The sequence below is a fragment of the Phyllobates terribilis genome, unplaced genomic scaffold, assembly GCF_046119375.1.
Source record: "Phyllobates terribilis strain yellow unplaced genomic scaffold, ASM4611937v1 Scaffold_420__1_contigs__length_1611072, whole genome shotgun sequence".
In the NCBI taxonomy this organism is placed as follows: Eukaryota; Metazoa; Chordata; class Amphibia; order Anura; family Dendrobatidae; genus Phyllobates; species Phyllobates terribilis.
The window spans coordinates 1,070,787-1,214,965 of record NW_027363180.1 but is presented as its reverse complement, the minus strand read 5'-3'; positions in this window follow the sequence as shown (position 1 = coordinate 1,214,965).

Here is a 144,179-nt window from a genome sequence, read left to right as displayed (position 1 = left end):
TTATCTCGATAGCTGCGGGGGGCTACAGAGGTGGAGCCAACATCTATTAGCCATTTATGGCTTCTTCGGTGGATATATCTGAGAGGGAAATAACCCTTTAATTGGGTTATCCACTACTAGACACCAACTATTGATGGGCCAAGGGAGGTGAGAAAACGAAAAGAAATTGATATCTCCAGACCAGCGCTGCATACCCCACTGGTTACATGAGGTTAACAACCGGTGGGGGCAACGCATGAGTGTTGCAGCTTCTGATTGGTTGCAGCATTCATATTTCATCTAAGCCAGAAGAAGTAGTGCTCACATGACACCCCTGCCTGATGTTGATGTCAGAATAATGGCGGGATACACAACAATGAGTATAAGAGGGCACTGGTTTGGGAGGTGATTTGGGGATTTTTTAATATTTTCCCCTTCCTAGGTCCACAAATAAGACCCTACAAGTTCCAGGGAACATAAGTACACAGAACACCCTTTTTGGGCTGTGCATCTTCTCTATATACAGTGGGGAAAAAGTAAACTGCTCAAAAAAATAAAGGGAGCACTTAAACCACTGAATATAACTCCAAGTAAATCAAACTTCTGTGAAATCAAACTGTCCACTTAGGAAGCAACACTGATTGACAATCAATTTCACATGCTGTTGTGCAAATGGAATACACAATAGATGGAAATTATTGGCAATTATTAAGACACCCTCAATAAAGGAGTGGTTCTGCAGGTGGGGACCACAGATCACATCTCAGTACCAATGCTTTCTGGCTGATGTTTTGGTCACTTTTGAATGTTGGTTGTGCTTTCACACTCGTGGTAGCATGAGACGGACTCTACAACCCACAGAAGTTGCTCAGGTAGTGCAGCTCATCCAACATGGCACATCAATGCAAGCTGTGGCAAGAAGGTTTGCTGCATCTGTCAGCGTAGTGTCCAGAGCCTGGAGGCGCTGCCAGGAGACAGGCCAGTACACCAGGAGACGTGGAGGGGGCCGTAGGAGGGCAACAACCCAGCAGCAGGACCGCTACCTCCGCCTTTGTGCAAGGAGGAACAGGAGGAGCACTGCCAGAGTCCTTCAAAATGACCTCCAGCAGGCCACAAATGTGCATGTGTCTGCACCAACGGTTTGAAACAGACTCCATGAGGGTGGTATGAGGGCCCAACGTCCACAGATGGGGGTGGTGCTCACAGCCCAACACAGTGAAGGACACTTGGCATTTTCCACAGAACACCAGGATTGGCAAAGTCGCCACTGGCGCCCTGTGCTCTTCATAGATGAAAGCAGGTTCACACTGAGCTCATGCGACAGACGAGACAGAGTCTGGAGATGCCGTGGAGAGCGCATAGTGGGTAAACAACCTTACGCGGTGAAATGAGCTGCATCTGGATCTCTTCCACCTAAAGGGACTGTCAGCACAGAATGACTGTTCAAACTAAGTCCCAACTCTCGGTGCTTCGGGGCCAATCATTTATATACACCTTCCCACCTGCTTGTTTTCCCTCTATCCACACCCTCCTCTTCTTTGATTGACAGCTCTGGCTTCATAGAACCAGAGAAGGAAGGAGACAGAGGTAAAACAAGCAGATTGGAAGGTGTATATAAATGATTGTCCCACGCCGTGATCCATGGAGCGCTTGTACTTGGTTTCAACAGTCATTCTGTGCTGACAGTCCCTTTAAAATCAGTGTTTCCCAAACTCCAGTCCCCACGGCCCCCCACAGGTCATGTCTTCAGGATTTCTATAGTATTGCACAGGTGAGAGAATTCCTGATTCCTTGATGATACTTTCATCACATGTGTAATACTGAGGAAATCCTGAAAACCTGACCTGTTGGGGGCCATGAGGACTGGAGTTTGGGAAACACTGCCTTAAATGGAGCGGTGCTGCAGTTTTATTATTCAGCAATTAGCAGGATCCCCCAACAATTTCTTAAGCAATGAGAAAATGCAGTCCCTAATGATGTCCTCTGACAATAAGCGGATCACGGACAGCAGATGCATTGGGTTCTGCATTTCTTGGAGAATGGGATGGGGCAGCTTCTGTCTTCTCAGTGATACAATCAGGAAGGAGATGCAGCGTGAGACAATCCCTGTCTAGATCTTTGATCTGATCATCAATACAGAGGGCTGATTGGTGAAGACAGAGGGAAAGGCTAATAAGATTATTAAAAAAAACTTAGTTTTTCAGCTGGTACTTCCTCTGGGGTCAGTATGCCAACCTCATTGACTTCATAGCACTTGCCAGAGTGGGCAGACACGATTTATTGCCTTTACACACGTCACCTCCACACAGGGCGATGCTGGCTACGACGCCTCTGTAGTGATCAAACGTTGAGTCAAACAGCAGGGCTTTAAGAGGGCTGCCCTTTTCAATCTTGGGACTAAAACACAAAAATAAGACATCCTGTTAAGGGGTATAAAGGTAAGTAAACCGCGTTCAGTCCGGGGTGATGAATTCCAAAAGACAAAGTTTATTCTGCCATCACATAACGTTTCGACCTGTTATAGGTCTTTATCAAGTATATGCAAAGACATACAGGGATACTGATCCCCCTGGTCAGTGGCCAGAACCCTGTAAATTCCCCTTAAATGGTCCAAAACTGAAACTGTGGGAACAATCGAATCCACTTAGGGTTCAGCAAACTTACAGTCAAGGGTTTGATAAAGTTATATACACCCTTGTGTCTCCGGAAAGCATGGCGTACGTTCACGTGCTGAAAATGTCGACCAGTGCTGGAGTGAGCGGAGGTCCGCAGCTTGTGACAATCCTGCTGTAGTGAAACTACAGATCCCAGCAGGCTGACGGTCTCTCATCAAGTTATGCTGGGAGCCGCAGTTTCACAAATAGTGCTAGAGGATCCATGTCAGAAATATGAGGCTGCCACTAGGGTTTCTCCCACAAATATGTAATCGGACGTGGAGCAGATCCGCACGTGAATGAGCCATATTCTCTATCTGTGAACATACTACTCCTTCACTCAGATTGTAAGTGGTTCTGCAGCGCATCTGTGCAGAGCAAGCTGTCAATCAAAATCCGGGCCAGGTTTACAGCCGTCACCTCCGATATAGTGAGCGGTGCTGTGATCCAAGACTGTAGCCGCTCCGTGCACAACGATGAGTGAAGGCCGGCGGCTGCAGGGAGGAAAGAAGTTAATTTTCTCCCGGTACCTGCATTATCAATAAGGCGGCCGGGCAACATTGTAACAATATTTATCTGCAGATTAACCCTATACCTGCAGATACATAGCATTTTTCAAGGTGACAGTGACGCACCCCCTGGGCCATATTCTTTTAGGGGAATACCCGGAGCCGGATCAGATGGGGGTTGTAGTCTCCGAGTGGCTGTGACCCGGTCCGTGCCCAGGGTGTCAAGCTCAGAGTATGTGGCAGTCCTACAGATGTTATAAAGTTCTTTATGTCGACTACGCCACCCGTTGAATTGCGGTCACTACGGCCGCCGCTGCAGCAGGGTCCGCTGAGGCTGATGGTGTTGGTGCAGCTTTTGATAGTATAACCCCCAACGGGTGGGGTATAGCCTCAGGGGGTCAGGTGCAGAGGATGGGGGTTGTGGTGGTGCAGCATAGATGGTAATTAAAGACAGAGTCGGGTTGTGCAGTTTAGGGTATTTACTTACTGCTGATGTTCCGGTCACTCCAGCTTCAAGTGACCACCCGAGCCGTGCTGCGTCCACCAGGTCCTGGATTCAGCCAACCCCCAAGCAAGTCCGGAGCGTGACCCTGAGCCCTCCTTCCTGTCCTGTCTTCTGGCCGTCCCCACCAGGGATCCACCTAGGTCCAGCTCCCTCGGGCCTTCTGTTGGGAAACCCTTGGCCTTGGGTTCCCTGACCCTACACGTGGTTTGCCTTCAGGGTGGATGTGGGTGGCCGTGGCAGATCCTGCCCACGGCCTCCGGTCTCTGGCTGAGGTGTGCTTGAGCCCCCACCAGTTTGGGATCCGGTACCCTTTTGCCAACTCTTCACCCTAGGTTTGTATATGGGTTCTCAGAGTTCCTGCTTGTTTTCTCTGGGTCCTTCTGACTCTCCTCTCTCACTCTCTCTGGGCCTGGGGCTGCTCTGCTCCTCTTCCTCTGGCTTCTCTGCAAAAGGCTGACTGACTCCTCACAGACTGACCGACTGTGGCAAACTGACTCCTCTGCAAAGACTGACTGACCCTGATCTTAGATGGTGCCCACCTTAAATACTCCCTCTATGTGTGAGCTCAGGTGACCAGCACCCAATGAGCTCCTATCTTTACCCAGGCTGCTCCCCCTATCTGCCCCTACACTACTTGGGATGTACCACCCCCCTCCCACTCCAGCCAGGAACAGACTCGGTCGTACCTGCACATTTCTAAGTGGGAGTACCGTTGGTCTGTTCCTCGGAAATGGGATGTGTGTAGTGCATGCAGCTTTCTGGGCTCAGTCCCACACTCCATCCTTACCCGGGAGTGGAATATCACACCTCTGGGTTGAGGTGCAATACCCCTGTAGCAGCCGAATCCTCAGGGTGCTACATTCCCCCCTGGTAAATCACAGCACGTCCTCGGGCTGTAAGATATAAAACATCCACAAACATACATTTTTTTTTCATATAAACAACATAATAAAAACATATAACATATCATATATATATCAGCATCATCATAAAACTTTTCATATTAATAACATTCTCGTCGCCTCTGGCTCCTCCTCCGGTCACTGTGCAACGTGTGACCGGGTAAAGTGCGACAGTCTTTGGAACTCGTGGCTTTCCTATAAAACCAGTAGGGGCGCTTTAGGACGCGCAACTATTTACAAGGGATATGGCCGCTCTCCGTCCTCGGCCAAGTATTAGGGAGGAATGACCGCTCTCAGTCCTCGGTCAGTGGGATTTAAGGGATAAACGGGTAAACAGTTCACACTTGCTGGTCCCAACGGGGACTATATTATCAGCAACAGTTTCTTTGGTACCCCTACGGGTAACTATATACAGCTTCTACTCTGCCGTACTCAACGACGACGTCCTCCTGCTCTTTCTTTGTGGTTACCTTTAGCTTCAGACCCGTCCGGGTCCTCTTGCTCCTCCTCACACCGCAGCTCCTCCTCCGTCAGGCGATGCACATGGAGGGCGTAGGGTCCTTTGGCACACTTGTGCCGGGTGAAGGTGACCTCGTCCCCTATATACAGGTCACGTCCTCTGTGTCCCTCCGGTAGGTGGGACTCAACGTCTCTCCTGGTCACGAAGACGTCGCCTGGGGTGCGGTGATCTCGGATGAAGCCCCACCCGTGCTGCATATTAAACTTGATCACAGTCCCGGTGGAAGGGGGACCATGGGCTGCACGGGGACTCCTCCTGGCCCGGCTCTTCTGCTCCGCGCTCCTTATCTGGGCTTGTTGTTCCCGGACCCGCCTCTCTCTCCGCTCCCTCTCAAAGACCTCGAGCTGCTGGCGGCAGCACTCTGCACGCTCCGCTGCGGCTGCCCGGGTCTCCTGAGTGAACCCCATGAGATCTTCTCCGGTGGGGTCCCACTCAAACTGCGCTTCTGCAAGCGGGGGCGAGATCCTCTTTACGGGCTTTGGAGCCGGGATCAGGGGTTCATCTAGGGGTCTCTCTTTCCGGAGTCGGGGATGGTGAAACTCCGGTGGCCAAATAAAGGGCTGCCCATCCGGGCACGTATGTTGGGCAAACAGATCTTCTCCCAGATGCGGCACTCTTGGTTTTATGGGCGCGGTGGTGGTGGCGCCCGGGTTGCCCAGGCCTTGCGGCCAGGCCTGGGGCACCTGGAAAGTGAAGGGCACCGTAAGGACGGCGGCGCCCTGGGCTACTTGGCCCTGCGACCAGGCCGGTGGCTCCGCGGAGGTAGGGGGCGCTGTTGGTATTGCGGCGCCCGGGGGTACTAGGCCTTGCGACCAGGCTGGTGGTACTTCCTGCTTGGTCACGCTCGGGGTCGAGGCGTGTGACGTCACAGGGGTCGCGGCTGCGGCTTCCGGTTGAGGCCTAGTCTGTGGCGGTGACGTTGCGGTTACGGGCACGGCAGGGGGTACTTCGGGCTCTGCGACGGGGAGCTGGGGCAGGTGCGCGGTTTCCCGGTTTGGGGTAGAGACGTCCCCTTTACCTGCCTCCTTTCGTTCGGCTCCCTTCTCGGCGCCGTCTCCGGCCTTCAGTCCTCCTGCGCCATCCTCAGAGGCGGTCTGTCTCCTCGTCTCGGGTGGCGTGCTCCGCTGACGGGTTCTTGTCTGCTGGGCCATCTCTCGGCTCCACTCCGCCAACGTCTCTCGTTGCACCCGGGCCATCCTCCGTGCGAGGCCCTCCAGCGCAGTCTGCGCACACTCCCGATCTTGGGGGAGCTGTGCCAAGACCTCCACTAAGCCTAGTGGGGTCGTCGCTTCTAGCAGGCTCCTGACCAACGGGTCGGTGCTGCTCTGCTCTCCTTCTGTTGTCTCCAGCAGGCTCCTGGCCAGCGGGCCGGTGCTGCTCTGCTCTTCTCCCATCTCCGGGTAAGCTTCTCCTGGACTCAGCTCTAGGCTTCTTGTCTCCGGGTGCGCTCTCTCCAGACTGCTCCAGGCGACACCCATCTTTGCTCTCTTCTTCTCAGTCCTCCCACTTCGAGGGCGGTCCCGGGGCCACTTGGTGATTGTCAGCTCCAGGGGCAGTTCTTTCACGCTGACAGACACCTCTAGCATCACAGTCTCTGTTGGTGGGGGCGGTTTCCACTTTTGGCGCCATTTTCGGTCCTGGCCCACGATGGGAGGCGGCCTCTCACCACCCTCTGGCACGCCCATAATGGCGTCCGCTCTTCCAAGGCGGGAAACCTTTGGAAATGGCGGGAATCGTCTCCCAGTGGCGGGAAACTCTGCAGATGGCGGGAAAAAGCTGTTAATGGCGGACAACCGGCGGGAATCGATCTGTGATGGCGTCCGATGGCGGGGACCCTCTGGGACCGGCGGGAGACTTCTTTTTGAGGTAAACTTGTTCTTTTCTTCAGGCACGCAGTACCCGGGTGTTGCGGGCACGAGATCCTGCCGACTACGCCAAAGTTGACGCACCCCCTGGGCCATATTCTTTTAGGGGAATACCCGGAGCCGGATCAGATGGGGGTTGTAGTCTCCGAGTGGCTGTGACCCGGTCCGTGCCCAGGGTGTCAAGCTCAGAGTATGTGGCAGTCCTACAGATGTTATAAAGTTCTTTATGTCGACTACGCCACCCGTTGAATTGCGGTCACTACGGCCGCCGCTGCAGCAGGGTCCGCTGAGGCTGATGGTGTTGGTGCAGCTTTTGATAGTATAACCCCCAACGGGTGGGGTATAGCCTCAGGGGGTCAGGTGCAGAGGATGGGGGTTGTGGTGGTGCAGCATAGATGGTAATTAAAGACAGAGTCGGGTTGTGCAGTTTAGGGTATTTACTTACTGCTGATGTTCCGGTCACTCCAGCTTCAAGTGACCACCCGAGCCGTGCTGCGTCCACCAGGTCCTGGATTCAGCCAACCCCCAAGCAAGTCCGGAGCGTGACCCTGAGCCCTCCTTCCTGTCCTGTCTTCTGGCCGTCCCCACCAGGGATCCACCTAGGTCCAGCTCCCTCGGGCCTTCTGTTGGGAAACCCTTGGCCTTGGGTTCCCTGACCCTACACGTGGTTTGCCTTCAGGGTGGATGTGGTGGGTGGCCGTGGCAGATCCTGCCCACAGCCTCCGGTCTCTGGCTGAGGTGTGCTTGAGTCCCCACCAGTTTGGGATCCGGTACCCTTTTGCCAACTCTTCACCCTAGGTTTGTATATGGGTTCTCAGAGTTCCTGCTTGTTTTCTCTGGGTCCTTCTGACTCTCCTCTCTCACTCTCTCTGGGCCTGGGGCTGCTCTGCTCCTCTTCCTCTGGCTTCTCTGCAAAAGGCTGACTGACTCCTCACAGACTGACCGACTGTGGCAAACTGACTCCTCTGCAAAGACTGACTGACCCTGATCTTAGATGGTGCCCACCTTAAATACTCCCTCTATGTGTGAGCTCAGGTGACCAGCACCCAATGAGCTCCTATCTTTACCCAGGCTGCTCCCCCTATCTGCCCCTACACTACTTGGGATGTACCACCCCCCTCCCACTCCAGCCAGGAACAGACTCGGTCGTACCTGCACATTTCTAAGTGGGAGTACCGTTGGTCTGTTCCTCGGAAATGGGATGTGAGTAGTGCATGCAGCTTTCTGGGCTCAGTCCCACACTCCATCCTTACCCGGGAGTGGAATATCACACCTCTGGGTTGAGGTGCAATACCCCTGTAGCAGCCGAATCCTCAGGGTGCTACAACAGGTTCCCTTTAATAAAGAGAAGATGGATAAAGCCGCATTAGTCCATACTCACGGTGGAAGCTTCCTGACAACTTCTTGAAGAACACTTTCCACATTTGTTCCAAGCTTCGCCGAGATCTAATAGAAATAAACAGAGAAATTAATTTCTTAATACAGTTTAGACCTCGGCTCCAATGAATCACAAGAAATGAAACCTGTTTGAAGCTGACAAGCAATCAAGCCCCTCCGTAAGCCACACAGAACATGGCTACTTATGTCATCTGCAGGTGATTAAAGGAACCTGTCATGTTGAAATGGTATAAGATCTGTAGGGGGATGTTGTAGAGCAGAGAAGTTGATCAGACTGATAGACATATCTGTGGGAAGAGAGTCAGTAAGACTTGCATTTTATGCAGAGAAAGTCCTGCAGTATGTATACTAGTCCAGTGGGCGGTCCTAAGTGATTGACAGTTCCCTGTATGACCATGCAGGCAAAGATAGCTGTCAATCACTAGCATGACCGCCCACTGGACTCATCTATACAAACAGCAGGATTCCACTGAATAAATTGATACAGGAAAAATATCTATCTTTGTACTGTGTTAGCCAGTAGATAGAAGAGTATTTAGATTTGAGAGTCCTCAGTGGTTGATACCTTTTAATGGCTAACGGAAAAGATGGTAACAAATTGCAAGCTTTCCAGACTACTCAGGTCTCAGGTCGGCCTGATGAAGAGGCCTGAGCAGTTTGGAAAGCTTGCAATTTGTTACCATCTTTTCAGTTAGCCATTAAAGGTATCAACCACTGAGGACTCTCAAATCTAATGAATGAATTACAATTTATACTGAATCTTCTCCCACAAACCTATATATTGTTCTGCTCAGTTTCTCATGGGTAAAACCTGTAAGTCTGAATGGGGCTGTAATGTTATTACAATCATGTTGTAATGGGGTTTGGGAGGTGGAACCTCTGAGCAACTATACAAGGGGGCGGTCCTTGTAAGGAAGCGGGTGGCTCCCAGGGAAGACGGGCAGGTAGTCACAGCAAGTGACAGGGACAGTCTCTGGGTAGAAGGGCAGGTAGTCACGGCAAGTGACAGGGACAGTCTCTGGGTAGAAGGGCAGGTAGTCACGGCAAGTGACAGGGACAGTCTCTGGGTAGAAGGACAGCAGGCAGGTGGCTGGTGAGCGCTCCCAGGTGAGCAGGCGAGAGTCTCTGGACAGGCAGGTGGTCACGGCAAGTGACGGCAGAACCTCCAGGTAGACTAGCAGACAGGTAGCAGGTGGATGCTCCCAGTTGAGCGGGCAAGAGTCTCTGGACAGACAGGTGGTCACGACAAGTGATGGCAGAGCCTCCAGGTAGACTAGCAGACAGGTAGCAGGTGGACGCTCCCAGTTGAGCGGGCAAGAGTCTCTGGACGGGCAGGTGGTCACGGCAAGTGACGGCAGAGCCTCCAGGTAGGCTAGCAGGCAGGTAGCAGGTGAGCGCTCCCAGGTGAGCGGGCAAGAGTCTCTGGACAGGCAGGTGGTCACGGCAAGTGACGGCAGAGCCTCCAGGTAGGCTAGCAGGCAGGTAGCAGGTGAGCGCTCCCAGGTGAGCGGGCAGGCTGGTCCATAGACAGACTGACAGGTGTCGGAAGGCAGACCGTCGGACCGCAGGCTTGCAAGCAGGTAAGCGGATATCAGGCAGGTATCCAGCAGGAATCTGGCAGGTGACTGGCAGGTAACAAGCAGGAATCTGGCAGGTAACAAGCAGGAATCTGGCAGGTGACTGGCAGGTAACTGGTAACGGGACCTGAGGGCTGAAGCAGAGTGAAGGCTTTGCAACAACATTGCTCGGGCACCTCCATTTTGGAGGAGGTGCCTTATATATGGTGAAGTCCTCCGGCCATTGGCCGGGGACTCCTTAGGACGACGCGCGCGGCCCCTTTAAGAGAGGGGGAGCGCGCGCGCACTAAGCACCGTGGCCGGGAAGCAGCGCGCGCTGCCAGCAGAGCGGGAGGAAGACGCCGGGCACGGAGCGGAGAGGTGAGGGGAACAGCATCCCTGCCTAGCAGGAGGCAGGGACGCCGACGCTACAGTACCCCCCCCTTTAGGCCCCCCTTTTTTTAAGCCAGAGAGAAATTTATCAAGGATGAGAGGGGCATGGATGTTCTCCCGGGGCTCCCACGTTCTCTCCTCAGGACCAAACCCCTTCCAATCTACCAGAAAAAAGGTTTTTCCTCTTACCCATTTGGTGGCCAGAATGTTCTCTACTTCAAATTCGTTCTCAGCGGAAACCGGAGCAGGGGGCGTACCTGTAGACTTGGAAAAAGAGTTAAGTACCACGGGTTTGAGGAGAGATACATGGAAGGAGTTAGGGATCCGTAAGTTGGCCGGGAGTTTCAATTTATAGGCCACCGGATTGATTTGTTTGATAACTTCCAGTGGGCCGATGAACCGAGGCCCTAACTTGTAGGAGGGAATCTTGAGCCGGACATACTTGGACGAGAGCCAGACTTTATCTCCAGGACGGAATTGTGGAGGATCCAGTCGTTTTTTGTCAGCGTGTTTTTTCATCCGCTCGGACGACTGAAGGAGTGCGGATCGGGTACTCTCCCAAATGGAGGAGAATTTGCTAATGAGAGATTCCGCAGCCGGATTGTCCACCGAGGTGGAGACGGGAAATGGGATCCGAGGATGCTGATCGAAGACTACAAAAAACGGGGATTTGGAGGAAGATTCGCTCTCGTGATTATTGTAAGAGAATTCAGCCCATGGTAGGAGATCCACCCAGTCCGAATGGTGGGCATTAACGAAGTGCCGGAGGTAACTGGTCAGGATCTGATTGATCCGCTCCACTTGGCCATTGGACTGTGGGTGGTAAGTGGAGGAGAAGTCCAGGGTAACGTCAAGCAGCTTACATGTGGCTCTCCAGAAGCGTGAGGTGAACTGAACCCCACGATCCGACACGATGTGGAGGGGCAGGCCATGGAGACGGAAGATGTGGCGGATAAAGTCTTTAGCCAGTTCGGGTGCAGACGGGAGACCCGGCAGGGGAATGAAGTGCGCCATCTTGGAAAAGCGGTCAGCGACCACCCAAATGACCGTACAACCGGCAGAGACAGGGAGATCCGTTATAAAGTCCATAGCTATATGCTGCCACCAGGCAGCAGGTACTGGAAGAGGAAGGAGGCGACCGGCTGGCAGGTGTCTCGAAACTTTGTTGCGGGCGCAGGACACACAGGCTGAAACAAAGTCTATTACATCCTTGTGCAGGGTAGGCCACCAGTAATGCCGGGTAATAAGCTGGAGGGTCTTTTTCTGACCGGCGTGGCCAGCTAGCTTAGATGAGTGACCCCAGAGTAGGACCTTCTTCCGATCAGGTACTGTTACGAACGTCTTACCGGGACGGAGACGATTTAGATTCACGGGAGCCACCTGCATTACTCTGGCGGGATCAATGATGTGCTTCGGTTCCTCCTCTAGGTCAGACACCAGGAAGGATCGGGACAAGGCGTCAGCTTTGATGTTTTTGTCTGCCGGGCGAAAATGAAGAACGAAATCAAAGCGGGCAAAAAACAAGGACCACCGGGCTTAGCGCGGGTTAAGTCTCTGGGCGCTCTGGAGGTAAGCCAAGTTCTTGTGGTCCGTGTAAATAATTACCGGGTGAAGAGCCCCCTCGAGCAGGTAATGCCACTCCTCCAGTGCCAGCTTAATGGCCAATAACTCTCGATCTCCTATAGAATAATTGCGCTCAGAAGAGGAGAAGAGTTTGGAGAAGAAGCCGCAAGTTACCATTTTTCCGGAAGGCGACTTTTGGGTAAGTACCGCTCCGGCTCCAGAGGAGGAGGCGTCAACTTCCAGGAAGAATTGTTTGTTGCCGTCCGGACGATGCAGCACCGGGGCGGAAGAGAAAGCCTGTTTTAAGGAAAGAAAGGCTTCCTCTGCTTCGGGCGGCCATTTTCTGTAATTAGTGCCCTTACTGGTGAGCGCAGAGATTGGGGCAGTCCGGGAAGAGAAGTGCGGTATGAAGAGGCGGTAGTAGTTGGCGAAACCCAGGAACCGCTGAATAGCTTTCAACCCCTCTGGTCGGGCCACTTCTGGATGGCAGACAGTTTCTCAGGATCCATTTGTAGGCCGGTCTGAGAGATTATGTAGCCCAGAAACGGAAGCGAGGTCTGCTCAAAGAGGCACTTCTCATATTTAGCGTAGAGGTGGTTCTGCCTGAGCCTGAGCAGAACCTGACGAACATCCCCCCGGTGTGTGGGGAGATCCGGAGAGAAGACCAAGATGTCGTCCTGGTACACCACTACGCAGGAGTAGAGAAGGTCCCAGAAGATGTCATTGACCAACTCTTGAAAGACGGCGGGAGCGTTACAGAGACCGAAGGGCATTACCAGGTATTCATAGTGGCCGTCCCGGGTGTTGAATGCCGTCTTCCATTCATCCCCCTGATGGATACGGACCAGGTTATACGCCCCACGGAGGTCCAGCTTGGTGAAGATTCTAGCCCCCCTCAGACGGTCAAATAATTCCGGAATGAGCGGAAGGGGGTATTTATTCTTCACCGTGATCTGGTTAAGGCCTCTATAGTCTATACAGGGACGGAGTGAGCTGTCCTTTTTGATGAAAAAGAAGCCTGCTCCCGCCGGGGAATTAGATTTCCGGACGAATCCCCGGGCCAGATTCTCCTCATTATATTCTGACATGGATCGGGTCTCAGCAGCGGACAAAGGGTAAATGCGCCCACGGGGAGGAGTAGCGCCGGGCATCAGGTCGATTCGGCAGTCGTATGGTCTATGAGGGGGTAATGTCTCTGCCTCCTTTTTATTAAAGACGTCCGCATACGACCAATAAGGAGCCGGAAGACCAGGTAGATTGGCTGGAGTAGGAGAAGGACGGACAGGATGGACGGGAACTAAGCAAGTCTTATGGCAGTCCTGTCCCCAGCGAAGGACTTCTCCGGTCTGCCAATCAAGCACGGGTGCATGTCTCTGAAGCCAAGGTAGGCCTAATAAGAGGGCATGAGAGAGTCCAGGCAGAACATGAAAGAAGATGCTCTCAGAGTGCAGCATTCCCACCTGCAGGGTTATGGATTCGGTGATGAGTTGGATGGGATGTGGTAAGAGGCCCCCATCCACGGCAGCGACAGATAAGGGTACAGCTAGAGGTTTGGTGGGAATGCGGTATTTCTCTACCAGAGACTGAGAAATGAGATTTCCGGCAGCTCCAGAGTCAAGTTGGGCTAGTTCAAAATAACGGTTCTCCCCGCAGATGATAGAGACCGACAGCAACAGAGATGGAGAGGGTTTACTCTTGTCTAGGACGACCTCTCTGAGCGATCCTAGACACAGGCGTTTCCCGACCTCTCCGGGCAGGAACGGATCCGGTGCAACTTACTGCCACAGTAGAAGCAGCTCCCCTCGGCTCGGCGTAACTCTTGACGGGTTTTGACCATCTTGGTCTGGTCGACCTGCATAGGCTCAGGTGAGTGCGCCTGGGTAGTAACGGGAGAAGTGACAGGTTTCTGGAAGGTAGGGGCTAGACGTGGAAACCTCCTCTCACGGGTGACCTCTTTGGCGCGCTCCTGGAACCGGATGTCAATCCGGGTGGCAAGTGTTATTAAGTCGTCGAGAGTGGTAGGAATGTCCCGACCGGCGAGTTCATCTTTAATACGGCCGGACAGACCCTCCCAAAAGACAGACACCAGGGCGTCGTTATCCCAGGCCAGCTCCGAAGCAAGGGTACGGAACCGTATGGCGTATTGGCCCACGGAGAGATTTCCTTGACGGAGGCGTAGCAGAGATGATGCGGATGAGGTCTTCCGTTCTGGTTCGTCGAAGACTTTCCGGAAGGCCATGAGAAAGGCTGGCAGGTTGGACACCAGGGGGTCTCCTCTCTCCCATAGAGGATTTAGCCAAGCCAGTGCCTCTCCCGTGAGATGGGACATGATGAAGGCTACTCTGGCTCGGTCGCTGGAAAACTGGTGTGTCAACAGTTCGAAGTGCAGAGTGCACTGGTTAATGAAGCCCTGTGCCTGGCTGGGATCTCCGCCAAAACGAGGAGGGGCGGAGAGGCGGGGACCGGGAAGAGATGCCATGGTGTTGATGGGCTGCGGCGGTGCCGGGGTAGTAAGTGTGCGAGTGGAGGCAGCTCTCGAAGAGGTAGTCAATGTGTCCAGGCGGGAGTTAACACCACGCAGGTGACTCAGGATGGACTCCTGTTGGGACCTCTGACGGGAAAGTTCATGACATAGGTCCGAGAGCGAGGGAGCTTGGGTGCCACCGGGTTCCATGGCCCGAGCAAACTGTAACGGGTCTGGGAGGTGGAACCTCTGAGCAACTATACAATGGGGCGGTCCTTGTAAGGAAGCGGGTGGCTCCCAGGGAAGACGGGCAGGTAGTCACAGCAAGTGACAGGGACAGTCTCTGGGTAGAAGGGCAGGTAGTCACGGCAAGTGACAGGGACAGTCTCTGGGTAGAAGGGCAGGTAGTCACGGCAAGTGACAGGGACAGTCTCTGGGTAGAAGGGCAGGTAGTCACGGCAAGTGACAGGGACAGTCTCTGGGTAGAAGGACAGCAGGCAGGTGGCTGGTGAGCGCTCCCAGGTGAGCAGGCGAGAGTCTCTGGACAGGCAGGTGGTCACGGCAAGTGACGGCAGAACCTCCAGGTAGACTAGCAGACAGGTAGCAGGTGGATGCTCCCAGGTGAGCGGGCAGGAGTCTCTGGACGGGCAGGTGGTCACGGCAAGTGACGGCAGAGCCTCCAGGTAGACTAGCAGACAGGTAGCAGGTGGACGCTCCCAGTTGAGCGGGCAAGAGTCTCTGGACAGGCAGGTGGTCACGGCAAGTGACGGCAGAGCCTCCAGGTAGACTAGCAGACAGGTAGCAGGTGGACGCTCCCATTTGAGCGGGCAAGAGTCTCTGGACCGGCAGGTGGTCACGGCAAGTGACGGCAGAGCCTCCAGGTAGGCTAGCAGGCAGGTAGCAGGTGAGCGCTCCCAGGTGAGCGGGCAAGAGTCTCTGGACAGGCAGGTGGTCACGGCAAGTGACGGCAGAGCCTCCAGGTAGGCTAGCAGGCAGGTAGCAGGTGAGCGCTCCCAGGTGAGCGGGCAGGCTGGTCCATAGACAGACTGACAGGTGTCGGAAGGCAGACCGTCGGACCGCAGGCTTGCAAGCAGGTAAGCGGATATCAGGCAGGTATCCAGCAGGAATCTGGCAGGTGACTGGCAGGTAACAAGCAGGAATCTGGCAGGTAACAAGCAGGAATCTGGCAGGTGACTGGCAGGTAACTGGTAACGGGACCTGAGGGCTGAAGCAGAGTGAAGGCTTTGCAACAACATTGCTCGGGCACCTCCATTTTGGAGGAGGTGCCTTATATATGGTGAAGTCCTCCGGCCATTGGCCGGGGACTCCTTAGGACGACGCGCGCGGCCCCTTTAAGAGAGGGGGAGCGCGCGCGCACTAAGCACCGTGGCCGGGAAGCAGCGCGCGCTGCCAGCAGAGCGGGAGGAAGACGCCGGGCACGGAGCGGAGAGGTGAGGGGAACAGCATCCCTGCCTAGCAGGAGGCAGGGACGCCGACGCTACAGTACCCCCCCCTTTAGGCCCCCCTTTTTTTAAGCCAGAGAGAAATTTATCAAGGATGAGAGGGGCATGGATGTTCTCCCGGGGCTCCCACGTTCTCTCCTCAGGACCAAACCCCTTCCAATCTACCAGAAAAAAGGTTTTTCCTCTTACCCATTTGGTGGCCAGAATGTTCTCTACTTCAAATTCGTTCTCAGCGGAAACCGGAGCAGGGGGCGTACCTGTAGACTTGGAAAAAGAGTTAAGTACCACGGGTTTGAGGAGAGATACATGGAAGGAGTTAGGGATCCGTAAGTTGGCCGGGAGTTTCAATTTATAGGCCACCGGATTGATTTGTTTGATAACTTCCAGTGGGCCGATGAACCGAGGCCCTAACTTGTAGGAGGGAATCTTGAGCCGGACATACTTGGACGAGAGCCAGACTTTATCTCCAGGACGGAATTGTGGAGGATCCAGTCGTTTTTTGTCAGCGTGTTTTTTCATCCGCTCGGACGACTGAAGGAGTGCGGATCGGGTACTCTCCCAAATGGAGGAGAATTTGCTAATGAGAGATTCCGCAGCCGGATTGTCCACCGAGGTGGAGACGGGAAATGGGATCCGAGGATGCTGATCGAAGACTACAAAAAACGGGGATTTGGAGGAAGATTCGCTCTCGTGATTATTGTAAGAGAATTCAGCCCATGGTAGGAGATCCACCCAGTCCGAATGGTGGGCATTAACGAAGTGCCGGAGGTAACTGGTCAGGATCTGATTGATCCGCTCCACTTGGCCATTGGACTGTGGGTGGTAAGTGGAGGAGAAGTCCAGGGTAACGTCAAGCAGCTTACATGTGGCTCTCCAGAAGCGTGAGGTGAACTGAACCCCACGATCCGACACGATGTGGAGGGGCAGGCCATGGAGACGGAAGATGTGGCGGATAAAGTCTTTAGCCAGTTCGGGTGCAGACGGGAGACCCGGCAGGGGAATGAAGTGCGCCATCTTGGAAAAGCGGTCAGCGACCACCCAAATGACCGTACAACCGGCAGAGACAGGGAGATCCGTTATAAAGTCCATAGCTATATGCTGCCACCAGGCAGCAGGTACTGGAAGAGGAAGGAGGCGACCGGCTGGCAGGTGTCTCGAAACTTTGTTGCGGGCGCAGGACACACAGGCTGAAACAAAGTCTATTACATCCTTGTGCAGGGTAGGCCACCAGTAATGCCGGGTAATAAGCTGGAGGGTCTTTTTCTGACCGGCGTGGCCAGCTAGCTTAGATGAGTGACCCCAGAGTAGGACCTTCTTCCGATCAGGTACTGTTACGAACGTCTTACCGGGACGGAGACGATTTAGATTCACGGGAGCCACCTGCATTACTCTGGCGGGATCAATGATGTGCTTCGGTTCCTCCTCTAGGTCAGACACCAGGAAGGATCGGGACAAGGCGTCAGCTTTGATGTTTTTGTCTGCCGGGCGAAAATGAAGAACGAAATCAAAGCGGGCAAAAAACAAGGACCACCGGGCTTAGCGCGGGTTAAGTCTCTGGGCGCTCTGGAGGTAAGCCAAGTTCTTGTGGTCCGTGTAAATAATTACCGGGTGAAGAGCCCCCTCGAGCAGGTAATGCCACTCCTCCAGTGCCAGCTTAATGGCCAATAACTCTCGATCTCCTATAGAATAATTGCGCTCAGAAGAGGAGAAGAGTTTGGAGAAGAAGCCGCAAGTTACCATTTTTCCGGAAGGCGACTTTTGGGTAAGTACCGCTCCGGCTCCAGAGGAGGAGGCGTCAACTTCCAGGAAGAATTGTTTGTTGCCGTCCGGACGATGCAGCACCGGGGCGGAAGAGAAAGCCTGTTTTAAGGAAAGAAAGGCTTCCTCTGCTTCGGGCGGCCATTTTCTGTAATTAGTGCCCTTACTGGTGAGCGCAGAGATTGGGGCAGTCCGGGAAGAGAAGTGCGGTATGAAGAGGCGGTAGTAGTTGGCGAAACCCAGGAACCGCTGAATAGCTTTCAACCCCTCTGGTCGGGCCACTTCTGGATGGCAGACAGTTTCTCAGGATCCATTTGTAGGCCGGTCTGAGAGATTATGTAGCCCAGAAACGGAAGCGAGGTCTGCTCAAAGAGGCACTTCTCATATTTAGCGTAGAGGTGGTTCTGCCTGAGCCTGAGCAGAACCTGACGAACATCCCCCCGGTGTGTGGGGAGATCCGGAGAGAAGACCAAGATGTCGTCCTGGTACACCACTACGCAGGAGTAGAGAAGGTCCCAGAAGATGTCATTGACCAACTCTTGAAAGACGGCGGGAGCGTTACAGAGACCGAAGGGCATTACCAGGTATTCATAGTGGCCGTCCCGGGTGTTGAATGCCGTCTTCCATTCATCCCCCTGATGGATACGGACCAGGTTATACGCCCCACGGAGGTCCAGCTTGGTGAAGATTCTAGCCCCCCTCAGACGGTCAAATAATTCCGGAATGAGCGGAAGGGGGTATTTATTCTTCACCGTGATCTGGTTAAGGCCTCTATAGTCTATACAGGGACGGAGTGAGCTGTCCTTTTTGATGAAAAAGAAGCCTGCTCCCGCCGGGGAATTAGATTTCCGGACGAATCCCCGGGCCAGATTCTCCTCATTATATTCTGACATGGATCGGGTCTCAGCAGCGGACAAAGGGTAAATGCGCCCACGGGGAGGAGTAGCGCCGGGCATCAGGTCGATTCGGCAGTCGTATGGTCTATGAGGGGGTAATGTCTCTGCCTCCTTTTTATTAAAGACGTCCGCATACGACCAATAAGGAGCCGGAAGACCAGGTAGATTGGCTGGAGTAGGAGAAGGACGGACAGGATGGACGGGAACTAAGCAAGTCTTATGGCAGTCCTGTCCCCAGCGAAGGACTTCTCCGGTCTGCCAATCAAGCACGGGTGCATGTCTCTGAAGCCAAGGTAGGCCTAATAAGAGGGCATGAGAGAGTCCAGGCAGAACATGAAAGAAGATGCTCTCAGAGTGCAGCATTCCCACCTGCAGGGTTATGGATTCGGTGATGAGTTGGATGGGATGTGGTAAGAGGCCCCCATCCACGGCAGCGACAGATAAGGGTACAGCTAGAGGTTTGGTGGGAATGCGGTATTTCTCTACCAGAGACTGAGAAATGAGATTTCCGGCAGCTCCAGAGTCAAGTTGGGCTAGTTCAAAATAACGGTTCTCCCCGCAGATGATAGAGACCGACAGCAACAGAGATGGAGAGGGTTTACTCTTGTCTAGGACGACCTCTCTGAGCGATCCTAGACACAGGCGTTTCCCGACCTCTCCGGGCAGGAACGGATCCGGTGCAACTTACTGCCACAGTAGAAGCAGCTCCCCTCGGCTCGGCGTAACTCTTGACGGGTTTTGACCATCTTGGTCTGGTCGACCTGCATAGGCTCAGGTGAGTGCGCCTGGGTAGTAACGGGAGAAGTGACAGGTTTCTGGAAGGTAGGGGCTAGACGTGGAAACCTCCTCTCACGGGTGACCTCTTTGGCGCGCTCCTGGAACCGGATGTCAATCCGGGTGGCAAGTGTTATTAAGTCGTCGAGAGTGGTAGGAATGTCCCGACCGGCGAGTTCATCTTTAATACGGCCGGACAGACCCTCCCAAAAGACAGACACCAGGGCGTCGTTATCCCAGGCCAGCTCCGAAGCAAGGGTACGGAACCGTATGGCGTATTGGCCCACGGAGAGATTTCCTTGACGGAGGCGTAGCAGAGATGATGCGGATGAGGTCTTCCGTTCTGGTTCGTCGAAGACTTTCCGGAAGGCCATGAGAAAGGCTGGCAGGTTGGACACCAGGGGGTCTCCTCTCTCCCATAGAGGATTTAGCCAAGCCAGTGCCTCTCCCGTGAGATGGGACATGATGAAGGCTACTCTGGCTCGGTCGCTGGAAAACTGGTGTGTCAACAGTTCGAAGTGCAGAGTGCACTGGTTAATGAAGCCCTGTGCCTGGCTGGGATCTCCGCCAAAACGAGGAGGGGCGGAGAGGCGGGGACCGGGAAGAGATGCCATGGTGTTGATGGGCTGCGGCGGTGCCGGGGTAGTAAGTGTGCGAGTGGAGGCAGCTCTCGAAGAGGTAGTCAATGTGTCCAGGCGGGAGTTAACACCACGCAGGTGACTCAGGATGGACTCCTGTTGGGACCTCTGACGGGAAAGTTCATGACATAGGTCCGAGAGCGAGGGAGCTTGGGTGCCACCGGGTTCCATGGCCCGAGCAAACTGTAACGGGTCTGGGAGGTGGAACCTCTGAGCAACTATACAATGGGGCGGTCCTTGTAAGGAAGCGGGTGGCTCCCAGGGAAGACGGGCAGGTAGTCACAGCAAGTGACAGGGACAGTCTCTGGGTAGAAGGGCAGGTAGTCACGGCAAGTGACAGGGACAGTCTCTGGGTAGAAGGGCAGGTAGTCACGGCAAGTGACAGGGACAGTCTCTGGGTAGAAGGGCAGGTAGTCACGGCAAGTGACAGGGACAGTCTCTGGGTAGAAGGACAGCAGGCAGGTGGCTGGTGAGCGCTCCCAGGTGAGCAGGCGAGAGTCTCTGGACAGGCAGGTGGTCACGGCAAGTGACGGCAGAACCTCCAGGTAGACTAGCAGACAGGTAGCAGGTGGATGCTCCCAGGTGAGCGGGCAGGAGTCTCTGGACGGGCAGGTGGTCACGGCAAGTGACGGCAGAGCCTCCAGGTAGACTAGCAGACAGGTAGCAGGTGGACGCTCCCAGTTGAGCGGGCAAGAGTCTCTGGACAGGCAGGTGGTCACGGCAAGTGACGGCAGAGCCTCCAGGTAGACTAGCAGACAGGTAGCAGGTGGACGCTCCCATTTGAGCGGGCAAGAGTCTCTGGACCGGCAGGTGGTCACGGCAAGTGACGGCAGAGCCTCCAGGTAGGCTAGCAGGCAGGTAGCAGGTGAGCGCTCCCAGGTGAGCGGGCAAGAGTCTCTGGACAGGCAGGTGGTCACGGCAAGTGACGGCAGAGCCTCCAGGTAGGCTAGCAGGCAGGTAGCAGGTGAGCGCTCCCAGGTGAGCGGGCAGGCTGGTCCATAGACAGACTGACAGGTGTCGGAAGGCAGACCGTCGGACCGCAGGCTTGCAAGCAGGTAAGCGGATATCAGGCAGGTATCCAGCAGGAATCTGGCAGGTGACTGGCAGGTAACAAGCAGGAATCTGGCAGGTAACAAGCAGGAATCTGGCAGGTGACTGGCAGGTAACTGGTAACGGGACCTGAGGGCTGAAGCAGAGTGAAGGCTTTGCAACAACATTGCTCGGGCACCTCCATTTTGGAGGAGGTGCCTTATATATGGTGAAGTCCTCCGGCCATTGGCCGGGGACTCCTTAGGACGACGCGCGCGGCCCCTTTAAGAGAGGGGGAGCGCGCGCGCACTAAGCACCGTGGCCGGGAAGCAGCGCGCGCTGCCAGCAGAGCGGGAGGAAGACGCCGGGCACGGAGCGGAGAGGTGAGGGGAACAGCATCCCTGCCTAGCAGGAGGCAGGGACGCCGACGCTACAGTACCCCCCCCTTTAGGCCCCCCTTTTTTTAAGCCAGAGAGAAATTTATCAAGGATGAGAGGGGCATGGATGTTCTCCCGGGGCTCCCACGTTCTCTCCTCAGGACCAAACCCCTTCCAATCTACCAGAAAAAAGGTTTTTCCTCTTACCCATTTGGTGGCCAGAATGTTCTCTACTTCAAATTCGTTCTCAGCGGAAACCGGAGCAGGGGGCGTACCTGTAGACTTGGAAAAAGAGTTAAGTACCACGGGTTTGAGGAGAGATACATGGAAGGAGTTAGGGATCCGTAAGTTGGCCGGGAGTTTCAATTTATAGGCCACCGGATTGATTTGTTTGATAACTTCCAGTGGGCCGATGAACCGAGGCCCTAACTTGTAGGAGGGAATCTTGAGCCGGACATACTTGGACGAGAGCCAGACTTTATCTCCAGGACGGAATTGTGGAGGATCCAGTCGTTTTTTGTCAGCGTGTTTTTTCATCCGCTCGGACGACTGAAGGAGTGCGGATCGGGTACTCTCCCAAATGGAGGAGAATTTGCTAATGAGAGATTCCGCAGCCGGATTGTCCACCGAGGTGGAGACGGGAAATGGGATCCGAGGATGCTGATCGAAGACTACAAAAAACGGGGATTTGGAGGAAGATTCGCTCTCGTGATTATTGTAAGAGAATTCAGCCCATGGTAGGAGATCCACCCAGTCCGAATGGTGGGCATTAACGAAGTGCCGGAGGTAACTGGTCAGGATCTGATTGATCCGCTCCACTTGGCCATTGGACTGTGGGTGGTAAGTGGAGGAGAAGTCCAGGGTAACGTCAAGCAGCTTACATGTGGCTCTCCAGAAGCGTGAGGTGAACTGAACCCCACGATCCGACACGATGTGGAGGGGCAGGCCATGGAGACGGAAGATGTGGCGGATAAAGTCTTTAGCCAGTTCGGGTGCAGACGGGAGACCCGGCAGGGGAATGAAGTGCGCCATCTTGGAAAAGCGGTCAGCGACCACCCAAATGACCGTACAACCGGCAGAGACAGGGAGATCCGTTATAAAGTCCATAGCTATATGCTGCCACCAGGCAGCAGGTACTGGAAGAGGAAGGAGGCGACCGGCTGGCAGGTGTCTCGAAACTTTGTTGCGGGCGCAGGACACACAGGCTGAAACAAAGTCTATTACATCCTTGTGCAGGGTAGGCCACCAGTAATGCCGGGTAATAAGCTGGAGGGTCTTTTTCTGACCGGCGTGGCCAGCTAGCTTAGATGAGTGACCCCAGAGTAGGACCTTCTTCCGATCAGGTACTGTTACGAACGTCTTACCGGGACGGAGACGATTTAGATTCACGGGAGCCACCTGCATTACTCTGGCGGGATCAATGATGTGCTTCGGTTCCTCCTCTAGGTCAGACACCAGGAAGGATCGGGACAAGGCGTCAGCTTTGATGTTTTTGTCTGCCGGGCGAAAATGAAGAACGAAATCAAAGCGGGCAAAAAACAAGGACCACCGGGCTTAGCGCGGGTTAAGTCTCTGGGCGCTCTGGAGGTAAGCCAAGTTCTTGTGGTCCGTGTAAATAATTACCGGGTGAAGAGCCCCCTCGAGCAGGTAATGCCACTCCTCCAGTGCCAGCTTAATGGCCAATAACTCTCGATCTCCTATAGAATAATTGCGCTCAGAAGAGGAGAAGAGTTTGGAGAAGAAGCCGCAAGTTACCATTTTTCCGGAAGGCGACTTTTGGGTAAGTACCGCTCCGGCTCCAGAGGAGGAGGCGTCAACTTCCAGGAAGAATTGTTTGTTGCCGTCCGGACGATGCAGCACCGGGGCGGAAGAGAAAGCCTGTTTTAAGGAAAGAAAGGCTTCCTCTGCTTCGGGCGGCCATTTTCTGTAATTAGTGCCCTTACTGGTGAGCGCAGAGATTGGGGCAGTCCGGGAAGAGAAGTGCGGTATGAAGAGGCGGTAGTAGTTGGCGAAACCCAGGAACCGCTGAATAGCTTTCAACCCCTCTGGTCGGGCCACTTCTGGATGGCAGACAGTTTCTCAGGATCCATTTGTAGGCCGGTCTGAGAGATTATGTAGCCCAGAAACGGAAGCGAGGTCTGCTCAAAGAGGCACTTCTCATATTTAGCGTAGAGGTGGTTCTGCCTGAGCCTGAGCAGAACCTGACGAACATCCCCCCGGTGTGTGGGGAGATCCGGAGAGAAGACCAAGATGTCGTCCTGGTACACCACTACGCAGGAGTAGAGAAGGTCCCAGAAGATGTCATTGACCAACTCTTGAAAGACGGCGGGAGCGTTACAGAGACCGAAGGGCATTACCAGGTATTCATAGTGGCCGTCCCGGGTGTTGAATGCCGTCTTCCATTCATCCCCCTGATGGATACGGACCAGGTTATACGCCCCACGGAGGTCCAGCTTGGTGAAGATTCTAGCCCCCCTCAGACGGTCAAATAATTCCGGAATGAGCGGAAGGGGGTATTTATTCTTCACCGTGATCTGGTTAAGGCCTCTATAGTCTATACAGGGACGGAGTGAACTGTCCTTTTTGATGAAAAAGAAGCCTGCTCCCGCCGGGGAATTAGATTTCCGGACGAATCCCCGGGCCAGATTCTCCTCATTATATTCTGACATGGATCGGGTCTCAGCAGCGGACAAAGGGTAAATGCGCCCACGGGGAGGAGTAGCGCCGGGCATCAGGTCGATTCGGCAGTCGTATGGTCTATGAGGGGGTAATGTCTCTGCCTCCTTTTTATTAAAGACGTCCGCATACGACCAATAAGGAGCCGGAAGACCAGGTAGATTGGCTGGAGTAGGAGAAGGACGGACAGGATGGACGGGAACTAAGCAAGTCTTATGGCAGTCCTGTCCCCAGCGAAGGACTTCTCCGGTCTGCCAATCAAGCACGGGTGCATGTCTCTGAAGCCAAGGTAGGCCTAATAAGAGGGCATGAGAGAGTCCAGGCAGAACATGAAAGAAGATGCTCTCAGAGTGCAGCATTCCCACCTGCAGGGTTATGGATTCGGTGATGAGTTGGATGGGATGTGGTAAGAGGCCCCCATCCACGGCAGCGACAGATAAGGGTACAGCTAGAGGTTTGGTGGGAATGCGGTATTTCTCTACCAGAGACTGAGAAATGAGATTTCCGGCAGCTCCAGAGTCAAGTTGGGCTAGTTCAAAATAACGGTTCTCCCCGCAGATGATAGAGACCGACAGCAACAGAGATGGAGAGGGTTTACTCTTGTCTAGGACGACCTCTCTGAGCGATCCTAGACACAGGCGTTTCCCGACCTCTCCGGGCAGGAACGGATCCGGTGCAACTTACTGCCACAGTAGAAGCAGCTCCCCTCGGCTCGGCGTAACTCTTGACGGGTTTTGACCATCTTGGTCTGGTCGACCTGCATAGGCTCAGGTGAGTGCGCCTGGGTAGTAACGGGAGAAGTGACAGGTTTCTGGAAGGTAGGGGCTAGACGTGGAAACCTCCTCTCACGGGTGACCTCTTTGGCGCGCTCCTGGAACCGGATGTCAATCCGGGTGGCAAGTGTTATTAAGTCGTCGAGAGTGGTAGGAATGTCCCGACCGGCGAGTTCATCTTTAATACGGCCGGACAGACCCTCCCAAAAGACAGACACCAGGGCGTCGTTATCCCAGGCCAGCTCCGAAGCAAGGGTACGGAACCGTATGGCGTATTGGCCCACGGAGAGATTTCCTTGACGGAGGCGTAGCAGAGATGATGCGGATGAGGTCTTCCGTTCTGGTTCGTCGAAGACTTTCCGGAAGGCCATGAGAAAGGCTGGCAGGTTGGACACCAGGGGGTCTCCTCTCTCCCATAGAGGATTTAGCCAAGCCAGTGCCTCTCCCGTGAGATGGGACATGATGAAGGCTACTCTGGCTCGGTCGCTGGAAAACTGGTGTGTCAACAGTTCGAAGTGCAGAGTGCACTGGTTAATGAAGCCCTGTGCCTGGCTGGGATCTCCGCCAAAACGAGGAGGGGCGGAGAGGCGGGGACCGGGAAGAGATGCCATGGTGTTGATGGGCTGCGGCGGTGCCGGGGTAGTAAGTGTGCGAGTGGAGGCAGCTCTCGAAGAGGTAGTCAATGTGTCCAGGCGGGAGTTAACACCACGCAGGTGACTCAGGATGGACTCCTGTTGGGACCTCTGACGGGAAAGTTCATGACATAGGTCCGAGAGCGAGGGAGCTTGGGTGCCACCGGGTTCCATGGCCCGAGCAAACTGTAACGGGTCTGGGAGGTGGAACCTCTGAGCAACTATACAATGGGGCGGTCCTTGTAAGGAAGCGGGTGGCTCCCAGGGAAGACGGGCAGGTAGTCACAGCAAGTGACAGGGACAGTCTCTGGGTAGAAGGGCAGGTAGTCACGGCAAGTGACAGGGACAGTCTCTGGGTAGAAGGGCAGGTAGTCACGGCAAGTGACAGGGACAGTCTCTGGGTAGAAGGGCAGGTAGTCACGGCAAGTGACAGGGACAGTCTCTGGGTAGAAGGACAGCAGGCAGGTGGCTGGTGAGCGCTCCCAGGTGAGCAGGCGAGAGTCTCTGGACAGGCAGGTGGTCACGGCAAGTGACGGCAGAACCTCCAGGTAGACTAGCAGACAGGTAGCAGGTGGATGCTCCCAGGTGAGCGGGCAGGAGTCTCTGGACGGGCAGGTGGTCACGGCAAGTGACGGCAGAGCCTCCAGGTAGACTAGCAGACAGGTAGCAGGTGGACGCTCCCAGTTGAGCGGGCAAGAGTCTCTGGACAGGCAGGTGGTCACGGCAAGTGACGGCAGAGCCTCCAGGTAGACTAGCAGACAGGTAGCAGGTGGACGCTCCCATTTGAGCGGGCAAGAGTCTCTGGACCGGCAGGTGGTCACGGCAAGTGACGGCAGAGCCTCCAGGTAGGCTAGCAGGCAGGTAGCAGGTGAGCGCTCCCAGGTGAGCGGGCAAGAGTCTCTGGACAGGCAGGTGGTCACGGCAAGTGACGGCAGAGCCTCCAGGTAGGCTAGCAGGCAGGTAGCAGGTGAGCGCTCCCAGGTGAGCGGGCAGGCTGGTCCATAGACAGACTGACAGGTGTCGGAAGGCAGACCGTCGGACCGCAGGCTTGCAAGCAGGTAAGCGGATATCAGGCAGGTATCCAGCAGGAATCTGGCAGGTGACTGGCAGGTAACAAGCAGGAATCTGGCAGGTAACAAGCAGGAATCTGGCAGGTGACTGGCAGGTAACTGGTAACGGGACCTGAGGGCTGAAGCAGAGTGAAGGCTTTGCAACAACATTGCTCGGGCACCTCCATTTTGGAGGAGGTGCCTTATATATGGTGAAGTCCTCCGGCCATTGGCCGGGGACTCCTTAGGACGACGCGCGCGGCCCCTTTAAGAGAGGGGGAGCGCGCGCGCACTAAGCACCGTGGCCGGGAAGCAGCGCGCGCTGCCAGCAGAGCGGGAGGAAGACGCCGGGCACGGAGCGGAGAGGTGAGGGGAACAGCATCCCTGCCTAGCAGGAGGCAGGGACGCCGACGCTACAGTACCCCCCCCTTTAGGCCCCCCTTTTTTTAAGCCAGAGAGAAATTTATCAAGGATGAGAGGGGCATGGATGTTCTCCCGGGGCTCCCACGTTCTCTCCTCAGGACCAAACCCCTTCCAATCTACCAGAAAAAAGGTTTTTCCTCTTACCCATTTGGTGGCCAGAATGTTCTCTACTTCAAATTCGTTCTCAGCGGAAACCGGAGCAGGGGGCGTACCTGTAGACTTGGAAAAAGAGTTAAGTACCACGGGTTTGAGGAGAGATACATGGAAGGAGTTAGGGATCCGTAAGTTGGCCGGGAGTTTCAATTTATAGGCCACCGGATTGATTTGTTTGATAACTTCCAGTGGGCCGATGAACCGAGGCCCTAACTTGTAGGAGGGAATCTTGAGCCGGACATACTTGGACGAGAGCCAGACTTTATCTCCAGGACGGAATTGTGGAGGATCCAGTCGTTTTTTGTCAGCGTGTTTTTTCATCCGCTCGGACGACTGAAGGAGTGCGGATCGGGTACTCTCCCAAATGGAGGAGAATTTGCTAATGAGAGATTCCGCAGCCGGATTGTCCACCGAGGTGGAGACGGGAAATGGGATCCGAGGATGCTGATCGAAGACTACAAAAAACGGGGATTTGGAGGAAGATTCGCTCTCGTGATTATTGTAAGAGAATTCAGCCCATGGTAGGAGATCCACCCAGTCCGAATGGTGGGCATTAACGAAGTGCCGGAGGTAACTGGTCAGGATCTGATTGATCCGCTCCACTTGGCCATTGGACTGTGGGTGGTAAGTGGAGGAGAAGTCCAGGGTAACGTCAAGCAGCTTACATGTGGCTCTCCAGAAGCGTGAGGTGAACTGAACCCCACGATCCGACACGATGTGGAGGGGCAGGCCATGGAGACGGAAGATGTGGCGGATAAAGTCTTTAGCCAGTTCGGGTGCAGACGGGAGACCCGGCAGGGGAATGAAGTGCGCCATCTTGGAAAAGCGGTCAGCGACCACCCAAATGACCGTACAACCGGCAGAGACAGGGAGATCCGTTATAAAGTCCATAGCTATATGCTGCCACCAGGCAGCAGGTACTGGAAGAGGAAGGAGGCGACCGGCTGGCAGGTGTCTCGAAACTTTGTTGCGGGCGCAGGACACACAGGCTGAAACAAAGTCTATTACATCCTTGTGCAGGGTAGGCCACCAGTAATGCCGGGTAATAAGCTGGAGGGTCTTTTTCTGACCGGCGTGGCCAGCTAGCTTAGATGAGTGACCCCAGAGTAGGACCTTCTTCCGATCAGGTACTGTTACGAACGTCTTACCGGGACGGAGACGATTTAGATTCACGGGAGCCACCTGCATTACTCTGGCGGGATCAATGATGTGCTTCGGTTCCTCCTCTAGGTCAGACACCAGGAAGGATCGGGACAAGGCGTCAGCTTTGATGTTTTTGTCTGCCGGGCGAAAATGAAGAACGAAATCAAAGCGGGCAAAAAACAAGGACCACCGGGCTTAGCGCGGGTTAAGTCTCTGGGCGCTCTGGAGGTAAGCCAAGTTCTTGTGGTCCGTGTAAATAATTACCGGGTGAAGAGCCCCCTCGAGCAGGTAATGCCACTCCTCCAGTGCCAGCTTAATGGCCAATAACTCTCGATCTCCTATAGAATAATTGCGCTCAGAAGAGGAGAAGAGTTTGGAGAAGAAGCCGCAAGTTACCATTTTTCCGGAAGGCGACTTTTGGGTAAGTACCGCTCCGGCTCCAGAGGAGGAGGCGTCAACTTCCAGGAAGAATTGTTTGTTGCCGTCCGGACGATGCAGCACCGGGGCGGAAGAGAAAGCCTGTTTTAAGGAAAGAAAGGCTTCCTCTGCTTCGGGCGGCCATTTTCTGTAATTAGTGCCCTTACTGGTGAGCGCAGAGATTGGGGCAGTCCGGGAAGAGAAGTGCGGTATGAAGAGGCGGTAGTAGTTGGCGAAACCCAGGAACCGCTGAATAGCTTTCAACCCCTCTGGTCGGGCCACTTCTGGATGGCAGACAGTTTCTCAGGATCCATTTGTAGGCCGGTCTGAGAGATTATGTAGCCCAGAAACGGAAGCGAGGTCTGCTCAAAGAGGCACTTCTCATATTTAGCGTAGAGGTGGTTCTGCCTGAGCCTGAGCAGAACCTGACGAACATCCCCCCGGTGTGTGGGGAGATCCGGAGAGAAGACCAAGATGTCGTCCTGGTACACCACTACGCAGGAGTAGAGAAGGTCCCAGAAGATGTCATTGACCAACTCTTGAAAGACGGCGGGAGCGTTACAGAGACCGAAGGGCATTACCAGGTATTCATAGTGGCCGTCCCGGGTGTTGAATGCCGTCTTCCATTCATCCCCCTGATGGATACGGACCAGGTTATACGCCCCACGGAGGTCCAGCTTGGTGAAGATTCTAGCCCCCCTCAGACGGTCAAATAATTCCGGAATGAGCGGAAGGGGGTATTTATTCTTCACCGTGATCTGGTTAAGGCCTCTATAGTCTATACAGGGACGGAGTGAGCTGTCCTTTTTGATGAAAAAGAAGCCTGCTCCCGCCGGGGAATTAGATTTCCGGACGAATCCCCGGGCCAGATTCTCCTCATTATATTCTGACATGGATCGGGTCTCAGCAGCGGACAAAGGGTAAATGCGCCCACGGGGAGGAGTAGCGCCGGGCATCAGGTCGATTCGGCAGTCGTATGGTCTATGAGGGGGTAATGTCTCTGCCTCCTTTTTATTAAAGACGTCCGCATACGACCAATAAGGAGCCGGAAGACCAGGTAGATTGGCTGGAGTAGGAGAAGGACGGACAGGATGGACGGGAACTAAGCAAGTCTTATGGCAGTCCTGTCCCCAGCGAAGGACTTCTCCGGTCTGCCAATCAAGCACGGGTGCATGTCTCTGAAGCCAAGGTAGGCCTAATAAGAGGGCATGAGAGAGTCCAGGCAGAACATGAAAGAAGATGCTCTCAGAGTGCAGCATTCCCACCTGCAGGGTTATGGATTCGGTGATGAGTTGGATGGGATGTGGTAAGAGGCCCCCATCCACGGCAGCGACAGATAAGGGTACAGCTAGAGGTTTGGTGGGAATGCGGTATTTCTCTACCAGAGACTGAGAAATGAGATTTCCGGCAGCTCCAGAGTCAAGTTGGGCTAGTTCAAAATAACGGTTCTCCCCGCAGATGATAGAGACCGACAGCAACAGAGATGGAGAGGGTTTACTCTTGTCTAGGACGACCTCTCTGAGCGATCCTAGACACAGGCGTTTCCCGACCTCTCCGGGCAGGAACGGATCCGGTGCAACTTACTGCCACAGTAGAAGCAGCTCCCCTCGGCTCGGCGTAACTCTTGACGGGTTTTGACCATCTTGGTCTGGTCGACCTGCATAGGCTCAGGTGAGTGCGCCTGGGTAGTAACGGGAGAAGTGACAGGTTTCTGGAAGGTAGGGGCTAGACGTGGAAACCTCCTCTCACGGGTGACCTCTTTGGCGCGCTCCTGGAACCGGATGTCGATCCGGGTGGCAAGTGTTATTAAGTCGTCGAGAGTGGTAGGAATGTCCCGACCGGCGAGTTCATCTTTAATACGGCCGGACAGACCCTCCCAAAAGACAGACACCAGGGCGTCGTTATCCCAGGCCAGCTCCGAAGCAAGGGTACGGAACCGTATGGCGTATTGGCCCACGGAGAGATTTCCTTGACGGAGGCGTAGCAGAGATGATGCGGATGAGGTCTTCCGTTCTGGTTCGTCGAAGACTTTCCGGAAGGCCATGAGAAAGGCTGGCAGGTTGGACACCAGGGGGTCTCCTCTCTCCCATAGAGGATTTAGCCAAGCCAGTGCCTCTCCCGTGAGATGGGACATGATGAAGGCTACTCTGGCTCGGTCGCTGGAAAACTGGTGTGTCAACAGTTCGAAGTGCAGAGTGCACTGGTTAATGAAGCCCTGTGCCTGGCTGGGATCTCCGCCAAAACGAGGAGGGGCGGAGAGGCGGGGACCGGGAAGAGATGCCATGGTGTTGATGGGCTGCGGCGGTGCCGGGGTAGTAAGTGTGCGAGTGGAGGCAGCTCTCGAAGAGGTAGTCAATGTGTCCAGGCGGGAGTTAACACCACGCAGGTGACTCAGGATGGACTCCTGTTGGGACCTCTGACGGGAAAGTTCATGACATAGGTCCGAGAGCGAGGGAGCTTGGGTGCCACCGGGTTCCATGGCCCGAGCAAACTGTAACGGGTCTGGGAGGTGGAACCTCTGAGCAACTATACAATGGGGCGGTCCTTGTAAGGAAGCGGGTGGCTCCCAGGGAAGACGGGCAGGTAGTCACAGCAAGTGACAGGGACAGTCTCTGGGTAGAAGGGCAGGTAGTCACGGCAAGTGACAGGGACAGTCTCTGGGTAGAAGGGCAGGTAGTCACGGCAAGTGACAGGGACAGTCTCTGGGTAGAAGGGCAGGTAGTCACGGCAAGTGACAGGGACAGTCTCTGGGTAGAAGGACAGCAGGCAGGTGGCTGGTGAGCGCTCCCAGGTGAGCAGGCGAGAGTCTCTGGACAGGCAGGTGGTCACGGCAAGTGACGGCAGAACCTCCAGGTAGACTAGCAGACAGGTAGCAGGTGGATGCTCCCAGGTGAGCGGGCAGGAGTCTCTGGACGGGCAGGTGGTCACGGCAAGTGACGGCAGAGCCTCCAGGTAGACTAGCAGACAGGTAGCAGGTGGACGCTCCCAGTTGAGCGGGCAAGAGTCTCTGGACAGGCAGGTGGTCACGGCAAGTGACGGCAGAGCCTCCAGGTAGACTAGCAGACAGGTAGCAGGTGGACGCTCCCATTTGAGCGGGCAAGAGTCTCTGGACCGGCAGGTGGTCACGGCAAGTGACGGCAGAGCCTCCAGGTAGGCTAGCAGGCAGGTAGCAGGTGAGCGCTCCCAGGTGAGCGGGCAAGAGTCTCTGGACAGGCAGGTGGTCACGGCAAGTGACGGCAGAGCCTCCAGGTAGGCTAGCAGGCAGGTAGCAGGTGAGCGCTCCCAGGTGAGCGGGCAGACTGGTCCATAGACAGACTGACAGGTGTCGGAAGGCAGACCGTCGGACCGCAGTCTTGCAAGCAGGTAAGCGGATATCAGGCAGGTATCAAGTAGGAATCTGGCAGGTGACTGGCAGGTAACAAGCAGGAATCTGGCAGGTAACTGGTAACGGGACCTGAGGGCTGAAGCAGAGTGAAGGCTTTGCAACAACATTGCTCGGGCACCTCCATTTTGGAGGAGGTACCTTATATATGGTGAAGTCCTCCGGCCATTGGCCGGGGACTCCTTAGGACGACGCACGCGGCCCCTTTAAGAGAGGGGGAGCGCGCCCGCGCGCGCCCTAAGCACCGTGGCCGGGAAGCAGCGCGCGCTGCCAGCAGAGCGGGAGGAAGACGCCGGGCACGGAGCGGAGAGGTGAGGGGAACAGCGTCCCTGCCTAGCAGGAGGCAGGGACGCCGACGCTACACATGTAAACGCAGATCACAAAATCTTTCAGATGATCTTTTTTTTTTAACACTCAAATCCCCTATGGATATTTATGTTTACTAAAGGATTCCTTACCCATTCTTCTGACAGCTCTTCTTTAGGTATGGACACATACCGGCATCCGGCATAAAAACATCTGGAGACTTTTCCTTTTTCTGTGATATTGGATAATCTTGTTCATTTCTAACGCTTTAAATCTTTCAAATTCTTTCCGAAAAATGTATCATAAAGCGACTTCCCCAGGTCAGTTTTGCTTGTGGTTGTGTTACCATTATTTGTGCCAAATGTATCAAAGAGTTGCACGATGTTTGATAAATGTTTATGCAGCACTTCCATCTTTATTTATTCATTTTACTCACTTATATAGCATCAACCTATTCCGATGCGCTTTACAGACATTATCATTGCTGTCCCCATTGGGGCTCACAATCTACATTCCCTATCAGTATGTCTTTGGAGTGTGGGAGGAAACCGACGCAAACATGGGGAGAACATACAAACTTCTTGCAGATGTCATCCTTGGTGGGATTTGAAACCAGGATCCCAGTGCTGCAAAGCACCAATGCTAACCACTGAGCCACCGTGTATCTTTATCCACTGAGCCACCGTGTATCTTTATCCACTTTTAACGTCACCAGTCGTTCTTAGACCTGTGTAGCTTTCCAAGCCCAATTTCTAAAAGTTGCAAGAGTGCTGTAAAATAGGAAGCTGCACATTTTTGCGCAAAAATGATGCATCACAAAATAGTTTCGTGTTTTTTTAACACCAAAAATTGATGTAAATTCCTCGCTACATTGCCCCTTTTCCAGCCAAATTTTGTAGAAAAAAAAAAAAAAGACAAGGTACAGACAGCGAAGTTAAATTTGCCTACAGGAATGATTTTGATCTGGAGCGCATTGTACCCGGATACAGTCACTAGCGGGAATGTCAAACATCTTCTCAATTTGTTTCTCCACCCTCTCCGGATCTGCATTCTTCAAGTCTATCTAAAAGCAAAAGTATAAATACTAATTATTTATCAAAGCTGGACAACATCTAGAAACCATATAATAAAACTGGCATAAAATATAGTGCTGAACAAGAGTTTAGGGAGAGATGTACAACTGGCACTGGCCTTTAGAAGGGATTGTGTAACCGCACAAAACTAGCAAAAATGTAAAGTGCCTGTAAAACAAGGAACGTGCAATTTACCTCTTAGTAAAAATCCTATTCTTTCTCAAGAACGGGAGGAATTTTAATTTCATGATTTTTTTTTAATCAAATAATTTTTATTGAAAAACTCCAAATACAAATTTTCCATCTTTCAAATAACACACATGACATAGTAATTCCATAGTATAAAACATGAACAAAGTATCTGAACTTCAATTCCCTAACCCACCCTAAACCCAAATCCCAACACTCCAGAGAGAACCATTTTCAGAGCAGTTCTAGAATAATGGACTACAGCATTCGTAGAAGGGGGAAGAAGATAAAAAAGTGACTAACAAAGGGATAGCAGCGTTTTAATTTTATCATTTACTGCTTGATGCCTGAGCCGGGAAGTGCACGCTTGAAAACTGTTGCAGGCTGCTGTAATCACAGGACACAAGCAAACAGCATGGCATTTCCTATCAGCAGGGAGGAAGTAAAGGGAACAGTAATGAAAGTCTCCTCCTACTCCGCTCCATAATGAAATGAACAGTGTGCATCCTACAAATGCGATGCATACAGCAAACAATTGATTTTCCATACACAGGTTTTGAGTTGACCACTGGATATATACATGTGTATAACTAATTACCAGAACTGGAAATCGAAAAAAAAGATGAGCAAGTTTGGGGTGAATCCTGCCTTCATTACTGCACAGCCGCTCATAGAGGGATCGGTGCTAGGAACAGCAGGAGTGCCGGCGATGTTCACAGATTTACCTGCTGCGGGACTGAAGGAGTCTGATAGTGTTCGGCTCTAAGCTTTTTACCTTGTTTACGACAGGAATAATTGAAAGCTGTGCTTCAAAGGCGAGGAAGAAGTTGGTCACCGTCTGCGCTTGAATACCCTTAAGGGGGGAAAAAATATATATATACATATATACAAATACTGAAACATCTAAATGCATTAGAACATCAAACCTGGTGAAGCGGTAAATGACTTGTCCTCCAGGGATACAGGCTACTGTCATTCAGTAATTATTTAATAGGAATTTTACATTTTATGTGATCACCATGCTAGAATGTAAATGATGAAAACACAACACAACTCCTCACCATATGAAGATATTTTGTGTTTTATAGAACAGCATTTCTGTGGAATAACACGACTGATTTACTGTGTATGCACCATAGCCTTCATTTGATGTCACTTACTGTCACCTGTCACCTTGCCCCAACTCTGCAATCCCCAATATCAGTCCATGACCTCAATGGGGTCACTATAAAATTCTAAAGAGGACTGGTCATGTCTCTATTAGAAAATAGATAAACTTAGGATAGAAACAATATGAGCATATACCCTGCTATAAGTAAGTAAAAAGCAATAGTGAATATATATAATATAGGGTACTTAGTAAACATGGTTTTTGATTTAAAAAAAGCCATCCCACCCGCACCAAGGTGTACCCAGTCAGTTATGTGAAATATATAATAAAATACACTTTAGTACAATATTAGTGTTTTGTCCCTTTAAATCTGCTGCTACTTCTGTCACCATGGTAACTGCATTCATGCTCAGCCAATAGGATTGCTCGGTTTGAATTTGGGAAAAAAAAAAGTCCTATATCGTCAGTTTGTTCCTTCTCATCTGAGTGTGAAGACAGACACCTGCGATCAGCGAGAGATTATAGGTATAAGACGTGATATAATATAACGGACGGAGCCACATCCCATCACACGCACTCAGCGACCACAACTGACAGGAATCAGCACATTTACCAGACAATAAGTTATTATTCCCCAATACATGATACGCTGAGACACCAGTGGGGGGCGCCGCACTCGTTACATCTCCCATCTGGATGGATCCAGCGACGAGATCCTGATATTTACCCCCAGCTCCGCTCCTCCATAGGGAATGGCCCAGATGCACGCAGAACGGACCGAAGTGTAATACTGCTAGAACTCTGCATGATATCACATCCTCCATATATACCACATAATAAAGGGGTGCTCCCACTGGGACAGGTCATCACCTATCCAGAGATCAGTGATAACTTGTTCCAACTAGACATCCCCTTTAATGGAAGAGATCACATCTCTAACAGTCAATACGCTATTCATTCCCAATCTTCCCTGGCCCCAGTAATGCCCCTGAGTATATCGCCAATATGAGCCAATCATCAAACCCTCTGCTGACTGTTCCCGATGTTTTATAGAGTTTGGAGACGTTGCTACAAGAGAAGATATCAGCGGACACCATGGGGGTGGAGTATTCTGCCAGCGATGGAGCAGGTAGTATCCACCAGTCTGTGATATCTGACCTTCCTCTATATTCTGCTCTTACATGCGTTTCTTCAGCTTTACCCCTTCCCGACATAACCAATTTATGTTTTTTTTCTGTTTTTTCCTCCGCTTTTTCCAAGGGCTATAACTTTTTGATATCTGTCCACATAGTGTGAGGTCTTGTTATTTTGTAGGATGAGCTGTCCTTATAAATGACACCATTCATTTACCACATAGTGCTAGAAAACGGGAAAAACATTTCAAGTGCAGTAAAAGTGCGAAAAAAAAGCCTGACATTGTTTTTCTGGGAACGGTTTTAACGGCGCACATTGTGTGGTAAAAATGACCTGGTAATAGGATCCTACTCCTCAGTGTGATTACAGCAAGACCAAACTTCTCCAATAGTTTTAGCAAAAGAAAAAAACTTTTTTGTGATGCTGTCACCATTTTTTCTGAGACCCGAAACATTTTCAGTTTCCGGGTTGATGGAGCTGTGTGGGGGCTTATTTTTTGAAGGGCAAGAGGACTTTATTGATAACATTTTGGGACACATATGTCATGGTCATCGCTTCTTACAGGATTTTCTGCAGTATTGAGGCGAACGAAAAAATGCAATTTTGTCTTTTTGAATTTTTTTCTGTGTTCACTGATCGTTTTTTTTTTTTATATTTTGATAGATTGTATTTCTCTGAAAGAGACCAAACCACAAAATGTGTATATTTTTATTATCTTTATTTTTAGTGGGAGGTGAGTTGAACGTGTGGGGTTTTAATAAATATATATATACTTTTTTTCACTGTATTTGTATACATCATCTGATTGCTTGTGCTATATACAGCGATACCACAGTAATGCTCCATATAGCAAAACCACGGTCTTCTTTACAGCCCAAATGAAGATTTATGATGACAGGCACGGAGGCTTCAGCAGACCCCCGGATGTCATAGCAGTCCATCGGCACCCTATGATCACGTCACAGGAGCGCCGGTGGGCGTATGGAACGACGCGTCCCAATGCTGGCGCACTGTTAATGCTGCTGTTAGAGATTGACAGCAGCACTGAACAGGTTAACAGTGGTGGGCAGATCTTCGCTCCACTCGCAGCTGTTAGAGGCAGGTCCTGGTTGTTTGTCACAGCCATTATCTGCCATGTACGGGGCGAGCTGACCCTGCTCCATACACCCGCTACTGACTTATACCATACATGTACGGCAGATGTTGGTAAGGAGTTAAAGAGGTTGTCCAGCTTTGGGGCCATTTTTTTTTACTTTAATGCAAGTATTTGGGGCTAAAATTGATTTCTGTAATTGAGTTTCATTAAAAATGTTGCCTTCTGTAGCATCTGTGCTGCACTGTCTATTGCTGGCTGCAAAATTAGCTAACTGAGAATCTATCAGTGAGCTCCTTAGTCTTAAGGGAGAGTTTGTAGATCTTTAATCTGTTTTTTTTTCCTGAGTGCCTATTAGCTGATCTATGCCCAAAGAAAACACAAAACTTGAATGTGCAGGGAAACAATAAGTCTGTAATAGCCGGTGAAAAACACTTAATGAAACCTAAATGTAAAAAATTACTTTTAGTAGTAAATACATGGACATGAGAAAATATACACTGCTCAAAAAAATAAAGGGAGCACTTAAACAACAGAATATAACTCCAAGTAAATCAAACTGCTGTGAAATCAAACTGTCCACTTAGGAAGCAACACTGATTGACAATCAATTTCACATGCTGTTGTGCAAATGGAAGACAATAGAGGGAAATTATTGGCAATTATCAAGACACACTCAATAAAGGAGTGGTTCTGCAGGTGGAGACCACAGACCATATCTCAGTACCAATGCTTTCTGGCTGATGTTTTGGTCACTTTTGAATGTTGGTTGTGCTTTCACACTCGTGGTAGCATGAAACGGACTCTACAACCCACAGAAGTTGCTCAGGTAGTGCAGCTCATCCAGGATGGCACATCAATGCGAGCTGTGGCAAGAAGGTTTGCTGCGTCTGTCAGCGTAGTTCCAGAGGCTGGAGGCGCTACCAGTAGACATGCCAGTACACCAGGAGACGTGGAGGGAGCCATAGGAGGGCAACAACCCAGCAGCAGGACCCCTACCTCCGCCTTTGTGCAAGGAGGAACAGGAGGAGCACTTCCAGAGCCATGCAAAATGACCTACAGCAGGCCACAAATGTGCATGTGTCTGCATAAACTGTTAGAAACCGACTCCATGAGAGTGGGATGAGGGCCAGACGTCCACAGATGGGGGTTGTGCCCAATGCCAGACCTCATGTGGCTGGAGAGTGTCAGCAGTTCCTGCAAGATGAAGGCATTGAAGCTATGGACTGGCCCGCCCGTTCCCCAGACCTGAATCCCATTGAGCACATCTGGGACATCATGTCTCACTCCATCCACCAACGTCACGTTGCACCACAGACTGTCCAGGAGTTGGTGGATGCTTTAGTCCAGGTCTGGGAGGAGATCCCACAGGAGACCATCCGCAACCTCATCAGAAGCATGTCCAGGCGTTGTAGGGAGGTTATACAGGCACATGGAGGCCACACACAATACTGAGCCTCATTTTGACTTGTTTTAAGGACATTACATCAAAATTGGATCAGCCTGTAGTGTGTTTTTCCACTTTAATTTTGGGGGTGACTCCAAATCCAGGCCTCCATTGGTTAATACATTTGATTTCTATTGATGATTTTTGTGTGATTTTGTTGTCAGCACATTCAACTTTGTACAGAACAAAGTATTCAATGAGAATATTTCATTCATTCAGATCTAGGATGTGTTATTTGAGTGTTCCCTTTATTTTTTTGAGCAGTGTGTATATATAATATAAACAATTACTGCAGCTTTAATGCTATTTATTACGTCTCAGGAGGAGGACGGAAGAGGAAGAGGACGGAAGAGGCGGAGGACGGAAGAGGCGGAGGACGGAAGAGATGGAGGACGGAAGAGGCGGAGGATGGAAGAGGAGGAGGACAGAAGAGGAGTAGGACGGAAAAGGAGGAGGACGGAAGAGGAGGAGGATGGAAGAGAAGGAGGACGGAAGAGGCGGAGGATGGAAGAGGCGGAGGATGGAAGAGGCGGAGGACAAAAGAGGCGGAGGACGGAAGAGGGGGAGGACGGAAGAGAAGGAGGACCGAAGAGGTGGAGGACGGAAGATGAGGAGGACGGAAGAGGAGGAGGACGTAAGAGGAAGAGGACGGAAGAGGAGGAGGACGGAAGAGGCGGAGGACAGAAAAGGCGGAGGAAGGAAGAGGCGGAGGACAGAAGAGGCGGAGGACGGAAGAGGCGGAGGACAGAAGAGGAGGAGGACGGAAGAGAAGGAGGACGGAAGAGGAGGAGGATGGAAGAGGAGGAGGACGGAAGAGGAGGAGGACGTAAGAGGAAGAGGATGGAAGAGGAGGAGGATGGAAGTGGAGGAGGATGGAAGAGGAGGAGGACAGAATAGGAGGAGGAGGACAGAACTGCACCTTAAGATCCCTAGGGGGAAAGGGATGGTAGTAATATAGTGGTAGTATATCCATATTAGTGTAATATGAGTAATAATACTAGTGATAATAGTAAGAAAGTAATAAAATAACAGTAGTAATAGTAGTAGGTAGAATAGCAGTGTGATCCAGGGTCCTAGGACTGATCGCCTTTTCTCGGGGTCAAGAAGGAATTTTTCCCCTGTGACACAAATTGGCTGAAGGTGTCCTGGGGTTTTTGCCTTCTTCTGGATCAACACTGTAGGTATAGGGCAGTATTAGTAGAGATAGGAAAGAAGAATAATACTGTAATAAGATAGCACAATGTAATAATAACCATATCAAATAGATTTATAAAAACAAATTAAAATAACTCCAGTAGTACAATAATTAGTGTAATATTATATAACTTCTAATAACATTATTAGGTTTGATCCAGGGTCCTAGGACTGATCGCCTTTTGCCGGGGTCAAGAAGGAATTTTTCCCCTGTGACACAAATTGGCTGAAGGTGTCCTGGGGTTTTTGCCTTCTTCTGGATCAACACTGTAGGTTTAGGGCAGTATTAGTAGTGAAAGGAAAGAAGAATAATACTGTAATAAGATAGCACAATGTAATAATAACCATATCAAATAGATTTATAAAAACAAATTAAAATAACTCCAGTAGTACAATAATTAGTGTAATATTATATAACTTGTAATAACATTATTAGGTTTGATCCAGGGTCCTAGGACTGATCGCCTTTTGCCGGGGTCAAGAAGGAATTTTTCCCCTATGACACAAATTGGCTGAAGGTGTCCTGGGGTTTTTACCTTCTTCTGGATCAACAGCTTTAGGCATAGGGATTTTAGTAATACCATTATTAGAATCACAAGATTAATAAAAAAAAATTAGAATTACATTTTTTTAATTAGTTTTATAACAGTTACAATTAATTGCATTAATGCAATAATAATAAATAGTAAAAATGGTGGTAATAATAATAATACAAAAAACTAGTCCCAGTTAGTAAGTTAGTGTAATGTTAGTGTAGGGACCCATCTGAAGAGGTCGCCTTGACGTTGGCAGATGGGCTCGCACAATTTGCTCAAAATGTGCGCTAAGAACCTCATATTTCTATGTACAGGAGATCTAGCAGTAATACCATTCAGGAGATATCTGTGTACACACATTTTGTTATATACTTTTGTGCAGCACACAGGGCAGGCATACAGGTACAGGGCGAGAGTGTTACAGTGATATTATAACTCGGCCTTAAGGATAAAATGCTGATAACTACAGATCCTGGAAACACATCCGAAACTAGACCTTGTAAGTAACTGGTTCCCAGCTAGTGGTAAATATGTACAGGGCAGTCCGGTACCAAGACCTGCTCTATAGGACACATTATCATCAGGCAGGTCCTTACAAGATCTGCGGCAGAAGTGTGGCTGTGTAACACAGTCCTGCTCCTGCCTCAGCTGCCCACAGTGGAGCCAACCTTGATCCTGGCAGCTTAATCCATTGTATGACACAGTAGGGGGCTTCCACAGCATTTAGGCACTTTAGACAGGAGAGGGAGGCATGATCATGGTGCCAATGAGTTTCTATGGCAGCTGAGATCTAACAATGGACCCCATGACGGCCATCTTACTGCTCCTATTAGACCCCGGCTGAGGAAAGGTCTATGAGGACACCGGTCAGACTTATGTCGCCTGCTCTGCACATATTAGAAATACCTAGGGCTGATTAGTTTGCCATTTGTAAATCTGATCCAGCAGCGCTGGGCTACCACTGACGTGATCAGGGCTGTTGAGCTCCTAGATTGGGCAGAGGAGCTCAGTATTCAGCAGGAGCTGGCCGAGGAGAGCAGAGCAACTTGCATGGGGCTGCTGCTCAAGAAGCAACTCACAAGGTGGAGATTTACCCGGAGACGCTGTGCTCGGGCTGTGATCTGCTGTGCAGGCTGCATAGTAGATGCCTCGAAGGACCCTAACTTCACCCCTAACAGGCACAGCAGAGCTCGGACGGCTGCAAGTGAACGGAGAGCGGCTGATTAGTAACTGCTGCGTCTCCTGCAGCTCAGATAAGAGCCGCACAGAGCGGGGGTTCAGTAATGATGAATATGGGAAGTGTCCGCCCCTCACATGCCCTATATGCGGCCTCCAGAGGTAAAGTCTCCCCTGTAACCAGCGCCTCCTCCCACCTTCTCTGCTGGCATGCTCCATTACTTAAAGGGGATGTCTGAAGAAAACAAGTTATCACTTATCCACAGGCTCGGTGATCACTTACTGATCGTGGGGTCTGACCGCTGCGAGCCATCGTCTGATCGGGAAGGAGTGGAAAGTCAGGGATCAACTGCAGCTCCATTCATTCTCTATGGGGCTCCGGAAAAGCCGAGCTCAGCGCTTGAATGCCACATAGGGAATGAATGGAGCGGATCCTGGAGTAATAACATGTCCTCCTCTCCTCAGCTTTCTGTCTGTGTAAGTGGCTCAGCCCTTGTCTCCCCTTCTGCTCCGGCTTCTGTGCTGGTCCTTGTGAGGAAGAGGAAACCCTCTGCCCTTCTGCTCCGGCTTCTGTGCTGGTCCCTGTGAGGAAGAGGAAACCCTCTGCCCTTCTGCTCCGGCTTCTGTGCTGGTCCCTGTGAGGAAGAGGAAACCCTCTGCCCTTCTGCTCTCAGTCCTCTGCGACTTTTCACAATCGCTCAGTGCACCCATTATATGTAATAAGGATCATTCTTCATCCCTTGTCCAGCTTTCATCCCCCCCAGTCTGACCAGCGGACAAGATAATGAACATGTGAGTGGAAGGTTCACAATTATTAGATGTGTTGTGAAAAGTCTCCACAGCATTATCCGGAGAAAACTGCAGGGTGACCGCTTGTGAAACCAGCACAAAATCCAGCGGACTGCGCTTCCCTGCCCCCCGCCGGTCTCTGTATCCTGGCATTCAGCTATTCCATTTGGTGCTTATTCTGGAAGGAAAACAAAAATGTGATGTTCTTACACAGACGCCTGAAGACGCAGCTTTTCATCATCCATGTTGGGCTGTTGTATGACGTGTGGATTACTCTGCTTGTTGGATTCTTGCATTACCACAAACACTGCCTTTATTTTGTGATTTCTGTGCCGCTTCCCACTTCTATTGGCACTGTGATATATCAGCACGTGAGGGCTGCCACAATCATGTGTCAATAGGTTATTGCTGGAGGCCGTGATATAGAGACCATCCTGGACCAGGGAGGAGTTGGTACAGAAGCACCTAGAGAGGGGGGTATAGGGGCTTCATTTCAATTTTAAACTTAGCTGGATTGTGTTTAGCTACAAGAATGGAAAGTAAAATAATAAAATCTTAATTTTTTTTTTCTATTTGGCAAAATCGTCCATCAGAGGTTTGGCCACTATCGAAAAGTTTTTGATGAACTTACAGTAGTAGCTGGCGAAACCCAAAAAACTTTGTAACGCCTTTAAGTCTTGAATATAATACCAATCCAGTACCGTCCGGACTTTGGCCAGATCCATGCAAAAATGGTGAATGATAAGAACTAACCCTGAATGGAGAACATACATTTCTCTGGTTTGACAAATAATTTATTATCTTTGAGTATCTGTAAGACCTGCCTGACATGTACCTGATGTGACTGGAGGTAAATAAATTAATATGTAATCAAGATTGGTTTGTTGTGATCTACCTGCCAGATGACTAAAAATGGCACTAACAGTGTTGAAAGAAAGCGGGAGTATTAGTCAACCCAAATGTCATCACAAGCTTTTCATAGTGCCCCTCAGGAGTATTGAAGGCCATCTTCCACTCATCTCCTCAATGTGAATGAGATTATAAGCCCCCCTGAGGTCTAGTTTAATCAAATCGTAGGAGCCAAATTTTTTTCTAAAGAGGTCGGGGATGAGAGGGAGAGGATATGCATCCCAGACCGTGATCCGATTAAACTCGCGAAAATCAAGGCGGGGGCGCAACCCCCAGTCTTTTTTTTGACAAATAAAAACCCCACTGCAACGGGAGATGAAGAACGTCTTATATGGCCCAATGGTAGACTGACTGACCATGCTGTCCTGAACTGCCACCCTAAGATGGCTTCCCATTATATACCTACTGTATAAGTGCTCCCTCTAACGGCTTCCTCCACCCACACCCACTACTGGTTCCCCCTACCTTTGGGTTCCCCCCACTCCAGCCAGGGACAGGGCTCAGCAGCTGCACTCTGCATGTTGGATGCAGGTGTTTTGGGGGGTTCCGTGCAGCACTCCCATCTTACCTGAGTGAAGGGAGACACCACACCTCTGGGAGAGGTGCAGTACCGCTGTGGCGACTGAACACTCAGGGGCGCCACATTTCCCCCCCCCCGGTAAAACACAGCACGTCTGCGGGCTGGAACAGAGCAAAACCAGGCATAACTGACATGCAAAATTTTTAAGATGCATCCGCATATAAGACCATAAAACAACATTTCTTCCCTTTATGGGAGGCACATTTCTTTTAATGTTACTGGTTACATTATAAAACATCATAAGAGCATTGTCATATAAAACAATTTTCAAGACAGTTCCAGCACCAGGGTGCAACAGTAGCAGCATGAGGGACCCGTCCACAAACCCTCAACGTAGGCCCTGGGCATGGCTGCAGGGCATAGACGATCCAATCCTGGACCTCGTCTTCCGCCACGCCAAACGGGTTTTTGTTCTGAGGTATATTTGTAATTATAAAACCAATAGGATGCACTTTAAGAAGTGCTAAACTATGTACAATGTCAACGTCCGGCTTCTCACAGTCCTCAGCCTGTCAGTCTCTGTACCCTGACGGGTAACTGGGTAGCAAACATGAAGTCAACTGCACCCTTCCGGGCAACTTATGTACAGTCCAGTTAACTAAAACAGTTTAACAGTGGGGCCCCCTCCGGGGGAACCCCTGGTTTCTGCAGGCTGACCCAGCCTGGTCATCAGCCTCAGGCTGCAGGGGGACCAGGGATGGAGCAGCGCCAGCCGCATTTGGGACAGGGACATCACTCCTACCTGCTCCCGCGACTGCGTCAGCTCGGCCTGACACCTCCCGGTCTTTACGCAGCTTCTCTCCACCTCCTCTCCTCTTTCGGGGGCGGTCCCATGGCACTTTGCTGTCGGTCACTCCCTGTGTCGGCCTCCCCGCTTTGACGGACACATCTATGCGGACAGTCACTGTTGCAAGGGGCAGGGCCTGCTTTTGGCGCCATTCTGGGACTCGGCCCACGACGGGAGGTTCCATTCTGTTGTTCTTTAGCACGCACATAATGGTGCCCGTTCTTCTGGGGCGGGCGCCACATTCAAGGCAGAAAACACTTCTTTAGGCGCACATTACCCGCAGATGGCGGGCTGGTCACATATCCTGTTCGTGACGCCAAGTGGTGACTCGCTGCCCCCTGGGCCGCGGGGCACACGGCAGCCGGGCCTTATGGCTGCTTTGGGGAATATCACGGTGGCTGGCCCGGGGCGGTCAGTTCAAAAGGGATTATTTATAGGATTTGTCGTGAAGCCACCTGTGGTGTCTGGTGAGGATCACCAGTGCTGCAACAGTCCTCTGAGGCAGATGTTAGGGCAGCTAGAGATGGAACGGCTCCCCACAGGTGGAGCGGGCCTCAGGGCAGTGTAAATTGATGGAGGGTGCGCTGGGCGTTATAGTGCAGGGAGGGAAATGGCACCAGTGAAGGAATAGACGGAGGCAACTCAGTGCAGTCGTCCAAGATTTTTATTCACAGTTCTTCAGGAAACACACAAGTGCACGTTACAGGTGAAGACCTCCCACGTTGCGCCGTGGTCACCCTGGCAGGGGTTCAATCCTTCCTCAGGAAGTTTAGGAATGCTTGGCAGAACCCCACTTTCTCGTGTTCCTACTTTGACCGTCTTCACACTAGGTCCTTCTCCCTGCTGCCCTGCGCTGCCCACTCTCAATCCCGCTCGGGTATGCTGAAGTCCTTCCTATACGTCGGATCCGGGACCAACCTCACCCCCTGGAGATTAGAATGCAGCAACCGATCCCTCTGTCTTCTGACAGATGCGGGGTGTACGGGTGCTGTCCTCCACGCGCCGTACCCCTGGGATCCCTTCTTAGAATGGAGTCTACTCCCTGCTCCCCTCCGGGGCCTCTATCCCGGGCCCTTCTTGTGGAGCAGAGCTCCTGCTGAGCCTCTGCTCCCAGACAGTCCTCACTGACCGTCTGTACTGTACTGACTGACCATTCTGTTCTGAACTGCCACCCTAAGATTGCTTCCCATTATATACCTACTGTGTGCTCCTTCTAACTGCTTCCTCCACCCACACCCACTACTGGTTCCCCCTACCTTTGGGTTTCCCCCACTCCAGCCAGGGACAGGGCTCAGCAGCTGCGCTCTGCATGTTGCCCTTCCAGCCGGTCTGAAGCAGTGTAATGTTGGATGCAGGTGTTTTGGGGGGTTCTCTGCAGCACTCCCATCTTACCTGAGTGAAGGGAGACACCACACCTCTGGGTGAGGTGCAGTACCTCTGTGGCGACTGAACCCTCAGGGGCGCCACATGCCCACGATGCAGAAATGCTCCGGATTTTTCCTGAGTGTTTCTGCATCTCCCTGGCAGAAAAAACGCATGCAGATTTTACATGCGTCTTTCCTGCCAGGGACAAACGTAAGTGAAGCGTTTTTCACATGCATGTCCGCATGCGGATTGTCAACTGCTTTCCAAGCGATTTTAGCATCACTTGGAAAGTGCTTGACAACTTGGTCACGCTATATAAATCCTTGCAACCGGCATGTATTTATATAGTGTGACCAAGTTAATAGTTGAAAAAAAGAATAAAAATGGTAAAAAAAGAAAAATAGAATTAGACTTACCGGTAATTCTGTTTCTAAGACCCTCCACGACAGCACACCTGGAGGTAGCCTCCCCATCCTAATTAGGGACAGGAAAACAAGATGTTAAATAGCCCCTCCCTGCTACAATCCCCAGTGTTTTCAAAGGACCACACAGTATGAATGCTCTAAATATTTATTAACACTAAGGATTTTTCCAATCAATAAAGAGATGGAGGGAACTACCCATGCTGTTGTGGAGGGTCTTAGAAACCGAATTACTGGTAAGTCTAATTCTATTTTCTCCAATCCCCTCCATGACAGCACACCTGGAGTAATACCAAAGAATGAATTTTAGGGAGCGACAACAGCCTGAAGGACTTTCCTTCCAAATGCTAAGTCTCTATTAGATATTACATCTAGTCTATAATGCTTAGCAAAGGTATGGACAGACGACCATGTAGCTGCCCGGCAAATCTGCTCAATGGATGCACTAGCTTTTTCCGCCCAGGAGACCGACATAGCACTAGTAGAAAGAGCTTTCAAGGATTCCAGAGGAGGCAAATCTTGAACTATGTATGTTTCACAAATTGCTTTCTTAATCCAATTTGCTAGTGTGGCACCCCAGGGGTCTGGTTTCCACAGTAACAGCAATGTTATGTCTGAGAGCAGGTGGGAGGTCTCTTGGTCAGGGATCCTATGCATGCCACACCTCCTGCCCAGTCCTGGGAGGGGAAGAACTTCCCCTATATAAACCTAGGGCTGAGGCAGGGTTAGTGTGTAGAGAAGAAGTAGAGACAGAGAAGAGAAGCAGATCTAGGAAAAGAACATCAGGAGCTCTGTGGGAGCAGTGCTATAAGGAGTCAGGGGCTGGCAGCTGCAGAGCTCGCCCTGACTGAGAAGCTATCACCGGACCCGGAGTCCGAGGCTGTGGGGACTAATCCTTACCCAGCAGCAGAAACCGCCCGGCAGGGGATTTCAGGTCCTCTGGCCAAGAAACCCGAAGGCACGGTCACACGCGTGGGACCAGCACCGCCGTCGTGGAGCGGACGCCACTAGAAGGCCCCGAGTCACCGGCCATACGGGTGAGCACCACACGGTACACTCAGGGACGTGGGCTACTTATACCCGCCTCTAGCAAGGTAGCCAGAAGAGTACAGTCAGTTTGGGAGGCCTACAACTCCGCCTGGCCAGGGGAGATCCCATCTGCTCAAGGACTGACCAGGCCCCGATCTCTAGCCAGTACTCCGGGAGGGTCTATCTTTATCACCAGTAAAGACCCTGAACTACACCGCATCGTCTCTGAGTGATTCCTGCTACCCCCATCATCCACGTCGGCTGCCCTGAGGCCATACCCCTCCCGTTGGGGGTGATACTATCACGCTGCACAATCCTACCACCGGCCTCAGCGGTCTGCCCTGCAGCGGCAGCTCCTTCGCTGCATTCAACGGGTGGCGTAGTCGTCCAACAGCTACTGCTAATACAACGCCACTTAGTCTGACTCCCTGGGCACGGACCGGGTCACCGCCACGAGACTACAACCCTCAACAGATCCGGCTCCGGGTAAGCTCCTGCATGCGCAACGCTGTGCGACACAGGCCCAGGGGTGCGTCAACTTTTGGCGTAGTCGGCAGGATCTCGTGCCCGCAACCACCGGGTACTGCGTGCCTGAAAAAGACTGTTCAAACTTACCAGTGGTGAAGATTCCCGCCATCCGTGGAGGTTTCCCGCCATCCGGCGCCATCTTCTACCTTCTTCCCGCCATCCGCGAAGTTTTCCCGCCATCCGGCACCATCTTCTGCCTTCTTCCCGCCATCCGTGGAGTTTTCCCGCCGTTCGACGCCATCTTGAAGACGCCGCGCGGGAAGAAGAGGGGCGTGGACTCCGAAAGCGCGCGAGAACTGAAGCCCCGCCTCACGTCCGGACGTTGTATAAGGTCCTGGAAGGAGCCCAGCAGACGCCAACGTCACAGGAGCGCGACGGAAGGTCCTCAACCCTGACGATCCACTGCGGAGCCGCGGCCTACGGAAGAGGATCATCGCAAGGTAGGCCACGGTCCACTAGGGGGGAGGAAGATGTCGGATACGGAGGAGAGCTTCACTGCCTCAACCCCCCCCAGCGCCACTGCTGCTGCAGTCATGCCTTTCACCATGCCCTATATCCCGGGAGCGGCCTGGCTACCCCAGTACTCAGGGGAGTCACATACCCTGCATGACTTTAGAGAAAAGCTGGATAGCCTCTTCCAGGTGTATCCCCTCACAGAAGAGCAAAAAGTGAGCATCCTGGTGGCCCAATTAACCGGGGCAGCCCAAAGGGAGGTAAAGTCCTGGCCACCTGGGGGGAGGACTGTTGCAGGGATACTAACCCGGCTGAGGGACACCTTTGATACCCGCACCTCAGCCGAGATCAAGCTTAGATTCTACGGGTGAAAGCAGCAAGCACACGAGAGTATAAGGAACTATGCCCTGAACCTACAAGAGGCCCTGAGAGCCATTAAGCAGACCGACCCTGACGGCGTGGGAGACGAGGACAGGCTGTTGACTGAACAATTTATAGAGGGTTTATATTGCAATGCCCACCGAACCCAGTTGCGGGCAATGGCCTTACAGGACCCTCATCTGGGATTTGCACAGTTCAAGGACAGAGCCATCCGGGTGCTCCGAGAACCGGCACCAGGTGGCGTTGTGACCCACAGACGCCCCACTACCACTTACCACCAGGAGGCGGCGCCCTTGTCGGCAGGGCCTGTGGGAGCTGATGCGCAGGCTTTGAACAATGACCCGGCTCCAGACCTGCACCATCAGGTCCAAGAGCTAGCTAAAAGCGTTGCCGCGCTAACCCGAACTGTGCAGTCTTTACAGGTTTCCACTCCAGGGAAGATCCAGCTGGCATCCGGACCGGAGGACATCCCGTGGCGTCGACCAAGGAGGACCCCACCGGCCAGAGGAAGACCCAGCGACCGATACAACGAGGACGGACAACCCATCTGCCGCCGCTGCAATCAACCCGGACATATGGCAAGGTACTGTCCTTTAAACTGGCACAACCTGGGGTAGAGGGCCAAACCCCAGGAAAAAGATCATCAGGCCCATCGAACTGGCGCGACAAATATGTGGGAGGACGTCCAGTCTTGCCTGTGGTACTGGATGGCATCCCTATGAGTGCCCTGCTGGACACCGGGTCACAGGTTACCACTATCCCGTACGTGCTCTTCAAGCAGTACTGGAATGACTCGGATATCACCCGCTACCCTGACGACGATTTGAGTATCATCGCCAGCAATGGTCAGCCCGTGCCACAGATTGGATTTAAAGAGGTGACCATTAAAATCGGTAGAGTTGAACTGGCGGCACAGGGACTGATCATTGTAGACATTGACAAGCACGAGAGTCACCCAAAGATAACTCTAGGAACTAATGTAATTGAAAATTGTCTTGCAGAGGTGATTTTCCTTTTACAGCAGGTTGCCAAGAACGCCAGCTCCGGCCAGCAGCGAGTGCTCCAGAAAGAGATCCGGGCACTGATGCGACGGCAACAGATAGAACTCTCCGGTGGTGAGATTGGTAGCGTAAGAATGTGTGACCCTTTCCCTATTGCCATGCCCCCAAAAAGTGAAATGATGATTTGGTGCCGGGCAGCTATTGGTCTGAGAGGTAGAGATTACCAGGCAATGGTAGAACCAGTTTACTCAGACAGTAGGCCCACCATTTTGACATCACGGGGGGTGGTCAATGTACGCCATGGGAGGGTGCCCGTTCGCATAATAAATATCGGGAAGAGGGAAGTGTACCTGCCCCGGTATGCCACGCTAGCCAAATTGTATACCATCAATCAAAACTCCATACAGTCCGTAGAACCCTTGCCTCCATCTTCCCCGGAGGAAAGTAACGGCTCTAAGGAAACAATGGAGGACTGGTGTCAGCAACTACATTTGGGTACTGACTCCACTCCCTCACACCAGAGACAGGAAGTCTATCGGGTGGTTCAAGAGTACGAGAGAGTGTTTAGTAAACACCCGTTAGACTTCGGGCGAGTCAAGGGGGTAGAACACCGCATCCCCACGGGAGACCATCTTCCCATAAAAGAGAGGTATCGACCCGTACCCCCTGCACACTACCAACACGCCAAGGGGATGCTTAGGGACATGAAGGAGGCTGGGGTGATCAGGGATAGCTGTAGCCCCTGGGCAGCTCCACTAGTCTTAGTCAAAAAGAAAGACAACACCATGAGGATGTGTGTAGATTACCGGAAAATCAACCGTATCACACACAAGGATGCGTACCCCTTACCAAGGATAGAGGAGTCTTTGGCTGCTTTAAGATCTGCTAACTTCTTCTCTACCTTGGATCTCACTAGTGGGTACTGGCAGGTTCCTGTAGCAGAGGCGGACCGGGAGAAGACCGCATTCACAACCCCGATGGGACTTAGCGAGTTTACCTGCATGCCGTTCGGACTCTGTAACGCACCAGGAACCTTTCAACGATTAATGGAGTGCTGTCTGGGCCACAAAAACTTCGAGACGGTCCTGTTGTACCTGGACGATGTCAACGTATATTCCAAGACTTATGAGGACCACCTGAAACACTTGGCGGAAGTGTTCGAAGCTCTGGCAAACTACGGCCTAAAGGTAAAACCCTCCAAGTGTCACCTCCTAAAACCAAAGGTGCAGTACCTGGGACACGTGGTGAGCGCTGACGGAGTGGCTCCCGACCCTGATAAGATCACCGCAATTAAGGAATGGCCAACTCCCTCCAGTGTAAAGGAAGTGCGGCAGTTCCTCGGGTTGGTAGGCTATTACCGCAGATTCATCCCCGGTTTCACCAAAAAGGCAGCTCCTATGCAGGACCTCCTGATAGGCCAGTCCCGGAAGGCCAAGAACCAGAAGCCGCCCTTCAAATGGGAGAAGTTAGAAGAAGAGTCCTTCCGCCAGCTGAAGATGGCCCTCACGGGGGATGAAATCCTGGCGTACCCTGATTACAGCCAGCCCTTTATCCTCTACACCGACGCAAGTAACATCGGGCTAGGAGCCGTACTGTCCCAGATCCAGCAGGGGAAAGAACGAGTAATCGCTTACGCCAGTCGAAAACTGCGACCCACCGAAAGAAACCCTGAGAATTACAGCTCATTTAAGCTAGAGTTCCTGGCAGTGGTGTGGGCAGTCACCGAACGCTTTAAGCACTACCTCGCTTCTTCCCGGTTCACCGTGTACACGGATAACAACCCGTTGACACACCTGGACACGGCAAGACTCGGTGCCTTAGAGCAGAGATGGATGGCCCGTCTGTCCAACTACGAGTTCACAATCAAATACCGGGCAGGACGCTCCAATACCAACGCAGACGCCCTGTCCAGGATGCCAAACCTACCGGACGTAGGAGAAGATTCAGAGGGGCTGGAAGAAGTCGAACTCCCCGCGTTCCACCGTCATGGGACTATCCAGTATTCCCATCGGGTAAGGAGTAAGCAAGCCGCTACGTTTAACCCCTTGCCTCACTACAACTGGGAGGAAACGCAAGACAGTGACCCTGCCGTCCGACTGGTGAAGGAGATGCTGACTCGGCCAGAGGCTCGCCTTGACCCAGACGCTCCGGAGGAAGCCAAACAACTGTGGGCTGAGAAGAGTCGACTGTTCCTTTACAAGGGGAAGTTGTGCCGCAGAATGGTTAACTCCCGGACGCATGAACTAATCTGGCAAGTAGTGGTGCCACGAAGAGACGCAGCCATGGTGATGGAGGCATACCACGACGGGGCTGGACACTTCGGATGGAAGAAGCTGGAGTTCCTGCTGCGCGGGCGGTTCCACTGGGTAGGCATGAGGGGAACCATCGAGAGGTGGTGCAGAGACTGTGGCCCGTGCAACCTAAGAAGGAAGGACCGTGCCAGCCAGAAGACCCCCCTTCAGTCCATCGTCACCAAGCAGCCGTTGGAACTGGTAGCCTTGGATCATGTAAAACTGACCCCAAGCAGAAGTGGCTACGTCTACGCGTTAACCATTGTGGATCATTACTCCCGGTTCTTGGTTGTCGTCCCCGTTAAGGACTTAACAGCTCAAACGGCAGCTAGAGCCTTCCAGCAGCACTTCTGCCGTCCACACGGGTACCCGGACCAAGTGCTGACGGATCAGGGACCTGCCTTTGAAGCGGAGGTCTTCCAGGAATTCTGCAATCTGTATGGCTGCCGGAAGATAAGGACGACACCCTATCATCCGCAAACTAATGGACTTTGTGAGAAAATGAACCAGGTGGTAATGGATCTTCTGAAAACGTTGCCCCTGGAAGAACGCAGTCTGTGGCCTGAGAAGCTGCCCGACCTTGTGGACCTATACAACTACATCCCTGTAGGTTCCACCAACTGTACCCCGGCTTACCTAATGAGGGCAAGGCCTGGTAAGCTACCTGTTGACCTGGAGATGGGAGTCCTGACACCCGAGGACACTTCACCGGAAGCAGACTGGGACACAGAGAGGCAGCAGCAGTACCGGAAAGTACAGGAGAGCGTGGAGCGAACTCTCTGTCTCGCTAGGGAAAGACAAGAGAAAACTTACAACCAGTATGCTCCCGCTGTTCCCCTGGTACCCGGAGAGCAGGTCTTGAAGAGGAAGAGACGGCTCCACAAGTTGGACGACCAGTGGGAGAAGGACCCGTACACCGTACTGCCCTCAAGCCACGACAACCCAAAGGTTTGTACCATCAGTAAAGACGGAGGGGAAACCACAGCCATTGTATCCCGGGATCACCTGAAGAAGTGTCCCGAACAGCTACGGAACCCAGAAGGAGAGCAAGAAGACCCTCGACCCGTAGAGGAAAGGGAAGATATGGTTAGTACTGTGCTCAGAGACTTCCCTCGGTCCTGGACTCAAGTCAATGGTGCAGTTGTGGTACCCGTCCTCACGTTCCTCCAACCAGCATCCCAAGTGCCTACGGAGCAACAGGTAGAGCTGGAAGAGCAGCCGGTCCAGGAGGCAGCAGACTCCACACAAGCAGAACAGGAGGATCAACCCTCTGCTCCTAGTGAGCCTGCCGTACCCCTAGTGAGCCAAAGAGCCCGTAGACAGCTGCCCAGTTTACCCTTGACAGCTCCTACACCCTGTAGTTCAGGGCCAGACAGTCAGCTCCGTAGGTCCACTAGGGCCACTAGAGGCCAGTTACCCGCACGTTGGAGGATTTGAAGTGTTTAAATTGTTTTATTTGTGGTCACCTGTCTGTTACTTGTAAATAATTATGTGTTTCTAGTTATTTTTAGGAGTCCTTGGTGTATTTACCGGGAATCCTTGTACAATTGGTTGGAGCGTAACCTAGGAATGGACTAAAGACTGTTAAGGACTCGGGGCAGGACAGACCCCTACCTGGTTACGTCTCCCTGTTTTGGTGAAATGGACACCTTGTTTTTCTTCAAAACTGCACCCGGTTGCGGACACGCCGTAACCATCTTTATGTGTTTTTCTTATTATATTATAAATGTTTATACCTTGTTATGTTTTTCTAAAAATATGTTTAGTCCCGGAGTACTAAATTTCACTAGGGGGGAATGTGGCACCCCAGGGGTCTGGTTTCCACAGTAACAGCAATGTTATGTCTGAGAGCAGGTGGGAGGTCTCTTGGTCAGGGATCCTATGCATGCCACACCTCCTGCCCAGTCCTGGGAGGGGAAGAACTTCCCCTATATAAACCTAGGGCTGAGGCAGGGTTAGTGTGTAGAGAAGAAGTAGAGACAGAGAAGAGAAGCAGATCTAGGAAAAGAACATCAGGAGCTCTGTGGGAGCAGTGCTATAAGGAGTCAGGGGCTGGCAGCTGCAGAGCTCGCCCTGACTGAGAAGCTATCACCGGACCCGGAGTCCGAGGCTGTGGGGACTAATCCTTACTCAGCAGCAGAAACCGCCCGGCAGGGGATTTCAGGTCCTCTGGCCAAGAAACCCGAAGGCACGGTCACACGCGTGGGACCAGCACCGCCGTCGTGGAGCGGACGCCACTAGAAGGCCCCGAGTCACCGGCCATACGGGTGAGCACCACACGGTACATTCAGGGACGTGGGCTACTTATACCCGCCTCTAGCAAGGTAGCCAGAAGAGTACAGTCAGTTTGGGAGGCCTACAACTCCGCCTGGCCAGGGGAGATCCCATCTGCTCAAGGACTGACCAGGCCCCGATCGCTAGCCAGTACTCCGGGAGGGTCTATCTTTATCACCAGTAAAGACCTGAACTACACCGCATCGTCTCTGAGTGATTCCTGCTACCCCCATCATCCACGTCGGCTGCCCTGAGGCCATACCCCTCCTGTTGGGGGTGATACTATCACGCTGCACAATCCTACCACCGGCCTCAGCGGTCTGCCCTGCAGCGGCAGCTCCTTCGCTGCATTCAACGGGTGGCGTAGTCGTCCAACAGCTACCGCTAATACAACGCCACTTAGTCTGACTCCCTGGGCACGGACCGGGTCACCGCCACGAGACTACAACCCTCAACAGATCCGGCTCCGGGTAAGCTCCTGCATGCGCAACGCTGTGCGACACAGGCCCAGGGGTGCGTCACTAGCATATTTTAGCAATTTGCTTTCCTTTATTGGGGCCTCCATATTGGACAAATAGGTTCTGATCCTTCCTCCAGGTTTCAGTCTGCCTCAAATAGCGGATTATAGTCCTTCTTACATCCAACGCGTGGAATTCTTCTTCCTTGCTATTTGATGGATTTTGACAGAATGACGGAAGAATTATGGGCTGAGACATATGAAAATTAGACGACACTTTAGGTAGAAAAGAAGGATCCAACTGGAGGATGATCCTGTCCTCCAAAATAGGACAATAAGTCTCTCTGATAGACAGGGCTTGGATTTCACTCACTCTTCTGGCTGTAGTCAGAGCTACAAGCAATGCCGCTTTCCAAGACAATTTGTCTATGTGTGCCTCGGCTATTGGCTCGAAAGGATGCATAGTTAGACCTCTAAGAACTACGTTGAGATCCCAAGGTGGAACTATTTTAGCTCTTGTTGGATTAATCTGAGAAGCAGCTATCATGAACCTCTTAATCCATCTGTTTTGGGCCAAATCAGCATCAAAATAGGAACATAAAGGCGAGACTTGGACCTTCAGCGTGCTTGGTCTTAATCCTTTAGACAGACCGTTCTGTAGGAAATCCAAGATTCTGGCCACGTCAGGCCGAAAGGGATCTAATGGACGAGGCTCATACCATAGCTTGAAAGCTTTCTAGATTTTTCCATAGATGGAATTTGTGACTGGTTTTCTGCTTTTCTGCAGTGTATGTGACTCGCCCCCAGGGGTGTCGCGGGGCACCCGGCAGCCGGGCCTAAGACTGCCTGCGGGGATTATCGCAGTGGCTGGCCCAGGGCGGTCAGTGCCAAAAGGAATTATTTGTAGGGAATTTGTCGTGACGCCACCTGTGGTGTCTGGTGAGGATCACCAGCGCTGCAACAGTCCTCCGAGGCAGATGTCAGGACAGCTTGAGATGGAACGGCTCCCCACAGGTGCAGCAGGCCTCAGGGCAGTATAAATGATGCAGGTTGCGCTGAGCGTTGTGGTGCAGGGAAAGCGATGGCACAGCAGGAGTAACGGACAGAGACAGGGGATTTGCTTCATTACCTTTACTGGTACAGCTGTTAGGTACGGTCCAGGGTACTCCAGATGAAGGGCACACTTTTGGACTTCTCCCCAGGGAGCGGGGATAGGGCCTCCTGATCCGTGTCTGTCCCTATGTATGCTCCTGGCCAGCCTGCAACTGGGCATAGCTTATGTGTCCTGCTTTTACTTCACCAGATGCTCAGAAACAGGACCTCTGGTTGGTAACCACTTTCCCTGGACGTCGGGGCCTTGGTGGTTCCTGATCCTGTGTGTGTCTAGCCTTCAGGTTTGCCAGGGACTTGTAGTCCTCCTGGGATTCCGGTTATCCCCACTGGGTGTAAAGGGTCCCTGTAGGTGCGGACCCGGTGTCCGGTAGATATAACGGGGTGAGCTTATTGTGCTCCTCTGCCCCCTTGGTTTCACTCCCCTTTTTCTCCTTGCCGTCGGCCACACTCGGGGCCCTCACTACTAGGCAGCTGACGTGCTGCGTCTTCACCGCTATCTGAGCGTCGGCACGTTCTCAGGCTCTCTCTCTATCTGGGCTCCCTCTGCTGGTATGAGTTGGAAGGTAGAGGTGTTTGTATGTAGTGAGGGCCTCTTGTGGAGAAATCCATCCATGCACCCTTCTGGGTTCTGTGGCACCAATGCACAGCAGGGCGCCACATTTGGATCACCTGTACTGAGAAGCCTCTGGCTTTTCAGAGGGCTGTCTCAGAAGCCAAGCAGCTAGAGCCAAATTCTGAGGGGCCGGATGGAAAATCTGGCCCTAATGCAGCAGATCGTGGATTCGAGGAAGCATCAATGGATCATCCATTCTTAGACTGCTCAATGTTCCGAACCATGCTCTTTTTGGCCACATTGGAGCTATTAGGATAGTCTTGACCCCTTCCGACCTGATTTTTTGTAAAGTCCTTGGTATTAACAGAATCAGGGGAAAAGCATTAGCGAGCCCAACTTTCCAAGGGTGAGCGAATGCATCTATCCCTGTTGCTGAATCCTCGGGTTTCAAAGAGAAAAAGGCTCTTACTTTTGCGTTTTCCTGGTTCGCAAACAGGTCCACATCTGGGTATTCCCACTTTTGAACAATCATCTGAAATATCTTCGAGTTCATGCTCCACTCCCCTGGATGAATGTCTTTTCTGCTCAGAAGATCTGCATGATAGTTGTCGGAGCCCCTCAGATGCAGAGCCGATAAGGATAGTAGATTATGCTCCGCCCAGTGGAAGATCCTTTCGGAGATCATCTGTAACCTCCTGTTTCTTGTACTTTCCTGATGTCTCAAGTGGGCTACAGTTGTCATATTGTCCGAGTAGACTCTGACATGCGACCCCTGAAGCACAGTAGTGGCTGCCCATAGGGTTTCTTCCACCACTTTCATTTCTCTTAAGTTTGAGTACTGCTCTGCTATTTCTTGCGACCAGACCCCTTGGAAGGCCACGTGGGAGACTACTGCTCCCATCCCCTTTTGCTTGCGTCTGTTTTGACGGATAACAAGGGAAGTTGAATCCATGCTGAACTTTTCTCCAGATTTCCTGGACAGAGCCACCAATTTAAAGATGCTTTCACCTTCTCTGGCAGATGAATTCTGTTGGAGAGGGAACTTGGAGATCTGTCCCAACAGGAAAGGATGTAGTTTTGAAGGACCCTTGAATGCGCTTGAGCCCAAGGTACCGCCTGAATAGATGAGGTCATGGACCCGAGGACGGACATGGCGAATCTTAATGACACTCCGCTCTGGTTCTTTAGTGCATAAACTTTCGACCTCAACTGAATCTGCTTCTCTTTTGGCAGAAAAGAGGCTTGTTGCTGAGAATCCAGGAGAATTCCCAAGGAGGTCTTCCTGGTGGAGGGAATCAGATCTGACTTTTGGTAGTTTATCAACCATCCCAAGGATTCCAGGATCTGGAGGGCCATCTGGAGGTCTCTTTCCAAACTTGAAACCGAGGGAACCATCACCAAAAAATTGTCTAAATATGGGACGATGCAGATATTCAGTTTCCTTAGATAAACCTACTACCTCTGCCATGATCTTTGTAAACAGGCGGGGTGCTGACGAAATGCCGAAGGGGAGTACATTGAATTGAAAATGAAGTACCTCTCGGTTCTGAGTTACAGCAAATCTGAGAAATTTTCTGTAATCCGGATGAATTGGCACGTGGTAGTAAGCCTCTGGCTGGTCTACTGTTGCCACGACAAATCCTTTTCCAATCAATAAGCTGCCATTGAGGAAGGAAGCTCGCAATTCTGCCTCCTACCTTCTTGGCGTCATTGTCTGTCCTGCCTAGAACCTTGAAAGATATTCCTACCTCTTCCCCCTTTTGTGTAACTCCAGCGACCAGTTTTACCCTTGCCTCTGTACTGAAATGCTTGCTGCTGTTGTTGTTGAGGGAGAAGAAATGGTCTCTTTCTGAAACTTTTTGGAATCTTTGGCTCTGGCAGAGACTTCTTCTTGTCGGATGCTTTCTCCAACAACTCGTCTAGGACCGCCCCAAACATATACTCTCCTTTAAATGGAATGGAACAAAGCTTAGATTTTGATGCGTTGTCCCCACTCCACATCTTCAACCACAAAGCTCTTCTCGTAGAATTTGATAATGCTGCCAATCTTGCCGCAATCTTGACCGACTCCGCCAAGGCATCCGCTAGGAATCCAGTGGCCTTCTGCAGAAAAGGAGGAGATGCTAGGAGGTCCTCTTGAGTGGTACCTTTCCAGAGATGTTCCTCTAGTTGTTGGAGCCAGAGGAACATGGAACGAGCTACACAAGTTGAAGCGATATTAGTCTTCAGTGAAGCCGCCGATGTTTCCCATGCCTTCCTTAGAAGGCTTTCCATCTTCCTATCCATAGGATCTTTGAGCTGTGACGAGTCTTCAAAGGGAAGGGTTGTTTTCTTCGCAACCCTTGCCACCTGTACATCAACCTTCGGGACTTCCATCCATAGCTTAGCCGCCTTTTCATCTAGAGGGAATCTATCCTTCATTTCTCCTGCCATACTAAGCCTTTTCTCAGGTGACTCCCATTCATCCAAAATAAGACTCCAAATGTTGTCATGCACAGGGAACACTACCTTCTTCTTGGATTTCAGACCGCCAAACATTTCATCCTGAACTGTACTGGTTTCCTTCTCCTCTTCCACCTGCATCGTGTCTCTCACCTGCGACAACAATTCCTCCATATTCTCAGACGAAAAGTAATATTTCCTATCTTCCTCATGATCTTCACTTAGGACCCCTTCTTCCGGTTCCTCCATAGACCCTAATTCTGAATCAGAGGTCTCCCTAACCGTATATTTTCTCCTTTTGGGGGGAGATGGACCTTCAGCTCTGGCTTGTGAGAAGGAGGCTAGGGAAGATTGTATTTCCTGCCGAACCATTCCCCTGACTTCTTCCATAAGGGAAGGCTGTTCTTCCTTCACAATGTTGTCAGTGCATTTCCAGCAGAGGGGTTTCTTATGCCCTGAAGCTAGCTTTTTTATACAGATGGCACATTTGCGAACTGTAGTGCTTTCTCCCACTGTCGGTGCAGGATCCTTGTCTCCCTAAATTAAAAATAAAAAAAGGGGAGATTTAAAATATATTTAGGATCCTGCTCAAAAGAGAGTGGGGAATAACCTAGGACCTAGTACTTACTGGGGCCGGGTTAGCGCTGGGCTCTGCAGACGCAGGCTTTGGAACAGCACCCTCCATAGTAGCAGAATATTCTGTCCTACCTTAATGGAGTCTTCTCATCTGGGTCTTTTATAGGGGAGACCGAGATCCAGTGCCAAATTTTCACATATCTAGTGAAGGATCCTCATTTTCAGGGCAAACCGCGGCTTCTCCTTTTGAATTTCCCGCCGCAGCCCCATGCGTTCCACGGTGGAACGCACCAGAAGTGACGTCCCGCTGGCCAAAAGCCTGACTTCCAGCACGCCGCCATGGAGGACAGAGGAGACTCCGGCCGGGGAGCAACAGGAGGCCCCCAGCCCCCAAAACCCTACTCGGCTTTACACGCAGGCGAGTGTGTGTGGGGGGTCCCGCTCTCAAGGAGACACGGGAGCTGCAAAGGAAGGAAGGTCAGAGGCGATCGCTCCCTGCAGCCCGGCAGGTAAATTTAATAGGGCCCTGCTTGCCGGCCGCAGGCACCCCAGGTAACCTCTTCATCCCATAGGGACAGGAAAACACTGGGGATTGTAGCGGGAAGGGGCTATTTAACCTCTTGTTTTCCTGTCCCTAATTAGGATGGGGATGCTACCTCCAGGTGTGCTGTCATGGAGGGGATTGGAGAAAATAACATTATACTTACCTTCTGATGGCCCCCGGTCTTTTCTCCACTGCGTCTGGTCTCTTGTATGGCTCGCGGTGGAGTGAAAGGATCTTCCATGACGTCATTTAGTCATTGGACAGGAGACGAGACTGCCGTGACCTGTTGAACATCCGCAACAAGAGCACAGAGAAACAAATCAAGAAGAAACGTCACACTCACCGCAGTGTTGATCAGGTTCAGGAGTTACTTCTTTCCCTCGTAAGTGTAAAACAGAGACGCAGTCAGGGCCTTCACCGTAATCCCGCGCTCCCTCTCCACCTGCAGCTTGTCCACAACTTGTTTATTGGAGGAGGCTTTTGGAATACAACCTGAGGGAAGGAGCGAGACACCAGAATCCACACTGTTAGCTCGTAGTGGCAGTGTCTCCCTCCATACTAGTCTGTCAATGGTAGCTTGTTTCTTTGTTTTATATATGTATTTTAGGTGTGTAAACCCTCTTCATGTGTACAGCAGCCTGGAATGAACGCTGCTTAAAAAATAAATAATAGAGTAAGGCCTCATTCAGACTTTCATCAGCTTTGTTTTGCATCCGAGAAACTCTAAACTTTGATTTGGATCAAAATTCGACAGGTCAACCTGTTTCGGTGAAAAATACGCGGTCCGCAGAAATATGTGAACAGCCCTAGACTATAATAGATATGAGTTCTGTGAAAAACAAGGATCGAGCTCATGCGAAATCCAACATTTCATTCTATTAATCTACATAAATTAAGTAACGTGCCAAATTGCTTTTTTTTTGGTTTATGTTTTGCGTGTACGGAGGGAAAGTTCCCAGTGCTAGTGTCTAGCTCACTGATTTTCCTTGCTTGGTGCCTGACGTCCCAAAAAACTGACAGTGAGCTATCAATCAAGATACAGAGGCTGGTGCTGGGCAGGGAAGCAACCTTGGAAAGCTGAGGCTTGGTTAGTGCTCCGTTACACCCAGAGCACTCAGAAATGCAGCAACAGATAAAAGATATAGAGGTGTCTATGGATTTAGCTTTCCAAATCCTGCATGGTCATGAATGGGAATTGGAGGGAGGGGTATATCTGATGGATTCCCTTAAATTGTTAATTGGCAATTGCAGTTCACATAGTTGCATATTACTTAATCATTAGAGCTACAAAAAATTGCACTTCAAGCACCAGTAAAACAGAGGCCAAAAAAGATTCCTTAGAGGCATCTGGTCACTATTAGTGATGATCGAGCGTGTTCTATCAACCCCTTCGGCAAGCACGCTCGGGTGCTCGCCGAGTATTTTGGCATGCTCGGCATTTCTTTTAAGGTCGCCGTGCCTGCAAGTGTCACGGCTGTTAGCGTGCTCGCTGAATGGGTTCATAGAACACGCTCGATCATCACTAGTCACTATACATTAGTATACAATAAAAAAACACATATCACATAGTGAATAACACAGACACTATTCAATACAGCAGGGTTGAGGTGTACTTTGTGGGACAAAATTACAGCATTTTTGAAAGACGCCATTCACTTTACTGTGCAACATATAGAAAAAAAAGGGCAATGAATTCCAAATAAAGTGAAATGGTGCAGAAGAAAACAAAAACATTTTACTGCTTTTAAAAAATTCTAAACTTTGCAAACAAATTGTTTGGCTTGTGTTCCAATTTTCTAAGACCGTTTTTAATACCATTTTGGGGTACAACTTTTTGATTGCTCCATCAAATGAATAGTCGTAAGTTACTTACCGGTAACGGGATTTTTCAGAGACCATGACAGCACCACGAGAGAGGGGATCCGCCCACCAAGGAGAGGAAACCTACAGGCTTAAAAGGGCGCCACCTCTCTCCCGCCTCAGTTTGGATTACAGAGCATTGAGAGGACCGCCAGGTTAATAAACACAGCAAACAATCACAAAATTGCCATACCAGACGAAACCTACTGAGTGTGAGATTATAATTAATAAAACGGGAGTGTTCCCACAAACGTGAAAGGAGGGAATATAAGGGTGCTGTCATGGTCTCCGAAAAATCCCATTACCGGTATGTAATTTAATATTTTATTGGTCGACCATGACAGCACCACGAGAGAATTACAGAGATGAAGTAATCTATTGAAGGACCACAGCCTGGAACACTCTTCTCACAAAGGTGAGGTCAGCCGATACACCTATATCTAACCTCTCGTGTCTATGGAATGTAGAGGGACAGGACCAGGTAGCAGCCTTAAATATGTCTTCTATCGAGACACCTGTCTTCTCAGCCCAGGAGGTCGCCACAGCCCGGGTGGAATGAGCCTTCAGCCCTTCTGGCCCTTCCTCGCCGCTAGATGTGCAGACCAAAAGTTTGGACACACCTTCTCATTTAAAGATTTTTCTGTATTTTCATGACTATGAAAATTGTACATTCACACTGAAGGCATCAAAACTATGAATTAACACATGTGGAATTATATACTTAACAAAAAAGTGTGAAACAGCTGAAAATATGTCTTATATTCTAGGTTCTTCAAAATAGCCACCTTTTGCTTTGATGACTGCTTTGCACACTCTTGGCATTCTCTTGATGAGCTTCAAGAGATAGTCACTGGAAATGGTTTTCACTTCACAGGTATGTCTTGTCAGGTTTAATAAGTGGGATTTCTTGCCTTATAAATGGGGTTGGGACCATCAGTTGTGTTGTGCAGAAGTCTGGTGGATACACAGCTGATAGTCCTACTGAACAGACTGTAAGAATCTGTATTATGGCAAGAAAAAAGCAGCTAAGTAAAGAAAAACGAGTGTCCATCATTACTTTAAGAAATGAAGGTCAGTCAGTCCGAAAAATTGGGAAAACTATGAAAGTGTCCCCAAGTGCAGTTGCAAAAACCATCAAGCGCTACAAAGAAACTGGCTCACATCAGGACCGCCCCAGGAAAGGAAGACCAAGAGTCACCTCTGCTTCTGAGGATAAGTTTATCCGCGTCACCAGCCTCAGAAATCGCAGTTTAACAGCAGCTCAGATTAGAGACCAGGTCAATGCCACACAGAGTTCTAGCAGCAGACACATCTCTTCAACATCTGTTAAGAGGAGAGTTTGTACAGCAGGCCTTCATGGTAAAATAGCTGCTAGGAAACCACTGCTAAGGACAGGCAACAAGCAGAAGAGACTTGTTTGGGGTAAAGAACACAAGGAATGGACATTAGACCAGTGGAAATCTGTGCTTTGGTCTGATGAGTCCAAATTTGAGATCTTTGGTTCCAACCACCGTGTCTTTGTGCGACGCAGAAAAGGTGAACGGATGGACTCTACATGCCTGGTTCCCACCGTGAAGCATGGAGGAGGAGGTGTGATGGTGTGGGGGTGCTTTGCTGGTGACACTGTTGGGGATTTATTCAAAATTGAAGGCATACTGAACCAGCATGGCTACCACAGCATCTTGCAGCAGCATGCTATTCCATCCGCTTTGCGTTTAGTTGGACCATCATTTATTTTTCAACAGGACAATGACCCCAAACACACTTCCAGGCTGTGTAAGGGCTATTTGACCAAGAAGGAGAGTGATGGGGGACTACGCCAGATAACCTGGCCTCCACAGTCACCAGACCTGAACCCAATCGAGATGGTTTGGGGTGAGCTGGACCGCAGAGTGAAGGCAAAAGGGTCAACAAGTGCTAAGCATCTCTGGGAACTCTTTCAAGATTGTTGGAAGACCATTTCCGGTGACTACCTCTTGAAGCTCATCAAGAGAATGCCAAGAGTGTGCAAAGCAATCATTAAAGCAAAGGGTGGCTACTTTGAAGAACCTAGAATATAAGACATATTTTCAGTTGTTTCACACTTTTTTGTTAAGTATATAATTCCACATGTGTTAATTCATAGTTTTGATGCCTTCAGTGTGAATGTACAATTTCCATAGTCAAGAAAATACAGAAAAATCTTTAAATGCGAAGGTGTGTCCAAACTTTTGGTCTATACTGTATATGATAGAGAAATGGCCTCCCAAATCCATCTAGCTATGGTGGACTTCGTGACCTTAGACCGTTCCTAGTCCCTTGGTAGGATATAAACAACGAGTTATCTTTCCTAAAGCTTTTGGTAACTGAATGTTACCTAACCAGACATCTCCTCACTTCTAACGTATGTAACTCCACCTCTTTCTGGTTACTAGGATGTGGACAAAAGGAGGGTAGGAGGACTTCCTGAAGTCTGTTGAAACGAGTAGCTACCTTAGGGAGAGAGAGTGATTTTTAGACCAGATCCTGCCTATCATCCAGAATTTGAGTAAACGGCGAGGCCATAGACAGGGCCTGGATGTCACTAATGCTCCTGGCCGAGGTTAAAGATATTAAAGCGGTCTTAAGAGAGAGGGATTTAAGGGTTGCTGACTATTAGCTCAAACAGCGAGATAGTCAAGGCCTTTAGAACCAAATTTAAATACCAGGGAACCAAGCTGCTTTTAATAATGAGTCTAGATCTAAAAGCTGCCTTAATGAACCGAGAAACCCAGTAGTTACAAGCTACATCACAGCTATATAGGGCACCCAAGGCAGAAATCTGTACTTTAAGGGTGCTGGTGGATAACCCTAGTTCAAGACTTTTTTGTAAAAACTCCAAAGATTTGTCCTATTGGCACCCCCTCCCCATGAACCCCAGAACCAGAGAAAGACAAAAACTTTCTCCAACTTGTGGCATAAATCTGGGTTGTAACAGGTTTTCTCCTGTGCAGGATGGTTACTAGACCTTTGGAAAAACCTTTCTGATTTGGCAGTGTCCTTTCAAGTTCCACACCGTCAAGTGCAGGCCAGTTGCTTGAGGATGGAATATCGGACCCCGGAGAAGGAGATATGGAATCTCTGGAAGAACCCAAGGATCGTAGATGGACACCCTCCTGGGCCAAAAGGGTGCGATCAGCAGAACCCTGGCCTTGTCCTCCCTGACCTTTCTTATTACCATGAGAAGAACAGCCAACCAGGGGGGGAGGAGTCATACGCCAGGCTGAAATACCAACGAATCAGGAAAGCGTCCACAGCTAGGGGATTTAGGGAACACAAGATCTTTGTCTTCCGATTTAGTTTTGTGGCAAACGGATCTACCTGACCGGAGGCCCCCCCCATCTTCGGCTATTTGGGTAAAAATTCCTTGATTTAGTTCCCATTCCCCTTGCATCAGAGGATAGCAGCTTGGGAAATCTGCTCTCATGTTTTCTTTTTCCCTTATATAGAGGGCCATCAGGGAAAGGAGGTGACTTTCTGTAATCTGGAAGAGATGATCTGTCACTCTCATCAGCGATCTTGACCATGTATTCCCCTGGTGGTTCACATATGCTACCGCAACTAGATTATCCAAGAGGATCTTTACATTCTGGCCCTGAAGGAAAGGTAAGAAATTATTCACCGCCTTGTCTACCGCCAGAAGTTCTTTTGCATTGGAGGAGAGACCCTTTTCGATATCTGACCAGGTCCCCTGGGCTACCATATCTCCCAGATGGGCTCCCCACCCTCTCGGACTCGCATCTGTGGTAATTGTTCTAGTGACCCTAAGTACCCAGGGAACCCCTCGAGATAGGTTAGGCTCATCCTGCCACCACTATAAAGATTTTACTGACCGGGGTGATAAGGACATCTTCCCTTCCAAGTGCCCCTTAAGAGAAACTTCATTATGTAGCACATCCCACTGTAGAACTGTGGCGCCCCTGAAGATTCGACACAGGGATGCTGCACTTCTGTAATGGAGTGTAGTGTTCCTCCTCCGAGGTAAGAACAGCGTGATGGTCGGGACCCAACCTTTGCATCCAACACCACATTTCTCCACCAGAGGGGGCTAGTATGCACCAGGTGCTGCCCTCCTGGTTACAGGGAGACTGGGGAACCAAGAGTGAGGGGAACCAGTTAGTGGGTGAGGGTGGAGGACTTACAATTTAGTGACACTTTAAATTTCATATTTAATAAAAAGCCATCTTTGGTTTTGGTCTTTGTGCTATTAATTACTGTGAGGTATTGTGATCTCCCACCCTGAACGTGGATCCTGTGTGAACCTACAGTGGATGGAGACACAGCCCTCATACCCCAGCCTTGGAACGAGGGGCAGGTTGCAGACGAGGAATGTCTCAACCCGGTCAAGGACCACGACCAAGATGGCCCGGAGCTAAAGAGTGTAGCTCCACAGCAAATGGATCCCGGGGAGGATGCAGACGGAGCAGTGTACGCCACCTGTCCTCACCACCTGATATATTCAGAGGGAGTCCAGCTGCAAGAGGGGTACCGGCCCCCGACACCCGACCTTGCTACTCCATGTCCTGGTTGGTAAAGCCCGGTAGGCCCAGAGGATCCCATCGGGTATCGGAAGGAGCAGAGCTGCCACCCGTGCCCTTGTTCTGAGAGGAGTTCAGAGGGAGATCCGGCCTATCTACACACACACAGACAGGAGAGGATACGGTCTGTAGTTCAGGAACACTCCGGTGCGGGGTCCCGATTGAATGCTGGACTTGCTCGGAGGTTGTCGGACCCCGGTCCCTGGTGACCGCAGGACTCCGTGGGGAGCAGGGAGTCGCCTTCCTTCTGCCATCTCTAATGTGAGTAAAGCCTTGGAAATTCATCCCTATGGCCTCGGGACTGTTCATTACGCGCCATTCCGTGCGACGCCGCGTCCCTACTGCCGCACTACTACCCCCCCTTTATCCTGCTTTACCGGCCCTGAGGCCGCGCTCCGACTGTAGGGAGCGGCGAGAACTTTAGCCGCCATGACTCCAGGCCTCAGCGGACTGTAGTTGCGCTGGTGGCGCATCACCAGACACCACAGGTGGCGTAGTCGACAATTACCACTCAACCCGGAAAGCCCTAGCATCATTTTCAATGTGACGGCCCTGGGCAAGGAACGGGTCCAGGCCACGACTGCACCCCCGTTCTCAACATCTGACCCGACTCCGAGTACCCCCATCTTCCCAGGGCAGGGCTGAGAGCGTCACATCACCATGTGTAGGGGTGGATTCAGTGAGGAGAAGTGAGAGGAGCAGGGGCTCTGCAGGAGCTCTGCTCGGCAGGCAGGCTCGGCCTGTCATGCCCAAGAAGGAGAGAGGAGTGGGAGCTAGGGAGGAAGGCTCCAGTAACTTAAGGGATCCCAGGGGGTACGGTGAGTGCAGGACGGCACCCGTACGCCCGAATCTGCCAGGTGTCAGAGGGATCAGGCTGCAAGAAGGGAACTGGTCCCTGGACTAGCCGAGTTACTTCAGGTCTCGGCTGGAAAACTTTCATTGTGCAGTTGCCACAACCTCACCTAAGCCGCCGTGAAGGGCACCAAGCAAGGTCTGGGAACTTCAAGTTGCCCAGAGGGATCTCAAGGTAACAGATCGGCACTTTGTGTGGCGGGGCGCATGGCAGGAGGGAGAAGACCCACCGCGGGAAGTCAGCTAAGAAAGGAACATACAGAAAGGGGGTCCCGTTAAGTGCTCTTGAAGTACGTGGGAGAGTGCTGAGCCCCTGCCTGGTAAAGGCAGCGCGACAGGGGAGGCTGACACCTGTACAGTGCACCTGAGGAAGCTAAAGAACTGTGAGTAAACTCGGATGACTGCACCCCACTGTTTCTGTCAGTTATTTCTACAACGCTATCGCTCCTGCACTACAACGCCCAGCATCACCATCTGCATCTACACTGCCCTGGAGCTGTGCTCTGCCTGTGGAGAGCCATGCCAACCCAGCTGCCCTAACATCTGCTTCAGAGGTCTGCAGCAGCGCCGGTACTCATTACCGGGAACCACAGGTGGCGTCACGAGACAAAACTGTTAACAAACCCTTTTTTTTTAAAGAGTGACCCCAGGGTACGGGCCCGTGACATCCGAAGAAGGTAAAGGCCCGGGTACCGAGTCACCCATATTCCCCCTGGGCGAGTCATACTACACCACACAGGAGAGCCGACAGATGCTCTATATACTACACCACACAGGAGAGCTGACAGATCCTCTATATACTACACAATACAGGAGAGCTGACACATCCTCTATATACTACACCACACAGGAGAGCTGACAGATCCTCTATATACTACACCACACAGGAGAGCTGACAGATCCTCTATATACTACACCACACAGGACAGATCCTCTATATACTACACCACACAGGAGAGCTGACAGATCCTCTATATACTACACCACACAGGAGAGCTGACAGATCCTCTATATACTACACCACACAGGAGAGCTGACAGATCCTCTATATACTACACCACACAGGAGAGCTGACAGATCCTCTATATACTACACCACACAGGAGAGCTGACAGATCCTCTATATACTACACCATACAGGAGAGCTGACACATCCTCTATATACTACACAATACAGGAGAGCTGACAGATCCTCTATATACTACACCACACAGGAGAGCTGACAGATCCTCTATATACTACACCATACAGGAGAGCTGACACATCCTCTATATACTACACAATACAGGAGAGCTGACAGATCCTCTATATACTACACCACACAGGAGAGCCGACAGATCCTCTATATACTACACCACACAGGAGAGCTGACACATCCTCTATATACTACACCATACAGGAGAGCTGACACATCCTCTATATACTACACCACACAGGAGAGCCGACAGATCCTCTATATACTACACCACACAGGAGAGCTGACAGATCCTCTATATACTACACCACACAGGAGAGCTGACAGATCCTCTATATACTACACCACACAGGAGAGCTGACAGATCCTCTATATACTACACCACACAGGACAGATCCTCTATATACTACACCACACAGGAGAGCTGACACATCCTCTATATACTACACCACACAGGAGAGCTGACAGATCCTCTATATACTACACCACACAGGAGAGCTGACAGATCCTCTATATACTACACAATACAGGAGAGCTGACAGATCCTCTATATACTACACCACACAGGAGAGCTGACAGATCCTTTATATACTACACCACACAGGAGAGCTGACAGATCCTCTATATACTACACCACACAGGAGAGCTGACACATCCTCTATATACTACACCACACAGGAGAGCTGACAGATCCTCTATATACTACATCACACAGGAGAGCTGACACATCCTCTATATACTACACAATACAGGAGAGCTGACAGATCCTCTATATACTACACCACACAGGAGAGCTGACAGATCCTTTATATACTACACCACACAGGAGAGCTGACAGATCCTCTATATACTACAACACACAGGAGAGCTGACAGATCGTCTATATACTACACCATACAGGAGAGCTGACAGATCGTCTATATACTACACCATACAGGAGAACTGACACATCCTCTATATACTAAACAATACAGGAGAGCTGACAGATCCTCTATATACTACACCACACAGGAGAGCTGACACATCCTCTATATACTACACCACACAGGAGAGCCGACACATCCTCTATATACTACACCACACAGGAGAGCCGACAGATCCTCTATATACTACACCACACAGGAGAGCTGACACATCCTCTATATACTACACCACACAGGAGAGCCGACAGATCCTCTATATACTACACCACACAGGAGAGCTGACAGATCCACTATATACTACACCACACAGGAGAGCTGACAGATCCTCTATATACTACACAATACAGGAGAGCTGACACATCCTCTATATACTACACAATAAAGGAGAGCTGACAGATCCTCTATATACTACACCACACAGGAGAGCCGACAGATCCTCTATATACTACACCACACAGGAGAGCTGACACATCCTCTATATACTACACAATACAGGAGAGCTGACAGATCCACTATATACTACACCACACAGGAGAGCTGACACATCCTCTATATACTACACCACACAGGAGAGCCGACAGATCCTCTATATACTACACCACACAGGAGAGCCGACAGATCCTCTATATACTACACCACACAGGAGAGCTGACAGATCCTCTATATACTACACCACACAGGAGAGCCGACAGATCCTCTATATTCTACACCACACAGGAGAGCTGACACATCCTCTTTATACTACACAATACAGGAGAGCTGACAGATCCACTATATACTACACCACACAGGAGAGCTGACAGATCCTCTATATACTACATCACACAGGAGAGCTGACAGATCCTCTATATACTACACCACACAGGAGAGCCGACAGATCCTCTATATACTACACCACACAGGAGAGCTGACACATCCTCTATATACTACACAATACAGGAGAGCTGACAGATCCACTATATACTACACCACACAGGAGAGCTGACAGATCCTCTATATACTACACCACACAGGAGAGCTGACAGATCCTCTATATACTACACCACACAGGAGAGCCGACAGATCCTCTATATACTACACCACACAGGAGAGCTGACAAATCCTCTATATGCTACACAATACAGGAGAGCTGACAGATCCACTATATACTACACCACACAGGAGAGCTGACAGATCCTCTATATACTACACCACCCAGGAGAGCTGACAGATCCTCTATACACTACACCACACAGGAGAGCTGACACATCCTCTATATACTACACAATACAGGAGAGCTGACACATCCTCTATATACTACACAATACAGGAGAGCTGACACATCCTCTATATACTACACCACACAGGAGAGCTGACAGATCCTCTATATACTACACCACACAGGAGAGCTGACACATCCTCTATATACTACACCACACAGGAGAGCTGACAGATCCTCTATATACTACACCACACAGGAGAGCTGACAGATCCTCTATATACTACACCACACAGGAGAGCTGACAGATCGTCTATATACTACACCACACAGGAGAGCTGACACATCCTCTATATACTACACCACACAGGAGAGCTGACAGATCCACTATATACTACACCACACAGGAGAGCTGACAGATCCTCTATATACTACACCACACAGGAGAGCTGACAGATCCACTATATACTACACCACACAGGAGAGCTGACAGATCATCCATATACTACACCACACAGGAGAGCCGAGAGATCCTCTATATACTACACCACACAGGAGAGCTGACACATCCTCTATATACTACACCACACAGGAGAGCTGACAGATCCTCTATATACTACACCACACAGGAGAGCCGTCAGATCCTCTATATACTACACCACACAGGAGAGCTGACAGATCCACTATTTACTACACCACACAGGAGAGCTGACAGATCCTCTATATACTACACCACACGGGAGAGCTGACAGATCCTCTATATACTACACCACACAGGAGAGCTGACACATCCTCTATATACTACACCACACAGGAGAGCTGACAGATCGTCTATATACTACACCACACAGGAGAGCTGACACATCCTCTATATACTACACCACACAGGAGAACTGACACATCCTCTATATACTACACCACACAGGAGAGCTGACACATCCTCTATATACTACACCACACAGGAGAGCTGACAGATCCTCTATATACTACACCACACAGGAAAGCTGACAGATCCTCTATATACTACACCACACAGGAGAGCTGACAGATCCTCTATATACTACACCACACAGGAGAGCTGACAGATCTTCTATATACTACACCACACAGGAGAGCTGACACATCCTCTATATACTACACCACACAGGAGAGCTGACACATCCTCTATATACTACACAATACAGGAGAGCTGACAGATCCTCTATATACTACACCACACAGGAGAGCTGACACATCCTCTATATACTACACCACACAGGAGAGCTGACAGATCCTCTATATACTACACCACACAGGAGATTCGACAGATCCTCTATATACTACAGCACACAGGAGGGCTGACAGATCCTCTATATACTATACCACACAGGAGATCCGACAGATCCTCTATATACTACAGCACACAGGAGAGCTGACAGATCCTCTATATACTACACCACACAGGAGAGCTGACAGATCCACTATATACTACACCACACAGGAGAGCTGACACATCCTCTATATACTATACCACACAGGAGAGCTGACAGATCCTCTATATACTACACCACACAGGAGAGCTGACAGATCCTCTATATACTACACCACACACGAGAGCTGACAGATACTCTATATACTACACCACACAGGAGAGCTGACACATCCTCTATATACTATACCACACAGGAGAGCTGACAGATCCTCTATATACTACACCACACAGGAGAGCTGACAGATCCTCTATATACTACACCACACAGGAGAGCCGACAGATCCTCTATATACTACACCACACAGGAGAGCTGACACATCCTCTATATACTACACAATACAGGAGAGCTGACAGATCCACTATATACTACACCACACAGGAGAGCTGACAGATCCTCTATGTACTACACCACACAGGAGAGCTGACAGATCCTCTATATACTACACCCCAGGAGAGCTGACAGATCCTCTATATACTACACCACACAGGAGAGCTGACAGATCCTCTATATACTACACCACACAGGACACATCCTCTATACACTACACCACACAGGAGAGCTGACAGATCCTCTATATACTACACCACACAGAAGAGCTGACAGATCCTCTATATACTACACCACACAGGAGAGCTGACAGATCCTCTATATACTACACCACACAGGAGAGCTGACAGATCCTCTATATACTACACCACACAGGAGAGCTGACAGATCCTCTATATACTACACCACACAGGACAGATCCTCTATATACTACACCACACAGGACACATCCTCTATACACTACACCACACAGGAGAGCTGACAGATCCTCTATATACTACACTACACAGGAGAGCTGACAGATCCTCTATATACTACACCACACAGGAGAGCTGACAGATCCTCTATATACTACACCACACAGGAGAGCCGACAGATCGTCTATATACTACACCATACAGGAGAGCAGACAGATCCTCTATGTACTACACCACACAGGAGAGCTGAGAGATCCTCTATATACTACACCACACAGGAGAGCTGACAGATCCTCTATATACTACACCACACAGGAAAGCTGACAGATCCACTATATACTACACCACACAGGAGAGCTGACAGATCCTCTATATACTACACAACACAGGAGAGCTGACAGATCCACTATATACTACACAACACAGGAGAGCTGACAGATCCACTATATACTACACCACACAGGAGAGCTGACAGATCCTCTATATACTACACAACACAGGAGAGCTGACAGATCCTCTATATACTACACAACACAGGAGAGCTGACAGATCCTCTATATACTACACAACACAGGAGAGCTGACAGATCGACTATGTACTACACCACACAGGAGAGCTGACAGATCCTCTATATACTACACAACACAGGAGAGCTGACAGATCCACTATATACTACACCACACAGGAGAGCTGACAGATCCTCTATATACTACACAACACAGGAGAGCTGACAGATCCACTATATACTACACAACGCAGGAGAGCTGACAGATCCACTATATACTACACCACACAGGAGAGCTGACAGATCATCTATATACTACACCACACAGGAGAGCTGAGAGATCCACTATATACTACACCACACAGGAGAGCTGAGAGATCCTCTATATACTACACCACACAGGAGAGCTGACAGATCCACTATATACTACACCACACAGGAGAGCTGACAGATCATCCATATACTACACCACACAGGAGAGCCGAGAGATCCACTATATACTACACCACACAGGAAAGCTGACAGATCCACTATATACTACATCACATAGGAGAGCTGACAGATCCTCTATATACTACATCACACAGGAGAGCTGACAGATCCTCTATATACTACACCACACAGGAGAGCTGACAGATCCTCTATATACTACACCACACAGGAGAGCTGACAGATCCTCTATATACTACACCACACAGGAGAGCTGACAGATCCTCTATATACTACACCACACAGGAGAGCTGAAAGATCCTCTATATACTACACCACACAGGAGAGCTGACAGATCCTCTATATACTACACCACACAGGAGAGCTGACAGATCCTCTATATACTACACCACACAGGAGAGCTGACAGATCATCTGTATACTACACCCCACAGGAGAGCTGACAGATCCTCTATATACTACACCACACAGGAGAGCTGACAGATCCACTATATACTACACCACACAGGAGAGCTGACAGATCCTCTATATACTACACCACACAGGAGAGCTGACAGATCATCTATATACTACACCACACAGGAGAGCTGACAGATCCTCTATATACTACACTACACAGGAGAGCTGACACATCCTCTATATACTACACCACACAGGAGAGCTGACAGATCCTCTATATACTACACCACACAGGAGAGCTGACAGATCCAATATATACTACACCACACAGGAGAGCTGACAGATCCTCTATATACTACACCATACAGGAGAGCTGACAGATCCTCTATATACTACACCATACAGGAGAGCTGACAGATCCTCTATATACTACACCACACAGGAGAGCTGACAGATACTCTATAAACTACACCACACAGGAGAGCTGACAGATTCACTATATACTACACCACACAGGAGAGCTGACAGATCCTCTATATGCTACACCACACAGGAGAGCCGACAGATCCTCTATACACTACACCACACAGGAGAGCTGACAGATCCTCTATATACTACACCACACAGGAGAGCTGACAGATACTCTATATACTACACCACCCAGGAGAGCTGACAGATCCTCTATATACTGCACCACACAGGAGAGCTGACAGATCCTCTATATACTACACCACACAGGAGAGCTGACATATCCTCTATATACTACACCACACAGGAGCGCTGACAGATACTCTATATACTACACCACACAGGAGAGCTGACAGATCCTCTATATACTACACCACACAGGAGAGCTGACACATCCTCTATATACTACACCACACAGGAGAGCCGACAGATCCTCTATATACTACACCACACAGGAGAGCTGACAGATCCTCTATATACTACACCACACAGGAGAGCTGACAGATCCTCTATATACTACACCACACAGGAGAGCTTACAGATCCTCCATATACTACACCACACAGGAGAGCTGATAGATCATCTATATATTACATCACACAGGAGAGCCGACAGATACTCTATATACTACACCATACAAGAGAGATGACAGATCCTCTATATACTACACCACACAGGAGAGCCGACAGATCCTCTATATACTACACCGCACAGGAGAGCTGACAGATCCTCTATATACTACACCACACAGGAGAGCTGACAGATCCTCTATATACTATACCACACAGGAGAGCTGACAGATCCTCTATATACTACACCACACAGGAGAGCTGATGACGCGCCCCCTGGGACATATTCCTTTTTGAGGGGAATACCCGGCACCGGATCAGATGGGGGGGGTTGTAGTCTCCGAGCGGCTGTGACCCGGTCCCGTGCCCAGGGCGTCAAGCTCAGTGTGATGTGGCAGTTCTACAGATGTTACTAAAGTTCTTTTGTGTCGACTACGCCACCCGTTGTGATGCGGTCACTGTGGCCGCCGCTGCAGCAGGGTCCGCTGAGGCTGATAGTGGGTGCGCAGCTTGGTGGGATAACCCCCAACGGGAGGGGTATAGCCTCAGAGGGGACAGGCGCAGAGGATGGGGGTTGTGGTGGTGTAGTGCAGACGGCAGTGAAGACAGAGTCGGGTTGTGCAGTTAAGGGTGTTTACTTACTGCAGATGTTGTACTGGTCACTCCAGCTGCTAGTGACCACCCGAGCCGTGCTGCGTCCACCAGGTCCTGGATCCAGCCAACCCCCAAACAAGTCCGGAGCGTTGCCCTGAGCTCTCCCTCTGTCCTTTCTTCAGCCGTCCCCACCAGTGATCCACCTAGGTCCAGCTCCCTCGGGCCTTCTGTTGGGACACCCTTGGCCCTGGGTTCCCTGACCCTTCATGTGGTGTGCCTTCGGGGTGAATGTGGTGGGTGACCGTGACAGACACTGCCCACGGTCTCCGGTCTCTGGCTGGGGATTGTTTTTACCCCCACCAGCTTGGGTTCCGGTACCCTGATGCTGACTCCTCACCCGGTGCTCTGATTTGGGTTCTTGGGTCCCTTCTCTTCTGTGCTCTGGGTCTTTCTCTTTTCTCCTCTCTCACTCTGGGTCTTGGTCTTTCTTCTCTCCTCTCCTAACTTGTTTTCTGCAGCTGATCCTCTCTGCATCTGACTCTCTGCGTCTGACCCTGATTCTAGTTGGTGCCCACCTTATATACACCCTCTATGTGTGAGCTCAGGTGACCAGCACCCAATGAGCTCCTAACTTTACCCAGGCTGCTCCCCCTATCTGCCCCTACACTACATGGGATGTACCACCCCCCTCCCACTCCAGCCAGGAACAGACTCGGTCGTACCTGCACATTTCTAAGTGGGAGTACCGTCGGCCTGTTCCTCGGAAATGGGATGTGTGTAGTGCATGCAGCCTACCGAGCTCAGTTCCACTCTCCATCCTTACCCGGGAGTGGAATATCACACCTCTGGGTTGAGGTGCAATACCCCTGTAGCAGCCGAATCCTCAGGGTGCTACATTCCCCCCTGGTAAATCACAGCACGTCCTCGGGCTGTAAAGACAAAAACACCAAAACATACAATTTTTTTTTTTTTTCATAAACATATAAAACATATAAAACATATAAAACATTATATATATAAAACTTTTCATATAAACATTCTCGTCGTCTCTTGTTTCAGGTTCCTCCTCCGGACACTGTGCACCGTGTGTCCGGGAAAAGTGCGACAGTCTCTTTGAAAAACTGGTTTTCTATAAAACCGGTAGGGGGCGCTTTAGGACGCGCAACTATTTACAGGGGAAGTTGGCCGCTCTCAGTCCTCGGCCAGGTAGAGGGAAGGGAATGGCTGCTCACAGTCCTCAGCCTGTAGGATGAAGGGGTTAACGGGTAACAGTTCACTGGTCCCAACGGGGACTATTTTAGCAGCAACGGTTCACTGTGCCCCGACGGGCAACTATATACAGTCTCTATTCCCGTCCTCAACGACGGCTCCCTCCTGCTTTTTCTTTATTGTTACCTTTGGCTCTAGTTTCAGACCCGTCCGGGTCCTCTTGCTCCTCCTCCCCGCACTGCAACTCCTCCTCCGTCAGGCGGTGTACGTGGAGGGCGTAAGGTCCTTTGGCACACTTGTGCCGGGTGAAAGTGACCTCGTCTCCGACGTAGAGGTCACGGCCTTTGTGACCTTCCGGCAGGTGGGACTCGACGTCTCTGCGGGTCACAAAAACGTCACCGCGGTTGTTACGGTCCCGAATAAAGCCCCACCCATGCTGCGGGTTGAACTTTATCACCGTCCCGATGGTGCGGGGACAGTGCGCTGCACGGGGGTTCCTCCTAGTCCGGCTCTTCTGCTCCGCACTCCGGATTTGGGCCTGTTGTTCTCTGACCCGCCTCTCCTCCCGTTCTCTCGTAAACTCTGCTAGCTGCTGACGACAACACTCAATACGCTCAGCGGCGACTGCCCGAGTTTCCTGAGTGAACCCCATTAAATCTTCTCCGGTGGGGTCCCACTCAAACTGTGCTTCCGCTAGCGGGGGCGAGATCCGTGCCACGGGCTTCGGAGCCGGAATCAGGGGTTCATCCAGGGGTCTTAGTCTCTGCTGCCGTTCCAGCTCATGGTATCCTTCGGGCCAGATGAAGGGCCGCCCGTCCGGCCATGTGAGCTGGCTGAAGAGGTCCTCCCCCAGGTGTGGCACCCTTGGTATTGCGGGCGCGGGCGCGGTGGTGGTGGCGCCCGGTTGCCCAGGCCTTGCGGCCAGGCCTGGGGCACCTGGAAGGTGAAGGGCACCGTTAATACGGCGGCGCCCTGGGCTACCTGGCCTTGCGGCCAGGCCGGAGGCTCCGCGGAGGTAGGGGGCGCTGTTGGTGATGCGGCGCCCGGGGGTACTAGGCCTTGCGACCAGGCTGGTGGTATTTCCTGCTTTGTCACGCTCCGGGTCAAGGCGCGTGACGTCACAGGGGTCGCTGCGGCGGCTTCCGGTCGGGGCCTAGTCCATAGCGGTGACATGGCGGCTACGGGCACAGCAGGGGGACTTTCGGGCTCTGCGACGGGGAGCTGGGGCAGGTGAGCGGTGTCACGGCTTGGGGTATAGGCGTCCCCTTTACCTGCCTCCATGCGTTCGGCTCCCTTCTCGGCGCCGTCTCCGGCCTTGGGTCCTCCCGCGCCATCCTCAGAGGCGGTCTGCTTCCTCTTCCAGGGTAGCGTGCTCCGTTGACTGGTCTCAGCTTGCTGGGTCATCTCCCGGCTCCACTCCGCCAGTATCTCGCGCTGCACCCGGGCCATCCTCCTTGCGAGGCCCTCCAAGGCAGTTTGTGCACACTCCCGGTCTCGGGGGAGCTGCGCTAAGATCTCCGCTAGACCCAGCGGGGTTGTGGACTCTAGCAGGCTCCTGACCATCGGGTCGGTGCTGCTCTGCTCTGCTTCCGGCAGGCTCCTGGCCAGCGGGCCGGTGCTGCTCTGCCCTCCTTCCTCGGTCTCTAGCAGACTCCTGGCCAGCGGGCCGGTGCTGTTCTGCTTTCTCTCCATCTCCGGGTGAGCTCCTCCGCTACTCCTCGTTAGACCTCTTGCCTCCGGGTGCGCTCGCTCCAGACTGCTCCAAGCGACACCCATCTTTTCTCTTCTCTTTCGTCTCCTCCCACTTTGAGGGCGGTCCCGGGGCAACTCGGTGACTGTCAGCTCCAGGGGTAGTTCTTTCACGCTGACAGACACCTCTAGCATCACAGTCTCTGTTGGTGGGGGCGGTTTCCACTTTTGGCGCCATTTTCTGTCCCGGCCCACGATGGGAGGTGGCCTCTTGCCCTCCTTTGGCACGCCCATAATGGCGTCCGCTGCTCTTCCAAGGCGGGAAATCTGCGGTTTTGGCGGGAAGCGTCGCCCAGTGGCGGGAAACTCTGCAGATGGCGGGAACAAGTTGGAAATGGCGGACAATCGGCGGGAAACGACTGGTGATGGAGTCCGATGGCGTGGACCCTCCGGAACCGGCGGGAGACTTCTTTCTGAGGTAAACTTGCACTTTTCTTCAGGCACGCAGTACCCGGGTGTTGTGGGCACGTAATCCTGCCGACTACGCCAAAGTTGACGCGCCCCCTGGGACATATTCCTTTTTGAGGGGAATACCCGGCACCGGATCAGATGGGGGGGGTTGTAGTCTCCGAGCGGCTGTGACCCGGTCCCGTGCCCAGGGCGTCAAGCTCAGTGTGATGTGGCAGTTCTACAGATGTTACTAAAGTTCTTTTGTGTCGACTACGCCACCCGTTGTGATGCGGTCACTGTGGCCGCCGCTGCAGCAGGGTCCGCTGAGGCTGATAGTGGGTGCGCAGCTTGGTGGGATAACCCCCAACGGGAGGGGTATAGCCTCAGAGGGGACAGGCGCAGAGGATGGGGGTTGTGGTGGTGTAGTGCAGACGGCAGTGAAGACAGAGTCGGGTTGTGCAGTTAAGGGTGTTTACTTACTGCAGATGTTGTACTGGTCACTCCAGCTGCTAGTGACCACCCGAGCCGTGCTGCGTCCACCAGGTCCTGGATCCAGCCAACCCCCAAACAAGTCCGGAGCGTGGCCCTGAGCTCTCCCTCTGTCCTTTCTTCAGCCGTCCCCACCAGTGATCCACCTAGGTCCAGCTCCCTCGGGCCTTCTGTTGGGACACCCTTGGCCCTGGGTTCCCTGACCCTTCATGTGGTGTGCCTTCGGGGTGAATGTGGTGGGTGACCGTGACAGACACTGCCCACGGTCTCCGGTCTCTGGCTGGGGATTGTTTTTACCCCCACCAGCTTGGGTTCCGGTACCCTGATGCTGACTCCTCACCCGGTGCTCTGATTTGGGTTCTTGGGTCCCTTCTCTTCTGTGCTCTGGGTCTTTCTCTTTTCTCCTCTCTCACTCTGGGTCTTGGTCTTTCTTCTCTCCTCTCCTAACTTGTTTTCTGCAGCTGATCCTCTCTGCATCTGACTCTCTGCGTCTGACCCTGATTCTAGTTGGTGCCCACCTTATATACACCCTCTATGTGTGAGCTCAGGTGTCCAGCACCCAATGAGCTCCTAACTTTACCCAGGCTGCTCCCCCTATCTGCCCCTACACTACATGGGATGTACCACCCCCCTCCCACTCCAGCCAGGAACAGACTCGGTCGTACCTGCACATTTCTAAGTGGGAGTACCGTCGGCCTGTTCCTCGGAAATGGGATGTGTGTAGTGCATGCAGCCTACCGAGCTCAGTTCCACTCTCCATCCTTACCCGGGAGTGGAATATCACACCTCTGGGTTGAGGTGCAATACCCCTGTAGCAGCCGAATCCTCAGGGTGCTACACTGACAGATCCTCTATATACTTCACCACACAGGAGAGCTGACAGATCCTCTATATACTACACCACACAGGAGAGCCGTCGGATCCTCTATATACTACACCACACAGGAGAGCTGACAGATCCACTATTTACTACACCACACAGGTTTGCTGACAGATCCTCTATATACTACACCTCACAGGAGAGCCGACAGATCCTCTATATACTACACCACACAGGAGAGCCGACAGATCCTCTATATACTACACAATACAGGAGAGCTGACAGATCCACTATATACTACACCACACAGGAGAGCTGACAGATCCTCTATATACTACACCACACAGGAGAGCTTACAGATCCTCTATATACTACACCACACAGGAGAGCTGACAGATCCTCTATATACTACACCACACAGTAGAGCCGACAGATCCTCTATACACTACACCACACAGGAGAGCTGACAGATCCTCTATATACTATACCACAGAGGAGAGCTCACAGATCCTCTATATACTACACCACACAGGAGAGCTGACACATCCTCTATATACTACACCACACAGGAGAGCCGACAGATCCTCTATATACTACACCACACAGGAGAGCTGACAGATCCTCTATATACTACACCACACAGGAGAGCTTACAGATCCTCCATATACTACACCACACAGGAGAGCTGACAGATCCTCTATATACTACACCACACAGGAGAGCTGACACATCCTCTATATACTACACAATACAGGAGAGCTGACAGATCCTCTATATACTACACCACACAGGAGAGCTGATAGATCATCTATATATTACATCACACAGGAGAGCCGACAGATACTCTATATACTACACCATACAAGAGAGATGACAGATCCTCTATATACTACACCACACAGGAGAGCCGACAGATCCTCTATATACTACACCGCACAGGAGAGCTGACAGATCCTCTATATACTACACCACACAGGAGAGCTGACAGATCCTCTATATACTATACCACACAGGAGAGCTGACAGATCCTCTATATACTACACCACACAGGAGAGCTGACAGATCCTCTATATACTTCACCACACAGGAGAGCTGACAGATCCTCTATATACTACACCACACAGGAGAGCCGTCGGATCCTCTATATACTACACCACACAGGAGAGCTGACAGATCCACTATTTACTACACCACACAGGTTTGCTGACAGATCCTCTATATACTATACCTCACAGGAGAGCCGACAGATCCTCTATATACTACACCACACAGGAGAGCCGACAGATCCTCTATATACTACACAATACAGGAGAGCTGACAGATCCACTATATACTACACCACACAGGAGAGCTGACAGATCCTCTATATACTACACCACACAGGAGAGCCGACAGATACTCTATATACTACACCATACAAGAGAGATGACAGATCCTCTATATACTACACCACACAGGAGAGCCGACAGATCCTCTATATACTACACCACACAGGAGAGCTGACAGATCCTCTATATACTACACCACACAGGAGAGCTGACAGATCCTCTATATACTATACCACACAGGAGAGCTCACAGATCCACTATATACTTCACCACACAGGAGAGCTGACAGATCCTCTATATACTTCACCACACAGGAGAGCTGATAGATCCTCTATATACTACACCACACAGGAGAGCCGTCAGATCCTCTATATACTACACCACACAGGAGAGCTGACAGATCCACTATTTACTACACCACACAGGAGAGCTGACAGATTCTCTATATACTACACCACACAGGAGAGCTGACACATCCTCTATATACTACACCACACAGGAGAGCTGACAGATCCTCTATATACTACACCTCACAGGAGAGCCGACAGATAATCTATATACTTCACCACACAGGAGAGCTGACAGATCCTCTATATACTACACCACACAGGAGAGCTGACAGATACTCTATAAACTACACCACACAGGAGAGCTGACAGATCCTCTATATATTACACCACACAGTAGAGCTGACAGATCCTCTATATACTACACCGCACAGGAGAGCTGACAGATCCTCTATATATTACACCACACAGGAGAGCTGACAGATCCTCTATACACTACACCACATAAGAGAGCTGGCAGATCCTCTATATATTACACCACACAGGAGAGCCGACAGAGCCACTATATACTACACCACACAGGACAGCTGACAGATCCTCTATATACTACACCACACAGGAGAGCTGACAGATCCTCTATATACTACACCACACAGGAGAGCTGACAGATCCTCTATATACTACACCACACAGGAGAGCTGACAGATCCACTATATACTACACCACACAGGAGAGCTGACAGATCCTCTATATACTACACCACACAGGAGAGCTGACAGATCATCTATATACTACACCACACAGGAGAGCTGACAGATCCTCTATATACTACACTACACAGGAGAGCTGACACATCCTCTATATACTACACCACACAGGAGAGCTGACAGATCCTCTATATACTACACCACACAGGAGAGCTGACAGATCCTCTATATACTACACCATACAGGAGAGCTGACAGATCCTCTATATACTACACCACACAGGAGAGCTGACAGATACTCTATAAACTACACCACACAGGAGAGCTGACAGATCCACTATATACTACACCACACAGGAGAGCTGACAGATCCTCTATATGCTACACCACACAGGAGAGCCGACAGATCCTCTATACACTACATCACATAGGAGAGCTGGCAGATCCTCTATATATTACACCACACAGGAGAGCTGACAGATCCTCTATATACTACAACACACAGGAGAGCCGACAGATCCTCTATATACTACACCACACAGTAGAGCTGACAGATCCTCTATATACCACACCACACAGTAGAGCTGACAGATCCACTATATACTACACCACACAGGAGAGCTGACAGATCCTCTATATACTACACCACACTGGAGAGCTGACAGATCCTCTATATACTACCCCACACAGGAGAGCTGACAGATACTCTATATACTACACCACACAGGAGAGCTGACACATCCTCTATATACTACACCACACAGGAGAGCTGACAGATCCTCTATATACTACACCACACAGGAGAGCTGACAGATCCTCTATATACTATACCACACAGGAGAGCTGACAGATCCTCTATATACTACACCACACAGGAGAGCTGACAGATCCTCTATATACTATACCACACAGGAGAGCTGACACATCCTCTATATACTACACCACACAGGAGAGCTGACAGATCCTCTATATACTACACCACACAGGAGAGCGGGCAGATCCTCTATATACTACCTGTGAAGCACCTGAAGGGTTAATAAACTTCTTGAATGTGGTTTGAGTACCTTGAGGGGTGCAGTTTTTAGAATGGTGTCACTTTTGGGTATTTTCTGTCATAAAGGCCTTTTAAAGTCACTTAAAATGTGATGCGGTCCCTAAAAAAATGGTTTTGTAAATTTTGTTGGAAAAATTAGAAATCGCTGGTCAAATTTTAACCCTTATAGCTCTCTAATAAAAAAAAAGTAGACATGTGGAAATGTTATTTATTAACTATTTTGTGTGACATCTCTCTGATTTAAGGGCATAAAAATTCAAATTTTGAAAATTGCTAAAGTTTCAAAATTTTTGCAAATTTCCTTTTTTTTCACAAATAAACGCAAGTGTTATCGAAGAAGTTTAACCACAATCATGAAGTACAATATGTCAAGAAAAAAGAATCTCAGAATCAGGGGGATCCATTGAAGCGTTCCAGAGTAATTACCTCATAAAGTGACAGTGGTCAGATTTGTAAAAATTGGCCCGGTCATTAATGTGTAAACCACCTTAGGTTGTAAAGGGGTTAAGCATTATATATGGGGATTGGAAGAAAATAAGAATTGTCCTTTATTAGAATGCATATAGAATAAATGTACAGGCAAAAATAAAATAAAACCTGGTGAAAAAAAAGCTGGTGAAGTTTGAAGGATTGCTGTATGCAATTAGGCTACTTTCCCTGCATCTTTGACGGTGATTTAATAGCGCTATACCGCTGTTTTGCGCATGCGCCGATGATTCTAAGATGTTTCCCTTACGAAGAAAACGCTGGGAAGCTTCATAGCATGCTCGCGCATGCGCAAAGTGTTTGTTTTCCACTACCTTTCTGTTTTGACATGCGCATTGTACCCAGCAGGACGCCGATGTTGGCGCTTTTTTCACAAATTGTATGGGGTGAGTCATCAAGTGATCAATCATGTAAAGCTGTTCTTAAATAATAATAATGACTCTTTTCATGTATTTTGTATGTTATCTTCACAGCACAGGCACTATAATGAACTTTAACTTGATTGTATATACTTGAATTGCCATTCACTCCTTGTATATCGTATATCCATTATATGATATGCTCCTATTTGTATAATTACTGTTAACACTATTTGTAATTGTTATACTATATAAGGTTCACTATGTTCACTTTGTTAATACTTGAGAGGCTCACACCTGTCTGTCTATCTATCTATCTATCTATCTATCTATCTGCCTATCACTCTCTCATTCTGACATCAGGGTAAAATCTACAGTATGTCACAGTGATGGGATGACATCATCACATTCTATATCCCAGTGTTACAGCCCAAGGGAAATCACTGCCTCACAGACTTACAAGGGTGAGGGAGTACCTTTTGTTTTTCGTGACGAACGAAGCAAAAATTTATTCTAAAATGGAGAGAAGACGAGCCCAAAGAGATCGGGTTCTGAGAGAAAGGAGAGGAATAAATGAAGAGCAGGTATTGTTGTTCGCTTTAGGGCGAAAAGACATTAATCTACCGGACATGGACCCTGACGCCTCAGAAATGGCGTCCAAACGACAACATTTAGAGAAAATGAGAAAGTCCAAAAGACAAGAGATCCTTACACAGAGAAGGAACATGGAGAACCTCATGGCGTCTGACTCTGCTGCCTCCGCTGAGCTTCAGAGGGCCTTTATTATCTCCTTGAAAAAAATCGGAGATCTGGTCCCTGAAATAAGGAGGAGGAATAAAGAAGCCATCCTCAATAAGCAGAGAAACATCAGCGCAGAGATAGAGCTGGAGGAAGTTCTCCAAGAAACTCCAAGACAGGTCTCATCCAAGGCTGAAAGCCAAGACACCCTGAACCTGCAAAGAGCGGCAGCCCAGAAAAGAATGAGGAACAGTAGAGACTGGGTTGTCCAATGCAGGAGACATCTGAGATATGCTACACCCTTCATTAATGGGAATGGTGCCCTATGGAGATCCCACTCATCAACCAAAACCATCTCCATCCCGGATTTTCTGTTCCATCTGAGTGTTTCTTCACCAGACAGATCAATGGATAAAGATGAACCAGGTAAGAAATAAACTTACTCAGTATAATAAGACTGGGGGTGAAGGGGATTATACTCCTAATATTATGTACAGGCCTCAATTATAAATGCTGACTAATGGAAGAACTGTCCTTGTTGCCCATAGCAACCAGTCACCTTTCAGTGTTCTATAGAATGTTGAGAAATAGAATCTGTGCTGTGAATCGTTGCTATGGGCAACAGGGTCAGTTTTGCTATTAGAGAGTTTTGATAAATGAAGGACCAAATATTAGACATTTCCTGCTCATTTACATAGTTTTGTTTAAAATTATAATATATGCGCTGGAGCTATATCTATTAACCCCCCTTTGACCGGAAAAACTTTCGCTTTTTTTCTTCCTTCTTCGAAAAGCCATAACTTTTCTTTTATTTGCATGTGAGCTTGCTTTTTTAGTGGACCGAGCTGCAGTTTTGAAGAACACTATTTATTTTGTCTTTCAATTATTTAGAAAAGAGGGGAAAAAAATCAAAGAGTGGTAAAATTGTGGGACGGGGGGAGGGATTCCGACATTGTTCTTTTCTATTGTGTTCATTGTGTGGTAAAAATGACCTCATAAAGTAATTCTCCATGTCAGTGACAAGTGTGGTAATGCTGAACATGCATGGGTTTCCTTTTGACATAAGTGGTGGAAGAAAATTAAAAATGTAATAAAAAACATTGATTTGTGTCTCCATATTCTGAGACATTGTAACTTTGTGATTGTGATACCTCAATGGCGCAGTGTAAAGGCTTCTTTATTGTGTATGAAGCTGTAGCTTTTAATGATCCTTTCTTGGGTAGACAGGACATTACGATATCTTTTTATTGCTATTGTTAGATATTTTTTTTTCTCATTTTAGTATTTACTGTTTGGGAAAATTATTTTTATATTTTTGTATAACGGACTTATACTAATGCCGTGATCCCAGTTATGCTTATTTTTCATTTTTTATTATTATTATTATTATTATTATTATTCATTAGGAAAGTTGTTTCATTCAAATTATATTTTTAAATAATTTTTTGGGTTTATTAATTTTTTTTTAATTTATTTAATTTTTTAGTCTCCTTAGAAGACTTGAACCTGCAATTTTTTGATCGCTTGTACTACAAGTGCTTCTCACTAAATTAGAATATCATCAAAAAGTAAATTTATTTTTAGTTCTTCAATACAAAAAGTGAAACTCATATATTATATAGAGTCATTACAAACAGAGTGATCTATTTCAAGTGTTTATTTCTGTTAATGTTGATGATTATGGCTTACAGCCAATGAAAACACAAAAGTCATTATATCAGTAAATTAGAATACTTTATAACACCAGTTTGAAAAATGATTTTAAAATCTGAAATGTATGTTCAGTAAATGAACTCAATACTTGGTCGGGGCGCCTTTTGTATCAATTACTGCATCAATGCCGCGTGGCATGGAGGCGATCAGCCTGTGGCACTGCTGTGGTGTTATGGAAGCCCAGGTTGCTTTGATAGCAGCCTTCAGCTCGTCTGCATTGTTGGGTCTGGTGTCTCTCATCTTCCTCTTGACAATACCCTATAGATTCTCTATGGGGTTAAGGTCAGGCAAGTTTGCTGGCCAATCAAGCACAGTGATAGTGTTGTTTTTAAACCAGGTATTATTTTTGTATTGAAGAACTGAAATAAATTAACTTTTTGATGATATTCTAATTTAGTGAGAAGCACCTGTATGTGCTGTAATGGAACTGTATCGCTGTATATGGCTATATTATATGTTATCATAAGAAATTAAACCAGGCTGGTCTAAACAGGAGGACAAAAGTGAAAGATATGGGTTTTCAGTAGGTCCAGATAGTCATTACAGTTAATTAACCTCTTGCAATTGTGACCTGGTGGGGGCTAATGGGTGCTGGTAGCAAATTGGCAATCACTTCATTTAAATACCACTGTCAGCATTGAAACGGTTAAACCGCAGTAATTGGAGTGTGCTCCAGTCGCTGTATTTATTGGCACGTGGCAGCTATGTAATACAGCCGGTATCAGCCTGGTAAAATGCAGGCTCAGCGACTGAGCCCGCTCCATACACTTACCACACAACATGACAAACATTTCCATTATGTCTTCTCAAAGAGACTAACAAATCTTGTATCATCTCAGCAGGTGGAAGCCTTATGATGCCCTCTGACATAGCAGACATGCCAGCACATGCTGATGCCAGATCCCTTCTTTTACCCCAGAGAGAACTGGTTAAAATGGAAAATCCTGTTGACCTGTGCAGCCTTGAATTCCACAAAGATCTTGGAGTGGGAGGCTTTGGAAAGGTAAGTGTGAATTTCTCCTTCTCTGTGCTCCCCAATGTATCCTGCACCAGATACACAAGAGGATATACATATTCATTACAGAATGTTCATATGTAATGGTGATTGGGATAAACCAGTGATCCATTACACAGATCCCTATAATATATGGGAGTTTGGTCTGATCTCCTTTGATTTTTCTCCAGGTCCTCTTGGCATCAGATCCGGTCAGCGGAGAACTGCTGGCTATTAAAATGATGGACAAGAGTCGTATTGATGAGGACACAATCTCTACAGAATTAGACATCCTCTGTATGGCCACTGGCTGCCGCTTCCTAGCATCTCTGCGGGGGTTTATGGAAACACCATTAGAATATATATTAGCCATGGAGTATATGGCCGGAGGAGATCTGTTTCACCACCTGGCTCCATCTAATTCATTTGATATGGAAACATCAAGGTAAACTTCTAACAGCCAAATCCTAATAATCTGCTGCCCGTACATTGTAGTCCTAGAGTGTATGTAACCACTGATCCATCCTCTACTTTCTACTCCACAGACTCTTTGCGGCAGAAATGGTTTGCGGACTCCAGTTCCTCCATGAACATGGCGTGATACATTGGTAATCAGTTCATCTTCATAAATCTCTGTTGTCTCCTTACATATCTATTGTATAAAGTTATTTTCATGAATTATCCTCACAATCAGTATCTGCTCCTTCTCCCTTCAGTGACCTGAAGCCACAGAACATTCTCATCGATGACATGGGACATATAAAAATCTCTGACTTTGGCTTATCAGTCATGAATATGGGCGAGGATGACCTATTAGAAGAACAAGCTGGCACTCAGGGTTACATCGCACCTGAGGTAAAAAACATCCCAGTGTGATTGATGGCGATAGTAGGACTGAGTATTAATCTGAGTATCCTGCTCATATCTAATCACAGACTGGTCCTCATGGCCTCTGTGTGTAAATCCCCTCCCCGGTATATTCACCTCATCTCCTATATTATGTTCCCACAGATAATGGATGGAGAAGCCTTCAATCATCTGGCAGATTCCTTTTCATTTGGTGTCATCCTGTACATGATGATTGTGGGGAGCCAACCGTTCTATGGCAGCGGCACACTGGAGGAATACCACCGGTCTCTGCAGGAGGACGTCCCAGATATTCCAGACTGGATGCCCAACGATGCCCTTGACATCCTAGAAGGCGTAAGTAGGATCAGAGAAAGAAGGAAGATGAAGGACTATAAGGAAAGCTATAAGATATGATGTGGAGAGTCCATGGACATTGTGTAATAACGTATCAGTAATAATCCGTAATATAATGATTAATGGTCTCTCTCATTTTCCAGCTTCTTTGCAAATCTCCATCTGCCCGGTATGCTATATCATCCTTCATCCGAGAGCGCCCATTCTTCTACCCTATATACTGGTTCGACGTGGAGTCCGGCGAAGCCGACCCACCATTCCGATGGGGCGATGATGTAAGTATAGCACATAGGGACATCCATAGTGTTATCAATGCCCAGTAACACACATATCCACTATACACCTTATCATTATATCCCCCCGGTATACATTATATATGTGAGGAGACGATTCTCAGATGTGTATATTTCTCGTCTTAAAATGGAGAATAGCGGCGCACACCATATCAAATTACTTCTTTATTAATGTCCTTTAAAACATATCAGCAGGGAGAGAGAGAAGGAGCAGGTGTGGCTGGTCAGACAGACCCGACAATATGTTTTAAAGCACATTAATGAAAAAGTAATTTTATACGGTGAGTGACGCTTTTCTCTATTTTTGGACAGCAATTGTTTCCCCAGTCTGGGGTGTATTTAGCTGAGCACTACTGTGGTCCACGAACCCTTTCTTAATTGTGCAACTCGCAACATTGTACTCAGACTTTATGATAGTGCAGAATCGCCTAACTTTCTTTATTTTGAATATATTTCTCTCCTTACAGGAGGATTAGGCTGATATAAATCAGCCCCATTCCAGTAACATCTAGGAATGAAGCTTTCCATTAATCGGACGAGACAATTACACTGGACTTTCTTATTTACCGGACTGTGACAAACTTACCGATCTTCCACCACATAACATCAACGTAGATTCGAGCACCAAACATCCAGGGATTCATTCCGATCGCCATATTTGGGGTCAGGAAGGATTTTTTTTCCCTTGATATGAGGATAATCGAACAACGAGTCCTCAGGGTTATTTTTCGCCTTCCTCTGGATCAACATAGCAAGTAATTAAAGGCTGAAATTGAAGGATTTCTTTCAGCCATACTTGCTATGTCACCATCTGGACGACTCATCTACAATGTGGTGGTAAGGAGACGACTATCAGATATGGACAGACAGAAGGCAGCCGCTGCTCCTTCTCCTACCAGACAGGAAAAAAAGAAGGTAGCGGCTGCTCCTTCACCTACCGGATATGGACAGACAGAAGAAAGCGGCTGCTCCTTCTTATAATTGGCCAAGTAAAGAGAGATGGAAGCGGCTGCTCCTTCTCATACTTGGCCATGTAGCAACAGAATGAAGCGGCTGCTTCTTCTACTACCTGGCTGTGGACAGAGAGAAGAAGCGGCTGCTCCTTCATCTACCTAGCCATGGTGAAACAGAAGGCCGTATGGTGGATCGCAGTGCAGTAGGAATCCAGGAAAACTCCAACTGCATAGATCACACATTCCTGCTCTTCTCCTCTCCGTCATGTGTGATCCAGACCTGAATGTCCAAAAACAGCTCAAGTGCAACCAAAGGCCTGAAGGGCGGAATCATCATCTGCTCCTTTCTATAGAAAGTGACTGTATCTACAGACTTTCTTTTTTCATCTTTGCATATTATTAACAACTTATATGCACAAATATATATATTGAACATCTATGGTGTTTCTGGTTAGATTATTCTTATATACAGAACTGCTTGTTGGTATGTTTAATAATATCATAATTGAGCGAACCTTTCAAGGGTTGGTTTGGTTCTGCTCGGCGAACTTACCGATGTTCGTCGAACGGTTCGACGAACATATCCGAATCCCATTGCATTCAATGGGAGGCAAAACCAAACGCATACACAACACGTTCAAAGGGACCGAAAAGCTGCCAAAACAGCTCAAATTATGGGCAGACACCAGGAAAAGTGGCATCAATTGACCCACAGTACAAATTTTATAATGGCACAGCAGCAGTCAGCCATGGGCCATGCATGAGGTATCAGGGTATGGGCCAGCATTTATAGCTTTGAATTTAACTTCAAATTAAGACGAGGTGGGTGAGGGATCGGTGTAGGCCTGCTGTGCTGGGAGCCCTGATACCACATGCAACAGTTCAACCTGCTTTTCTGGTCAGCCACACTCAGGTGGCACAAACATCAGTTTCATAGACTACTATTGATAGAAAAATGTAAGGATAGTAACACAGGTAGTTGACTGAAAGTAAGTGCACGCCTTCCGATCTGAGAGCCCTAGCGCTACAGGCAACACACATGAAGGAGATCCAAAGAGGAGTCTCCAGATTTAAAAAAATTAAAGGCAGACACCACCAAAGTGGCATCAATTTCACCAGAGTAAAAATAGTATAATGGGGACCGACACCTCTTCCACTACAGGAAACCCAGCAGATGGAAACCCAACTTGGAGTCTCCATGTTTTGAAAAAATAGGGGCAGACACCAACAAAGTGACATCAATTTCACCAAAGTAGAAATAGTATAATGGGGACCTACTCCCCTTGCACTACAGGAAACACACCAGATGGACACTAGAGATGAGGAAACTTTCAAAGTTCGGTTCTGCTTGGCGAACTTCCCGATGTTCGCTGAACGGTTCGCCGAGCAAATCCGAATCCCATTGCATTCAATGAAAGGTAAAACCAAAAGCATACACAACACCTTCAAAGGGACCCAAAAGCTGCCAAAACAGCTCAAATTAGCTGCAGACACCAGGAAAATTGACCCACAGTACAAATAGTATAATTATTATTATTTATTATTACAGCGCCATTTATTCCATGGAGCTTTACATGTGAAAAGGGCTATACATAGCAAACAACAAGTACAATAATCTTGAACAAAAAAAAGAGTCACCGACTGGTACAAGAGGAGAGCGGACCATGCAAGCGAAGGCTCACAAACAATCTACTAGGAATGGGTGAGGATACAGAAGGTGATGGGGGACTTCAACTACCCCGATATAGACTGGGAAACCGAAAGCTGTAGATCTCAGAAAGGAAACAGGTTTCTGTCAATTATCAAAGACAATTATTTGTCACAACTTGTGCAGGAACCAACTAGAGGGACGGCCCTTTTAGACTTAATATTAACTAACAGGCCAGACAGAATAACTGAGGTGCAGGTCGGGGGGCACCTGGGAAATAGTGACCACAACATTATACAATTCCACATGTGCTTCAGTAGGGTGCCCAGCAAGGGAGTCACAAAAACACTGAACTTCAGGAGGGCAAAGTTTGATCAGCTAAGAGATGCCCTTCACCTTATAGACTGGGATAGTATCTTTAGTAATAGGAGCACGGATAGAAAATGGGACATTTTCAAAACAGTTCTACATAGTCACTGTAGAAGGTACATACCTTATGGGAATAACAGGGCTAGGAATAGGAGGAAGCCAATGTGGCTAAATAAGGAAGTCAAGAGGGCAATGAAAAACAAAAAAAGGGCTTTCGGTAAACTTAAACAAGAAGGCAGCGAGGAAGCGCTAATATCTTATAGGGAAAAAAACAAAATCTGTAAGAAACAAATAAGAATAGCAAAAGAGGAGACAGAGAGACTAATTGCCAAGGAAAGTAAAACGAATCCCAAACTGTTCTTTAACTATATAAACAGTAAAAGGATTAAAACTGATGGCGTTGGCCCATTGAAAAATAAGCTGGGTAAAATCATAGAGGGCGATGAGGGTAAAGCAAACCTACTCAATAGCTTCTTCTCCACTGTTTTCACAAAAGAAAACAATTTATCAGAGGAAATGCAGAGTGATAAAGTAAATCCTCCGCTAAATATCACCCACCTAACCCAGGGGGAAGTTCAGAAACGCCTAAATAATATCAAAATAGACAAGTCACCAGGCCCAGATGACATACACCCCCGGGTACTAAAAGAATTAAGTAATGAGATAGACAGACCGCTGTATCTTATATTCAAGCACTCTTTATGGACAGGGACTGTCCCACTAGACTGGCGCCAAGCAAATGTGGTACCAATATTCAAAAAGGGGTCTAAAAGTGACCCTGGGAACTATAGACCAGTCAGCTTAACGTCTGTTGTGGGTAAATTGTTTGAAGGATTTCTTAGAGATGCTATTGTAGAATATCTTAATGATAATAACTGTCTAACTCCATATCAACATGGATTCATGAGGGATCGCTCCTGCCAAACAAACCTGATCGCCTTCTACGAGGAGGTGAGCTCACAGCTGGACCGGGGAGAGTCAGTGGATGTTGTATACCTTGACTTCTCCAAAGCGTTTGATACCGTGCCACACAAAAGGTTGGTATATAAAATGAGAATGCTTGGTCTGGGGGATAATGTGTGCAAGTGGGTAAATAGCTGGCTGAGTGATAGAAAGCAGAGGGTGGTTATCAATGGAGTAAGCTCAGGGTGTGTCAGGGTTACTAGCGGGGTGCCTCAAGGGTCTGTCTTGGGCCCTATATTATTTAATATATTTATTAATGATCTAGTGGAAGGGTTGCATAGTAAAATAGCAATATTTGCAGATGATACTAAACTTTGTAAAGTAGTTAATACAGATGAGGACAAGGCACAGCTACAGGAGGATTTAGATAAATTGGGGAGTTGGGCCAAAAAATGGCAAATGGGGTTCAATGCCGATAAATGTAAGGTCATGCACATGGGAAAGAAAAACAGCAGTCACCCATACATATTAAATGGGAAACCGTTGGGGAAATCTGACATGGAGAAGGACCTGGGCGTCTTGGTTAACAGCAAATTAAATTGGAGTGCCCAGTGTCAGGCAGCAGCTGCGAAGGCAAATAGAGTCATGGCATGCATCAGAAGAGGAATAGGGGCATATGATGAGAACATTGTTCTTCCTCTGTATAAAGCGCTGGTAAGGCCGCACTTAGAATATTGTGCACAGTTCTGGGCTCCGGTGCTCAGGAAAGACATATTGGAGCTAGAGAGGGTACAAAGGAGGGCGACTAAGGTAATAAAGGGAATGGAGGGACTAGAATACCCAGAGAGGTTGTCAAAATTAGGCCTATTTACATTGGAAAAGAGAAGGCTTAGGGGAGACCTCATAAACATGTATAAATACATCAGGGGGCAGTACAGAGATCTCTCCCATGACCTGTTTATACCAAGGATGGTGACAAAGACGAGGGGGCACACTATGCGTCTGGAGGAAAGGAGGTTCCTGCACCAGCATAGAAGGGGATTCTTTATGGTCAGAGCCGTGAGACTCTGGAACTCTCTGGGAGAGGAAGTGGTGATGTCCAACTCACTTAAAGAGTTCAAGAGAGGCCTGGACGCCTTTCTTGAGAACAATAAAATTACATCTTATGCTTAGTTAATTAATCCAGGGATTTAATCTTACTGCCAGATTGGTGTCGGGAAGTGAATTTTTCCTCAGTGATGTAAATTGGCCTATACCTCATGGTTTTTTGTTGCCTTCCCCTGGATCAACGCTGCGGAATAGCTGCAGTGCACAAGAAATAGGCTGAACTGGATGGACGCTTGTCTTTTTTCGGCCTTATAAACTATGTAACTATGTAACTATGTAACTATGTAAGATCAGAGTCAAGTTTGTAGGACTGGGGAGAGTGGGTAGCCATTGACTTTGATGGATAGGTCAGCTGAAGGGGTTGAATGAGATGGTGGAAAGATAATTGTGACATGCAGAAGCAGTGCTGTTGCTTCCAAAGCATCCAGCAACTGTTACAAATAACACAAGCACAGGAGACAGGAAGTGTTGTGCTTCAGAAGCATCCAGCAACTAGAGGGCTTAACACGGTCACAGGAGACAGGGAGTGTTTTAGCAGAGCCCCAGGGGGACTGTGGTGAACTTGTTATTGTAGTCTGGCTCAAGCCGAAGAGAGAGGTGGTGTGTATCTGACAGAAGGCAACTAAACAGGATTGAAGAGAAGACTGAAGGCAGATGAGAGGGGTGTCGGTACAGGGGTAGCACTGCTGCAGCAAGGCATGTCCCCTGAAAGCCGGAGGAGTGTCAGCTCCAGTAAGGGGGCAAATAGGAGAGCAGGGCAAGTCAGGCAGGTGCTGGTAGTGGGGGACTCAATTATTAGGGGAACAGATAGGGCAATCTGTCACAAAGACAGGGATCGTCGAACAGTGTGCTGCCTACCTGGCGCTCGAGTCCGGCACATCGCTGATCGGGTTGACAGATTACTGGGAGGGGCTGGTGAGGACCCAGCGGTCATGGTGCACATTGGCACAAATGACAAAGTTAGAGGTAGGTGGAAGGTCCTTAAAGATGATTTCAGGGAATTAGGCTGCAAGCTTAGAGCAAGGACCTCCAAGGTGGTATTCTCGGAAATACTACCTGTACCATGTGCCACGCCAGAGAGGCAACGGGAGATTAGGGAGAAAAATAAGTGGCTCAAGAACTGGTGTAGGAAGGAGGGATTTGGGTTCCTGGAGAACTGGGCCGACTACGCTAGGGAACGGCTGCACCTCAATGGGGAGGGTGCAGCTGTGCTGGGGAGAAAATGGCTAGAAGGTTGGAGGAGTGATTAAACTAGGGATTGGGGGGAGGGTGTTCATTTTATAGCTGGGGAAGATAGTGCAGAGAATGACCTGGGCACAAATAAAGAAATTGGGGGTGGGGTTAGAACAGTCAATAAAGTAAGAAGGAATAGAGGTACAGAGAGATACATAAAATGCATGTACACTAATGCCAGGAGCCTCACCAACAAAATGGAGGAATTAGAATTAATTTTGTTGGAAAATAATTATGACATGGTGGGGATATCTGAGACATGGCTGGACGAGAGCCATGACTGGGCAGTTAACTTACAGGGCTATAGTCTGTTCTGAAATGACCGTACAAACAAGCGAGGGGGGTGTGTGTTTATATGTAAAATCATCCTTAAAACCCATCTTGCGGGAGAATATATGTGAATATAATGAAAATGTAGAGTCCCTGTGGGTGGAGATAAGGGGAAGGGGAAAAAATAATAAATTACTTATTTCTTATAATATTTCTTATAATCTCCAAAAATAATGGAAGCAGTGGAGAATATCCTTGTAAAGCAAATAGATGAAGTAGCGACTCAAGGAGAACTCATTATTATGGGGGACTTCAACTACCCTGAAATACATTGGGGGACAGAAACCTGTAGTTCAAGCAAAGGTAATAGGTTTTTGACTACTATGAGAGACAATTACCTTTCACAACTGGTTAAGGAACAAACAAGAAGGGGGGCACTGCTAGACCTAATATTTACCAACAAGCCAGACCGCATATCAAATATACGAGTTGGGGGTCACTTGGGTAATAGTGATTACAAAATAATAAGTTTTCATGTAACCTTTAATAAGATGGGTAGTAGAGGGGTTACAAGGACACTAAACTTCAGGAAGGCAAATTTCCAACGGTTGAGAGATGATCTTAGTGCAATATACTGGGACGATATCCTGAGACATAAAGCTACACAAAGCAAATGGGAGACATTTATTAGCATCCTGAATAGGACCGTTGCACAATGTATACCCTATGGGAATAAACATGCTAGAAATAGGAGGAAACCACTATGGCTAAATAGAGCTGTAAGGGGCGCAATAAGTGACAAAAAGAAAGCATTTAGAGAACTAAAGCTAGTAGGTAGTGATGAGGCATTAAATAAATATAGAAAATTAAATAAATTCTGTAAAAACCAAATCAAGGCAGCAAAGATTGAGACAGAGAGAATCATTGCCAGATAAAGTAAAAATAATCCCAAAATATTCTTTAACTACACAAATAGTAAAAAACTAAAAAATGATAGTGTTGGTCCCCTTAAAAATAGTCTGGGTGAAATGGTGGATGAGGATGAGGAAAAAGCCAATATGCTAAATGATTTTTTTCAACCGTATTTACACAAGAAAATCGCATGACAGAAAACATGATAAGTCAGTGATAACAAAAATTCTCCATTAAATGTCACTTGCTTAACCCAGCAGGAAGTACGGCGGCGTCTAAAAATCACTAAAGTTGACAAATCCCCGGGCCCGGATGGGATACACCCATGAGAACTGCAGGAATTAAGTAACGTCATAGATAGACCATTATTTTTAAACTTTAAAGATTCCATAATAACAGGGTCTGTACCACAGGACTGGCGTATAGCAAATGTGGTGCCAATATTCAAAAAGGGGACAAAAACTGAACTTGGAAGTTATAGGCCAGTAAGCTTAACCTCTACTGTGTGTAAAATCCTGGAGGGTTTCCTAAGAGGTGCTATACTAGAGTATCTGAGGAGGAATAACTTCATGACCCAATATCAACATGGGTTTACGAGGGACCGTTCCTGTCAAACTAATCTGATCAGTTTTTATGAGGAGGCAAGTTCCGGACTGGACCAAGGAAATGAAGTGAATGTTGTGTATATGGACTTTTCAAAAGCTTTTGATACAGTTCCACACAAAAGATTGATACATAAAATGAGAACAATGGGGATAGGGGAAAATATATGTAAGTGGGTTAAGAATTGGCTCAGTGATAGGAAACAAAGGGTGGTTATTAATGGAACGCACTCAGACTGGGTCTCAGTTAACAGTGGGGTACCACAGGGGTCAGTATTGGGCCCCCTTCTTTTTAACATATTTATTAATGACTTTTTAGAGGGCATACAGAGTAATATTTCAATATTTGCAGATGACACTAAACTCTACAGGGTAATCAATACAGAGGAGGGTAATTTTATATTACAGGAGGATCTGTGTAAACTAGAACCTTGGGCTGATAAATGGCAAATGAGCTTTAATGGGGATAAATGTAAGGTAATGCACTGGGACAGAGGAAATAAATTGTATAATTATATGCTTAATTGAAAAACACTGTGCAAAACTGGAACTGAAAAAGACCTGGGTGTATTGGTGGACGACAAGCTCACGTTTAGTGGCCAGTGTCAGGCAGCTGCTGCAAAGGCAAATAAAATAATGGGATGCATTAAAAGAGGCATAGATGCTCATGAGGAGAACATAATTTTACCTCTATACAAGTCACTAGTGCGACCACACTTAGAATACTGTGTACAGTTCTGGTCTCCGGTGTATAAGAAAGACATAGCTGAACTAGAGCGGGTGCAGAGAAGAGCGACCAAGGTTATTAGAGGACTGGGGGGTCTGCTATACCAAGACAGGTTATTACACTTGGGGTTATTTACTGAGGAAAAACTAAGGCTTAGGGGTGATCTTATTACTATGTACAAGTATATGAGGGGACAGTACAAAGACCTTTCTACTGATCTTTTTACTCTGAGGCCTGAGACGGGGACAAGGGGGCATCTTCTACGTCTGGAGGAAAGAAGGTTTAATAATAATCACAGACGCGGATTCTTTACTGTAAGAGCAGAGAGACTATGGAACTCTCTGCCGCATGATGTTGTAATGAGTGATTCACTATTAAAATGGATGCCTTTCTTGAAAAGTATAATATTACAGGTTATACAGTGGTGGCCAAAAGTATTGGCACCCCTGCAATTCTGTCAGATAATACTCAGTTTCTTCCTGAAAATGATTGCAATCACAAATTCTTTGTTATTATTCTCTTCATTTAATTTGCTTGCAAGGAAAAAACACAAAAGAGAATGAAGCAAAAATCAAATCATTGATCATTTCACACAAAACTCCAAAAATGGGCCAGACAAAAGTATTAGCACCCTCAGCCTAATACTTGGTTGCACAACCTTTAGCCAAAATAACTGCGAACAACCGCTTCCGGTAACCATCAATGAGTTTCTTACAATGCTCTGCTGAAATTGTAGACCATTCTTCTTTGGCAAACTGCTCCAGGTCCCTGATATTTGAAGGGTGCCTTCTCCAAACTGCCATTTTGAGATCTCTCCACAGGTGTTCTATGGGATTCAGGTCTGGACTCATTGCTGGCCACCTTAGAAGTCTCCAGTGCTTTCTCTCAAACCATTTTATAGTGCTTTTGGAAGTGTGTTTTGGGTCATTGTCCTGCTGGAAGACCTATGACCTGTGAGGGAGACCCCGCTTTCTCACACTGGGCGCTACATTATGCTGCAAAATTTGTTGGTAGTCTTCAGACTTCATAATGACATGCACACGGTCAAGCAGTCCAGTGCCAGAGGCAGCAAAGCAACCCCAAAACATCAGGGAACCTCCGCCATGTTTGACTGTAGGGACCGTGTTCTTTTCTTTGAATACCTATTTTTTTTCCTGTACACTCTATGTTGATGCTTTTTGCCAAAAAGTTCTACTTTTGTCTCATCTGACCAGAGAACATTCTTCCAAAATGTTTTAGGCTTTCTCAGGTAAGTTTTGGCAAACTCCAGCCTGGCTTTTTTATGTCTCTGGGTAAGAAGTGGGGTCTTCCTGGGTATCCTACCATACAGTCCCTTTTCATTCAGACGCCGACGGATAGTACGTGTTGACACTGTTGTACCCTCGGACTGCAGGGCAGCTTGAACTTGTTTGGATGTCAGTCGAGGTTCTTTATTCACCATCCGCACAATCTTGCGTTGAAATCTCTCGTCAATTTTTCTTTTCCGTCCACATCTAGGGAGGTTAGCCACAGTGCCATGGGCTTTAAACTTCTTGATGACACTGCGCACGGAAGACACAGGAACATTCAGGTCTTTGGAGATGGACTTGTAGCCTTGAGATTGCTCATGCTTCCTCACAATTTGGTTTCTCAAGTCCTCAGACAGTTCTTTGGTCTTCTTTCTTTTCTCCATGCTCAATGTGGTACACACAAGGACACAGGACAGAGGTTGAGTCAACTTTAATCCATGTTAACTGGCTGCAAGTGTGATTTAGTTATTGCCAACACCTGTTAGGTGCCACAGGTAAGTTACAGGTGCTGTTAATTACATGAATTAGAGAAGCATCACATGATTTTTGAAACAGTGCCAATACTTTTGTCCACCCCCTTTTTTAGGTTTGGTGTGGAATTATATCCAATTTGGCTTTAGGACAATTCTTTTTGTGTTTTTTCATTGAAGACAAATTAAATTAAGATAATAATGCCAAAGAATTTGTGATTGCAATCATTTTCAGGAAGAAACTGAGTATTATCTGACAGAATTACAGGGGTGCCAATACTTCTGGCCACCACTGTAGTATATAATGGCCGACATATATTGCTCAATATAGTATCATGGCCCCATCTACTATATAATTGGCTTATCCCGTCTGTCTGTCCGTCCAGGAATTGCCGGCCGGACCAATCAGCGAAGCGGGATTTCAGAACAAGATGGCGGCCGTTAGCTCCATACTGTATATACTGGGCCCCATATATTGCTCCATACAGTATATTCTGGGCCCTATATATTGCTTCATACAGTATAATGGCCCCATATAGTATATAATGGCAGACATATATTGCTCCATACAGTATCATGGCCCCATATAGTATATAATAGGCCCCATATATTGCTCCATACAGTATATAATGGGCCCCATATATTGCTCCACACAGTATATAATAGGCCCCATATATTGCTCCACACAGTATATAATAGGCCCCATATATTGCTCCACACAGTATATAATGGGACCCATATATTGCTCCATACAGTATATAATAGGCCCCATATATTGCTCCACACAGTGTATAATAGGCCCCATATATTGCTCCACACAGTATATAATGGGACCCATATATTGCTCCATACAGTATATAATAGGCCCCATATATTGCTCCACACAGTGTATCATGGGCCCCATATATTGCTCCATACAGTATATACTGAGCCCCATATATTGCTGCACAGTATAATTTCCCCTTATAATATATAAAGGGCCACATTTTTTGCTTCATACTGTATATACTGGGCCCCATATATTGCTTCATACAGTATACACTTGGCCCCATATATTGCTCCATACTGTATATACTGGGCCCCATATATTGCTCCATACAGTACTTACTGGGCCCCATAAATTGCTGCACAGTATAATGGCCCCATATAGTATAAAATAGGCCCGATATATTGCTCCATATAGTATAATGGCCACATATAGTACATAATGGGCCCTATATATTGCTCCATACAGTATATACTGGGAACATTGCTGCACAGTATAATGGCCCCACATAGTATATAATGGGCTCCATAAATTGCTAAACAGTATAATGGACCCAATATAATATATAAGGGGCCCCATATATTGCTCCATACAGCATAATGGCCCCATGTAGTATAATGACCACATATAGTATATAATAGGCCCCATATATTGCTCCATACAGTATAATGGCCACATATAGTATATAATGGGCCCCATATATTGCTCCATACAGTATATAATGAGCCCCATATATTGCTCCATACAGCATAATGGCCCCATATAGTGCTCCATACAGTATAATGACCACATATAGTATCTAATAGGCCCCATATAGTGCTCCATACAGTATAATGGTCCCCATATATTGCTCCATACAGTATATACTGGGCCCCATATATTGCTCCATACAGTATATACTGGGCCCCAGATATTGATCCACAGTATAATGACCCCATATAGAATATAACGGGCCCCATATATTGATGCATACAGTATAATGGCTCCATATATTATATAATGGGCCCCATATATTGCTCCATACAGTATATACTGAGCCCCATATATTGCTCCATACAGTAAAATGGCCACGTATAGTATATAATAGGCCCCATATATTGCTCCATACAGTATAATGGCCCCATATAGTATATAATGGGCCCCATATATTGCTCCCATACAGTATATACTGAACCCCATATACAGTTATATGAAAAAGTTTGGGCACCCCTATTAATCTTAAGCTTAATGTTTTATAAAAATTGGTGTTTTTGCAACAGCTATTTCAGTTTGATATATGTAATAACTGTTGGACACCGTAACGTTTCTGCCTTGAAATGAGGTTTATTGTACTAACAGAAAATGTGCAATCTGCATTCAAACAAAATTTGACCGATGCATAAGTATGGGCACCTCACCAGAAAAGTGACATTAATATTTAGTAGATCCTCCTTTTGCAAAAATAACAGCCTCTAGTCGCTTCCTGTAGCTTTTAATGAGTTCCTGGATCCTGGATGAAGGTATTTTTGACCATTCCTCTTTACAAAACAATTCCAGTTCAGTTAAGTTTGATGGTCGCCGAGCACGGACAGCCCTCTTCAAATGACCCCACAGATGTTCAATGATATTCAGGTCTGGGGACTGGGATGACCATTCCAGAACATTGTAATTGTTCCTCTGCATGAATGCCTGAGTAGATTTGGAGCGGTGTTTTGGATCATTGTCTTGCTGAAAGATCCATCCCCTGCGTAACTTCAACTTTATCACTGATTCTTGAACATTATTGTCAAGAATCTGCTGATACTGAGTGAAATTCATGCGTCCCTCAACTTTAACAAGATTGCCGGTGCCGGCATTGGCCACACAGCCCCAAAGCATGATGGAACCTCCACCAAATTTTACTGTGGGTAGCAAGTGTTTTCTTGGAATGCTATGTTTTTTTGCCGCCATGCATAACGCCTTTTTGTATGACCAAACAACTCAATCTTGGTTTCATCAGTCCAAAGGACCTTCTTCCAAAAAGAAATTGGCTTCTCCAAATGTGCTTTTGCATACCTCAGCCGACTGTTTGTGGTGTGCTTGCAGAAATGGCTTCTTTCGCATCACTCTCCCATACAGCTTCTCCTTGTGCAAAGTGCGTTGTATAGTTGACCGATGCACAGTGACACCATCTGCAGCAAGTTGATGCTGCAGCTCTCTGGAGATGGTCTGAGGATTGTCCTTGACTGATCTCACCATTCTTCTTCTCTGCCTTTCCGATGTTTTTCTTGGCCTGCCACTTCTGGCCTTAACAAGAACTGTCCCTGTGTTCTTCCATTTCCTTACTATGTTCCTCACAGTGGAAACTGACAGGTTAAATCTCTGAGACAGCTTTTTGTATCCTTCCCCTGAACAACTATGTTGAATAATCTTTGTTTTCAGATCATTTGACAGTTGTTTTGAGGAGCCCATGATGCCACTCTTCAGAGGAGATTCAAACAGGAGAACAACTTGCAAGTGGCCACTTTAAGTAGCTTTTCTCATGATTGCAAACACCTGGCTATGAAGTTCAAAGCTCAATAAGGTTACAAAACCAATAAAAGTGCTTTAGTAAGTCAGTAAAAAGTAGGTAGGAGTATTTAAACCAAGAAAATGATAAGGGTGCCCATACTTATGCACCTGTCAAATTTTGTTTGAATGCAGATTGCACATTTTCTGTTAGTATAATAAATCTCATTTCAAGGTAGAAACATTACTGTGTCCAACAGTTATTACATATATCAAACTGAAATAGCTGTTTCAAAAACACCAATTTTTATAAAACATTAAGCTTAAGATTAATAGGAGTGCCCATACTTTTTCATATAACTGTATTGCTGCACAGTATAATGGCCCCATATAGCATATAATGGGCCCCATATATTGCTCCATACAGTATAATGGCCCCATATAGTGTATAATGTGCCACATATTTTGCTCCATACTGTATATACTAGGCACCATAAATTGCTCAATACAATATAATGGCCCCATATAGTATATAATAGGCCCCATATAGTGCTCCAAACAGTAGAATGGGCCCCATATATTGCTCCTCACAGTATATACTGGACCCCATATAATGCTCCATTAAGTATAATGGCCCCATATAGTATATAATGGGCCCCACATATTGCTCCATACAGTATAATGGCCCAATATAGTGCTCCATACAGTATATACTGGACCCCATATATTGCTACATAAAGTATAATGGCCCCATATAGTATATAATGAGCCCCATATATTGTTCCATACAGTATACTGGCCACATATATTTCTCCATACAGTATAATAGCCCCTTATAGTATATAATAGGCCCCACATATTACTCCATACAGTATAATAGCCCCATATATTGCTACATACAGTATATGATGGGCCCCATATATTTCTCCATAGAGTATATAATGGGCCCCATATATTGCTCCATAAAGTATATACTGAGCCCCATTTAATGATCCATACACTATAATGGCCTCATATAGTATATAATACGCACCATATATTGCTCTATACAGTATAATGGCCCCATATAGTATATAATAGGCCCCTTATATTGCTCCATACAGTATATAATGGGCCCCATATCTTGCTTCATACAGTATAATGGCCCCATATAGTATATAATTGGCCCCATGTATTGCTCCATACAGTATAATGACCTTATATAGTATATAATGGGCCCCATATATTGCTCCATACAGTATAATGGCCCCATATAGTATATAATGGGCCCTATATATTGTTCCATACAGTATATACTGGGTCCTCTAAATTGCTCCAAATAATATAAAGGCCCCATGTAGTATATAATGGGCCCAATGTACTGCTCCACACATTATATACTGGGCCCCATAAATTGTTCCATACAATTTAATTGCCCCATATAGTATATAATGGGCTCCATGTTTTGCTCTATGCGGAATATTCTGGGCCCCATAAATTGTTCCATACAGTATAATAGCCCCATATAGTATATAATGGCCTACATATATTGCTCCATACAGTATCATGGCCCCATATACCATATAAGAGGCCCCATATATTGCTCCACACAGTATATAAAGGGCCCCATATATTGCTCCATACAGTATATACTGAGCCCCATATATTGCTGCACAGTATAATTTCCCCTTATAATATATAAGGGCCACATTTTTTGCTCCATACTGTATATAATGGGCCCCATATATTGCTCCATACAGTACATACTGGACCCCATATATTGCTTCATACAGTATAATGGCCCCATATAGTATATAATGGCCTACATATATTGCTCCATACAGTATCATGGCCCCATATACCATATAAGAGGCCCCATATATTGCTCCACACAGTATATAAAGGGCCCCATATATTGCTCCATACAGTATATACTGAGCCCCATATATTGCTGCACAGTATAATTTCCCCTTATAATATATAAGGGCCACATTTTTTGCTCCATACTGTATATAATGGGCCCCATATATTGCTCCATACAGTATATACTGGGCCCCATATATTGCTCCATACAGTATATACTGGGCCCCATATTTTGCTCCATACAGTACAAACTGGGCCCCATATATTGCTCTATACTGTATATACTGGGCCCCATATATTGCTCCATACAGTACAAACTGGGCCCCATATATTGCTCAATACAGTACTTACTGGGCCCCATATATTGCTGCACAGTATAATGGCCCCATATATTGCTCCATACAGTATAATGGCCCCATATAGTGTATACTGTGCCACATATTTTGCTCCAAACTGTATATACTGGGTACCATAAATTGCTCAATACAGTATAATGGCCCCATATAGTGCTCCATACAGTATAATGGGCCCCATATATTGCTCCATACAGTATATACTGGACCCCATATATTGCTCCATAAAGCATAATGGCCCCATATAGTATATAATGGACCCCATATATTGCTCCATACGGTATAATAGCCCCTTATAGTATATAATTGGGCCCCACATATTGCTCCATACAGTATAATGGCCCAATATAGTGCTCTATACAGTATATACTGGACCCCATATATTGCTCTATAAAGTATAAAGGCCGCATATAGTATATAATGAGCCCCATATATTGTTCCATACAGTATAATGGCCACATATATTTCTCCATACAGTATAACCCCCTCATATAGTATATGATAGGCTCCATATATTGCTCCATAGAGTATATACTGGGCCCCATATATTGCTCCATACAGTATAATGGCCCCATATATTATATAATGGGCCCAATATATTGCTCCATAGAGTATATACTAGGCCCATATATTGCTCCATACAGTATAATGGCCCCATATATTATATAATGGGCCCAATATATTGCTCCATACAGTATATACTGGGCCCTAGATACTGTTCCATACAGTATAATGGTCACATATAGTATATAATAGGTCCCATATATTGCTCCATACAGTGTAATGGCCATATATAGTATATAATAGGTCCCATATATTGCTCCATACAGTGTAATGGCCATATATAGTATATAATAGGCCCCATATATTGCTCCATACAGTGTAATGGCCACATATAGTATATAATAGGCCCCAAATATTGCTCCATACAGTATATACTGGGCCCCATATATTGCTGCAAAGTATAATGGCCCCATGTAATATATAAAGGGCCACATTTTTTGCTCAATACTGTATATACTGGGCCCCAATATATTGCTAAATACAGTATATACTGGGCCCCATATACAATATAATTGCTCCATATAGTATATAATGGGCTCCATAAATTGCTCCATACAGTATAATGGACCCATATATTATACAATGGGCCCAATATATTGCTCCATACAGTATATACTGGGCCCCATATATTGCTCCATAATGTATATACTGGGCCCAATATATTGCTCCATACACTTCTTACTGTGCCCCTTATATTGCTGCACAGTATTATGGCCCCATATAGTATAAAATAAGCCCGATATATTGTTCCATATAGTATAATGGCCACTTATAGTATATAATGGGCCCCATATATTGCTCCATATAGTATATACTGGGCCCCATATATTGCTGCACAGTATAATGGCCCCATATAGTATATAATAGGCTCCATAAATTGCTAAATACAGTAAAATGGCCCCATATAATATATAATGGGCCCCATATATTGCTCCATACAGCATAATGGCCCCATATAGTGCTCCATATAGTATAATGACCACATATAGTATATAATAGGCCCCATATATTGCTCCATACAGTATAATGGCCACATATAGCATATATTGGGCCCCATATATTGCTCCATACAGTATATAATGGGCCCCATATATTGCTCCATACAGCATAATGGCCACATATAGTGCTCCATACAGTATAATGACCACATATAGTATATAATAGGCCCCATATATTGCTCCAAACAGTATATACTGGGCCCCATATATTGCTCCATACAGTATATACTGGGCCCAGATATTAATCCACAGTATAATGGCCCCATATAGAATATAATGGGCCCCATATATTGATGCATACAGTATAATGGCTCCATATATTATATAATAGGCCCGATATATTGCTCCATACAGTAAAATGGCCACATATAGTATATAATAGGCCCCATTTATTGCTCCATACAGTATAATGGCCCCATATAGTATATAATGGGCCCCATATATTGCTCCATACATTATATACTGAGCCCTATATATTGCTGCACAGTATAATGCCCCATATAGTAAATAATGGCCCCATATATTGCTCCATACAGTGTAATGGCCCCATATAGTGTATAATGTGCCACATATTTTGCTCCATACTGTATATCCTGGGCACCATAAATTACTAAATACAGTATAATGGCCCAATATAGTGCTCCATACAGTATAATGACCACATATAGTATATAATAGGCCCCATATAATGCTCCATACAGTATAATGGGCCCCATATATTGCTCCATACAGCATACACTGGACCTCATATATTGCTCCATAAAGTATAATGGTGCCATATAGTATATAATGGACCCCATATAGTGCTCCATACAGTATATACTGGATCCATATATTGCTCCATAAAGTATAATGGCCCCATATAGTATATAATGATCCCCATATATTGTTCCATACAGTATAATGGCCACATATATCTCTCCATACAGTATAATAGCCCCTTATAGTACATAATAGGCCCCACATATTGCTCCATACAGTATAATGGCCTCATATATTGCTACATACAGTATATAATGGGCCCCATATATTGCTCCATACAGTATATAATGGGCCCCATATATTGCTCCATACAGTATATACTGAGCCCCATTTATTGCTCCATACACTATAATGGCCCCATATAGTATATAATAGGCCCCTTATATTGCTCCATACAGCATATAATTGGCCCCATATCTTGTCCATACAGTATATTGGCCCCATATAGTATATAATGGGCCCTATATAGTATATAATGGGCCCCATGTATTGCTCTATACAGTATAATGGCCCCATATAGTATATAATTGGCCCCATGTATTGCTCCATACAGTATAATGGCCCCATATATTGCTCCATACAGTATAATGGCCCCATATAGTATATAATGGGCCCTATATATTGTTCCACACAGTATATACTGGGTCCTCTAAATAACTCCAAACAATATAAAGGCCCCATGTAGTATATAATGGGCCCAATGTATTGCTCCTCACAGTATATACTGGGCCCAATAAATTGTTCCATACAATATAATTGCCCCATATAGTATATAATGGGCTCCATGTATTGCTCTATACAGTATATACTGGGCCCCATAAATTGTTCCATACAGTATATTATCTCCATATAGTATATAATGGGCCCCATATATTGCTCCATACAGTATAATGGCTCCATATAGTATATACTGGGCCTCATATACAGTATTGCTCCATACAGTATAATGGCCCCATAAAGTATATAATGGGCCTCATATAATGCTCCATACAGTATATACTGTGTCCCATATATTGCTTCATACAGTACAATGGCCCCATATATAGTATATAATGGCCGACATATATTGCTCCATACAGTATTATGGCCCCATATAGCATATAATAGGCCCCATATATTGCTCCACACAGTATATAATGGGCCCCATATATTGCTCCATACAGAATATACTGAGCCCCATTTATTGCTGCACAGTATAATTTCCCCTTATAATATATAAAGGGACACATTTTTGCCTCCATACTGTATATATTGGGCCCCATAAATTGTTCCATACAGTATATTATCTCCATATAGTATATAATGGGCCCCATATATTGCTCTTTATAGTATAATGGCCCCATAGAGTATATAATGGGCCTCATATAATGCTCCATACAGTATATACTGTGTCCCATATATTGCTTCATACAGTACAATGGCCCCATATAGTATATAATGGCCGACATATATTGCTCCATACAGTATTATGGCCCCATATAGCATATAATAGGCCCCATATATTGCTCCACATAGTATATAATGGGCCCCATATATTGCTCCATACAGTATATACTGAGCCCCATTTATTGCTGCACAGTATAATTTCCACTTATAATATATAAAGGGACACATTTTTGGCTCCATACTGTATATACTGGGTCCCATATTTTGCTCCATACAGTATATACTTGGCCCCATATATTGCTCCATACTGTATATACTGGGCCCCATATATTGCTCCATACAGTACTTACTGGTCCCCATATATTGCTGCACAGTATAATGGCCCCATATAGTATTTAATGGGCTCCATAAATTGTAAAATACAGTATAATGGCCCCATATAATATATAATGGGCCCCATATATTGCTCCTTACAGCATAATAGCCCCATATAGTGTTCCATACGGTATAATGACCACATATAGTATATAATGGGCCCCATATATTGCTCCATACAGTATATAATGGGCCCCATATATTGCTCCATACAGTATATACTGAGCCCCATTTATTGCTCCATACACTATAATGGCCCCATATAGTATATAATAGGCCCCTTATATTGCTCCATACAGTATATAATTGGCCCTATATCTTGTCCATACAGTATATTGGCCCCATATAGTATATAATGGGCCCTATATAGTATATAATGGGCCCCATGTATTGCTCCATACAGTATAATGGCCCCATATAGTATAGAATTGGCCCCATGTATTGCTCCATACAGTATAATGGTCCCATATATTGCTCCATACAGTATAATGGCCCCATATAGTATATAATGGGCCCTATATATTGTTCCACACAGTATATACTGGGTCCTCTAAATAGCTCCAAACAATATAAAGGCCCCATGTAGTATATAATGGGCCCAATGTATTGCTCCTCACAGTATATACTGGGCCCAATAAATTGTTCCATACAATATAATTGCCCCATATAGTATATAATGGGCTCCATGTATTGCTCTATACAGTATATACTGGGCCCCATAAATTGTTCCATACAGTATATTATCTCCATATAGTATATAATGGGCCCCATATATTGCTCCATACAGTATAATGGCTCCATATAGTATATACTGGGCCCCATACACAGTATTGCTCCATACAGTATAATGGCCCCATAGAATATATAATGGGCCTCATATAATGCTCCATACAGTATATACTGTGTCCCATATATTGCTTCATACAGTACAATGGCCCCATATAGTATATAATGGCCCCATATATTGCTCCATACAGTATTATGGCCCCATATAGCATATAATAGGCCCCATATAATGCTCCACACAGTATATAATGGGCCCCATATATTGCTCCATACAGTATATACTGGGCCCCATATATTGCTGCACAGTATAATTTCCCCTTATAATATATAAAGGGACACATTTTTGGCTCCATACAGTATATACTGGGCCCCATAAATTGTTCCATACAGTATATTATCTCCATATAGTATATAATGGGCCCCATATATTGCTCCATACAGTATAATGGCTCCATATAGTATATACTGGGCCCCATATACAGTATTGCTCCATACAGTATAATGGCCCCATAGAGTATATAATGGGCCTCATATAATGCTCCATGCAGTATATACTGTGTCCCATATATTGCTTCATACAGTACAATGGCCCCATATAGTATATAATGGCCGACATATATTGCTCCATACAGTATTATGGCCCCATATAGCATATAATAGGCCCCATATATTGCTCCACACAGTATATAATGGGCCCCATATATTGCTCCATACAGTATATACTGAGCCCCATTTATTGCTACACAGTATAATTTCCCCTTACAATATATAAAGGGACACATTTTTGGCTCCATACTGTATATACTGGTCCCATATTTTGCTCCATACAGTATATACTTGGCCTCATATATTGCTCCATACTGTATATACTGGGCCCCATATATTGCTCCATACAGTACTTACTGGTCCCCATATATTGCTGCACAGTATAATGGCCCCATATAGTATTTAATGGGCTCCATAAATTGTAAAATACAGTATAATGGCCCCATATAATATATAATGGGCCCCATATAATGCTCCATACAGTATATACTGTGTCCCATATATTGCTTCATACAGTACAATGGCCCCATATAGTATATAATGGCTGACATATATTGCTCCATACAGTATTATGGCCCCATATAGCATATAATAGGCCCCATATATTGCTCCACACAGTATATAATGGGCCCCATATATTGCTCCATACAGTATATACTGAGTCCCATTTATTGCTGCACAGTATAATTTCCCCTTATAATATATAAAGGGACACATTTTTGGCTCCATACTGTATATATTGGGCCCCATAAATTGTTCCATACAGTATATTATCTCCATATAGTATATAATGGGCCCCATATATTGCTCCATAAAGTATAATGGCCCCATAGAGTATATAATGGGCCTCATATAATGCTCCATACAGTATATACTGTGTCCCATATATTGCTTCATACAGTACAATGGCCCCATATAGTATATAATGGCCGACATATATTGCTCCATACAGTATTATGGCCCCATGTAGCATATAATAGGCCCCATATATTGCTCCACATAGTATGTAATGGGCCCCATATATTGCTCCATACAGTATATACTGAGCCCCATTTATTGCTGCACAGTATAATTTCCCTTTATAATATATAAAGGGACACATTTTTGGCTCCATACTGTATATACTGGGTCCCATATTTTCCTCCATACAGTATATACTTGGCCCCATATATTGCTCCATACTGTATATACTGGGCCCCATATATTGCTCCATACAGTACTTACTGGTCCCCATATATTGCTGCACAGTATAATGGCCCCATATAGTATTTAATGGGCTCCATAAATTGTAAAATACAGTATAATGGCCCCATATATTATATAATGGGCCCCATATATTGCTCCTTACAGCATAATAGCCCCATATAGTGTTCCATACGGTATAATGACCACATATAGTATATAATAGGCCCCATATATTGCTCCATACAGTATAATGACCACATATAGTATATAATGGGCCCCATATATTGCTCCATACAGTATATAATGGGCCCCATACATTGCTCCATACAGCATAATGGACCCATATAGTGCTCCAAACAGTATAATGACCACATATAGTATATAATAGGTCCCATATAGTGCTCCATACAGTATATACTGGGCCCCATATATTGCTCCATACAGTATATACTGGACCACATATAGTATATAATAGGCCCCACATAGTGCTCCATACAGTATATACTGGACCCCATATATTGCTCCATACAGTATAATGGCCCCATATAGTATATTATGGGCCCCATATATTGCTCCATACAGTATATACTGAGCCCCAGATATTGCTCCACAGTATAATGGCCCCTTATAATATATAAATGGCCATTTTTTTGCTCAATACTGTATATACTGGGCCTCATATATTGCTCCATACAGTATATACTGGGCCCCATATATTGCTCCATACAGTATAATGGCCCCATATAGTATATAATAGGCCCCATATATTGCTCCATACAGTATAATGGTCCCATATATTACTTCATACAGTATAATAGGCCCCCATATATTGCTCCATACAGTATAATTGTCCCATATATTGCTTCATACAGTATAATAGGCCCCATATATTGCTCCATACAGTATAATGGTCCCATATATTGCTTCATACAGTATAATAGGCCCCATATATTGCTCCATACAGTATAATGGTCCCATATATTGCTGCACAGTAAAATGGCCCCATATAGTATATAATGTGCCACATATTTTGCTCCATACTGTATATACTGGGCACCATAAATTGCTCAATACAGTATAAGGGCCTCATATAGTATATAATGGGCCCCATATATTGCTCCATACAGTATAATAGCCCCATATATTGCCCAGGGGAGCAAATTGTGCAACCCACCTCGGGGTCCTGGGATCCCCCAGTACCCCTGGAACACTTGTGTGCTGAAGATATAGCGGTAGCAAAACAAATGCTGAGAGAATAGTGTCATGTGTTCTCCAAAGATGACTCTGATATGACTCTGATATAGGCAGTATCCCGTCATTGCATTTGAAAATCAATTTGAAAGACACGACCCCAGTAACCAGAAGTGACATGTCTGTGCTAAAACCATTACATTGTGAAGTGAAAGAATATTCACAAGATCTCATCAAGAGAGGTTGGGTCCAAAAGTCGAAGTCATCTTATTCCTCTCCAATTTTCTGTGTTAGGAAGAAGGATGGTACGTTGTGACTCTGTTGTGATTACTGGGAGCTAAACCGAAAGTCAGTACCTGATCGACACCCGATACCAAAGATCCAAGATATGACGGATAGCCAATCAAGAAGCACCTGGTTCTCTGTCCTCGATCAGAGTAAGGCATACCACCAAAGGTTTGTCGAAGAGTCCAGTAGACCTTTGACAGCATTCATCACACCGTGGAGATTATATGAGTGGATCTGCATACCGTTTGGACTCAGTTCAGCTCCAGCATAATTTCAGATGAGCATGGAGTCATGTTTAGAAGGATTGAGGGACGATATCTGCCAGCCGTACTTGGATGACAATGTGGTACACAGCAAAACCTTCCGGGAGCATGTTGAACACGTGAGGACCGTATTTCAACGATATCAACAACATGGAGTTAAGTTGACCCCAAAGAAGTGTGAACTGTTCAAAAGACAAGTCCGCTTTCTAGGGAAAATTGTGTCCAGAGAAGGATATACCATGGACCCAGCAGAAATCGCTCCTGTACTAACCTTAAAAGACAGGCAGCCCTCGACCGTCGGGGAGTTGATGCAGATATTAGGATTCCTCTCCTACTATCATACTTACGTTCGGAACTTCTCCAGGATTGTCGCCGTACTATACCTCCTCTTGGGGGGGATAACAGAGACAACAACACTCACGGAGAAAAAGAAGAACGCGGGTAGGACATGGCTTAAAAGAAAGAACGCTGTTTCATCCCATCAGCCCATTCTCTGGACAGCCGACCACCAGGAGGTATTGGAAAAACTAGTAGACTACCTGGTAAAACCTTGGGATATCCTGATTTCAATTTACCATTTGTTCTTCATTGTAACGCTTCTCAAGTTGGACTGGGAGCTGCCCTGTATCAGCATCAAGATGGAAAAATGAGAGTGATCGGTTACGGTTCTAGAACGTTGACAGATGTCGAGAAGAAATACCATCTACATTCCAGAAAATTGGAGTTCCTGGCATTGAAATGGGCTATCTGAGAACGATTTAGAGATTAGTTCTACTAGAGGAAAGAGTTTGAGGTATGCACTGACAAAAACCCTTTGACCTATGTCCTTACTACAGCCAAACTGATTGCAACGGGTCAGAAATGGGTTGCTGAACTAGCTGACTTCAATTTCAGCATCAAGTACAGGCCAAGAAAATGCAATGTGGATGCTGACGGATTGTCAAGAATGCCACTAGAGCCTGAGGAGTTCATGCAAGAATGCTCGGAGGAAGTCAGTCTGGAAGCAATTGAGATCAGTACCCAAGCAGTACAAGCTTATCAGGAGGAAGACACACAATTATGGTATCCGTTGATGGTGGAAAACACCATAAAAACGAGAGCACAAGATCACCCCCGGTCTATTCAACAATTACCAAAACAGCAGCACAACGGGAAGATTTGATAATTGGTAGAATACTACTTTATGTGGACCAAAATCGGTTTCCAAGTAAACGAGAGAGAGCCAATGAGTCATCAGCAGTATCTGTTTTAATTAAAGAGTGGACGAAGCTCTACCTCACTGAAGACGGTATCCTGTATCGTAAAGGAGGACAAAAACGGCAGTTGGTACTACCCAGAGTATTCCATAGGTTGGTCTTCAAAGCACTCCATGAAAACATGGGACACCTGGGAGTGGAAAGGACAACCAACTTGATCCATGAACGTTTCTTCTGGCCGTACATACAGAGAGGTATTGAGAGGTACGTGACCAGGGAGTGTGCGTGTCTGAAACACATCAACACATCAACCCGGGCACCTATGGGAAACATCCAAACTACATATCCATTTGAGATGGTCTCAATAGACTTTCTACATCTCGAGACGTGCAAGGGTGGTTACTAATACATCTTGGTGGTGATGGACCATTTTACACGATTTGCTCAAGCATATGCCACCACCAATACATCGGGTCGAACAGCGGCAGAGAAGATCTTCAATGATTTTGCTGTTAGGTTTGGGTTCACTACAAGGTTACGCCACGGCCAAGAAAGAGAATTTGAGAACCAGCTCTTTGCCAAGCTCGGAAAGTACTGTAGAATTCAGAGATCCCACAAAACGCCCTATCACTCAGAAGGTAATGGACAAGTGGAATGTTTTAACCAAACATTATTGTCAATGTTGCGCACTTTAACTGCTGATGAGAAGAAAGACTGGAAGAGTTCTCTGTCAAAAGTGGTACATGCCTATAACTGTGCAAAGTCCAACGGGTTGCTCACCCTTTTTCCTATTGTATGGACGGTCGCCAAGACTGCCAATCGACATCATGTTCCATACTCCGGTGTCAGAGACTTACAGATTGTATCAGGAGTACGTTCGGAAATGGAAGGAACGGATGGCAGGGGCATACAATATAGCGCCCAAAGTAGTTACGCAAGGACTGAGCAAGAGTAATGAGTACTATGATCGAAAATGTTATGGAGCAGAATTGGCACCAGGAAGCCAGGTGCTAGTCAAGAAAGTACGTGAGAAAGGCGGTCCAGGAAAACGTTCGTACTGGGAAGACGAGGTGTATGTGGTCGTAAGAAGAAAAGCTGATGACAGCCCAGTGTATGAAATCCGATTGGAAATGGGAGACAAGAAAACCAGAATAGTCCATCGGAATTTACTACTACCCTGTGACTATCTCCCACCACAACAAGACTTCCCAGAAGTAGACTGACATCGTCCGAGATTGACTAAAAGACCGCCACAGACTGAAGCTCCGGAGGTGAATAGTGACCTTGAAAGTTCCGATGGAGAAGAACACACCATTGTATCTCTCGGACCAGCAAGGAGAGGGCTGTACCATCCTCAGGAGAGTTAACTAAACCCTGAGGCTCCAGAGTTCGTACCAAAGAGTATAGATGAAGTCCAATTCAGATCTGATGATCGCACACTGGCTCCTGAAGAGACCGATAGAGACTCAGGAGGAGCAAAATTACCAGACTGTGCGGAAACAAGCGACTCAGGAGAAGTACAGGAACTTACAGAGGCAGCTCCATGAGGATGCACGGGAAATGAGTGCGGCGGAAGAAACTTCTGTGACCGAAGAACCCGTGGTCTCTGAGGAACAACCCACCAGGAGGATGTCGACGCGAGAAGTGAGGAAGCCCATGATGCTGACGTATGAGACACTTGCTGAACCGAGTCAAGTGTCAAGGACTGTCGACTGGAAACAGGTATCTCTGCCTGTGGACTAGGTAAGCCCACTTGAGTGGTATTCACCAACGTGAGGCAGTATTGAAGATGTTGCCTGGTGGAAAGACTTGTTTTCATGCTTTGATTTTCCTTAAAAGACTTTGTAGAAACAAAGAACTGTTAAAGCATAGAGAGAGAGAGCTGGTTGAAGACGTACGAAAAGCTCCAGCTGAAGAGATGCTGAGTGTTTTAATTGTGTTAATTGTTTATTTCTTATAGGCATCCTACAAGAAAAAGGTTATAAGATTAAGTTGTTATCAATGTTTATGAACGTTATACTAATTTCACAATGCCAATTTGCATATAAAGTTATTCAACTTTCACCACTGTCTCAGAATTGGTTAGATTGATCAATTAAGACGAATGTCGAGGACGACATTCAAAAAGGAGGGAAATGTGTGGCATGCAGAAGTAGGGCTGTTGCTTTAAAAGCATTCAACAACTATTAGAAGTAACACAGGTACATGAGACAGGAAGTGTTGTGCTCCAGAAGCATCCAGCAACTAGAGGGTTTAACACAGTCACAGGAGAAGGGGAGTGTTTTAGCAGAGCCCCAGGGGGATTGTGGGGAAGTTGTGTACTGTCTGGCTGGAGCCAAAGAGAAAGGTGGTGTGTGTGTTCTGTATCTCACAGAAGCACCACTGCAAGTGAAAAGGATTCAAGTCAGGAGTGAAGCTAAGCACAGGTCAGGAAGAGTTCCTGAACTAACAGTGCAGAGTATTGTCAGGCAGACAGATAAGGACTGTAAGAAATGGTGTCACAGGGATCATCTCCCTCAGCAAACCCATCCCCCCTCCTCCATCTCCCTCTGCTGTAAAGAATGCTGTGTTCATTAATGTGCCTTTGCATTAGAACTGTGCTGTTCTGTACTACTGGGAAGACTGTGCACTGCTGTGCTGCTAAGGAAACTGTATTGTTTGTTACTGGAGTCTGTTGCTTATAAGACTTAACTTGCACTGGCTGTGCGGTTTCTTATTAAAAGCTACTGTTCTACCGTTTATAAGGACTCTTGTCAAGTGTGTCTGGTCACCAAGTGAAACAACCTACGTGTTTGTGCCTGAGGGTCAATACCCCTGTGTGCCTGAGAGAAGCTGCAGCACATGGTCTATGGTCTCCCTGAGTAACTGTTCCCCCAGGATGTAACCTGTTTCGCCCCTACCTGAACCTAGAGGCGTGCGTGTAACATGTATATGTTAAAGGGTGAGAATTTCCAACAATCCCATGTCTCAAACAATATTTAATACTAAGTTCTATATGGCATGTGATACTGAATATGTTATCTATGTTTTACAATGCCCATGTAAACTGTTATATGTGGGGAAAACAACTTGGGATTTTAAAACTAGAATAAACCACCATCGATATACAATTAGGAAAAAGAAATTAGATTTACCTATGTGAAAGCATTTTGTGGAATTGGGACAAAAATGGAAGGATCTTATGTAAGCACTTTATATATGTAATTTTTATGATGTGCTGGAATGTTTATTTATTGATATCATTGCTGCACCTATTTAATATATCAATATATACCATTGCACTGCTTGAGAAAGTTCCACACTTGGAACGAAACGTTGCCTTTTCACTATACTGTATATATATGTACAGTATATACTGTATATATATATACACCTATATTAAAAATCAGGATGGTGGGCCATCCAAATCTTGCACCGGGGCCCAACTGCCTCCAATCACACCACTGTTTAGGGCCACACTGGCATCAACTATAAATCACAAGGTGCTTGAACATTATATTGCTTTTTGGGTGGTTTAGTGGAACAATTGTTATGTGGACTGATGGCAATTATATGGAGCCTGGTAACCACAGTATATAATTAATAGGAGGGGAAGGACATCTCATAATGTGAGTCAAATCATTCTGTATTTGCACAAGCTATTAAAATGTAAAAAACACATTTATGTATCTACAAGTGACATGGACGCCAGAACCCATCATATATAAAATGAGATGAAGGCCCACCATACTGGCTCCATTTATGTGGCCTAGCAGAGCTGATTGTGCACAAATCTCTTGGTTTGCTTACAGGAACGTTTTACCTAAAGACAGAGGCAAGCTTGTGAGGAGCCATAGCACTCCGCAAAGGAAGGGCGGCAGCACCTCCTTATAAATTAAGCACCACTAGAATCAAATCAAATGGCACAGTTTAAACTTACCTGAGGGCGATAAAAAGATGTTCCTCTACCGAAATACAGCGCCTAATTGTTGTGTTTAGGAACTAAAGGCCAGGATGAAGCTCCTCCAACAGGCGATCAATGGTTACAAGGTGCATGCGGCAAAATGAGAACAATCTGTCAGGGTTGCGCTGTAGCTCCCCATACAGCCAGTAAGAAGTGGCCTTTAGAGACCTGTTGGCTAAGCAGAGGATAAACCCATAGGTTGAAACGCCTCCTTGGATCCACATCACCCTGCGTAGATCTCCAAATCACATTGGCACCACCCAGGTCTGAAGAACCCGCTCGCCAGGGGTGAAGGATAAATTAGCCATATTGAGAGCTTGGTCAATACATCAGACCAACAATGAGTATTCACTCTGGGATATCCCAACAAAATGGATGTGGTCTAATCCTTTGACCTTATTGGGGTTGTTTTTATAGGGTTAGGATCATAGAGGACCTTCATTTTATAGGAAATTGAAGCAAAACAGACTAGAAAATCAGACTAGAAAAATTGCACTCAGAGATACTGGAGGCTGTGACTCTGTTCACTCATGTGTTCAGGTTAATGAGGAAAGGGCTTTACATGACAGTAGATAAAGCTGAAGTCTTTCTGTAAAGCTGAAATCCCCCAGCATTCCCTGCCACTTCAGTGTCTGTGCGGAGCTTACTCTGATCATTTGCATTAATGAGATGTCATCAGCCTCTGTACATTCATCTGATATAGGAATAACAAAATACCTTTCTGCGTTACAAGAGCTCTTCTGATTGGGAGCCATCAATCCATCCAGCTTTCTGATTGTTTCCAAAACTTACCAGCAGAATTATAAATGCAGTTATTCACGTTTGAATCATCATCATAATAATAATAGAATGTGCTACAGTGGTTTCTACCTCTATTTCCTTGGTCCATTTTGTCGACCGAAGGACTTGCCAGTTTTTTACAATAGTATCAGCAGGAAATTATCATTAGATGACTAGTAAACCTGTTGCCAGGTAATCCAACATAGCCCCCACCACTGATTGGCAGCTTTCTGCCTATGCACAGTGTAGACAGGAAGCTGCCAATCAGTGGTGTGGGTGGTGATATACAGAGCTCAGCATTCAGAGAACCGCTAGATCTGCCGCAGATAAAACAGTGATGTTATTAAGTAGTAGCAATAAAATACAGCACTCCTGGTAATTGTAGGTCCCCGGATAGGATCCCAATCCGTATCAATCAAATAGTAGAAAGAATCCGTCACTCTGAGGTGAGTAGAGTGAAAAACGTGAATCTTTTATTGCAGTGGTCCATATGGACAGTGTGTATTACATGTAACGTTTCCATCATCAAAGACCTTTGTCAAACATATACTGTAGAGGCAACTGAATCGCCCTCCCTGGGCTATAGGGGATACTCGGAGCCGGGCCTTGCAGATGTCGCGGGGATGCAGTCGTGGCCTTGGCCCGTTCCGTGCCCAGGGCTGTCACATGAAAAATATGGGCAATTGGATGAGTGGTTGTTTGACTTCGCCACCTGTGGTTTCTGGTGAAGGCCACGAGCGCTGCAACAGTCCTCTGAGGCTGATGTTATGGCAGCTCGGTTTGGTACTACTCCCCACAGGCGGAGTAGGCCTCAGGGCAGTGATCAATGAACGATCTGTGTGGAGGTATGGTGGGTGCAGTGCCGCGCAGGAATAAACAAGCGGAGGCGGTGGATGAAGTCATCCTGGTCTTTACTCACTTTAGATGTACTTTCAGCCGCAAAGCTTCTCTCTGCTACACACGGCGTACTGCGGCCACCGGGTAGGGGGTTCAGCACTTCCCAGGTAGATCAAGGGCACCTGTCAAGACCCCTCTGGTGTGTTCCTCTCCTTTTTCTCTCCTCCCGCTTGTGTTCCTCCCTGGGATCCACTAAGCCGCCGGGCTTTTCCAACAGTGACGTGAAGTACACAGTCAGATATCGGGAGCCGGTCACCCCTCTTGCAGAAGGAATCCCTCTGGCTAAGCCAGAGTGAAGAATACAGGTGGCGACTCCGCTCCGTCCGTATTCCCCTGGGATCCTTTTGCCTGTGGAGCCTATCTCCTCTGCTCCCCTCCAAGGCCTTCTTAGAACAGGACCCTGACCGGGCAGAGAAACTGGTTAACCCTGACCCGCTCCTCGTCTCAAGGCCAGAGAACGAGGACCGTGAATCTTCAGCCAGCTGCAGACTCTTGCTGGACCCTGACAGAAGACCACAATCAAAAGACCTTGAACTAAAGATGGCCATTTATTATATATGGTTCTATAAGTGCTTCCTGTAAGTGTTTCCTCCACCCTCACCCACTACTTGGTTCCCCCTATCTTTGGTTACCCCCCATCTCCTCTATCCCGGGCCAGGGCAGCACCCTGGTCCATTTAGGCCCCCTACAGGACAGGAGTGGTGTAGTGTTGAGTGCGAAGTGGGGTTCTGAGTGATGCTCCATCCTTACCTGGGAGAGGAGATACCACATCTCTATCTGACGTGCAGTACCCCTGTGGCGACTGAACCCTCAGGGGCGCCACACAACAAATAAAAAAACAAAAGACTTAACATGAGAAATATAATACAGAACATGAAACTATAAAGATAGATATGACGTAATGCTTAAGTGAGGACCACAAGATCTGGCAGATACAGACACCAAGTCTATGAGCAATGGTGAAAAATATATATGTATTGCAGTTTGTAAGAGCCACCAAACAATATACATGAAGACCAGGGTTGGAGGTAGGCAGGTCCCTAACTCCAAAATATATATAGTGTAGAAGATACTATGTCTCTATGGGGAAATAAATATGCAGGGTACAACGCAAAATAGAAATAAGCAATACTTAACATGGGACTATAAAAAATGAAACAGATGGTACATAGAAGGTGGGGGGATTGAATGGTGGTCACAAAGAAGCCCCAAGTCCAAAGTCCACTGGAGAGTCCTGATCTAGAACTAATTTATCCCAAACTGTAAAATAAGATACAAAGCGGAACCTTATCATATACAGTACAGACCAAAAGTTTGGACACACCTTCTCATTGAAAGATTTTTCTGTATTTTCATGACTATGAAAATTTTACATTCACACTGAAGGCATCAAAACTATGAATTAACACATGTGGAATTATATACTTAACAAAACAGTGTGAAACCACTGAAAATATGTCTTATATTCTAGGTTCTTCAAAGTAGCCACCTTTTGCTTTGATGACTGCTTTGCACATTCTTGGCATTCTCTTGATGAGCTTCAAGAGGTAGTCACCGGAAATGGTCTTAGAACAATCTTGAAGGAGTTCCCAGAGATGCTTAGCACTTGTTGGCCCTTTTGCCTTCACTCTGCGGTCCAGCTCACCCCAAACCATCTCGATTGGGTTCAGGTCTGGTGACTGTGGAGGCCAGGTCATCTGGCGTAGCACCCCTTCACTCTCCTTCTTGGTCAAATAGCCCTTACACAGCCTGGAGGTGTGTTTGGGGTCATTGTCCTGTTGAAAAATAAATGATTGTCCAACTAAGCGCAAACCGGATAGAATAGCATGCCGCTGCAAGATGCTGTGGTATCCATGCTGGTTCAGTATGCCTTCAATTTTGAATAAATCCCCAACAGTGTCACCAGCAAAGCACCCCCACACCATCACACCTCCTCCTCCATGCTTCACGGTGGGAACCAGGCATGTAGAGTCCATCCGTTCACCTTTTCTGCGTCGCACAAAGACACGGTGGTTGGAACCAAAGATCTCAAATTTGGACTCATCAGACCAAAGCACAGATTTCCACTGGTCTAATGTCCGTTCCTTGTGTTCTTTAGCCCAAACAAGTCTCTTCTGCTTGTTGCCTGTCCTTAGCAGTGGTTTCCTAGCAGCTATTTTACCATGAAGGCCTGCTGCACAAAGTCTCCTCTTAACAGTTGTTGAAGAGATGTGTCTGCTGCTAGAACTCTGTGTGGCATTGACCTGGTCTCTAATCTGAGCTGCTGTTAACCTGCGATTTCTGAGGCTGGTGACTCGGATAAACTTATCCTCAGAAGCAGAGGTGACTCTTGGTCTTCCTTTCCTGGGGCGGTCCTCATGTGAGCCAGTTTCTTTGTAGCGTTTGATGGTTTTTGCAACTGCACTTGGGGACACTTTCAAAGTTTTCCCAATTTTTCGCACTGACTGACCTTCATTTCTTAAAGCAATGATGGCCACTCGTTTTTCTTTGCTTAGCTGCTTTTTTCTTGCCATAATACAAATTCTAACAGTCTATTCAGTAGGACTATCAGCTGTGTATCCACCAGACTTCTGCACAACACAACTGATGGTACCAACGCCATTTAAAAGGCAAGAAATCCCACTTATTAAACCTGACAGGGCACACCTGTGAAGTGAAAACCATTTCCGGTGACTACCTCTTGAAGCTCATCAAGAGAATGCCAAGAGTGTGCAAAGCAGTCATCAAAGCAAAAGGTGGCTACTTTGAAGAACCTAGAATATAAGACATATTTTCAGTTGTTTCACATTTTTTTGTTAAGTATATAATTCCACATGTGTTAATTCAAAGTTTTGATGCCTTCAGTGTGAATGTACAATTTTCATAGTCATGAAAATACAGAAAAATCTTTAAATGAGAAGGTGTGTCCAAACTTTTGGTCTGTACTGTATGTCAGGCCACTAACGGATGGAGCAGAACATGAGGAATGGGTGGGAAAGCAGGAGGGGTAGTTTTATTGTCATAAAAAAACAGAAGAGAGAAAGAGGTGGAAAATGAAACCATGCTAGGAGCAGATAAAAAGTGTAGAGGAAGGGAAAAAAACATAGGAAAAGACTGAATAAGAGGAAAGAAAAATAAAATAAAAATGAAAATGAAAAAAAATAAAGGAAAAAATAAAATTAATAAAAAATAAAATAAAATAAAAAAATAAAGATAAAAAAGGGGAAAAATAAAGATAAAAGATGAAAAATAAAGAAAAATAATGAAAAATGAACCATAAGGAATAAAAAATAATAGGTTATTCAGAAAGAATAAATAATAATAATCAAAGAAATTAAAAAATATGTAGCAGCCCGATGTGCTCCAGGTTCCTAAATACATGGGATGATGAGATTCCTGATATAAAATGGATCAAGAAGACTGTCCTCCTGTCTTGAATAATAAATACTTTGATCTCTGTAATATTCACATAATTCCGATACTTCAATGTCCTATATATTAATACTAGATGGTGGCCCGATTCTAACGCATCGGGTATTCTACAATATGTACGCGGCCGACCGGGTGCATTCAGCAGAGCGTTGTTTAAATTTGGCGCCAAAATCGCTGATTGGTCGCGGCCGGCAACCGCGACCAATCAGCAAAACGGTGTTTAAATTTGGCGGCAATATCGGTGATTGGTTGCGGGTGGCGGCCGCGACCATTCAGCGAACTGTGTTAGTGAGGACCGGAGAGCTTGTTTAAATTTGGCGCTAAAATCGCTGATTAGTCGCGACCGAGACCAATCAGCAAAACGGTGTTTAAATTTGGCGCCAATATCGCTGACTGGTCGCGGCCAGCGGTCGCGACCAATCAGCAGAGCGGGGTTTAGATTTGGCGCCAATAATGCTGATTGGTGGCGACTGCGACCAATCAGCAGAGCGGTGTTTAAATTTGGCGCCAATCTCCCTGATTGTTCGCTGCTGGCGGCCGCGACCAATCAGCAGAGCGTTGTTTAAATTTGGCGCCAATCTCGCTGATTGGTAGCGGCCGCGACCAATCAGCAGAGCGGTGTTTAAATCAGCGAACCGTATTACTGAGGACCGGGCAGCGTCGCCGTCCCTCCCTTCACACTTGCCGTCGGGAGATCAGCGGCCCAAGCCGCTGATCTCCCGACAGTAGCCGCATGGAGGTCAGCGGCGCCGCCCGTCGGGGTACTTGTGCTGCCAGCAGCGGGGAGATGAGCAGCTAGCGCCGCTCATCTCCCGGCTGCATCGCCGCTGACTTCCGTCCGGCAGATGAGCCGCTAACGGCCGCCATCTTTTTCTGAAATCCCGCGTCGCTGATTGGCCCAATCAGCGACGCGGGATTTCCTGGACAGAGAGACAGGATAAGACGATTATATATATTAGATATTTTACTGTATTGCAGTTACCTATTGTTAAACGTGTGATACAATACCTGAAACATTGTTTTAAAATGGATATTTACTGATGTTTATAACAGGATTCGGATTTATATCTTATTGCTGTATGTTTGTAACATTTATTATAAAGAATTCTTCAAGAAACGAGTTTAAAAAAAACAATAATAATTCTGCACACATAGATATTCTCATAAGAAAGACAAAACCTCACTTTTATTTTCCTAAATATTCAGGGTTCAGGTTTATTAACGTTTTAAATTGACCGACTGCACTGGAGTTGTTCAATATTAAAATGAATAATCAAAAATGCAAATTGAGCACACAGTGCATATATATATATATTTATTTATTTATAAGCAAAAGTTTGGTTCAGCATCCTCCAAATTTGATATCTATCTACCTATCTAATCCAAAAATATGGAGGCAGCACACAGTTGAAGACAATTTTTTTTTTTATTATTTAATAGCCCATGTGGCGACGTTTCGGTCCAGTATTGTGCACCTTTCTGAAGCTACATGGGCTATTACATAATATAAATTTTTCTACTTCATCTGTGTGCTGCCTCCATATTTTTGGATTATATAAGAGGACTGGTATATAACAGGGGGCTTTTCACCTAAACTTTTTGCTTGTGCTGTTTTTTATCTTTTTTCTTATCTATCTATCTATCTATCTATCTATCTATCTATCCATCTATCTCATTGTGAGGTGAGATCAGAATGAAAATGATGTCACAAGTGATGTGATGACATCACCGCATTCTATATCCCAGTGTTCCGGCCTAAGGGAAATCACTGCCTTACAGACTCCCAAGGGTGAGGCAGCCCCTTTTGTTTTTCGTCACGAACGAAGCAAAAATTGATTATAAAATGGATAAAGAGAGAAGAAGAGCCCATAGAGATCGGGTTCTCAGTGAGAGGAGAGGATTAAATGAAGAGCAGGTACCATTGTTCGCTATTGGGCGAAAAGGCTTTATACTACCGGACGTGGACACTGACGCCTCAGAAATGGCGTCCAAACGTCAAACTCTGGACAAAATGAGAAAGACCAAAAGACATGAGATCCTTACAGAGAGAAGGAAAATGGAGACCCTCATGGAGTCTCACTCTGCAACCTCCGCTGAGCTTCAGAGGGCCATACTTATCGCCTTGAAAAAACTCGGAGATCTGGTCCCTGAAATACGGAGGAGGAACAAAGAAGCCATCCTCAATAAGAGGAGAAACATCAGCGCAGAGTTAGAGCTGGAAGAGGTTCTCCAAGAGACACCGAGACAAGTGACATCCTCCAGATCTGAAAGTCTGGAGGCACCGAAACTACAAAGAGCGGCAGCCCAGAAGAGGATCAGGAACAGCAGAGACTGGGTTGTCCAATGTAGAAGACGTCTCATCTACGCTAAACCCATTATAAATGGGAATGGTGCATTACGGAGGTCGAGGTCATCAGCTGAAAACATCTCCATCCCAGAGAACAAACAGCTGAGTGTTTCTCCACCAAACACATCACTGGATACAGATGGACCAGGTAAGATGGATCTGCTCAGTGTAATAAGACTGGGGGTGAGGAGGATTATACTCCTAATATTATGTACTGGCATCAATTATCAAAAGTGCAGAAAAACTGTCCTTGTTGCCCATAGCAACCAATCACAATGCAGCTTTCATTGTTCCATAGAATGTTAAGAGATGGAATCTATGTTGTGATTCATTGCTATGGACAACAGGGACAGTTTTGCTATTGGACAGTTTTGATAAATGAGAGCCCAAATATTAGACATTTCCTGCTCATTTACATAATGCCATTTAAAATTATAACATTTTCTCTGGAGCTACATTTGTTAACCCCTTATTGACCAGGCAACCTTTTTTTTTCTCCCCCTCCTTTGAAAACTCATAACTATTTATTTATTAATTTTTCTGGCAATGTAGCTGTATGTGGACTTGTTTTTTTAGTGGCCGAGCTGTAGTTTTGAACATTATTTATTTTACCATTCAATGTTCTGGAGCACGAGGAAAAAGATTTAATCTGTGGTAAAATTGTGGAAAAAAAGTGATTCCAACATTGTTTTTTTCTAGATGTTCATTGAGTGGTAAAAATGACCTGACAAAATGATTCTCCATGTCAGTTACAGCTATGATACTGCTGAACTTGCATAGGGGTTTCTAAAAAATACTTAAGAATTTTATTTAAACAAATGGTTTGTGTGGCCATGTTCTGAGACATTGGAACTGTGTGATTGTGATCGCTGGATGGAGATGTGTGAGGGCTTGATGATTTTTTGCGTGGTGAACTGTAGCTTTTATTGATACCTTTCCTGGGTAGACAGGACATTGTGATATCTTTTTATTGCAATTTTTTAGGTGGATACAGCGCCCCCCAAAAATGCAATTCTAATGTTTCATTTTTTTATCATGTTAGTGTTCACTGTTTGCAATATTTAATTTTATATTTTTGCAAAATCGGACTTATGCGGATACAAGATGTGCTTATAAATATGATTATAATTATGTCAATTTGGTGATTCAAATATTTTTTACATTTTCCCTCTTTTTTAAACTATTTTTTTTTTATTTACTTCACTTTTTAGTTTCCTTGGGGGACTTAAACCTGTGATTTTCTGATCGCTTGTACTATATACTGTGGTAGAACTGTATATAGATAAATTGACATTCTCGTATGAAATTAAGCCAGGCTGGTCTTAACACTAGGCCAAAAGTGACAGACTGGGGCTTTCAGCAGTAGGCCCAGGTAGTCATTTTAAACAATTGACCCCCTGCAATAGTGTCCTGGGGGGTTAATAGGTGCTGGTGCACTCAAATCGGCAATAGCTTCATTTAAATATCACTGTCAGCATTGAAATGGTTAAACTACAGTAATTGGAGTGTGCTCCAGTCGCTGCAGTTATAGGCAAGTGTCAGCTATGTAATACAGCCAGCATCTGCCTGATATGGTGCATGCTCAGCTAATGAGCCCGCTTCATACATTTTATGCACAACATGACAAACATTTCCATTATGTGTTCGCAAAGGGTTTAATAAATCTTGTATTTTCTCAGCAGATGGAGGCCTTATGATACCCCCTGACATAGCAGACATGCCAGCAGAAGACCCCGGTGATGCTAGAATCTGTATTTCACCCCTGAGAGAAGTGGTCAACACTAATAATACTATTGACTTTGACAGCCTTGACTTCCAGAAAGTTCTTGGAAAGGGAGGCTTCGGAAATGTAAGTGTGAATTTATCCTCCACCATGTTCATCAATGTATCCTGCACCAGATGCACAGGAGGGTTGTACATATTCATTACAGGATTCTCATATGTAATGATATATGAGATAAACTAGTGAACTACTACACACTAATAGATGGGAGTTCGGTCTGATCTGTTGTGATTTTTCTCCAGGTCATCTTGGCATTAGATCTGGTCAATGAAGGACTTCAGGCCATTAAAATCATGGACAGAACTTATTGTAGAGAGGACATATTCTCTACAGAGCTAGAAGTCCTGAGAATGGCTGCCGGATGCCCCTACCTAATGACTATGCGGGCGTTTATGGAATCACCATTGGAGTATGTGATAGCCATGGACTATATGGCCGGAGGAGACCTGTTTGACCACATGGCAGATTCAATGCTGTTTAACACAAGGACAACAAGGTAAATGTCTTATACTGAATATTAATAATCCGTTGCCCTCGCACTGTAGTCCTAGAGCAATGGACAACGACAACAGGAGAAAATAATGACATGAAAAGGACACGTGTGTGATCTCCTCATGTTCTCTGTATGATTGTGCATGTAACCACTGATCCATCCTTTCTACTCCACAGACTCTTTGCGGCAGAGATGGTGTGCGGACTCCAGTTCCTGCATGAACGCGGCGTCATACACCGGTAATAATTTCACCTTCATAAATCTGTCACCTGTGACTCTCTGTTGTCTCCTTACATATCTATTGTAGAAAGTTCTTTCCATGAATTGTCCTCACAATCAGTGTCTGCTCCTTCTCCCTGCAGTGACCTGAAGCCAGATAATATCCTCCTCCAAGACACCGGACACATCAAAATCTCCGACTTTGGCTTAGCAGCATGAATGTATTTGAGGATGGCATAGTGAAGAACAAGGTGGGCACTAAGGGTTACATAGCGCCCGAGGTAAGGAACATCTCTGTGTGATTGATGCCAATAGTAGGATTGAGGGATAATCTGATCCCAATGTATCCTGCTGATATCTAATCACAGACCGGTCCTCATAGTCTCTGTGTGTAAATCCCCTTCCCGGTATATTAAGCTCCTCTCCAATCTCATGTTTCCACAGATAATGGACAGTAAAGGCTACAACCATCTGGCAGACTCCTTTTCCTTCGGCGTCATCTTATATATAATGAGTGTAGGTGACCAGCCATTCTATTGCAAAGGCACAATGGATGAATACCACCAGTCTCTGCGTGATGACATCCCTTATTTTCCACCTGGGATCTGCTGTCATACCATGGACATCATAAAAGGGGTGAGTAAGATCAGATGGATAAGTATGATGGGGGGATTACTAAAAGAGATAGAAGATAAGATGGGAATAGTCCATAGACATTGTGTAAAAACTTGTCAGTAATAATACATAATATAATGACTAATGGTCTCTATCATTTTCTAGCTTCTCTGCAAATCTCCATCTGCCCGATCTGCCATTACATCATCCATCAGATCGCATCCGTTTTTCTATTCTATAGACTGGAGCGATGTGGAGTCCGGCAGAGCCGACCCACCATTCCCATATTGCTATGTAAGTACAACACATACAGACATCCATAGTGTTATCACTACCCAGTAACACACTTACCCACTATACACCTTATCGCTATATCCCCCTAGTACTGTATATGTTGTATGTGAGGGGCTGATTCTCAGACGTGTATATTTCTCTTCTTCCAGCAGGAGTATTAGGCTGATAAAAATCAGCCCCATTCCAGCAACATCCAGGAATGAAGATTTACATTAATCGGATGAGACAATTACACTGGACTTTCTTATTTACCGGACTGTGACAAACCTACCGAGCTTCCACCACATAACATCCAAGTAGATTTGAGCACCAAACATCCAGGGATTTATTCCGATCGCCATATTTGGGGTCAGGAAGGAATTTTTTTCCCTTGATATGAGGATGATCCAGCAACGAGTCCTCAGGGTTATTTTTCGCCTTCCTCTGGATCAACATAGCAAGTAATTAAAGGCTGAAATTGAAGGACTTCTTTCAGCCATACTTGCTATGTTACCATCTGGACGACTCATCTACAATGTGGTGGTAAGGAGACGACTACAAGATATGGACATAAAGAAGGAAGCGGCTGCTCCTTCTCCTACTTGGCCATGTACAGACACAAGGAAGCGGCTGCTCCTTCTCCTACTTGGCCATGTACAGACAGAAGGAAGCGGCTGCTCCTTCCTCTACCAGGCCATGGTCAGACAGAAGGAAGCGGCTGCTCCTTCACCTTCCTGACCATGGTCAGACAGAAGGCCATATGGCTAATCGCGATGCTGAAGGAATCCAGGAAAACTCCAACTATACAGATCACAAGTCACACATTCCTGCTCTTCTCCTCTCTCATGTGTGATCCAGACCTGGATGTCCAAAAGCGGCAAAAGTGTAAGCCGAGGCCTGAGGAGCAGAATCATCTGCTCCTTTCTATAGAAAGTCACTGTATCTACACACTTTCTTTTATCATCATTGCAAATTTGTAACACCTTTATTGCACAAATATATATATATGTATATATAAAACATCTAAGTGTCTTTTGTGCGTTTGGTTAAATTCTTCTCATATACAGACCTGCTTTTTGTTATTTTTATTAATATCATGATAAGGACAAGGTATTTTGGTGCCTTAGGCAAATGAAGCCTATGGTGACCCCCACCAAAGGAATAGGCAAGAAACTGAGGTAACAGGACCCCTAATACTGCACCTCCTCCCTCCGATCAGTCCGATAATAATCTCTGACGACCACTTCCACTCAAATTATTACTTTTCTCACCAAAAAAATACCAGCACAAGTAAAAAAAATGTGGCGTACTTTAGGGATGAGGCTTAAAAGGGAGCGCAATGTCAAAGTTCTATATAGAATCGTTCATTGTTTGTGGACCAATTACACATTACAAGGGACAAATAGCGTTATTCATCCCTGACATTCTATATTTTACATGTCCTACCCAAGGATAGTGATGGAAACTAATATAGCTGTTAGTATAATGGAGGCCGTGGGTTTCAATTAAGGTCATGTGACAGATGCAACTTGTAACAAAACTGATGGCGTATCTAGTGCCGTATTCCTGTGTGGCGCCATCCTGTAACAGAGAACACACCGGAAGTAGCCTGCGTCTTGTTGGAGTTACCGGCAGGGGAGGGAGCTGATTACAGCTCTTTTGCTCCTGTCCTGGGCAGAGCTCAGATTGTCTTAAAGAGGCAAATACAATTCAGTGCAGAGAGGGAGCGACAGGCGGTGAGCGGTGTTAGTGACTCACTGAATGCCTGTGACTGGAGGAAGGGGCCGAAACAATGTCATTTTTTTTTTTAAACTGAGCCCCCTCGGGGAGACAAGGGGTAGCGCCCTAGGCTAGTGCCTACCCTGCCTACCTGTCGAACCAGCCCTTATTATGAATCATGTTTGATAATTTTTTTGTGATCTTTATTAATTCATTCTTCGTTCACTTTTTTCCTAATAAATACTATAATCAATGTAGTCTTGACCTATATTTATATCTGTATATGGGCACTTTGTGGTGGTAACAAATCCACATTGTATCAATTTTTCAAAGACCCCGGTGCTGTCATCTTTTTCATATGTTTTTATTATTTTCAAGGAGCTTTTCCACCCTAATGGCAATGTGCCCAGGGCATTCTGGTTAATACCAGATGAAGGGGAACGCAGTCTCCATTATTTGATTGGACTACACATGATAGGATGAGATACACAGCTCAGCAGACTGTATTATTTGATTGAACTGCACATGATAGGATTAGATACACAGCTTAAAGGGAAACCGTCACCAGAAATAACGCTATTAGCCTGCACATATGGGGTTAATCTGCAGGATAACAGCGTTATTATGCTGCCCGGCGCCTGCACTCAGCCAAATACGTGCAGAATCAAAGCTTTCCTGTATTATAAAAACACATTTAAAATACAGCTTCAACATCTGCACCAAAAACACATCAAATAAGGGAGAAAATTCATAAAAAAGGCAGCGAAAATGCAATAATGAGTACTTACTCTCTGTGTGAACTCGGCCTTAAAGACACCAAAAAAGCCAGATGTCATATAGTGATGCTTATGTAAAAATGAAAGAGTTCTGACTAATGTGGCGTCCCTGCAGGTCCAGTTGCCACAGAGGTACTGCATCTCACCCAGAGGTGTGGTACCCCACTCTTAGGTAAGGATGGAGTACTACCCAGGACCCACACATCTACATCCAACACTACACCACGCCAGACCAGCAGGCGGTGCAATATGCACTTGTTCACTGCGGAGCCCTGTCCCTGGCTGGAAGGGGGGGAACCAAGAGAGGGGGAACCATGTAGCTTGTGTGGATGGAGGAAGAAGTTCAGTAGAGCACAGACTTGGAGTCAGGAGAAAGAGTTGAGTGGAGAGGAGTCTGTGAAAACTCAGGAGGAGCTCTGCTCAGGAGAGCAAGGAGGAGAGAGAGAGAGAGGAAAGAAGAGAGGAGCAGTGAGGAGGGCTCCAGGAAGACAGAAGGGATCCCAGAGGCACGGCGAGTGCAGAGGCAACCCGTGACCCCGAATTCACGCTGACGTGGAGGGATCAGGCTGCAGAAGGGGACCGGCCCCAAACTAGTTGAGAACAACCACTCTCAGCTAGCCAACCGGAGGCAGCAGCATTTTCAAGGTGTTGCAGCCAAAATCCACAATTACATCGCCGAAAAGGTGGCCGCATAGGGTCCAGGGGACTGAGAGCACGTCGCCCGACAAGACCCGAGGCCACTAGCTTGGGACACTGATTGTGAGGTGCAGGGCAGGAGGGTGAGAGCCAGCGCAGTGAGACGACCGAAAAAGGTACATAGAACGGGGTCCCGTGTAAGTGCTCCTGAGATACCTGAGGGTTTGCTGGACCCCTACCCCGGAGGACACAGGACGATGTTACACACCGGTAACTGTAACCTGGAGTCTTGAACAACTGTGAGTAAAACCTGAAGACCCACTGTGTCCTTGAATAATTGATGCGCCATCAACTGCCCTGCACTACACTGCACCGACAACATCTACCTCATAAAATCACCATCTACACTGCCCTGAAGCTAAGCTCTGCCTGTGGAGAGCTGAACCAACTTTGCTGCATCACCATCGGCTCCAGTGGATCTGCACCGCAGCGGTAGCCCTATATAGCCGCATACCACAGGTGGCGTCACAAAATATTATTCTCCAAAAACTTTATTCCGTTTTACTTTTCCTTTAATTGACCGCTCTGGGTCGCGGACCGGGTCACCGCCACCATGACATCCCCAGCATCGACCGACCCGGCTACCGAGTACCCCACGGCCCAGGGGGCGCTTCAGATACAACTAAAAATGACAAAAATAAATCCAAGTCCCAATTTGAGATGAGCGGATCGATTTGCAAGACTCCGGTTCATGTTCCAGGGCAGTGGCACCTGGCAGGTAGACGGGAGGCCTGCGGATCTCTTACATTCGGAGTCTCTAGGACAGCCTTTGATTTGTCATGACTGTTATGACATCATCAGTCTGTAAAAAGTTGACTGTAAAAGTTTGAAGTTGTGAAATAGGACCTGCTGTACTATGAATGTTATGTGTTGTATTTAAGTTGATTTTCTCCCCTAGAATTAATGCAATCTTTTCCACTCTGATTCCTGCAGAATTTTAGAGAACAACCTCCTTATAAATTGGAGTTGTATATACAGTTGACACCAGAAGTTTACATACACTATATAAAAAGACACATATGCATGTTTTTCTCAATATATAACTTGAAATCAGAATAAACCTTTCCCATTTTAGGTCAATTAGGATTACCATAATTTTTAATATTTGCCAAAATGCCAGAATAATGAGAGAGAGAGAATGTTTTAAGGCATTTTTATTACTTACTACAAAGTCAAAAGTTTACATACATTTCATTAGTATTTGGTGCCATTGCCCTTAAACTGAATGACTTGGGTCTGAATTCCACAAGCTTCTCACAATAGTTGGTCGGAATTCGGGCCCATTCCTCCTGACAAAACTGGTGTAACTGATCCAGGTTTGTAGGTCGCCTTGCTCACACCTGCCTTTTCAGCTTTGCCCATAAATTTTCAATAGGATTGAGATGAGGGTTCTGTAATGGCCACTTCAAAACATTGACTTTGTTATCCTTAAGCCACTTTGTTAGCATTTTGGCAGTATGTTTCTGTAACATACCTGGCGGCGTCCTTGCATAGTGGTCCATCTCCCACTGTGCAAGAGCGCGCACTTGATCTCCAGTCCAGTCTGCTAGCCTGGCTTCCCTCCATGCTGTTTGCTTGCCTCTGTGTCTGCTGCTTAAGGACGGCGCCTGATCACTTCCTGTTTCTTGTACCTGCTGCAGGCACACCCCTTGTGTGTTGTCAGCCTATTGCTGTCTGTCATCTGCTATTTAACCCAGCTGCTCCAATGAATCCCTGCCTGAGCATTGTGTTTCATTCAGTGTGGTCTTTCACTCTGATTGTGCCAGGTCCCCTTCTGTGTTCTCTTGTCTGCCTATCTTGGAGGCTGTATTTCCAGGCCTGTCTGAACACGCTCCTTGCCTGTTCGTCTCGCCTTCTAGGGACCGCATACCTAGACCCGCTCCTGTATCTTGTCTGTCCTGTCTGAACACGCTCCTGGCCTGTTCCTCCCACCTTCTAGGGGCTGCATTCCTAGACCCGCTCCTGTATCTTGCTACTGTGTCTGTTCTTGTCTGTATACTCTTCTAGCCTGTTTTCCCGTGTTTCTCTACGTCCGTTCCTTTCCTTTTTCTGCACAGTCTGAACTCGTACCTAACTCCTACTCGTTGTCACTGTACTCCCGGTTGTGAGTTTGTGGTCCACTCGCTACTTCACTGCAAGTACCCTGTGGGTATCTGGTTCTGCCTTTCCCTTCCTGTCTGTTCCGTGTGAACAGAGCCCTGTTCTAGCCTGCTCTGCCTTTGCTCACTGCTCCGGCGGTTCTAGCCTGCTCTGCCTTTGCTCACTGCTCCGGCGGTTCTAGCCTGCTCTGCCTTTGCTCACCGCTCCAGCGGTTCTAGCCTGCTCTGCCTTTGCTCACTGCTCTGGCGGTTCTAGCCTGCTCTGCCTTTGCTCACCGCTCCGGCGGTTCTAGCCTGCTCTGCCTTTGCTCACCGCTCCGGCGGTTCTAGCCTGCTCTGCCTTTGCTCACCGCTCTGGCGGTTCTAGCCTGCTCTGCTCTTGCTCACCGCTCCGGCGGTTCTAGCCTGCTCTGCTCTTGCTCGCCGCTCCTGGCGGTTCTAGCCTGCTCTGCTCTTGCTCGCCGCTCCAGGCGGCCTTGTCCTGCTCTGCTCTTGCTCCGAGCGGCCTTGTCTTGCTCTGCTCTTGCTCGCCGCTCCGGGCGGCCTTGTCTTGCTCTGTTCTTGCTCGCCGCTCCAGGCGGCCTCGTCCTGCTCTGCTCTTGCTCACCGCTCCGCGCGGCCTCGTCCTGCTCTGCTCTTGCTCCGGGCGGCCTTGTCCTGCTCTGCTCTTGCTCGCTGCTCCGGGCGGCCTTGTCCTGCTCTGCTCTTGCTCGCCGCTCCAGGCAGCCTCGTCCTGCTCTGCTCTTGCTCGCCGCTCCGGGCGGCCTCGTCCTGCTCTGCTCTCGCTTGCCGCTTTAGGCGGTCTCGTCCTGCCCTGCTCTCGCTCGCCTCTCTGGGCGGCCTCACTCTGCTGTGTTTGTCCGCCACATCTGTGGTTCTGTTCCTGAGTCCCACTGTGTACTGGGTCCTATCCCTCCTGTGTTCCTACCTGCTAGCGCCTCCCTGTCTGCACTCTAGCCGTGCTTGCCTGTACCCCCCTGCCTGCATACCCGCCTGCCTCCATACCAGTCGTGCCTGCCTATACCCACCAGTCTGTGTGCCAGCCTAACCTGTCTGTTCCTGTATTCCCCTGTGTGGGTCAACAGCTGTGTCCGGGGTCTGTCCTGGAGTAGCACCTGGTCCCTCTGCTCGGTTCCTCCTTGGTGCACTGGCGTCGTATGCCGTCGTGCGACCCTGGTCGGATCGGGTGAATACCTAGTTACGCCCCTCCAGGCATTCACTCTCCGGCATGGTCCAGTGGAATCGCACGCACACGCCGCTCAGCCCGGGCGTGTGCATTACAGTTTCAGGTCATTGTCCATTTGGAAGACCCATTTCTTACCAAGCTTTAACTTCCTGGCTGATGTCTTGAGATGTTGCTTCAGTATTGTCACATGATCTTCTTTTCTCATGATGCCATCTATTTTGTGAAGGGCACCAGACCCTCCTGCAGCAAAACAACCCCACAACATGATGATGCCACCCCCGTATTTCACAGTTGGGATGGTATTCTTAGGCTTCCAAGCTTCTCCCTTTTTCCTCCAAACTTAACGATGGTCATTATGCCCAAAAAGTTCAATTTTAGTTTCTTCAGACCACAGGACAAGTTTCCAAAAATTAAGGTCTTTGTTCCTGTATACATTTACAAACATTAATCTGGTTTCTTTATGTTTCTTTTGGAGTAATGACTTCTTCCTGGCAGCATGGACTTTCAGCCTATGTTGATACAGTACTCGTTTCACTGTGGATATTGACACAATCTTATCAGCTTCTGCCATCATCTTCACAAGGTCTTTTGCTTTTGTCCTTGGATTTATATGCACATGTTGGACCAAAGCACGTTCATGTCTGGGACACAGAACCCATTACCTTCCTGAGCAGTATGAATGCTGGACATTCCCATCTTGTTTGTACTTATGTATAATTGTTTGTACAGATGAGTGAGGCACCTTCAGGTATCTTGAAATTGTACCCAAGGATGAGCCAGACTTGTGAAAGTCCACATTTCTCTTCCTGATATCTTGGCTGATTTCTTTACACTTTCCCATGATGCTACACAAAAAAGAAGTGTGTTTCAGATGTGCATTAAAATACATTCACATCCAAATTTTTTTTTGCTCTTAATCCTGATTATTTATATCTATAACGCCACTGCTTAAAACCGTGGTCAGACGTGATATGATATTACTTCTGTAATAATCGTGACATGTTTTGGAGCATGCCAAATATTACCCTCCATTTAAAGTCTGCAAGTTATGTGTTGTTCAACATATTCACACTTGGTCGCTGACCAATGCCACATCTATAAGGCCACTGCCTAAAACCATGGTCATCAGACATTATCCGATATTACTGCTGTAATAATCATGACATTTTTTGGAGCATGCCAAATTTTACCCTCCATTTAAAGTCTGCCAGCTGTGTGTTATTCATGCTATTCACACTTGGTCTATGACCAATACCACATCTATAAGGCCTAAAACCGTGGTCATCAGACATCATCTGATATTACTGCGGTAATCATGACATTTTTTGGAGCGTGCCAAATATTACCCTCCATTTAAAGTCTGCCAGTTGTGTGTTGTTCATCCTATTCACACTTCGTCGCTGACCAATACCACATTTATAAGGCCACTGCCCAAAACCGTAGTCATCAGACGTTATCCGATATTACTGAGGAGATAATTGTGACATTTTTTGGAGCAAGCTACATATTACCCTCCATTTAAAGTCTGCTAGTTGTGTGTTGTTCATCCTATTCACACTTGATCGCTGACCAATACCACATCTATAAGGCCATTGCCTAAAACCCTGGTCATCAGACGTGATCCGATATTACTGCAGTTATAATCGTGACATTTTTTGGAGCGGGCCAAAAATTACACTCCATTTAAAATGGGCAAAACGCTTGGCAAGGGACAGTGAAGTGGACGTAATGGTGATGGTGCACGCAAAGGCCTATGCCGTGGGCAAGCTAAAATTATGTCTGCTGAGTGAGCACAACAAGCACCCACATCATGGTCACCCTATCTTCCTGTCCCACTTTGTAGGGGGCAGCGGAACCCCACTCTTAAAGCCAGAGCAGTGTGAAAAGGTTGTTGGTTGGATAGCATATAATGCTTCCAGTCACTTTGCCACCACCACCACCGTCTTTCACACTGTCCAGTCTCAGTAGCCATGAGTATGGACCACCCTGATCCTCCTTACTCCCACTATGCCGAGTGCCCAGAGACAACTGATCCCACACTTGAACGCTCAGAAGAGCTGTTTACTTTCCCATTTATAGATTTGGGCCTCTCTCCTGGCCCATTTCAAGTGGGGCAAGAAGAGATCACATGTAGCTATGCCCAAATATTTGAGCAGCCATGGTTACATAAAGGCGACGGTCGAAAAGTGCAATTACTGTCGCAAGAGGTGGATGATGATGATGAGACACAATTGCCAGCGAGTCAGAAGGAGGCCCAGGGTGCATACGGGGAAGACGAGGTGGGACATTAACACGAGGAAAGTTGCCAGTCCAACTGTTAGGTCTTCCAGAGTCTGGCTCTTTTTTAAAAACTGTCCAGTTAACCCAAAAAAAGGCTATTTGCAAAATCTGCCATGCCAGCATCATCAGGGGCAGCAAAACTACCAGCCTGACCTCCACCAGCAAGCTCAGGCACATGACAGCAAAGCACCCGACTAGTAATGTCAGAGTCCAGAAACAGTGTCTAAGGGTGACAATACTGCCTGTACCGCTGTTGTGCGTGCACACCAATCCTCTGTCCATGGTGCAGGCAAAGATGCCTCCCGCCCTGCACCTGTAGTTTGACACTCACAACCACCACCATCAGCAACCACGTGCACATCCTTGTCCCAGGGCTGCATTCATTTGTCCCTGCCCCAGTCCTTTGAACGCAAGCGCAAATATGCAGCCAACCACCCACAGGCCATAGCACTAAACTGCCACATTTCTAAAATGCTTGCACTTTAAATATTGTCTTTTAGGCTCGTGGAGACACAATCTTTCTTCAACCTCATGGTGGCGGCCATCCCTCAGTACTCGGTTTCCAGCTGCCACTATTTCTCCCTGTGTGGTGTCCCTGCCTTACACAAGCACGTGTCCCAGATCATTATCCGTGCCCTCAACAATGCAGTTACAGGGAAGGTCCACCTAACCACGGACACATGGACAAGTGCTTGTGGCCAGGGACGATACATCTCGCTGATGGCACACTGGGTTAATAGGGGAAGCCGGGACCCAGTCGGACGGAACACATCCTCCTGACGCCAAGGATTGTGGGCCCTGGGTCAATCAGGGTTGCCCCTACATTATAAAGCTCCTGCAGCTCCTCCTCCTCTTCAGCCTCCATCTCCGAAATTACCACATCAGTAGGAAGCTGGAAGCACTGCAGTACTGCCTCGGCCAAGTGGCAACAGGCTGTGCTGAAGCTGATATGCTTATGGGACAAACCGCACACCTCTATGGTGTTGTTGACAGCTTTAACAGAGCAGGCAGAACTCTGGCTGTCACCGCTGCACCTACAGCCAGGCATGGTGGTGTGTGACAATGGCCAGAACCTGGTGGTGGCTCTGAAGCTTGGCAACCTCGCACAAGTACCATGCCTGGTCCATGTGCTCAACCTAGTGATTCAGCGGTTTTTCAAAACTTACCCGGATCTGCCGGAGCTGGTTGTCAAAGTACGCCGTCAGTCTGCCCATTTCGGAAAGTCAGCTACAGCTTCCACCACCCTCGCTGTGCTTCAGCAGCGCTTGCAGCTTCCAGCTCATCAACTGGTGTGTGATGTCACCATACAGTAGAACTCAACCTTGCATATGTTGGGGAGGATTTGTGAGCAGCAGAGGGCAGTCGTTGAGTACCAGCTTCAATACGCCTGTCGGTATTCAAGTCAGCCTCCACACATAAGAGCTGATGAGTGGGCATAAATGTCTGACATCTGTGCCATCCTCCAAAACTTTGAGGACTCCATCAAGATGGTGAGTGGCGATGACATCACCATCCTTCTTCTCTGTCTAATAAAACGCTTGTTGCTCACAATTAAAGAGGAGGCATTGCAGGCGGAGCATGATATGGAGCAAGGAACTATACAGGTTGATGCTACACAGCCTAGCCTCATCTCATCTCAATGCAGGTTGGGTGATAATGAGGAGAAGGAGGAACAGGAGGAGGAACAGGAGCTGGTTTCATGCGCTACAGATGTTACTACCCACACAACATTCATACCGCCTGGTCAGCGTGGATGGCGTGAGGAGAGGGAGAATGAAGAGGTGGAAAGGTGGAGGATGAGGAGGAGGAAAGCATGGACAGTCGTCCTCTTTGTCAGGAAAGGGGAAGTCTTGGCTGTTGGCAGTCTGGCTGTTAGAATCTATGTTGTTTTACTATCGGCCATCTTGTTGTGGTTTGCTGGCTTCTAGTCTTTTCCTCTGGTGCTGGGTGTCTTGGTCACGTGATCTCTTCACTCTTTATTACTTAGCACCTGTCTCCCATTCCATGCTGCACATCAGTGTTGTTACGCTTGTGCTCTGGCTAAGTAGCCTTGTTAAGTTCTTTGTGCTTTGGACAATTGATTGCTTGGGACTTCTTGTTCCACCAGTTTTGTTCCCTTTTATCTTCGTTTCTGCAACTAACTTTTCTGTTAGGAGGTCTCCAGTTTTGCTCCCAGTCCTTAGATCTTTTAGGGACCCCTTTTCCCCTTCCTTCATGTCTTCGTTTCAGTTCAGTGCAGGAGTTTAGGTGCGGCTATTCATAATAGGGCACCCACTCCAGCGTAGGGTTAAGCTGAGTCTCAGTGAAGGGACAGCTTTTCCCTCCTATTCCTTAGTTCTAAGTTGCAGTACATAACAGTATGTCCCGCCCTGTTTAAAAAAAAAAGTTTTTTTTTTTTTCTCCTCTCCTCTTCCTGGGTTATCTTCAGTATGTGTACCATCCAGGAGCTTGCTCAATGCTTGAAAGGATTGACTCTGGAGGTTGCCGATCTTCAGCAGTACATGAGTAAATACCCTGCAGAATGCTATGAAGAACTTAAGGTAGGATTACCTGAGTGTTTCTCGGGTAAACAACAGAATTTTTTTTCATTTAAAAACACTTGTTTGTTGTATTTTCGGCTCAGACCTAAATCTTCTGGGAGTGAACTACAGTGTGTAGGCATTATTATTAGTGATGAGCGAGCACTAAAATGCTTGGGTACTCGTTGCTCGGGTCGAGCACATTGTAATACTCGGGTGCTCGACCCGAGCAACGAGTCCAATGTAAGTCTATGGGAAACTCGAGCATTTTTCAGGCGGCTCCACCCGGCGGTCTGCAGAGGGCCTAAAAATTTCCCAAATCGATGGGAACAGTGCCCAAATGACATGGGAACAGCATGGGGAAGACCCCTGGAAGCATTTCTGACTCCCAAGTCACTGCTGTCAACAACGTTGTCAGAGTATTACGCCACTTTTACGGACTCACAATAAAACATACAAAAACAAAACCAAAATGGATTTTCCTAGGAAATATATTAAGGAACATCCTTTCCAGGGTAATGACTTGTATATATGGCAAAATAAATAACCAAAACCAAAAATACTCCTCCACACCTTGGGCTATGTTCACACGTAGTTTTTGATGCGATTTTGCACTTCTGCATTGCTTTCAGCAAAGACAAATGCATACACTGGGAAATGTCATTTTAACATTTTACAACCTTATCTGGCCATGTGGTGTGTGACACATCATCAGACACATGCATACAGTGCTGAAAAGACATGGGACCAGCATGGGGAAGACCTCTGGAACCATTTCTGACTCCCAGGTCACTGCCTAAAAGTGTGCCCATCATAAGTGATTCTTGGTGCATGCGAAGATGCCTCCCGCCATGCACCTGTCGTTGCAGACATCACCGTCCACGTCCTTGTCCCAGTGCAGCATTCAGTTTTCCCTACCCCATTCCTTGGAATGCAAGCGCAAGTATGCAGGCAGCCACCCACCCACAGGCTGCAATACTATACTGCCAAATTTTTGACAGCTGCTTGCACTTGAAATGTGGCCTTTTAGGCTCGTGGAGGCGGAAGCTTTTCATAACCTCATGCCTGCGGCGGCCGGGTGTCCATACTCGGTCCCCAGCCGCCACTGTTTCTCCCGGTGTCGTCTCCGCCTTCCACAAGCATGGGTCCCACAACATTACCAGTGCCCTCCCCAGTGCACTTACTGGGAAGGACCGCCTAACCACAAACACGTGGACAGGTGAATGTGGCCAGGGACGGTATGGAGCCACTCCACAGCTTTTTTTGCTGAGAGTTGTATTTAGCTCGGCGAAAGGTCTGGCATAGAGGGAAACCATATCTATTCTGGGTGTCATTTCTCCGTCACCAGGTTCCGGACATTGACACACACGACCATGCCTGGCTGTATGTTCAGCGGTGAGAGCCACAGATCAGACTGCTGTGTTACAGCTTTCAACAACTCTGCAGCGCTGGGCGGTTTGTCAATTAAGCATTAAGCATGTTATCTTCAGCACAGCCTGTTGCTGCTTGGCCAAGACAGTGCTGCAGTGCTGTCAGCTTGTGACTGATGTGGTCATTTCGGAGATGGAGGAGGAGGTGCATGAGCTGAACAATGTGATTACATTGTTGCTAAATTGGTGACGCTGTTTTTTATACTAAAGAAAGATCCTATTGTTTTGTTTTTTTTATGTATTTTTTTAAGACAAATGCATTCACCGGGAAATGTCATTTTAACATTTTACAACCTTAGCTGGTAATGTGGTGTGTGACACATCATCAGACACTTCCTGTTTTATTTATGATGGAGGGACTCTGAAAGTCATAAAGCCTATTTTTATAGGGACATCAGACGGCCCTTACTATTCTTAAAAGGCCAGCAGTCGGCCCTAGCTATTGTTAGAGAGCCATCAGCCGGCTATGCTTTGTTGTTCCCATTATTAACAAGTGGGTCTCCTATACTGTTATAGCTTATCCAGTGACTGCAAGGGCTGCCAGAAATTTGGATGCAACCCAATACCCCTTTGAAGAGACATAGAGGAGGGTCTCAGTAAAAAAATGTTCCCATTATAAAGGATCGGGTCTCCTATAAGTGGTAATGCCCATGCTGTGACTGCAAGGGCTGCCAAAATTTGGGAAAAACCCCATTAAGAATTTAAAGACACATAGAGCAGGGCCACAGTAACAAGGTACGACATGTTCCCATTAGAAAGGAGAGGGTCTGCTATACAGTTATAGGGTATGCAATGAGTCCAATGGCTGACAATTTTAGGAAAAAACCCACTAAGAATTTAAAGACACACAGAGCAGGGCCACAGTAACAAGGTACGGCTTGTTCCCATTAGAAAGGAGAGAGTCTGCTATACAGTTATAGGGTATGCAGTGAGTCCAACAGCTGACAATTTTAGGAAAAACCCCACTAAGAATTTAAAGACACATGGAGCAGGGCCACAGTAACAAGTACGACATGTTCCCATTAGAAAGGAGAGAGTCTGCTATACAGTTATAGGGTATGCAGTGAGTCCAACGGCTGACAATTTTAGGAAAAATCCCACTAAGAATTTATAGACACATGGCCCCGGAGCTGGGCTCACTGAGTGACAGGACACCACTCCTGAGCTCAGCTCCGGGGCCCGCTCGCTGGTGCGGCTCATTATCCCTGGCTGCTCAGCATCAGCGGTCAGAGAATTAAAGCTAGGGACACATAGGACATGTGAGTATAAGGATTTTATTATTTTATTCTTATTTTTACAGGTGGACACTGCGGGAGCAGACACTACTACCCTCATCATTGTCTCCTGCTGGTGCTGATCGCAGCACCGGTAGGAACCATGATGAGGGCAGTGTTCAGCACCCCGCGCATGGGAACAGTGCTAACTGTACAGTGATTCCCAGGCACCGTTCCGTGTGATCTTGATGCTGCTCAGGGGTGGCACATGGTTGCCACATGTGACACACAGGGAAACATGAGACACGGATATCTCTGGTACCGGTTTATACCGAAATATACGGACATGTGAAACCGGCCTAAATCGGCTGCGAAAAATCCTCCGAATAAACAAACTGCTCAATCGTCAGGTGAAATGATCTTTTGGCATGCACACAACATTATCATTCTTGGCACAAGACTTGTGCTGCCGAGAACAATGACAGCCAATGAACAATCGTCTAATACAGATCATTCAGAGTGTATCTGAAGCGCAGTATTCCTGTGTAAATTGTCTATTAACCCCTTAGTGACTGGGACAATTTGGACATTAATGACCAGGCCAAATTTTTGAATTCTGACCAGTGTCACTTCATGTGGTAATAACTCTGGAACGCTTCAATGGATCCCGCTGATTCTGAGACTGTTTTTAGTGACATATTGTATTTCATGATAGTGGTAAAAAATTTTGATACGACAATGTAAGAAAGTCCTTACTAGGAGCTGAAAGAGCCTTGGAAAACAGTGTAGACAATTCTTCAAAGCA